The sequence below is a fragment of the Carassius auratus genome, chromosome 3 (genome assembly GCF_003368295.1).
Source record: "Carassius auratus strain Wakin chromosome 3, ASM336829v1, whole genome shotgun sequence".
Taxonomy (NCBI): domain Eukaryota; kingdom Metazoa; phylum Chordata; class Actinopteri; order Cypriniformes; family Cyprinidae; genus Carassius; species Carassius auratus.
The window spans coordinates 1-144,179 of NC_039245.1; the positions used below are offsets into that span (position 1 = coordinate 1).

The 144,179-nt window shown below is 39.5% G+C and overlaps 5 protein-coding genes across 8 annotated transcripts in view; 3 read left to right on the forward strand and 2 right to left on the reverse strand.

Annotated features, from left to right (window-relative positions):
- Nucleotides 1-1,060: 1,060 nt before the first annotated feature.
- LOC113042197 (coatomer subunit zeta-1-like) lies at nucleotides 1,061-10,556 on the forward strand. 3 transcript variants are annotated; one of them, XR_003275552.1, is made up of 10 exons: nucleotides 1,061-1,158; nucleotides 3,511-3,579; nucleotides 4,095-4,179; nucleotides 5,183-5,274; nucleotides 5,483-5,538; nucleotides 6,272-6,349; nucleotides 7,113-7,164; nucleotides 7,513-7,679; nucleotides 9,230-9,268; nucleotides 10,473-10,511. XR_003275552.1 is itself a non-coding variant. In XM_026200831.1 (9 exons), exons 1-9 carry the CDS (start codon nucleotides 1,123-1,125, stop codon nucleotides 10,539-10,541), a joined length of 576 nt encoding a protein of 191 aa, XP_026056616.1. In that variant the 5' UTR covers nucleotides 1,062-1,122; the 3' UTR covers nucleotides 10,542-10,556. The 3 variants fall into 3 exon arrangements, 2 of the variants coding, with proteins under 2 accessions (XP_026056616.1, XP_026056631.1); XM_026200831.1 differs by lacking the exon at nucleotides 7,513-7,679 and having other exon boundaries at nucleotides 1,062-1,158; nucleotides 10,473-10,556; XM_026200846.1 differs by lacking the exons at nucleotides 1,061-1,158; nucleotides 7,513-7,679 and adding an exon at nucleotides 1,746-1,878 and having other exon boundaries at nucleotides 10,473-10,556.
- A 1,608-nt stretch (nucleotides 10,557-12,164) lies between these two features.
- LOC113042206 (collagen alpha-1(XI) chain-like) lies at nucleotides 12,165-55,990 on the reverse strand. The gene is made up of 56 exons (XM_026200859.1): nucleotides 55,696-55,990; nucleotides 43,286-43,453; nucleotides 42,947-43,160; nucleotides 41,734-41,896; nucleotides 37,772-37,909; nucleotides 34,124-34,564; nucleotides 32,808-32,909; nucleotides 32,574-32,699; nucleotides 31,856-31,906; nucleotides 31,665-31,706; nucleotides 31,029-31,091; nucleotides 30,053-30,127; nucleotides 29,685-29,768; nucleotides 28,581-28,637; nucleotides 28,421-28,474; nucleotides 28,279-28,332; nucleotides 27,994-28,047; nucleotides 26,812-26,865; nucleotides 25,311-25,364; nucleotides 24,888-24,932; nucleotides 24,185-24,238; nucleotides 24,005-24,049; nucleotides 22,860-22,913; nucleotides 22,693-22,737; nucleotides 22,296-22,349; nucleotides 21,930-21,974; nucleotides 21,373-21,426; nucleotides 20,764-20,808; nucleotides 20,480-20,533; nucleotides 20,130-20,237; nucleotides 19,991-20,044; nucleotides 19,541-19,594; nucleotides 19,400-19,444; nucleotides 19,193-19,246; nucleotides 19,037-19,081; nucleotides 18,857-18,910; nucleotides 18,726-18,779; nucleotides 18,244-18,297; nucleotides 18,007-18,114; nucleotides 17,682-17,771; nucleotides 17,429-17,482; nucleotides 17,224-17,331; nucleotides 17,015-17,122; nucleotides 16,877-16,930; nucleotides 16,183-16,236; nucleotides 15,981-16,088; nucleotides 15,562-15,615; nucleotides 14,170-14,223; nucleotides 13,278-13,331; nucleotides 13,044-13,097; nucleotides 12,848-12,957; nucleotides 12,723-12,776; nucleotides 12,573-12,626; nucleotides 12,434-12,487; nucleotides 12,298-12,351; nucleotides 12,165-12,203 (listed from the first exon to the last, which is right to left on the reverse strand). The coding sequence occupies exons 1-55, from the start codon at nucleotides 55,772-55,774 to the stop codon at nucleotides 12,342-12,344; spliced, it is 4,272 nt and encodes a 1,423-aa protein (XP_026056644.1). The 5' UTR covers nucleotides 55,775-55,990; the 3' UTR covers nucleotides 12,165-12,203; nucleotides 12,298-12,341.
- Nucleotides 55,991-66,414: 10,424 nt separating this feature from the next.
- Nucleotides 66,415-72,657, forward strand: LOC113042216 (retinol dehydrogenase 8-like). Its single transcript, XM_026200871.1, has 6 exons — nucleotides 66,415-66,769; nucleotides 69,383-69,544; nucleotides 70,113-70,292; nucleotides 70,520-70,613; nucleotides 71,543-71,726; nucleotides 71,892-72,657. Exons 1-6 carry the CDS (start codon nucleotides 66,661-66,663, stop codon nucleotides 72,117-72,119), a joined length of 957 nt encoding a protein of 318 aa, XP_026056656.1. The 5' UTR covers nucleotides 66,415-66,660; the 3' UTR covers nucleotides 72,120-72,657.
- Nucleotides 72,658-112,771: 40,114 nt separating this feature from the next.
- On the forward strand, nucleotides 112,772-143,301 carry LOC113042223 (neurogenic locus notch homolog protein 2-like). The gene is made up of 33 exons (XM_026200883.1): nucleotides 112,772-113,119; nucleotides 114,356-114,422; nucleotides 126,504-126,646; nucleotides 126,734-127,069; nucleotides 127,666-127,788; nucleotides 127,868-128,101; nucleotides 128,181-128,336; nucleotides 128,456-128,641; nucleotides 129,615-129,728; nucleotides 130,922-131,035; nucleotides 132,321-132,554; nucleotides 132,635-132,745; nucleotides 132,858-133,050; nucleotides 133,141-133,286; nucleotides 133,523-133,756; nucleotides 133,845-133,997; nucleotides 134,110-134,338; nucleotides 134,421-134,622; nucleotides 134,775-134,931; nucleotides 135,029-135,213; nucleotides 135,322-135,454; nucleotides 135,996-136,250; nucleotides 136,343-136,455; nucleotides 136,574-137,091; nucleotides 137,174-137,500; nucleotides 137,775-137,923; nucleotides 138,025-138,265; nucleotides 138,372-138,462; nucleotides 138,541-138,709; nucleotides 139,198-139,502; nucleotides 139,601-139,748; nucleotides 139,831-139,928; nucleotides 140,010-143,301. The coding sequence occupies exons 1-33, from the start codon at nucleotides 113,059-113,061 to the stop codon at nucleotides 141,489-141,491; spliced, it is 7,407 nt and encodes a 2,468-aa protein (XP_026056668.1). The 5' UTR covers nucleotides 112,772-113,058; the 3' UTR covers nucleotides 141,492-143,301.
- LOC113042229 (retinol dehydrogenase 8) overlaps nucleotides 142,598-144,179 on the reverse strand; it is an 8,052-nt gene continuing 6,470 nt past the window's right edge. For both annotated transcript variants that reach the window (XM_026200893.1, XM_026200901.1), the window contains exon 7: nucleotides 142,598-144,179. This exon is cut by the window's right edge and continues 2,084 nt beyond it. The gene's annotated coding sequence lies outside the window, so the exon portion shown is untranslated.

The following is a 144,179-nucleotide window of genomic DNA, read 5'->3' on the forward strand; positions in this document are numbered from 1 at the left end:
ACCAAAACCTTTCTCATGAAATAAACACTACAGTGTTAGAGTTGGGGTTTATTCTGAAGAAAAAAATAAATAAAATAATAATAAGATACACATTTTAAGTAATAAAATACTGCAAAACATGCTTGTTTCCCCCTTTCATAACTCATTGCCTACATGTGACAAGCAGGATCAATAGCGATGAAACACACATTTACAGTTAGGCTAACGCACGGCACGAACATCGTTACACTGATAAAATACAACTTCGGCTGCCTTGAATATTTTAAATGGATTAATCTTTTAAACTGAACAGTAGGCTATAACGTTGTTCTCTGTTGACAATAGCTGATGTTTATATTATAAAAGCTGTGGCTAATAAACTACCTTGTTTGCGGATGAGAGGTTTTGTGAGAGCGGGATACTCCTCCTGAGTGAGCTGATCCTGAATCACACACACTTCACATGCTCTATAACAGTGCGGAGTGTATTTATACGGCAGAAGTAAGCGGTGGAAAGTATTGGTCTCCTCCCCACGGGTCGTCACGTGAGGAGACTTTCTGTTTTCTTTCGGCTGGAGTCCGTGTTTGGAAGAGATTGCAGATTTTTCCAATAACACATCAGATGTGTTTTCTAGAGCTTTCGTGTTTATCTTTGGACCATGAAACTAGTGCCACGGAATAACTGACAAGAATAAAATGAAACCTACTTTGAACTATTTTGGTACACATGTGCATACGGGCTAAATATATTGGTCGATGGTAAATGATGCAATTTGCGGTAATATTTAAAGGGACAGTTGACCCAAAAATACAATTTCTTTCATTGCATACATGTTGTACCAAACCAACAAGACCATCTCTGGACCACAAAACTAAGAAGAAGAAAAAAAACTCTTGGAAACATGCGTTGACACAAAAGAGAAGAGACTGTTGAATAAAGCTAGGCTTATTTGTGTTTTCTTAGCACACAAAAAGTATTCTTGTAACTTCTTAACATTTAGGTTGAAGCACTGATGTCACGGGGACTATTTTAACGATGTCCTTACTACTTTTCTGGACCTTGAACATGGTAGTTGCATTGCTGTCTATAGAGGGTCAGAAAGCTCTCAGATTTCAAAATGATTTCTTAATTTGTGATCCGAAGATGGACAAAGGTCTTATGGGTTTGAATGACGTGAGGGTGAGTAATTAATGACAGAATTTTCATTTTGGGTGAACTATCCCTTTAATGATAGCCATTCACAGTTTTTTCTTACTGTGGAAGTCATTGGCTACCTTTAACTGTTTGATTATCAACATTATTTAAAAGAAATGCATGCAGGTTGGAACAACTTAAGTTATTTTATTTATTTTTGTAATTTTGGGTTAACTAGGGAGGAAATTATTTACAGATTCTTCTTATTATTATTATCCTATTATTACTATTATGTGACATTTTAATGAGTGTATTTACAGTAAGCGGTGTTTAAGCAAGCTTCGCCCCTGATCCCTGAACCTTTTCAGCTTTGCTGCCCCCTGTCGCGCTGGTAAGAGGTGACGTTACTTAATTTATTTGCTTACAGCAGCCGTTCATTATCTATTCATTGCATATCATTGCGTAATGAAACTTACTTGTGAAACGAGTTTACTCATTAGAGCAAACAAAATGACGCCCAAAATTTAATTCTCCAAGACTTCACAATCAAGCGAACAGCAGAGCGTGCAGTGGAAGCCGCCATTGTGGCTCCTGTACCGTAGCGCTGCTGAAGTAGAACTCTATGGTGGGTTTGAGCCAACATGGCGGCTCGAGGGCTGTAGTTGCAGACACGCCCCCTGTGAGTCAGAGGGTTTTAGGAGCGCTATGACAGCTCAAAGCTGTCCACGTCAACACTGCGCTACCACCATGGACTCCGCGGCTCTGGTAGGCTATGTGTTCCCTTTAATCGCTGTTTTTAATTTCTTCACTCAATATAAACGTTGAAATAGTAGATCGACTGGCTTTGGTAGCTTGTACGCAGTTTGTGTCTTTGACTCAATAGAAAAATATGTTTTCGACAGCAGCAGTTTACTCTTTATAGCCTATTATTCTAAGCCTTCGCGTGCTAAGTTGAAACAGTATTTTTAAGAAGCTATACAATTGTGAACTACTGAAAATATGACGTGTCTGGAATTATCAACGCTCGTGCATGTTTTTATCATTGCCAAAACGAAATTGTTGTTGCCAGAAACAGATCCGGTTTCTCTTTGCTAGCGAATGAAAATGTATGGGCGCAAGCCATAACATTCTTTTTATTTTTTCGATTATGAACGGATCATACATTTTAGTGCCTTTGTAATGTGTTCTCGCTTCTCGTGCACTACGGATTTGTTTATATTCATTTTCCACTTGTGGTTAGTTTGTCCTGAAAGTTTTTTTCCGTCTTCTCGTGTGAGATGTAGGTTTTTAAAGTGGGACGTGGATGCCACGTCCTCGACGCGTCTCTGCAGGAGCGGAGCGCGTGATTGATTCCACAGGTGGACACTTGGAGGAGATCAGGGACATTGCTTGCCATGGACATTTTAATACTCTTATGGGTTGACCTATATGGATCAGTACTAATTGCAAATGATTAATACAGTAGCTTTAAAAAAAAAAAAAAAAAAAAAAAAAAAAAAATACATAGCGGCGTTAGACTGAAATAAGTGCTTTTTATAGCTTTTTTATTATTTCTTTAAGATTGTAAACACTATACAAGACGTAGAATGACTTTCTACACTCACACACACACACACACACACACACACATATATGTATATATATATATATATATATATATATATATATATATATATATATATATATATATATACACACACACATTATGCTTTTTTCATTTTAATACAATGTACTGTGTCATCTGAAACACTGAATAGCTGATATTGGAATATATTTTTTTACATTTTGTAATTAAAAAGGTGATGTCGACCGTTTTACAGAAATTTCATTCATTACTCTCCTTGTAAAAAAAAAAATACAAGGATCTGCACTGTTTACACATAATCTTAAGGAACACAAAATGAGCCCTTTCATGGAAGTAACCATGGGTGAAGATATGCTGCATGTTTTTATTGTTATATATAACAGTTTATACGAGTGAGAGGGTCGATGGTAACACTTTTAAAAGATGGATTTCCAGTGCAAGTATTCCAGTGAAATAGATGATAGAGATTAATTGTTGGGCCCTGAAGGTCCACATCGAGACAGAACTCTCTTGTATTCCAACCAGATGGGCTGAAAAGATGCTCAGATGATAGGTTTCTCCTTCTGTTCGCCTGGCTCAAGTTCTGTGATACACTCAGACTTTGAATCAGTGGTAGTCAGTGCATGACAGAACTTTGGCCCGGACGGACCCAGTCATTTGGGAGCCAACAACTTTCTCTTTTTATAGTTTTTTCCTGTCTGTATCATGTAACTGTATCATTTCAAGGGTGTAGGCTATTTATGACATATGAGATATGAAAAAAAAAGTAATGTTGAATGTTTGGAAAATAACGTTGACCTATTTTTAACCAGGAACCCTCGCTCTACACTGTGAAGGCTGTTTTCATCTTAGACAACGATGGAAACAGACTTCTTTCAAAGGTGAACAGGCCCCATGTACCCTTCTAAAATATTCATTCTTGTCATCAAAGATGAACATATTCTTGAACTCTAGACATTTGGGTTATTTTAAAAAACAATGCAATTGTTAAACCATTAGCCATTCAATAATATTTGAACTTTCAACAAATATTAAATGAAGTTTTATGCTGCTTTATATCGATTGAGGTGCAAAATCTTGGCTTCTATAGAAATGTGAATTCTGGCAGGGTTAAGCGCCATCACTAATTAAGCACACTTTCACCAGACAATCTGGAATTAAAAAAAAAAAAAAGACATTTATTTTGGGGATTTTTTTTTTTTTTAAAGGAAATTACAAGCATGTTTGTTAGAACAGTGTTGGAAATAAACTTTGGAGGATCTCCTCTTTTGTGTAGTCATTTTATGAAGAAAAAAACAAACATGTGCAGACATGAAAAAGTGGAAATATGAGTTAAGCATTATGTATAGGCCTACATAGTCATGTACTATAACAAAAGATCCCTGTGCTGTTTCAGTACTATGATCCAGAACTCTATCCCTCGATGAAAGAGCAGAAGAATTTTGAAAATAACGTCTTCAACAAAACACACAAAGCTGACAGTAAGTTCATTATTTAATACTTCCTAATGTACGTTGCTTTTTACTAATCAATATGCTGCCAGATGTACTGCTTGTAGTGAGTAGACCTGATTGGCTGCTTTATGTTCCAACTCAAGCTCTTCAGATCAATGTTTCGTAGTAAATTCAAGGAAGTTTAGAGATTTGATTGTGCCGATTAGGACCACAACCCCTCTCAAAGTAAAATAATAAGTGTCCCAGATCAGTCCCTGATCAAGTAACTAGTTTACAGTGGTCATTGGAACTTGCATTTGCAAGAGTCCTCTGGGGTTTGCAGGTCAGATTACTGTAAAACTGGGTGGAGAACCTGTTCTAGAGTTCATAAATGTTTCTGTCACTTGCCCTGTGGGGTGAAGGAGGATGACACCGGGACAACAAAACCACCCTGATCCTTTCACCTGTTTAGGTGTTAACTGTTTAACATGGTCAAAATACACACCTGTATTTGTCTCTTAAAGGTGAACCCGGAGAAATGTGAAACTGTCCTGTCTGTTTAAATTTCTTGGAGTTTGTTGTTATTCTTCAACCAGATATTCAGACATACTGAGATTTAGGGCAAAAGGGCCAGAAAAAGCTATTTTGACCTGCAGTTGTTAAACTTCACATGAAACTTTCAGTAATCAGACACACCCGGTCCTGTAAACACAGTGTCTCAAAGTAAAACACTGTCCTGGGATCAGTGTTCCTAGTACAAACGAAACTGATCTTCAATTGGCATTGAAAAAGTATGTGGTATTTTTTGTGTGCTGTCTGTTGCTTTCAATCGTTGGAGTTTCTGTGGTAATAAACTTAGCGCCACCTAGTAGCAGTTTGAGAGTCATATTTATTTATCTCTTGTACCCAAAAGTGTAAAAAAAAAAAAAAAAAAAAAATGGTTATTTAGATTGGTAAATGTTTGTTCTATATCTCTAACAGGTAATTGAACATACATATTTTTATGAATAAATGGTAAATCTTGTTGGATTTATGTCTTGTGTTTGCACAGATGAAATAGCCTTCTTAGAGGGAATGACGATAGTCTACAAGAGCAGCATTGACTTGTTCTTCTATGTAGTTGGCAGCCCTCAGGAGAATGAGGTAAGTCCTGTATACAGATGAGCTGGCCTGTGATTGGCTGAAGTGTTGTCCATACTCCAATCTTGTCACTTGTTTCTGACCATTACAGAGAGCGGGTCAGTTTTGGACACTATTTGATATCTGTGCAGTTTTGTTTGTGAAAGAGGATGCACAACTAACAAAACGTCAGCTGATGTGTCTCTCTTTTCCTGTATTTGTCTGATCTCAGCTCATGCTGATGGCAGTGTTGAACTGCTTGTTTGAGTCTCTCAGTCAGATGTTGAGGTGAGTTCATGCTCTAATATACCATCACTGTTCAAAATGTTGGGTTCAGTGGGATGTGTGTTTTTTTAAAGAACTGAATACATTTATCCTGCAAGGATGCATTAAATTGATCAAAAGAGACAGGAAAGACTATAGATTTCTGTTTTTAAATAAATGCAGTTCTTTTGTAAATGCAGTTCTGTCTTCATCAAAGACTGTCTGAATAAAATCTATCAGTCATTCCACAAAAATATTAAGCAGCACAACATTTATAATGAGAAGAAATGCTTCTTGAGCAGATAATCATTATTTTGGAATGATTTGTGATGGATCATGACGACTGGAGTAAAGATGCTGAGAATTCAACTTTGCATCACAGGACAAAATTTTTTGTTAAAAACAAAAAAAGTTTTTTTTTTTTACATATTAAGTTATAATATTTGATCAAATAAATGCAGCCTTGGTAATCATGATAAACTTCTATCAAAAAACTTTAAAAAATCTTACCAGCCCCAAACTTTTGAAAGGTTATATATGAAATCTGAGGCCTAGTGATATTCGGACAACATTGTATCTTTTTAAGAACAGTTTTGACACTGTATGCAGTTCTAGCTGCCTATAGGCTTAACCATGTCAGAATTCCCAGAATTCTTGCATCAAGCCTCCTGTGGTAACCACAGAAACTGGTGAAGTGCAGCGCGGGATGTTACAGAAGAACACTTGTGTGCTCAGATGTCTGGTTCTTCTCCAACAGGAAGAATGTGGAGAAAAGGACTCTGCTGGATAATATGGATGGAGTGTTCCTAGTGGTGGATGAAATCATCGATGGAGGGTGAGTAACACTGTTCTCTTTTAGAACCTGCACAGTCCAGTTGAATTTAAATGTACTCCGGTCTTCAGTGTCACATGATGCTTCAGAATCATTCTGATATGCTGATTTGGGGCTCAGGAAACTTATTACGGTCAATGTGGAAAACCATGCTTAAAGGGTTAGTTCACCCAAAAATGAAAATTCTGTCATTAATTACTCACCCTCATTTCGTTCCAACCTCATAAGACCTTCGTTCATCTTCAGAACATAGATTAAGATATTTTTGATGAAATCGAAATGACCCTCCATAGACAGAAACACAACTGACATGTTCAAGACCCAGAAAGGTAGTTAGGGTTAAAAGGTTAAATTGTTAAAATTCAAAGGTTCAGGTTCAGCCCTTATTTTATGAAGCTATGAGAATACTTTCTGTACTAATTGAAAACAAAAATAACACATTTCTTAAGACATGACAGTGCAACGACACATGCATGTGCATTCCTCTGCTTGTGAACCAGGTGCAGTGCATCCGGGTTCTACGTCAGCATGCGTGGTCCTGTCATGACTGACACCCAATTTTTGTTTTCTTTGCGCACAAAACTATTCTTGGGTTAACTATCCCTTTAATATTTTAGTTGAAATTGTATATACTCAATAACCAGACTGACTGAGTTTATCATTATCATGAGGGTCGCTTTTATTTAAAAAATGTCAACGCTGACAATTTTGTGTGGTAAAACTAACGTTTTTCTACATTCATGTGTTGCCCGTTGACATGTTACAGGGTGATCCTGGAGAGTGACCCCCAGCAGGTCATTGAAAAGGTCAACTACAGGGTAAGAGACCGTATAGAAGAGCACATATCATTGTGTAATGAACTGACAGTGTTTGTTTCCTGTATTTATGGGTTCTGCTCTGACAGCTTGTTATTATACACCAGACAGTTGTTAGATGTGACAAAAGTACTGCAAGTCAGCAGTTTCTAGTTTCTAGCTTGCTTTTTTTACTTCGAATCACTGCTTCCTGTCTTTATAACTACCTCGGCAAATCATTTCAGCTTGACAGGAAGTTGCCCTTTTTTTTGTCTAAACAGAAGATCCGTTCTGTTATTCTATAATTAATGTGTCCCTTTCACTTGCATACACAAACACACAGACTAAATGCCCCCTCTCTTGCCCTGTCAGTGTTTGTCGGAGCAAGCGTATGGCTTCGTCCTTTTTGATTACATCACTGGTAACGTGGAGGGCCAAGGAGAGAGGCGGCAGCTACTGTAGCTCTCCTTCCCTCCCTTCCCTCTCTCTCCCGTTGATTTAGAGCTGGATAGACACAGGAGAGAGAGAGAGAGACGAGGGTGAGAGAGTGGGACAGGTAACTGCATGGCATGCACAAGCGTGAGTGAAACTCACAAGAGGAACAGCTGTAACCCAGGCGGGCGATCAATATTAAAAAAGCGTCTCGCTGACATCTGACCATAAACCTTTCGCTGCGGAGTGGGAGACACTGAGTCACATCTTTGAGTTACGCTCGCATAAACTCTCTCAATCAAAGACCGGCATGATTTCAACGCAGCTGACCTCAGACCACGCTTCTGATTTATGCTGCTATGAGTTTTATTTTTTACTCCTGTGCAGGGGGGCGGGGGATCTCCTACTAAAATCCACCCTTAAAATAAATGTTAAAATTCACATAAAAAGTGAATGCATTACAAAATAGAATACAAATAAATAGTACCACTAAATGAATCTTTAAATTCTATCTAAAGATCTAATCACAGGCAAATGTATATTGTCAGTATATACTAGAAATATTTTTTTAAAGAATTTTTTTTTTTTTTTTTTAGCAGTAAAAATGGAAATGTATTATCCATTAATACATTGTAGCAGCTGGAGAACGTTTTATTTTGTCATTGTCATTGTCATTGATTTTCAGAATGGTCCTGCTCCAGTAAAGTGGATTTGCATTTTTTTTTTTTTTTTATTAATTATTATATTTTTAAATTGCAATGTATAATATGTGAATCCAGTACAAATGGACATTGCTAGGGTGTCATCTGTGGGAATATGTTGCCCCACTAAGGTTGTATTTATTGATTTTTATAATTTTCATATTATTCATATTTATTTTAAATGTCAGCATAAATAACATTTAAAATTTAAAACAAAAATGCAAACCTCAGACAAATGTATTTTTTAATAAATCTTGAAGTGTTTATTTTATTTATTGGAATTTTTTTTTTTTTTTTTTTACACTAGTGACATTTCAATGAATTATCAGTGAATAGACTGTACTTAATTACTTGTTTGTTTGTTTAGACTCACAAAATTTGATGTATTACTTTATATTAGAAGTACCATATAAATACATTTTAGCAGCTGGGGCATAACTTTATTCTGTGATCTTCTAGATGTTTTTTTTATACTCAGTTTTAATGATTTTCTTGTTCTGGTGTAGTGATCGACCAGTATGGACTTTTATATAATATCTATAAAAAAACTGATGGCTAAAATAAGTCCAATATATACATAATAAACATAATCAAAAGAATACATGGGTATATTTACTAAACATTTGCTTAATTGACAACAGAAAATGCGGCCATTATTATCAAGCAATGCCATTAATCTCAAATCAGGCAGAAATGTGCAGATAATTTGGTCTGTTATTACTTCAAATGTCCTCTGTGTGTTCTTGCTACAGCTTTGGGACACTGTTTTTGGTCATTAGTGATGTTTAACATTAGTAGCAGTGGAGTTACAGTGTGTTGGTGACCTTTAACCTTTACTTTGGCATACAGTAACAGCTTCAAACAAATTGCATGATATGTTTGGCTTGGTTTTTTGTAGTTTATGTTGGTTAGTTATTATTTTAAATGTAATTGTTTTATTTTTGGCTTTTTTGCAGGCAGATGACAGCCCATTATCAGAACAGAGTGTGGCACAGGTACTGAACACATAATGAACTTACATAGAAAATCGCAAACACACAGACACTGTAATAAGGCATTTCCCTTCTTTTAACATCTTTGCATAAAACACTTTTACAGTTCAAAACTTGTTAAAAAGGTCTGAAATGGTTTGCTTTCTGTCTTCTGTCATTAACGCCTGGACTGATTTTAGTCTCGCTCTAACCACTAACTCTAACCTTGACAGCACATCACTGAAAAACTGGCTCTCACCTCTAATGTAAGTGCATGAACACTCACACATATATATGCATGCTGAGGCGAGCAGGCATGTGCATTGAAGATACTGAAATATGTTATTCAGCCTTTAGTTTAAATCTTTGATACATTATATCTGAGTGACAACAGAGGTGTAATATCATAGATAATGGACTAAAACTAATCTAAAGGGAAGTTTAATTATAAAAAGCCGTCACAGTAGATGGAAGCAATTGTTAAGAAGCTCGGATCGTAATGTGGTCTTCAGATGCCCCCTTGTGGCCATAATATGAAATTGTTAGTGTGTGGTTGGGGAGTTTTTTTATTACGATAGTAATATCCCCGCTATCAGGAAACTCAGAACGTTCTGGCAAGATTCTCTCAAACCTATGAACAAATGTTTTCCCGGTATCATTATGTTATCTGGTCTTTAACAATGTTCTGAAAACGTTAGCACAAAACATTAGTTAGATTCCATCCATGGTCTTGTTTTAGAGAACATTCAAAAGAAACATCCCCTTAATGTTTGCAAAATGATAGAATTAAATGTCCCTTTACTGTTCCCATAAGCAGGACCTTTTTATTTGTTATATTTTATTTCATATACTATTTTTTTTTTTATGAAAATATATTTTACACTTTTTTTATATTTTGTTTTAGATGAACATTCAAAATTTGTGATTTCATAACTTAATAAAAACCGATGCAAAACGTTTTTTGTTGTTGCGTACACCTCCTTATGGCATCTGGCATTATCAAAATATAATGATTTTAATTTATTTTATTTTATCTATCTATCTATTGTTTTAAAATAGTGTTTTGCACCTATATTGCCTTGCTTCAGAATGAAATATTAATACTCACAATATATATTATATTAACTGATTAACAACTCACCTTATTTCATATTGAATTGCATATATGTTGTCATTGTGGTACAGTTTTTTTGTTGATTTGACTAATACACCTTGTTTTATTTTTCAGGTGTTACAATCAGCAAAGGAGCAGATCAAGTGGTCCGATTCTAAAATAACATTTCTCCATGACCTCTGAAGGAAACCTGTAAATTATTGCAAGGGAATTTCGTTTTTTATTTTTAATGAGTTGTAATGTAAATTAATTATTAAAGTAGTGCACATGGTAGTTAACGTTTAGTGCTGGTGTATTTATATTTGTTTGTCAAGAGTAAATTAGGTCATTTGTGTGTGTGTTTTTTTTTAAATGATATAAAAGGCATATTTGCTCACTGGGCTCTGAACCAAATATCAGCCAATGCACAAATACCTGTCTTATTTCCAAATCAGCTTTAAAGCAATTGGCAATTCTATTTAACCTCTGCAAATATTGCTGTTCTGTTTAGAAGAGGTACAGTTATGTTTCCTTCAGCATAGCCTCTCATTTAAATGGTCATATGTCAAAGCTTTATTATCTAAACTTGTCTTTTGTCAGTTTTGGTATTTTTGTTTTTGCTTTACAACCTGTTTGAAAAAATAAATGACTGCGTTCTGTTACACTAGGCATATATATATATATATAAACAAAATATTTTGCAGTTTTTTAATAAAGAAGTGCAATATTATGAAATTGAGTCCACTATAATATTAATAATTTTCTGACGAGCCACAACTAAACACTACATGTACTGTAGTTTAGAAGTAGGAAAATATCATTTAAAATGTTTATAAAAATGTCAAAGACATTTCAGAAGGCTATATTTTATTTTCTAATAAAATAAACTATTCTGTGGTTTAATTTTTAAAAACCATGGTTTCAGAAGTACTTGTGCACAAAATTGTCATTTATCTAATAAATGTTTTTATTTATTTATTTTATTTGAGGATTTGTTGAGTAATTTCTCTCTTAAGACCGAATGACAATACGACAACAATGCTGATTCTCTATTGGAGAGAGAAGAGTGAATGTTGACCAATTCAGATTTGTTCCCTATTGAATATTCTGCATAAATGCGAATATATTTAATAGTAACAAAAAGAGGGTGTGGCTTGAACTGCCATTGGATGCCGTGGGCCAATGAAAATCGCGAAGCCGAGGCTCCGCCTACTGAGGACTTGTCGAAGCGTGACTGGTCGCAGACATTAAACTGGGCGTTGACTTGTGAAAGCGTGGGTGGAACTTCAAACACCCCAATCACATTTGCTCTTTCTTTCGTTGCTCATGCCAGGCCAAATCTGACCTGTTCATTACCACTAGCCCAAAATAAAGCCATACAGGCTAATAATAATTAGTTACCCAAATGTTCTGGTTAAATTTAGAGGTTTAATTTAGTAATGATTATAAATTTAGACCTGACAAAAATAGCAACAAATAACATTATGCATACAGCCCACCATATCTCATTCTACAAATAAATAAGGCTATCAGAAAGTAAGCACAATTTGCTACATGTGGCTACAATTACAACCTTTTGAAAACTTACCCATTGGTCCTGGGGTCCGTTTGCCCTGGGGGCCATTTAACCTTGCTCTCCCTGAAAAGGTTCAAGTTCAAGATAGATTAAGCGGTCAGAGAGATCAATAATAAGTGTGGGTAAGTCACATTATTCAATATCTGCTATTGCTAGATTGATTTTCTGTAACATGGACTCACAGCAGAGCCTGGAATCCCACGCAATCCCTCTGGACCAGGGTTTCCAGGGTGTCCCTGTGGTCCGACAGGCCCTGTTTTTCCCATTGGACCCTCCGCACCAGCAGAACCCTGAAAAAGATAGAAATGACAGTTGTTTTTGTTGAAAAAAGAGGTGCATGCGACACATGAGTTTATGTGAAGATTTATTATTTAATAATCTCACCTTTGCCCCATTTTTTCCCTGTTTCCCTTCATTTCCCTCAGGACCTACGTGACCCTGTGTAGAAGGAGACTAGTGATTAGATTACAGTTTTTACTTTTATAGTATGGGAGTCATTCAGTGCAAAATTGAAATTCACCCTCCGTCCAGGTGGCCCTTGAGGGCCAGGCTCTCCTGAGGCTCCTGGGGGTCCCTGTTCAAAACAGAATATTTATTTAATAAGCTTCTCAAATATATCATTACATCGATATCTCTAAGTGCTTGAATACTCCACTTACAGCTTTACCAGGTTCGCCATTATCCCCTTTAGTTCCTGGACCACCATCAATGCCCTAATACCAAAAATTGTATTCAAATCACCATGTGAATTTGCCATCAAAATGTGTCAATCTTGAAGCTTGAATTGAAGCAGGTTTTGCTGCACTTACATTCGCACCTGGCTCTCCAGGGGGTCCCGCGTCTCCAGGAAATCCAAGGGGACCCTATTGAGGAAAATGGATGGTGTCAGAGTATAAATATCCTGACAGTTTTAACTATGGGAATAGTTGCTCACTGGGTTTCCTTTGGGTCCATCTGATCCAGTGTGTGGCCTCTGATTCCTGGGGGTCCTGCAGCCCCAGGGGGGCCAGCATCACCCTTCTCACCCACTTCACCTTTCTCTCCCTTGACATTAAAGCAACAGGGTGCTTAGTGATACAAGGGGGATCAAAGACTAATGAGAAAAGAGGTAACAGGAAGACATTACTTACAGGGGGGCCAGTTTCACCAACATTTCCTGGATTGCCTGCTTCTCCATCCTCACCCTAGAGAAAGAGCAATAGAGACCGACAAAGAGAAGGAAGCAAAAAGAAAGAACAGCAACCATCTATCATACTTAGGCTTACATGTTTACGTAGTTACAGAGGCAGCACCCTCCAACAAATAAACACAACCTCCCCATAAATCACCAAAAAACACTTATGGACAGTGAGAGGGAGGTATACCTTTTCTCCCACCATTCCTGGCTGGCCCACTCCACCCGGCATGCCCTGAGGACCCTTGCCACACAGAACAAAACTAAGTCAGTTTCATACATAATGCATGCAAGGCTGTCTACTCTAGTTGCAGACTGTTGACATTACAGTGATGAGATTACAGACTACCAAGCATGGTGTAAAACGCCACACTATCCAGCTTCCTCCTGGCAGAGGCGTTTATGGCTGCAGTGGCTGAGTATGAATATCTTGGGTGAGTCTAAACTGAAGTGGTTGCCCTTTTGCCTCTGGAGACTTTAAGTGAGGTGCACACAGCCAAATAGATGACCAGCACATTTATACTGGATGCTTCTCATATGATGGCACAAAGAGCTCCGGTGCACAACACTTCTCTTTTCCTCTCCAGCTCTGTGAGAGTGCTGGTGTACGGGTCACTGCCGCATCTGTCTCTGTTCTCTCGCTTTTCAATTATTAACACATGGGAGATGTTCAAAGGCGGCCATTAATAGAGGTAAATGTAACTCTCTCTCAAGGATGATAGTCTAATATTCCTTAATCATTCATAGAGAAGTAAATATAACTCTTGCAGAAGGATCATATCCCACTTCTTGTTAATAATTCAACTCTCAAAATCATGGGTGGGCAGAAAGAGATATGGGGAGGATGAAAGACTGAGGAAAGAGATATGAGGTGTCGTATGTGGGGTGGGGGGGTTCATCTGCGGTACGGAAGAGTGTTGATACACTGGATGGGTTTTTTGGAGTCGTGAAACAAAGACTTCTCATTATGTCTCAGCAGTACTGGTACGACAACCCCTAATCAGCACTAATCTACTGTCCTATGCTTGAACTTGACTGCACAGCGGTCTGATAGACAGAAAGGAAAACACAAAGACACTTACCTCTCCCCCACTGGGTCCCTGGGGGCCACGTGGGCCATGTTGTCCTGGAGGGCCCTAATGAGAAGCAAAAGATTAAGCATTTATCTCATTAGACATGTACTCTCTCTTTTGCTCTCTCTCCTCTTTTTGTACGATCAGCTCGTTTCTCTGTGTCAGAGAGGTGTTTTTTTTCCCCTACATCTCTGACATGGTGGTGACAGGCTATTAAGGGCGGGCTGATTTCCTCTCTGTGTGCTGTGCCTGGGTTTTAATGAGGAGCATCTCACTTCTCCATTCTCTGGTTACACTGCATGAATTCTCAACTCCTGAGGCAAACCACTTATTGCTGCAGAGGGTGGAACATGAGCCATTAATCAAACTGACCAAAATCATTGCTAGCACGCCACGCACGGTCTTCACCAAGAGATATTAGTGCAGTGCGAGGCATCCAGCTGGATAGACTACCGCGAGGATCAACACCAAGGCTGAGTGTGTAGGCTCAACAATATACAATACCCTACTCTTCAGAATCCATCAAAGAGGCTTAACGCAAACTGGTACAGGGAAAACTTGAAATTCAGTGGCTGTGCATTAGGGCTTGGAAATCCCATGATCCACAGCATTCACTCATGGATGAGATGTTCCCAGTTAGGTCTTGTGGCTTTGTTTTTGCCCGGTTTTGATGCACTTCATCTAATCGTGCATGTGTGTGGAACTGTTGACAATCTTGTTTTGCATTCCTTCATGGTTGACGGAGCCGCGAGAAGACTGTCACAAAGGAGCGCGCTCATTAGACAGCCCAGGCTCACAGTAATCTGATTAGCAGCTGTCACGCTGCCTTCCACTTCAGAACCAGCATTACTCTCTCTTCTGTCACTCTCGGCTCACACGGGCCTGACACTTATACACTCACACACATGAATAATGCCCCAGTCTCACACAGCTTCTCTCATGGTTTCCTCATCTTTCACTGTATTATAGTTCTCTACTGCCTCTCATGCTACACACAGAGAGTCCTGTTAAGAGAATTTCTGTGCAGGTTTGGAATGTTGGACTGACTTACTCCTCAGTTTGGGACAACTTTGATGTATAAGTGCTGTACTTATGAATCTTCCTTTTTATTTTGGAGAATTGGACAATTCCATTTCTATATCTCTATATAGATTATTATTACATTTTCCATTTCTATTAGCAATTCACTATGTCAATATGCACTGTTCAACTTCCTAAAATGCCTCGATTGAAATTCAATGATTAAAATTTAATTTAAAAAATAAAATGCAGGAACTAAAAGAGATCCTTTTTTTCAAACTTGCTGCATGCATTGTGTATCATTTAGGGGTATTATAGATGCTAAAAAAAACAGATTCTAGTATTGATATGAGTAGTACATATGTGATCTGCACATCTTACCATAGTGCCAACATTTCCGGTCTCTCCCTTCTCTCCTGGGGGTCCTGGCATTCCCTAAAGAAACACAGTTAATTTTAGACTCATACACATTTCAGAATTAAGGTGGATTAACCCCCTCAATGAACTGTGAAAACTATGTCCCATCTGGATGAAGATTAACTTAGATTTTGCAAACAGTGAATTTGTGCATGCAGTCAATAGATAAGGACATCTGGAACTGAAAGAATGCTCAATATGTAACAACTCAGGGATGTAGATTTAAAATGTATATTTGCAAAAATGTCCAGAAAACCAAACAACCTTATGTTATTATATATATAGAACCAAATTTGATTTCATAGGTTTAGTTTGGTTTAACTTTACAGTCGCGGTGTGGAAAGATGGTATGAAAAATTATATGTATGTGGAATAGGCTGTACCTGCAAACCTGGTGGTCCATTTGCCCCTTTAAAACCACGAAGACCTTCATCTCCTTTAGGGCCGTACATTCCTTGCTGTCCCCGGGGCCCTGGCTCTCCATCCAGACCCTGAAAGAGACATGAGTGCTGGGCTATGAACACACACAGAATTGTAAGCAGCATCAACCTCACATTGGGTCAGGCACTCCACACTCATACATACTGGTGCTCCTAGCTGTCCAGGAGGTCCCTGACTCCCAGATGGCCCTGGGGGACCCTGTGAGATAGAATGCAGAGATTTGGTGTTACATACCTCTAAAGAAAGTTCATGTAATATTCAGCACATATGACAAGATTAGGGATGTGCCGAATAGTTAATCCATATTCAGAAAGGCACAGTAAAAAAATAAAGCATTCTACGGAGCCACTAAAGGGACATTGTTAGCAGCTTGCAAGCAGCAACTTGTTACATTACAGTACATAAAATTTCCCTTACCACATAACAGATTAAAGAGAGATGACTGATAGGATGATGGCAAATGATTTGCAGATCCTGAACACCACTGACATCTAATCTTGTAAACTGAAATCTAATCTTGTAAAATGTGTGGTAAGTACAGCCGCTCCGTAGTTTACACAGAGTAGGTGTGAATCTTGAAAGTGAAAGTAAAAAAGCGAGCTCACATACAAAAGCGATTTCAATGCCCTGCATATTAATAGCTGCTCCCTGAAGCCCGTGTTTTATATACAGTGTAATTACCCAACAATATAATTACGAAAGAAAGCAATTAAATAAATGTTTCTTCCCATCTCGCATTTATTGCCTTTAGGGGTTCCATAGTACTGTACACATCATTTCCTTTCCAAACACGGTATTCGGATTCGGACACATCCCGAGAAAAGATAGAGATACTGACCCCCTCTCCCTTGTCTCCTTTGCTGCCTTTCTGCCCTGGTCCACCTGTCTCCCCCTGAAAAACATACACATGCCCATAAATAACAAGCAGTATGAGCGCAGGCATGTGCAACTACTGAAAAAGTAGTCAAAGCTGTACCTTATCTCCGTCTTCTCCAGGTGGACCAGGTGACCCTGCAGGACCCGGTAATCCCACAGGCCCTTGTTCTCCATCTCGCCCAGCAGGACCAAATGAACCTTTCTCACCCTAAAGTGGAACGGAAGTAATTAGTAATTGCTCTTGAAGCTACTCTGGCACAGTAGTAAATCTTCTCAATTCACAAAGTAATATATCCTGTTGACACTCACCGGCTCGCCCTTCTCTCCCATTGGCCCAGGGGGGCCAACACCTCCCGTACGGCCAGGCTGACCAATGGCACCCGCAGGTCCAGCGGGTCCTCTTTCTCCGGTGGCACCCTGTACAGACAAAGGAATGTAACATTTTAGTTAAGTGAAGTATATTAAGGAAAACACAAAGGAGGAGGAAATGTAGGACCATGGAAAAATCACTTACAATAGGTCCTGCAACACCAGGGGGGCCCTCCCCACCCTTCAGACCAGCAGTACCCTAATAAGCCATACATGTAGAGATAGAAAGAGACAGTAGAGATAAGATATATGCCAAAAAAAAATACTAGAACAATCGCCATCTGTTTATTTGTACAAGGTCTGCTGTCATATTGGAACAGTTGTCACTTATGTAAAGGCAGCAGCCATAACAGCAGGGATTATGAGAAGATTCTCTCAGATGTGCTGATGTACATTACCAGAGTGCCAGGTAAGCCTCTTTCTCCTCTGAATCCACGACGCCCAGCAGGACCACTCTTCCCAGGCAGCCCTGCGGGGCCTGGATCTCCCTGGAGACCAGAGAACACAGAAAAATGGATCCCTGTTTCCACAACTCTCTCACTCATTAGGAGTCATCCATCACTCTTTATAGGCACTGAGCCATGCTGGGAGCTCTATTCATATTGAATGAGCGGAAACATATGGAGTGTAATGAGCGATGCAACTTATAACAAGATGGATGTGTTTGGTGTGTTATGTAATGATAAGGATTTCAATGCCATCTTATCTAATGCTATATCTAACCTTGGCTCCCTCTTTGCCTGTGACTCCTGGCAGACCTTGCTCTCCAGGGGGTCCTGGGGCACCCGGATGTCCCCTGTCTCCAGTGGGGCCAGTCTCCCCAGTTTTTCCCTGGAATAGAAGATAAGTGAGACAGTTAGATCAGATCAAACATTCATAAATGTTGCATAGCTTCATGGAACTGAACGAAGACTCCATGAATGAAGGCATTGTTCATTCAAGCCTGTATGATCGACCTACCTGTGTGCCAATCACTCCAGCAGGCCCGGGGGGACCAGTCTTTCCTTGAAATCCCTGTATGGAAATACTTAAATTTGAAAATGTTCTTTCCCACTGCTTATCAAACAACTAATAACTATTCAGTGTATCTAGATATGGAAAATAATTTAAAGACCAAGATGGGCCCTGTCCCAAATGCTGTCCTCACCCCACACTTGGGTAATGTGATGGCTCATAAAATGTCAGGTAGTAATTCACTGTCAATTCTGCATTAGCTCAGCTCAGAGGGCAAACAGTGGCTCTTAAAAGCACTCGAGGAATTAACTGACAAATGGGACACACAGTGGTCTCAGGGTCTTTGATTATTTGTCATTTAAGGATTCATAAGGGCGCTCTCAAGTCACATCAAATGTGTCACAAGTCCACATCAAGCACACCATTTGGGACATCACCATGGTTACCTTTCTATGAAACGATTCTTTTTAAAATATGAACTGACTCACTGGCTCTCCCCGTTGGCCAGGGTGACCTGGCAACCCATCCTTTCCTGGAGGGCCCTGAAAAGAAAGGCCCAAAACTTTAGAGATATGCTTTCATTCTCTCAAAGAGTTTTCTTTCTTTATTGGTCACTTACGTTTGGTCCCTTTGGCCCGGCCTCTCCATCCCGTCCTTGTGGACCTTGAGGGCCCTGAAGCAGAGTAGAAGAAACACTGTTATTCATTTATCTCTGGCAATGAAAAGAAATGTGAAATCTCACATTAGTTTCATAGACTGACTGTGTAATACGAAGATAATTGTAATAGATAACACATACTCTCTCTCCTGCGGCACCTTGTGGACCGTCATGACCAGCAGAGCCCTGAGCATAAGACAAAGAAAGGGATGTCACACGAATTTTAAACACATACCATACCACCTATTTATAAGGATCTCTAAAGGATCATTGTCTGTATGAGGCTGGATTTCTTACCTTGGCTCCAGGCTTTCCTGTCGGGCCTCTTGCTCCTCTTCCCCCACGTGCACCCTACAACAACAGGAACATTTAAATATGCTTACAAAAATGCATGATTAAAACAATTGTTCAGTCAATTATTATTACTGTTCACTCAATAATCCCTGCATGTGTATGTATTAAAACAATAAAGTTTTACATTTCATTAGGATGCTTAAGACTTACATTTGGACCTCTTTCACCATCCGAACCAGTCTGTCCAGCAGGACCCTGTAAAGAAAGGATATAAAAATGAACACACACACATTGATGCAGCGGGGTATGTGTGGTCCCTCGGACAGTGTACCATGGCCATCGGCCTCTTACCCTCTTTCCTTTCTCTCCTTCCATCCCGGCTGTTCCAGGAAAGCCCACTGATCCCTGTGGACCGACCCGAAGGTTAATCAATTACCACATTCCATTCATTAATCAAACTCTACATTTAATTAACTACAAATTAACCTCTGAAGTCCCATTGCCATAAATAAGCCAAATAATAATTGTAGTTTCAGATAAGCTATTAATAAAACAACCTCTAAATGGCCATTAATCATCCTAGGTAAAAATGTAATATTGAAATATTAATATACCATGACTGAGACCTGCGGCTTTCAGATTTTGTTTAAAAAAAAAAAAAAAAAAAAAAAATATATATATATATATATATATATATATATATATATATATGTGTGTGGGTGTGTGTGTGTGTGTGTGTGTGTGTGTGTGTATATATATATATATATATATATTGTTTATATTTCAATGATAATGCTTTACCTTAGAGCCTTGCCTGCCGGGATATCCAGGCAATCCTGGAACTCCAAGTTTGCCCTACACATGGAATGAGAATTCAGGAAAATTAAGGTAAACAAAAATAATTGGAATATAAATAATGCCCATTACATGCTGCAATTACCTTTTCTCCAGCAATGCCAGCAGATCCAGGCTCTCCCATGGGTCCTGACTGACCCTTCAGCCCCTCCGGTCCATCTTCACCATGATTTCCAGGAGCCCCAGTATCACCCTGAGAATGCACACACACAAGAAATTCTGAGTGGTCATCACCATTTTTTAATGCAATTTTTTGGCAAAATACCTTTCATCAACAAGCTGCACGCTATGAAGCGTAATTTGTGTCCATAGCACAAACAGTGAGTGACTACTCAAATATTGTAGTTTAATATGTAAGGCATTGAAAATGTTTGAGCAATAATAATGATGTTTGTTTTAACAAGCACACTCATCGGGTTGAATGGAAAGACTCACTCTGTCTCCTTTGATGCCCATGTCACCCTTGGTCCCTGGGAAACCATCTTCACCCTGTAACGGACAAAAATAATTAAATTCTCTACAAATACCTTGCAATTGCTCCACACAGATGCGCAGCATGAAAACATAGATGCATTCAAGAAACGACAGAGAAAGCCATACATCATGTGAAGCCACTATCAGTAAAGCACAGTGGTTTATCACTATAGTGATAACTGAATGTGTCTTCTGTTCCCTTGGCTTTGTTATGAGAAAACAAGTGGATTATTTTTTTCTCTCACCTTCTCCCCCTTGCTACCCTTCAGTCCCCTCACCCCGTCTGCGCCCTGTTAGAAAAGAACCAGATTTATCAGTGTGTGCTGCAGAGATCTCTTCACATCTCCAAACCTCAAGTAGGGAACGTTCACCTGAAAGGCAGAATCTCAGATAGGATGTCTTGACATGAATACCAACACTGACTGTTTAAAGTAATAAAAGTCACGGCTTGAAAAATGCTGGAGATAAGAAATACAGCAACAAATAAAAACACCACTGTGACAGAATACAGACACAGGCGACAATAATCTGGATGACACCATCAGAGTAAATTTATGTGCTAGCAGGATGCATCCATTTTTTTTTTCTTGACCACATGGTTGAAGGCATCACACACTTCCACACAAACAAGCCCAGACAGGTTCGTTTTCCTCCTTGTTGAGTTTTTCAATGTCCATCACGAGTGTTGCACAGTGTCAAGGTTTTTCCGGGGAGAATTAAACTGGTCTAACTGAGCCTGTTGTCTGCCATTCACCCACAGTCGGACTGTCAATCAAAAGTCTCCCATCCTAGACCGAATGTCTTTGAGTGTCTTTGGAGCTAACTGTACTAGCTGCGATCTCAAAACAGCTCACCTTGACTCCACGGGGCCCGGGATATCCAACCGGCCCTTGTGCTCCTGATAAACCCTGAATAGAAAAAGAGGCAATGTCAGTTTAGTGTTAAAGCAGTGAAGGAGAAAGCACTGCACTAATAATACGCTGTCATTTAGCTATGATTAAACTATTGTGGCCCAATATAATATGTTGCTTGGTGATGATGATGCAGCGCAAGTCTACATTGGTGAAAATGAAACAATGACCACACAAAACCGATGGCTTGATTCAAGTGTGCAATTACTGTGATAGCGCATGCATAAAAGCACGCCGTTATGCTTTGTGAACGGTGATAATTTAGCGACTGCAGCTGGAGCGCCTGTAACAAAAGGCTTCAGACAGAGAGGACCATGAACAGGACAGTGCTTTTCTGCATGGTGCCGCATTTAGACTCTTGGCTTTCTCCATTTCCTCTTTACATTCTCACCGCTTATTCAGGTCAGTGGAGCAGCAATGTGTGTGTGTGTGTGTGTGTGTGTGTGTGTGTGTGTGTGTGTGTGTGTGTGTGTGTGTGTGTGTGTGTGATTGTAACCCACCTGGTGCCCCTTCTCCCCAGGGGGTCCCTCTCTTCCAGGATGACCCTGTGATTTGAACAGGATAGCCAGGTGTTAGCATGACAGCGGGCTGATTAGGGGACATCCTGTTTCTGAGACAGCTAATGAGCCAACACAAAAGGCCAGGCCTGGACTAAGGATTCTGCATCATCGCTTTTTCAGAATTCTGTGCATGAAACTAATGCTGTGAAGATTCATTGCGAATGTTTGATGTAGTGAATGAAATTTGCCAATGTGCATGTGTCCGCATGCACCATAGTGTCCCCTGCTGGCTGGGAGAGATACTTAATAGATAAAACTAATTAAAATGCATGGCATATAATGGTAGTTTTGGAGAACAGTACTTACTGGAGGACCATCAATCCCAGAAAGGCCCTGCATTCCAGGTTTGCCCTCAGGGCCCTGTTTGGAAAAAAAAAACACACACACACATGCACACTCAGTATAGAATCCTCTGATCCAAACCACAAAACAAAACCTTTATACCCCATATGCCCAGCTTGTTAAACCATAATGTGCTTAGCACATTTGAGAGAAGGTGTGCGTGTATGTGTATGTGTGTACATATGTGGAGTTTTGCTATTGATTATCTGTCTAGCTCAATATGGAAACCTGAATAAAAGCACACACACTAAGATGCTCACTCACTCACCCACACTCAACGCGTCTTTTCAAATGCTTGTCTACTAAGGGGTCAAAGGTCAGTGCTTTAAAACTGAAATAAAGCAAGACTTGTAGAGTTTACCTTCTCTCCTGGCAGGCCTATAGGCCCCTGTGGACCAGGGAAGCCCTGAAAAAGAAGAATTCTTTATTCAAAGGCAAAAGTGTCACTTTTGTTCTCCAGTAACAGTGCACATTTGCACTGCTGGCATTGCTTCATTAGTCAGTACTGGAGTGTAGATAAATGTATACCTGTATGCCTGGATTCCCCTGTTGACCTGGAGGTCCAGGTTCACCAGATGGTCCCTGTGAAATGGGGAAAAAGTCATCAGTTTTGCATGATGATGATAATCATCATTTTGTAAAGACATTAGTTTAGGACTTTTGCTGCATTCAAGTCCTCCCGGGAAGTTTCTACTTAGTTTGCAAGTCTAATTATGACTGTGTGTGTTCATTTAAAATGTCAAGCTTATTCTCTTTATTTCACTTTTTAATTTGCTGCTATATTACCACAAAATCAAGAGCAAAGGATGTGCATTATTGGTACTTTAACTATGTGTTTTAGCTCTCTCTAGCTGTCACTGAGAACGATGAGAAATATAGCTTTGCTGCGCAGTGTTGTCGCCTCATAAACTGGCTAAATGAGTAGTATTTTCTGTCAAGCTTTATAGCTGATTTTAATCAACAGCACACAAAGTGCATACAAACTAAAATGTACAGTCAACATGCACAATGAAAATTCAATCCATAGGAAAAAAAAAACAACTCACAGTTTGTAAAAGCAACAAATAATGTGTTGAGAATTAAACACTGAGAATGGGAGACTTACCCATATGGGTAATGGCCAACATATCTATATACTTTCATTGTAAGTGCATTTCTGTCAACACATTTCCTTTTAAAAACTGTGGAATGAGTCCAAGTTTTCTGTGGTAAGCCACAGATGTTGTCAATAAAGCTTAAGTTGTTTTTAACCCACGATCATTCCTTTAATTACAACCAATATCAATTAGCTTCTCTTGGGATTCTTTAATTGACACGTCCCCAACTCTGAAAATTGGGGCTCAAAGAAATTGTAGAGTTCACACTGGTAATTAAACCATAGTGGTATAATTCATTTGCTATCGTCTTGTAAATACTATCATTTCAACTTGACTTAACGGCAGCATATGTCAGTTGAAAAGATGCAGGCTTGAGGTAACCTTTCTCTACAGCTCTCAAGGGATCTGTTACCCTGTCTGCCAGTGCAACAGACCCTCTACGAGTTATTTCTCAATGGTTATATCTGACATGTTGTTTCAAATAACCATACTAAACCTTTCAGCGCTCTTTTCTGGAATTTATTAGTCGGCTGAAATTGTGTAATACATGCATGGAGAAATTCATAGTAGACCCACCAAGTTGCCCTTTGCCCCTTGAACACCATTGACGCCTTGAATTCCCTAAAAGCAAAACACAAGGTTTTGGTTCACAGTAATGCAGCAGTTAAACATCCTAATAAAACCACAGCACCTTTATTCATGTTCTGCATGAAAACTAGCCATTATGTAAATTTTAAGAATGGGCAATTGTCTTACTTGCTGCCCAGGTGGACCAGGTGGCCCTCTTGGCCCAACAAGTCCTCTTAGCCCCTGTAAAGAACAACAATCAGAAAATGATCAGAAACTCTCATTAACGGTTATGAAGGTCAAGTGTGTTAATGATCGAATGGTATATAACTACAGATTACAGCTGGTATATGCACAAGGGTGTACATCTGTTTAGGCTGTGCTGATGTGTATGTGAACATGTGTAAACCTCTTATTTCCTCTAGTGTGTGTGTGTGTGTGTGTACGGCTGGCGTGTGTGTTTTGTTTTTGTCAGTCTTGGTCTTTGTACACCGGCCAAGCCACCTGTTCCAGAGCCACATCTGTGATCTCCAGGGAGGTGATTGATATGGAAATATAATCATGCAGGCCAGGATTTCATCTCTTCCCTTCGCCAATCTCCCAGCTCATCTATCTCCATCCCCGCATTTATCTCCACTGCATCTCTCTCTCTCGGCAGGCATCGTGCTGTAATGGTGCTCAAGTCCCTTACTACTCTGGGTGATCCATTTAAACAGCCAGAGTCCCAATGGATCACAGCTCACCTGCCGAGACTTAAATGGTGCTTGAGCCACCATTAATCAGGCTGTGCCAAGTAGGAACACGAGGCTACCCATGGGATGTCAGAGACGTGTATATGTTTATGCGCTCATGTGCATGTGTATCTGTCTGTGGGTTGGGTCGTGTCACTCACAGGTTCTCCCGGTTGCCCTCTCGGTCCAACAGGTCCTGCCGAACCCTGTGATAGGAAATGTCAATCAACATTTCAGGTTAGTTTGCCAATATAATCATCTTCATTTCGGTAGGACAAAAATAAGTGAGATCCGGATTTTTAGTCTTTGGGAAAGGATGTCAGAAGGGTTATGTATGCAAAAATATTCCCATTCTTGAAAGCTGTGATCAATGTGAATCTTAGCTGCATGCATTTTCCAACTTTGCATAATGAGAACATCCCACACAGTGCAAGGCTTGTCTCTTTCATGCGATTTGTGAGTACACACCTGAGGCAATGCAGGGGATCTTTAAATGGATTATTAGTAATCTGATAAAATACTCATTTAGGGAGTTGCACAAAGCTCTGAAAAACAGGATAGAAGTAAAGGCAAATCTGTATTACCTTATGACCGGGCTCTCCAGGTTGACCTTGGGGTCCTGGTTTCCCCCCGTCTCCCTGAGGAATGTTTACATGAGAGTCACATTTGAGATACGGCACACAATATGAATTCTAAATTCGATTTATTAAAAGTGAAGTGGAGCGTTTAGACACATCTAAGAGCCGCTCTTGAATTAGCAGTAAACAGACTGTGTGATTTGCAGTGTTGGGCAAGTTACTTTTAAAAAGTAATTAGTTACAGTTACTAGTTACTTCTTCCAAAAAGTAACTAAATTAGTTACTCAGTTACAAATTTTAAAAATAACTAGTTACTTAAGAAAGTAACTATTGCGTTACTTTCAAGTAAAATTAAATTTTAAATGCTCAAATGTGACCCCACCTCTACCCCTCTTTAAAGGAACTTAAAATACATGTGCATGTTCAATTATTTATGATAAATCTGAATAGTATAATGAAATGGACACTTAATACAATACATTATTAACAGAAACATGAAACATTGTACACACATCTGAAGTGAGACTAGCCTCCAATCAAATTCCATGTATGTAGATATTATGTTTATATAGTGGATCAATGCAAATAACACGATAGATTTTTGGGAACTTTTGATATTTCCTTTTATTGTTTCTTTAATTTCTTGAAGGAAAAAGTAATGTATACTTCTATTTAGAGAAGGCTACTGTTGGATTATTTGGGCTCGTCGCCATACCTGTCTCTCGTTGACTGACTGGCTTGTGTTGTTCCTTGTGTGTCCTGTCCTGTCCGACTATGCGTTATGATGGGTTGTTCGCAATTCATGAGCGTTAGAGATGATGGGTCGTTCGCGAATGAGCGTTAGTGATGATGGATCGACTCGTTCGCGAATGAGCTTTTGATGAGTCGTTCGCGATTCGCGAATGAGCCGACTCTAAGAACCGGCTCTTTTAGTTGAACTTCGGGAGCTGGCTCGCATATCTGAAGAGCCGACTCTATTTTTTCAAATTTAGCCTATAGAAATTAAATAATTATGTAATAAAAATTGAAATATTATAGTCAAAGTCATTTAAAGAGCCGTTTGTGAGCCAAAGAGCCGGCTCTTTTCAGTGAGCTGAGTCAAAAGAGCCGAATTCCCATCACTACTATGCGTGCTTTCGAACACCCGCCCAACTCTACCTCTGATTGGCTTACAATGAAATTTTACTCTACCTCAGCCAATCGTCAGCATTTATGGGCTTGTCTCGTGCTCTGCCCACTAACCAATGAAGAACAGTAAAAAAAAATATTTGCCTCTCGCTCAGAGATCTAGTTGGTCTGATGAAAAAAAAGAACAGCTTCATCATCTGTTATAGTAACGCGCCGCATTTTTTGGCAGTAACGGTAACGGCGTTATTAAGATGAGAAGAGTAATCAATTAGATTACTCGTTACTGGAAAAAGTAATGCCGTTAGTAACGCCGTTATTTATAACGCCGTTATTCCCATCACTGGTGATTTGATTAAGCAATTTGGTGTTCTTTACGCACTCTGTGTCCTTTGTTCCCTGGAAGTCCAGGTAGTCCATCAAAGCCCCTGTCACCCTGAAAAAAAAGTAAGATCGACAAAACAGCCTTTTCAAACACACACTCAACCAGCACACTTCATTAGCATTAGCAAAACAGAACTTGTGTTCTTTCACAATGTCATATGCTATGCTTCGAACACACAAACGCACAGATGTGAGAAGTGATTGTGGGGCAGAGGTGTGTGTTGCATGTGGCAGGGTTTGACAGGCCGCCTCAGAGGAATCTTCCCATCTGCTGCGATTCTCAGCCCGCATCCGGTGCTGGGACTCGAAGAGCTGCGGGAGTACCTCACACTTCCTCATCAAACACGCTGCTGTTGTGCTAAATAGCTCCGAGTGATTTATTTACTGATGGGTCCTGCAGCTGGACAGGACTGAATGCTTGCTATTGTCAGTGCACACAATAAAACACAGCTCTCAATAGCAAACGGTTCCATCAATGGCCAGAACGATTAGGGTCAAATTAAAGTTTCCGGTGTTCTTTTTAGCTCTGGCAGCTGAATCTACAAATTGAGTTCATACACACACAAGCTAATCACAAACAAAAATTAGATATTTGTGGTGGTTGCCAATGCAAAACTCGGGAATGAGTCCTAAAACCCAGAAGTTACTATTTTTTCAATTCTTGTCATGTCACCCTGAAGTCAGTGGGTTTTGAAATGTTTTTTTTTTTTTTTGGTTAAAGGCCTGAAATAAAGTCTGTGGTTTACACAAGCTTGAAATATCTTCATGTTTATTCTACGGAATAAAATAATTTAGTACTACCTCACTCGTGTTTTCTTTTTTATTTTAAGCTTTTAAGAGTCTTGAAAATGGGTGTTGGTAAAAAGTCATCCCTGAAGAACTCTTTTGTGGTTGGTTGCTAGGGCATTGCTGTGCAGTTGTTAAGAAGTATCTTGCTTCTTGCAATTTCAAATGAGATATGTACTGAGGTTTAATATTTAGCATTAGGGTGGTTGTTCAAACCCCTAACCTACGTATAATTAATAGTAGTAGTGACCTTAGCAAGCAGTGCTAATTATCATAGGTTAAAGTCAGATTTGCAAACTTGAATTGTAGAGGAAGCTGATTTATATGGTGGAATACAGCCACAGTCCTTATTATTGTGCATGGCCTGTCCTAATGGGACTATACGGTGAATCACCTTTGCTCCTGTCTCTCCAGGAGCCCCTCGACCTCCATCTGCCCCTGATCGGCCCTGCAAGGTGAAACACAGAGTACCACGTCATCATCATATTCTGTGCACCAGTGTGCACTGCTTTATGCAATATTCATGAAGCCAAAAACACAGCACATCAATAAGAAAACTGTTATCGACCAATTCATATTCATGATGAGGTTAATTAAATGGATCAGACTTGAACTTTGATCATTCCTCCATTGATATTTTTTTTTTTTTTTACACTGCATGTGAGATGTTCAGTCTTACCCTTTTCCCTGGTTTCCCATTAAAACCAGCAGGACCTGGCAACCCACGTGGCCCCTGAAAAGAGAAGAATACGAATCAGACAGACAGATGATTTTAAAAGATACTCAATGTAAAGAGAGAATATAAAAGGAAATATCCTCACAAGAGGCCCAGGCTCTCCACTGTCCCCTTTCAGTCCACTGGGACCTGGAAGACCCTGGAACAAACATACATTTTCAGACAGAAAGTATCCACTGAATCCAATAAACCCCAAAAACAATCTGAATTTGAAGTAGATAGCATGGGCTTTGCCCATTTCTTACCACTGGGCCTGGCCTTCCTGTGAGACCTAATGGACCTGGAGGGCCCTTCAATGATAGCTAGAAGCAAATAGAAATACAAACAAACAGAAAAAGTTTCCTCATCCTTAATCTGCATTTATACTAGTATTTGTACAGAATTCGTAACATTTCTATATTGTCCAAAATTAAAAAATTACCTATTCTCAAAGCTGGCTTTAAGCTGAGCATAGATTATAAACAACTACTTACTGGGATAATACACTGTGACACCATACAATATTACACAACATCTGTAATTGTACAATTTCTGAGCAGATTTTTTGTGTTGGTGCGCTGTAAATTTTTTTTACATAAAACCAAAGAAAAAAAATTTAATGTATAATGAAGTCATGTCACATCAGTTTTATTTGAATAAATCCAGAACACTACAGTTATGTTTTTGTTGTTTTTAGTAAAAAAAAAAAAAAAACAGTGACAGTGACAGTAAAGACAATTAAACTGTCACTACAAAAAATCTATTTCAAATAAATGTTCTTTCTATTCATCAAATGCTGTCACAGTTTTCACAAATAAATATTAAGTAGCACAACTGTTTTCAACTGATAATAAGAAATGTTTCTCGAGCAGCAAATCAGCATGTTAGAATGATTTCTGAAGGATCATGTGACACTGAAGACTGGAGTAATGATGCTGAAAATTCACAGGAATTAATTACATTAATATATAATAGAAAACAATTATTTGACACTATAATAACATGCACTTTTTATTCTATTTTACTGTATATTTGATCACATTATTGCAGCCTTGGTGAACATAAGAGACCTACATAAAACCATTTGAAGTGATATGGCTTATAACCAAAGTCATATAACTAAAATGATATGGCTTGGTCCTTCAATGCATCTTTATATTATTCTTCCACCTATTTTATCTTATGCAGAGCAAAATATCCCAAATCTAATTGTTAAAAAATAACAGACACCTCTCTTCACATACTGTATTAGGGGTGTCAGTGGTTTGTTGAATGCTTGTTTTAGCAAACGCCACTGATTATACAGTCATGATAAATGAGTGAAGGGGACAGATGTAATAGCCAAAGACAGTTTGGTTAGGGTGTCTTACTTTGGTCTGTTGTAAGATGGCTTGAGCCTGCGCCTCTTGAGCAGATATCACAGGTCCCTTCTGAGAGTCTCCTCCATACTGGAACTTATCACAAAAAAGAGATTACTAACTAAATAATTTATGTACAATAAGTAAGGCACTATTAAAGATATATTTTAACACGTTAAGCGCACAAATAAATGGAAATATACCTGATGCCATTAATTCTGATTATATCACAGCTCCACCATGTGGCCAAAATATGCTATTGAGGGCCAGGCCTCATGTTTTGTGATGTAAAATGTTAATTATTTTCCTCTGGCAAACAACTTCTGCTAATGAGATCCAAGTGGTTTAAATGTGTTACTGAAGGAATGACTTCATCTTACGGGTAACATAAGCAAAGTGCCTGGAGGACCCGGTATCCCATCAGCGCCAGGCAGCCCTGGACGTCCCTCGGGACCCTTGTGGGAGGAGAGACAATTAGCTCAATTCATTGAAGGAGCATTTCTGTACATGCATGTGTGCACAATTGTGTCAGCAATACTTACTTGACAAAACAATTGCATAAGCAACAGCGTTCTTCATTTATTCCCTATCGACTGGCTTGTTTCCTGAAAGCAGCTTAATACTTAATGATTTTTTTTTTTTAGATGTTGCCTGTATCAAAGCCTACTGTGCTCATTTGCCTGGTGTAAAACATTTAAGAGCTCAGCCAATCAAAGCTGTCAGTCAACAGTCCTCTCCCGACAACACAGAACTTCAACCTTCAAAAGAAAAGATAAAACCTGCGGCTGGAATATTTTCCTTTGGCTTTCAGCTTCGGAAATGTTATAAGACCTCTATAGATATACAAGGCCAAAAAGAGCTTACATCTCAAGTGACACACTTTCTCAGCCTAGTCGGATGTTTTTACTAAATCTCAACTCTTTTGTGAAGCTGACACCCCAGAGAAGTTGATTCACAACCAGCCAGAGGCGCTAAACTGAACGGAGACAGAAGAATCATCTATCTTCATCCCTACTGTCAGAGGTAAATGATGAATTCAGGCTCTTTACTGCAGTTAGAAGTCTGCGGGCTGTCTTTCCATGCTATGGGATCGTGTGTAAAGAGTGAGTCATGCTACAAGAACAGACAGACTGTCCACCGCAAATTAGGTCAAATTATCAAATGAGTAATGGCTCCCTGATGCCTAAGGTCTCAGTAGAGATTGGTGGTTCCTTAGATTGGCTGTGAGTCATCAGTGAGGTTTTTTCCATCTGCACACGAGTCCAATCACCCCGATCCACCCGGTTGTGTCCTGTGTGTCCTAGACTCCAGGTTCATGCCAAGTCATGTGGCTCAGGTGATTATGAGGACACTCACCATATCACCTGGGTCTCCACTGGGTCCTGTGGGGCCTATGATGCCAGGGATTCCTGGAAGACCCTGGGGAATAAACAGACACACAAATGATTTTTATGAAAAAATAAAAATGTGTGGGAGTACAGTACATCCAAACACTCGCCTATCATTCATCGACCTCAAATATGGCTTATCATCTGAATTATATAAGTAGGAGCAATTTTACATGGCTGCTCAATCTAATATTAACCTAGAAATATGTGCACTTGTCAAGTGTCTGTGCGGAGTGTGAAAGCTGAACAGTAGCGCGCTCACAGCATGACAGATGGAGGCACCGGTTCAGTCACTTCCTCCTAAAATACTCCGTCATTTTGCTCTTACAGATAAGAGTAATACATCTTTCGAATCTGTAAAGCCTCTACGTTTATTTGTGTGCACTCACAACAACAACAAAACATTGTGCTTTTGTAAAGTAATGAAAGCAAACAGGGTGCGCTTTCTGCCGCCTCGGCCTCTGTGAACTTGAGGGCTAAACTCTACGTATACTTGCCTTACAGACATGAAAGATATGTCTATAGAGAGTGAAATATCTACTTTCAAATTAAACAATTCAAAAAAAAAAAGAAAAAAAAGAATTAGTCATGTATTATGACTTACTTGTGGTCCTGGTGGGCCAGGAGGTCCCTGAAAATATGTGCCCTAGTATAAAACACAAGGAGATTAGAATTAGATTCCATTAGCCAACATAAATCCATAAATCCATGTACTGTGTGTGTGTGTGTGTGTGTGTGTGTGTGCAAGTGAGTGAGTTTTTATGTGTGTGTGTAACGTCACACTCCATCACTCACTGGTTCAACAACAGCTTGTTCTCCTTTCTGTCCTTTCTCAAATTGCTTGCCCTGTAAGCAGAGAACAGGTAAAAGATGAGATCTTGGTCACAACTGGTTGAGATTGGAGTTATTACAATAATAGTAGTTTATAAAAATGTCAGTATCATTCTATGATTACTGATACCAATTTTCATACTACAAAAAAACAATGGAACATGAACATTTATTTGAGAAGTGAAATATTTAAAGAAAGAAAAAAAATTAATTAATTAATAAATAAATAAATTAATTAATTTATTAATTTAACTAACTAATGGAAAGTAGACATTTATTTAAAAAGTTAAATATCAATTTAAATATTCTCAAAATTAATTAAAACAATGTTTAGCTTTCAGTATTTGTCAATTAACAAAACATTACCTTTTGAAACAATTTTCAAGTGTTTATTCACGTAAACATTAAATAATAAATAATTAACCTAATGGAATTTGGACATATATTTACAAAGTTAAAGTGACATACAGCCTAATATGTTGACCCATACTCAGAATTTGTGCTCTCTTTTAACCCATCCAAAGTGCACAAACACAGCATAAAAACATAAAAACTACTATTACTGTATTTGTCTTATTTTAGTATCAACCTGGTCCCAAAGTATCCCTAATTGGGATAAAGAGAAAATCCATGTTTTCTTGGGTGTTTTTAGTTAATTTATTATTGAGGTACAAAAGTGTACCTCTCCATCCCATGTGTCCGGCATCTCTCTCTCCGCTGGGTCGAATCTGTCCTCATAAACCTCATATTCCTCATATTCCTGTTCAAAGCTGTTCGAGCCATTTCTTAACTCATCATACTCCAAGATCTATGAATGCGGAAAACATCCCAACATCATACAGTCAGGGTTATCACCTTAAAAATACTTGCAATGTTGTGCTGAAAAACCCTAGAAACAGAATCCAGAGCACCTTACCTCATAGTCAGTGATATTGGGCCCAACTGTCACTGTGGTGACATCGCTGTAAAGGTCATCACTTAACTCCTCAACCTCTGGTGTTTTAATCGGCCTCTCTTCCTGCACATCGACACAGCAGAATTAGATGCAGCACAGCCATGGCAACAACAACCATGGAGATACCGTGCACAGTCAGTCATTTCCACTCTACATTAGTTCGGGATCACTGGGCATGTGAGCTTTAGAGACATTAAGTCCTGAAATATAGTCTACACAAGTACATGATTGCAAATTGTGAAATGTATCTGAATGCAATTCATCAGTACGCGTTGCATTCTCAGCGTTGCCACAAGAAGGTGCTATAAAGTGAGTATTAGCATAAACGTGTCTTGTGTTATGTTCCCCCCACACCACCTCACCTCAAGTTAACTACTGTCATGGCTTGAGTGACAGTAAGATAAAAATCTTGTTTTGAGTTACAGTGCAACTCTGCAACTCTTTCGCCCCTTTGAGTACCGAGATTTTTACCGAGGCATATTAACTATGTACAACATGCCTGTGTACTTGCATAGAATATGTTCCTGGCTTAACCGTGCTTCAGATCTTTAGGTCACTGATGACTTATTATAATGTTAGTGCAATTCACAGACACAGGTTTGGTTACAAAGCTAGCTTGCAGACATAAATACTGCTGAGCTGGTGAGTGTGGGGTAGGTGGTTTTATTAACAACGGGAGATGTCAGCACAAAAGCCATATGTTCTGGTAGCAGCCATAGCAGCATGAAAGGAAGGTTGAGCAAACTTGGCACACTGATATTGGCATCTGAGTTTTACCTCAGCAGAAGCTTGATTCATACAGTAAAGACTACATCTATCCGAGCTGTCGGAGGTGATTGTATCAAAAAGATGCATGGAAATTTGTGTTTATGTCAGTTTTTCATTCTGTCTTGGAGCGCATCTTTCAGTTTCAATCTATAAAGTGTGCCAAGTCAACAAATAAAAGTGTAACTCTATGCCAAAATCTGAATAAAATATGCATCATGTCTCACATTCAACTTGTGACACTCATCAAAGTGTCACTGTTGCAATGCATTTTGAGTCAACATATGTCACTAAAGTTACAAAGTATAACTACAGTGTAGATATTTTATGAGCCTAACATCTGGGAAGAAGAGTTTTGGTGCTGTTATTGGGGAGGTTAGAATAGCAGAGGATGGTTAGTACAGTGGATGACTGGGGGTTAAAATGTGTAAGAAAGAGTCAGTGACTGGTCAGGAGAACGATGGGGAGGGAGGAGGAAGTATGGGCAGCCACACTGGCACTTTAAGTTCTACCTCCACCTCCGTCTTTGGGAACTCAGAATCTGCAGTTGCCAATACAGACTGGTCCTCAAGAACTGTCACAGGCTTTGTCGTGGCTGTGGTGAGACCGTCCTGATAGGTGTCAGGTTCGTGAGTGGGCATGTCAGGTATGGAGTCCATCAGATCGACCACTGTAGATGGAGATTGTTCTGGTAAATTCGGCTGCTCTGTTGGAGCTGGTAAAGTTCTTCGATGAGCTTCGTGAGCCAAATACTCCGGCAGCTTAGAGGACACCTCAATTAAACCGTTTTCAAGAGCTTCAGCTTCCTTTTTCTTCTTACGAGATTCTTTTTTGCCTTTCTTATCTCTCTTTTTCTTGTTCTTTTTTCCTTTGCGGTCTTTTTTTGAGCGCTTTTTTGGTTCCACAGACTCATCTCCCTGCATGATGTCATCAAGGTTATGGATGGGTTTGGCCTTTTATAGATAGGTCAAGGGGTCAGAGGTCAGGGAATAGATGAACAGAATTAAAACTGTTACAAAAATTGAAGACAGTAGGACAACACAACTTGTAAAATCATACTGACATGCATTTGACTTACATAATTGAATCTAAAATGAATCTGATTCCGCTAGACAATGTATTATTCGCTTTGCAAATTAGGTCAAAGTTGAACTGGTTCTCAATTCAGATCTGCACTACATTATCAGCTCACAATTCAAGAGGTCGGAGTTGAGCTGCTTACAGGCTATTATGAGAGGCCCTGACTGAATAGGCTTGATGAGGCCTGTCGGGGGGAGATTATATGAATAATGTGAGAACCAAAGCGAGGTGTTGAGTTGCCAGGTCGGGCAGAATCGGATCAGTGTGAGCTCTGGTAATAGGTCAGTAATGAGAGCAATGCTGATGAATCTCCCCATTAGTCCCTCTTCTCTCAGCTGTTGTGGGAACTGAAGGCCAGCTGGCTCTACCTCTGAACGGCTGCCGATAGATACATCTTTCCTTGAGCCAGACATTTAGAAAACTGGGTGTGGGAGCTGTGAGGAGAAATGAATGTACGATGTGTTCCTCCCAGAAGGCCGTGGAGAAATGCTAACCCACTGACATGATTACTCACTGGGCTGACTCACCTGCACGTGCATGTTCACCACAAACACAAATCATCACAATCAAAAAAACGTTCAAAATGTCCACATTAAAAATATCGCATTATGAAAACAAATATGGGCAAGTCTGTTTACTGGAAAGACAAAGAAGTGTTCTTGTCCCCTAGGCTGTGATTAGAAAATTAATTATGTGGTTAGAAAAATGCAATCTTTGCTATAAAAAAAGGGGGTAAGAATGATTTTGGAAGAAGTCCCTTGTGCTCAGCAAGGCTGCATTTATTTAATCCAAAAATACAGTGAAAACAGTAATAATGTGAAGTTATTACAAATGAAAAACATTTATTTTAAATAAAAATATTTTGTAACATTACAAATGTATTTAATGTTATTTTTTAATCTATTTAATGTATCCCTGCTGAATAAAAGTATTTTATTATTATTATTATTATTATTATTATTATTATTTTTAATCTTATTATTATTATTTTAAATCCCAAATTTTTTATCAGAAGTGTTTATATAATATTACATATAGTATACTGTATTATTTAATCAGAATAAATCCATCAGATATGCATTCATTTGTTTAAGTCCATAAATGAGATTTTTAATGTTAGCAGTGAGCCAAAGATAGGGGTCGTTGTCAGTGTTGGGTATAGTTACTTTGGAAAGTAGTTAGTTAGGTTACAACGTTACCATCAATTAAAAGTAATCAGTTATGATACAGCGTTACCTATTCATAAAAGTAACGCGTTAGAGTACTCATGCGTTACTAAAAATTAAAAGCCGTTTGCAGCGGCTCACACATGACAGACACAGCCCCCGGCCCCTTTAAATGCACCTAGAAGTCGTGACTCCCGACAATGAATAACGTCAGTCATCCGACTAAATTAACACTGCAGGATAACAATAACAGGAAAGACAGTCAGCAATCGGCTATTCCACATGGCGTTTTATTTATTTATTATCACAGAACATATTATTAATCAAAATTCGCACCTAACGTTACCCAGCCCGGTTAGCCTAGGCTACTGTATATTATGAGCACCCCAAGATAACTCCTGATTTTTCTTTAACTTTAAATAATGCAGTTATCAAAGTACAAGTATGCTTACTTGTAAACACAACCTTAAACAGGCTTGCAGATTTAAATCCATTTAGAAATGATGAACAACCAGCCAGCCAACGATCTAACAGAAATTAACAGCTGCCTTTCAAACAAAAATGATAACAAACCGAATTAAATCCTTCACTGCCACACAGGCAAATGACAAATCGCTTAATAGCCGAACTAATTATTATTAAAGTGTCACTCACAGTCACAAGCCTAAATTCGCTTTAACACAGTCCTCTTACATTTACTCTTCAAAGTAGTGATTAAAACGTAGCGTTAAATTTGAGGTAGAATTTTTGGCGGTCGACAGAAGCTTTTCACCAAAGCAGAGTGTGCATTTTACCGTTATGTTCTTTTCTTTTTCGTTGACAAATTGAAAATAATGTGCGTACTTCCATAAACCAAACGCTGTCCTCTCTGCCATCTTGCCGGGAGTTCGAGAAAAAAAAAAAAAAAACCCACACACACACACAGGGTCAGGCGCAGGGCACAGACGCATCACAGCCATTGACTTTACGATCACAGAGCTTCGGCTCCGCTGATACTGTACATCCGCAGGTGACACAGTAGACCTAGGCCTACTATCTGACAAAAAGCAGGCTGCAGCCGGGATTTTCCTTTCCTTAAAATAACGGATTACTTTTTTTAAAAAAAATAACGAAGTTACTGATTACTTACGCACGAAACTAACGCGTTAAGTTACAAATTTCAGGAAAAAAGTAATTAGAGTACTCTAACGCGTTACTTTGTAACGCGTTACCCACAACACTGGTCGTTGTTGTTGTTGTTATCATTATTAGTCTTTAAATATGTATATTTGCATATTTTATTGTTGCAGTCCAATGATTTGTTGTTTTTTTTAATCAGAAAGCAGAACATAAAATAAAAATAAAATAATTGTAATAATTACGCATATCTACAGTTGTATGTTTAAACCAAAAACAATATTGTTTATACAAAAAATATAAATTGGTTGACTCCTAGAGCTGTTGGTATATTAGTGCTTCTGCACTAAGCGACAAGCAATTTTATTTATATGCATGCCTGCACTGTTTATTAGCTGGCTCAGATGAGTGCTCTGGGAGCTGAGCCCAGAAGCCAGAACAGTAAAAAGTGCAAACAGATAAATGCAACCACTCAAAGAAAGTTTTGACAGGGCTCTTCCAAAAAGAGGAAGACATTTTTGGCCAAGCTGAAACAAATTATATCTTCATAAGGTTCTGCAATTTTCTGGAAAACTGTGAGGCTGGTTGCTCAAAGTTCATTGGGAAAACAAGTGTTTCTTTCTCTGTTTCCACATGATACTCCAATGCTACAGTGTGAGAAGTCTAGAGAATAACACAAGACAAACTGAATGGACCAATAAATATGGGCAGAAAAACAGGATGTCATATGGGTGTAAAATAAATCAGATGGAAGTAAGACAATGGGATTTTTTGGACTACATGGGAAGCCAAACTCACAGAGAAATCAGTAACCTCTTCAGGAGCCAGACTCTGGGTACTGTAGGGCAACGGGCTGTCACAATCGGGAATGTAATCTTGGCAGTAGTCAGCCGCAGCCTGAGGATCATCCACGAGCAAGAGCTGCTGGATCTCACCCTGTAACACAAACACATAACACTTGCATTGATTCGGTGATATTCACTGCACTGGTGTAATTCTCATGATCAAAGAGAAATAACACCCCATTTAACACTGCATAACTGGAGAACATGCTGATGTAAAGCAGAAAAGTGAATTAAGTTGAAAAACCACTTGTGTAACACTGATGAAATCGGGGTAAAACTTATTGAATTTTACTTGCATAGGCATTTTGGAAGCACACTGCAAATAAAAGTTTATGCTACCGGAAAAGCAATCTTCACTTCAAAAATATATTTAACACACTTTGGACTTCACAAATACATAAATTCGCTCTGTTTTCTATATTGCTATTATAAGGCTGCAGCCAAAAGACTATGTATTTGACTGCAGTCCCCGTCACAAAATTCTGGCACCAGCATCAGCACACTAAGAAATTAAAGCAGCAGTGTAATGGGCATCAATGTAGTGATAATCCAGAGGAAGCTTGTGTCAAAAATAGCCACACATCTCTGACTCTGCTGCCCTCAAGACTGAAATCAGGCCGTATCCAAGGGGTTGGTGCTATGAGAACAATAGACACTGAAGGGGACATGTCTCCTCTCAATAATGAGATATTTCTATAATTTATAGATATATTCTAATTTTTGTTAGAATGATAAAATGTTTCATAATGCAATTTTAAAATGAATGAGATGGCCAGTCTAATCAAAGAAGGTGGGGTTAACTGTTCAAAGCAGCCAAGCATGAATTACAACACAATGCTTGAAGAAGCTAAGAAGTAGATAAAAATATAATATTTGACTGTTTTTAATGTGATTGATGTAATTCATAATTGAATGTGACCAAACAAGAAAAATAAATAGAGCCATTTTTAACATATTAAGCATTTGATTAAGAATGATTATGCACATATTTTAAAATACACATATTTTTTGCAAATAGCTCAAATTGAATATTAAAATAAAAGAAAAATAGAACAGAATAATATCTTATACTTCTTATTTGAAATAAAGATGTAATAACATTGGAGAGAATGCCCTCTACTGAATGCAGTCATAGTTCCACACATTTATTAAGAATTTTGAACAGCCTAATTTCCATACATTAGCACAGAGCGTATGTATATATTCACAATAAAGAGATCTTTCATCATAAGGCCAATGGAGAATCTTTGAGTCATCACTGGGGTCCTGCCAGTGCATCAGTGGGAGGAAGAGCAAGAGGCCAAAAGCTGGCAACACCCAAGATAGCACACAAACTCCGATTACAGCCAAAACTCAGCATTTCTCACATTAATCTGACATATGTTGGATCTTAAAAGCAAAATAAATCCATATACCTAGCCAACTAATTACACTACACTGATCCCACAAGTGTTCTCTTCTATCTGTCTGTCGGCTGAAATAAGAGCCTCATGCTTGACAACTCAAGGACTAAACAAGCCAGTTAACACAGTTTTAAAACCACCATTTAGGATCAGTGGACCAGACAGGAACTGGATATTATGGCTCTTATCTGCATCTTCGAAGCAGAAACAGAAACAACTGACAAAAAAAAAAACAATAATCCTAGAAATAACTTAAGATGTGGATAATCTGCTGTTTGTTTTTGTGTGTGTGTTCTAGTTGAGTTCTCTAGTTCAGAGAGACTTCATCGGCTCTTTAGTGATTCGTAAGAATCTGGAAGCAATAGATGCATTGACCCATGGTCCCCAGGCTCCCTAACAGCTCTCCCACGCTGAGAGATTTGGACCGGAATATAAGCCCTCTGGATTCCCCCTCAGACCAGGGCCTGGGAACTGGCCTCAGATTGGGTCGAACTCACACATCCCCCAGTACAAGCCTCACCCAGATCACAGCGACCCCACACCACAGATGCAGCTCTATTGGAAGGATTAGAATGAATGGGGAGTGGACCCCGAGAGAAAGAAAAATGAGGGGAATTAGTCATCATTCATTGTCATGGTTGCTCTGAAAAGCACCACGAAGAAGGACAAGATTTTTTTCATTTTCTTTTTTAAAAGAACAAGAGGTGGTACAGAGTCTTAATCATTGCTCAAACAGAGATATTTTGCTGCAAAAGTAACTGAAACTAAAGGCCTTGATGCCAAGACAGTCAATGACTTGACACATTTATTTATGGAAACTGTCTTCAGGCCACCTTTCAAGTCATCATCATGTCATGTCTGGTTAGCCTGTGGAACTTTTTAGTAATTGAAGTTAATATTTAATGAAGGAACTGAATCATCTGCTTTAGATGATATTTTTTACAAACTAACTACCAAATCACACACACAATATTGTGGGATATTACAAACAGTGAATGAAGCATCTATGCTGCAATTAAAAATCGCCCAGATGGAGACATCTTAGTAGAGAAGATATCACTCAAATGTTGGGCTGGGACGTGCCATGATACCTCTTTGTCTGAAAAGCAACTTTTTCAAGTTTTAGACAAAACCATAGTGAAGGAAGCTCTTCTTGCCCTTACCAGGATTTTTTAACAATGGCACATTGATTTGGGCAGGATTTTGGGAGGCATGGACTGCTCAGAAGCAGACAGAGGACCCTTATATGTCCATTAGACTGACAATAGCATTCCCAGAATGCTAGAATTCCAGCACACATAAGCATGAAGATATAACCAAGAGCAGTGATGTGACTTCCACTCTAATCTACATCTAGCTTGAACCATCAAGCACAAGAAATAAGAGATTAGTCATGGAGTCATATAGGCAAATATGAACCCAAACACACAGCACATTGGAACCAAATACCCAACATTTATCACAGAAGCACTATAAAAATATAACAATAAAAATTGTATAAAAGCAGTTCCTATGACTTCTTATGACTAATGCATTTTAATGCATTAAATTAAATATCTAAAGTAGCCCCAAAAATCGACAAAGTACAAAGCGACTCATCTAAAAAAAAAAAAAATGTAAATGTGTGCTCATTCAGACAGCACTAATTCACAGGTGAGCAGGGTGGTACTTCCAGGTGTTCTCTAGAAGTGGAAACAAGCCTGAACAGCACCTGTTTATTCCTCTCTGTGGAGACGAGACCTCAACTTCAGCAGCCCAGACAACTGCCTCTGATCCACTCTATTTTTAAACTGTTCAATTAAACATAAAACAAATAGACCACCACTGTTTATTCCATTAAAGCAAAGCAGAGGCATTAATATATGAATTTTATATGAATGCAAATTATGCTGATCTGAGACTCCCTGTCACCTCTCGAGAAATATCTAGTTTGCTCTTTGTTTGAGAGTTAAGGGGGATTATGATGAGCATATACTGCAGCATTTATAAAGAAGTGAATTATGAAACTGCAGCAAAGAGAGTGTGTTATTGTCAAGCACAAGAAAGCTCATTAGGCTAACAAAGTCTATCCGGATCATGTCTGGGTCATATTTCACCCAAGCGCCAACCTCTCGCTCTCTTTCATGAAGCCCACACGGAAGTGACTTAAACTGTAGTTCGTCAACTGTTCGCTAGAGGCTGGCTACAAAAGGAAGTCAAAAAATTATTTTGGTCTATTTAGTTAACTTTGCCCTTCATGACAACTGTGAGGGGGGGTGATCAAAGGCTTTAAATTATATTTAGCCTTTAAGTTCTGCATAATTAAGGGTGTAGCCACTTGTTAAGCTAGGTGGGCGTGGTTTCATCGATCATGTTTTTATACAGTCTATGATTTCACCCCACAAATAAATACATATTACATACATCATTAAATAATGTCTTCACATGTCTTGCTTTAATAAAACCTTAACCTGCCTTAATTGATATATTTGGGTAAAACATGCTCTTGTATGAGATGTCTGATATTTCGTACCTCAAATACTTCCTCATCTAGCAACCGCGTCCCAAAAACAACGACTCCATCCGTGCTGACCACAGGGCTGTCTCCACGCATCAATTCCAGCGTCTGCACCTCCTTACAGTCCAGGTACAGTGTAACAGACTTGCCCTCCACGCTGTAGGCTATCCGATGCCATCTGAGAAGAGATGACAGCAGGGTTAATCAGTGTCAACAACAGCAGAGCTTTATCACAGTACTAACCCAGGGCTAAAAGTGATATTTACTGCTGTTCCAGGAGCATGGCTATTAGAGGTGGATTGTGGGTCGGTTACATGTGAAAGAGCGTTCTATAAATGGACACTGTGATGCTGTGGTACCATAGCCAGATCAGGAGTCTAGTTGAAAAAACAAATTTTATTCTGCAAGAGGCACACTTTAAAATAGCCCTCATCCTCCAACGATTATACATGTTGGAATACGTCTACTCATAATAATGTATTTATGAATGCAAGGCACGGTTCACAGTGCATAAGAGTGGCAATACTAAGTATTTCCAACACTATTTGACAAAAAAGTTCTCACTTGTCTCTGCTTGCACCTAGTATTAACATCCATTTCAGATGATCTGATTAAAGATCAATACAAGTCTAAACACAGTCCATAATATCTTGTGATCAGATCATTCAAACCATATGCAAACAAAGAATGACCATTTACATGCAACCATATTCACATTACTATCTGGTACAATCTACAAATTTATCGCAGCAGATCACATTAAATCTGACCACACATAATGAATATGAATACCCGTTGTTTAATGTGATATTGGTACTCACGCGATCTCCATTTAATTTATGCATTAGGTAGCTAAAAGGTTTTTTTACTTTGCGAGTGGAAGCTGATTAATTCTGATTCCTGTTGAATTTATTAACACATGTTCCTAATCTAACTTATTCATCAAAATGTAAATGTATAACATGCTCTTCCTATTCCATTGACGTCATTGGCTATTGGATTATTTTCACCAGAAACCAATATACGTATTATTAGCTATATTAGCAATTCAGGCATTTATTTAGCAATGTCACATTTAGTCATCAAGTTCAACATGTATCCTGTTTCGCTATGAAATACATCAGATTATAGAAGTAAAATAGGCTGTGAATAGCAAATCTCATCGGTTACAAGTAAAGAAAACTCTAGGTCACTTCAGGGCTACTAGGAATGCATAAAAAACACTCACTTCCCATCAGCCAGATTGATTTTCTTAAAAATGGGGTAGAGATCTGGAGCTGGCTGGCCTTGGTGGTCTTCATAGAGGAATACAGGCGATCGGCCCATCTCCAGCCCCAGCTGTTGGACTCCCTGCTCATCATACAAAGACACCAGGAAGAACTGAGAGTTTTTCTTAGCCTTAACCGTGGTCATCAGAGAGAAGTTCTCAGGGAAAGCAGAATCTATGAAGAAAACAGCAAAGCATCGTTCACATATAACACAATGTGTGTAGAATTTGCGCTTAAAAAAAACCCCAGGGCCTCAAATGCTTGCAGGGTTGTGAAAGTACGTTTCAAAGAGTCCATACCTGGAAAGAATTGTTTAGTTGGGGCACTGAGTTGAATCTTTTTGTCTATCCTGTAAGCCACGTCTGTTTCTGATGTGTCCTTTCTTTCGGTGCACAGACCGGTCTCTACTGACACTCCCTCCATGTCTTCAGACAGCTCCAGAACCCGTAATACATCGATCAGATTAGCTGTACACAAAAGAGAGAGAGAGAAAAAAAATGAGTTACATTTTTTAGGCTGCTATAAACAGAATTCTTTAGTGAAAAAGTACACTTTAGTTTACTTTGAAAAGGATGACTTATTATTTTAGTTGTCGGTGGTTGAAAGAGGTGGGGTATTAATAGTGCAGAATGTTAAGTTCATAAAATCTGAGTTGGCATCTTAATGTCCCATGCTGAAAAATCCAACAAAAGAAGTTTGAAATAATTATTACAGAAATAACAAAATACTTTAGTTAAAAAATACTTTAAAAGAATGTACTTAAGTATGAACTGAATGAAATGTTTTCAAGCACTTGACTGCATGTTAACTGTAAATGAATGAAAATGTATTATGGATAAACTTATTAAAAAAAAATATATTGTAAAATATATTAAATGCAATCAGCTTTTTTAACCATTTAAGTAAGACTTAAGTACATCTTTTACATGTAATTTCATAATTACCTGTTGTCACTGAATAATGGATAAAATGTACAGCAGAATGTACTGACAAGCAAAAAAATACTTTAATGTTATAATTACTGAAATCTATACAATATATACAGTATGTATTTATATACCGGTATGTATGTAATCACACATTTGTAATGATAATTTAGTACATTTAAAATATATTTGCTTTAGATGTGTGTCAATATGTTAGTCAATATATCAAAATATAAGTGTTGACTTAAAAGCATGACAAAAGATTCAAACACAATTACTTAATATAAACAACACTTATTTTAAATGAATTTGACAATTTTGCAAAGTGCAATTAAGTCTTACATAGTCATGAAAGTATATTCTCCTTAAGTAGACTTAAGTGGTCTTTTATTTAATTAATATTAGATTATTTGCCAACACAGTTTTGATTTGAAGTACAATACAAGTGCATATTCAATACTATTAAAGTGCACTTAGTTTTCAAAAGGGTACGATTTGGCTAATAAACTATGGTGCTTAGCAAAGAAGTTCTGAAAAGTCTGTTTGATGTTGCATGCATCAGTATCGAATGAATACTAGTTAAGAACACTGCAAGAAATCTAAAGCACAAGACTATAGCCTTATGGCCCTGCAGATGTATTATTCACTAATCCAATCCCCTTTGGGTCACAGCAAGTTCGAACAACAAGCTGAGAGTTTGGCTGCTGTAAGTTTGCTGATCTGCAGCCAGCTCTAAGTCTAAGTGTGTCGATCTACTTGGAAGCTTCAAGATGCAGTCACGTTCAAATCAAGGCCACAGCTGGTTAAGGATGGTGTGTCATTATGGGATAGAGTTATGACACACAGTCTAGCCTGAGATAGTTACACAAACACCTGACAGGTGACAGCTGCCAGCGACTCACTTAAAAAAAGAAATGTCTCCACGACTTCCACTATCTCATGTTTACGATCCCTTGAAACATATTCACAGGAATGTTGTAAGAAAACACTTTGTAGTATTTAAAAATAACTGCTATTGATGCTTTATTGAATTACAGATTTAATGAATCTATAATTGCACAGGTATAATGAGACTAACCACAACTTTTGGCATGTGTGTCAGCTGAAACAAGGATCCTAAATTGAAAATGGCCTCCTATTTCCATGGTATTCCTTTCTCTCATCTGTTGATTAAACATGTGGGAAAAGTTTGTCCATGCCAACCAACTGCCTGCCTGAAAAAAAACAGTACTGCATTTTATGGCATTATTTATTTGTTTAGCAGATGCCTTTGTATTGGGCTGCCCCAAAGCATGGCAACAGACTAATAAAAAAGCAGTGCTAAAATTCAGGCGAGACTCACAAACAATGGAAAACATCAGGTACTCATTTAACTACTTCAGACAGGGTTGTGTCAATATGCTGTGCCATTTATTACGTTACACAGACCTTGTAAATAAACAAATTTTTCGGTTCAATGGCTATTGACTCACAGACATGCATAAACGTGCCACCTAACTCAGCCACATCTGTTAAAGGGGTCATATGATGCGATTTTAATTTTTTCCTTTCTCTTTGGAGTGTTACAAGCTCTTGGTGCATAAAGAAGATCTGTAAAGTTGCAAAGACTAAAGTCTCCAATCAAAAAATATATTCTTTATCAAAGTTAAGACTCTGCCACACGTCCTTAAATGGCTCGTTCAAACACGCCCCCACATGTCTAAGTCACAATGTGGAAATATTTGCTTAATGCCGCCCAAATGTTCACGCAAAGAAAGAAGGCATGGTTTCAGTAACCCCAGTTAATGTTAAAGCAGTCATGTCAGGGAGATACTGTGTGTTTCTAGGTGAAAGAGAAAGCACTTTATTTGGTCTTCCGAAAGTAGATGCATTACAACAGAACAGCAACGCATTTTATGGATGACCGTTTCGTGAACCTAGGAGAGGAGGTCATTCTGACTGAATCAGGTACTGTAAGTATGTTTTGTTATTAGTTTAAGTATTTGCTATTGAATGTTCAAATGCAGAGTTCTGTGTGTCCCGCGTATGTGAGAGAGAGAGAGGGGGGGGGGGGGGTCACACAGTGGAGTCAGTTGTCTTAACCGTCCGTGGCTTGTGTACTGCAAACACATATGAGCTTCATCACTGTGTCTGTCACACCACTCCGTTCCCCTTTCAGGCTTGAACTGATGGTAAATCTAAGGACATTATTAACTCCCTTTACATTTATTTAGAAAGATAAATCTCGCGATTATAGTAACCAACATTACATTTCCGACAAGTGCTTGCAGTGTTCAGCCAATCACAATGCACTGGGTCAGTTGGCCAATCAGAGCACACTGCACTTGTTGGAAGGAGGGACTATGTAGAAAACGACGCGCTTGAGAGTACAATAATGTACAGTATTGTAAAAATAATCAGTTTTTCGAACATTAAAGCATTTCAGCATATTCTGTTGCACCAAATACACAAAATAATGATCTTTAAAAAAGCATAATATGACACCTTTAATGTTCACTGGTTTAAGTCCATCAGTTTGAGGTGAAATGGATAAGTGCATGCAGAAACAGGTCAGTAGGTCAGTGGTGTTTATATGTCTGAGCAGCCATGTAATCTGCGTCAGGATAGGCCCAATTATCACAGGATGTTACCTTTCAGCCTTGCAAACGTCAGACATCTCATCTAAAACCATAATTCTGACTGCTGTCCAATCCAAAAGTCAAACAAAACAAGAAATTGCCCCGGACAATCTTTTGAAAAATGTACAAAACTGTTCACAAGATTGGGTCGGTAAGAATTTTTTGTTTGTTCGTTTTTTGAAAGAAACAAATCCTTGTCATCAGCAAGGAAATATTAAATGGATCAAAAGTTACAATAGATTTCTATTTCAAATCTTTAAAGGGGGGGTGAAATGCTCGTTTTCACTCAATATCCTGTTAATCTGAGTACCTATAGAGTAGTACTGCATCTTTCATAACTCCAAAAAGTCTTTAGTTTTATTATATTCATAAGAGAAAGATAGTCTGTACCGATTTTTCCCGGAAAAACACGACCGGCTGGAGGCGTGACGTGTGGGCGGAGCTAAATAATTACGAGCGCAAGTAGGCTTTTGCGTTGAGAGCTTTTGGAAGCTGTGACATTACCGTGGGGACAAAACCATCATCCAAAACAAACCATGGCTTACAGTCAGATTCAGCCGTTTATTTATGATCCAGAATCAGATCCCGAGGCTGAAACTGAACGAGAGCAGCAGTAGCAACGACTCGCTCCGAGCGGGGCTCGAACCCGGGTCTCCGGCATGGGAGGGGGACGCACTAACAAGGAGGCAGAGATATTTTAAGCAGTTTTACTCACCGCCTGCGTTTCCAACACACGATCGTGACCGTTTTTCGTTGGGATTGCATCATCCTTAAGAAATAAACGATACGCAAATCCGTCGTCAAACTTGGCCTTGTTTGTAAAACAAACATCTTCGAAATGCAGGGAACAAACAAAAACACTTGCCCAACGTTGATGCTCTGTAAAAATAAACTCCATCCACTGGTCCCTTAATGCTGTTTTTTTTTTTTTTTTGGTAATCTGTTCAGGGTTGTCTTGCCCTGGCAACCAAAAACACACTTCTTTTGTGACTTTTCGCGACGCTCTCGCTCTGATCAGTGAATCGCTCTGATCAGTGAAATGTCTGTGCTCAGCCTCGCTATACGGGAGCGCGCGCTCTTCCGGCAGAAGTGGCCTTAGGACCCATATAAGGAAATTCCGCTCCATCTAACGTCACACAGAGCCATACACAGAGAAAAAACTTTCCGAAACTTGTGACAAACCGGAAGGAGTATTTTGGGAACAAAAATACTCCTTCAAACGTACAACTTAATTTTTGAAACTTTGTCCATGTTTAGCATGGGAATCCAACTCTTTAACAGTGTAAAAAACGCAGTATGCATGAAATAGCATTTCACCCCCCCTTTAAAATTTTCGAAGAATCTCTCACTGTGAGAAATTCTGCAAGCAGAGTGATAGAAATGGTAAAATGGTTACTGCGGTGATATTGATATCATGGTGAATATCTCATAGGTGGAAAAACCTCTCAGCCAATCAGATTCGAGGACCAGAAAACTGTCGTATAATACAGTTTTACTGTATTTTGATTAAATAATTCCAGCCTTGATGAACATAAGCACATTACAAAATCTTATTGACCATCGCCATTTATCTCTTGAAAATTAAAAGGAAAAAGAAAAAAAGAAAGAAAATGAAAAAAAAAAAATTTAAAGTAATTTTATAATCCTGTTAAGTGACATATCTTCTCTGTTAATATATTCAAACTCTACACATCATTAAAAACTATACACATGAAAATAATACAATACAAAAAGGTTGCTTACAATAGTTTTAGATGATGTATAGTGTGTCACATTGCAATGTCACAATTTGAAATGTCATATCTACCCACTAACAGCTGAGATAATACAGGTACCTTGTGCTCAAAGTGACAATATAACTTGTGTACCAAATACTTGGAATGAAATTCTAAAGGGAATGAGTAAAACAGAGAGCATTGTTAAATATCTGCTAAATGTCATTGTTAAAATATTCTCTGACTTCAGAGAAATTCACATGACAGTAATAACAGTGGCCTAATAGTCTGAGGACAGGAGGAGAAATGCCTCCTCTTAGTGAGAATTCTTTCAGCACATTCCCAAGATACCCAGCTCATAGTGAACATATTCTCAAATGCTCTCAAAACAAAGCATCCCTGATGCAGACCGTCATGTTATTTCTTAAGGAAATACAAAATAAATTATATTCATACATTTTATGACATTGAACCAATAACATTTCATACTAACTAAAATATTCAGTCAAGCACTGTAAGAATACCAATGTTTGAAATATTGCATGGGAAATGATTATGCCTTCAAATGACCTTAAATGGGCACAAAGGCAATGTGTTTACAATGGCATCAGTGGTAGGATAGCAAAAGAAAAAATAAACATGCCCACTATAAACCCTGAGCTAACAAGTCCTTTGCAAAGTAGGCCCTTTTCTACTGAAATCTCCTGAAATCTAGGGAATGTTCCTCCACCAGCATCATGAAGAGGCCTGGGGCAGGTGGATGGACGCAATGTTAAAGATCCGGAACCAATCCAGAAGCAACATGCTGATGCTCTGTATATCCGCCAAGAGCCAAACCTCAGCCAATTCGACAAATTCTACATTCATCAGAGGTTGTGAAACCCAAGGCGGTGCTACAGTACCTGTTTGTTTTATTCACCTGTACGCTTCAGCCAAGTGCTACTCTCACAGATCTCCCTGTAGCTATGTTACACCTGTCTGGGTGTGGCCATCTGGCACATCTCAAAATGCTTAATCTTGGGGCTTATAAAGTGAAGACGGCTTTCCAGCATCACCTCAAAGAGCTGCTGAACAAATTCAAATCTGTAGCAAATGCAAATTACTTCGAATGCTTGATGAGTGAACCTACTCACCCCATAAACACATTTATGTGTACACCTAGCACATGTTCTAAACAGATAGTTCACCCAAAAAATGAAAATTCTGTCATTATTCACCCACCCACATCTTTCCAAACCTGCAAGAATTTATTTCTTATGCACAACACAAAGGAAGATATTTTGTCCAAAAACAATGCAATCAGTTCACACTTAAATACATAATTTTATACCAAAGTGTACTTCTTTATCACAAGGTTATCAATTTAATAAAAATTCTCTCATCGAGTTTGTTACATTACATCCCTCTTTCCCTACGCAGGAGGCTTCCAAAAGAGGTTGGAAAAACAAAATCATGAACCAACTCATACATGGCAAGTACAAACCGAATTCTGGAAATGTTGGGACGGTTTTTTAAATTTGAATAAACTGAAAACTAAAAGACATTCAAATCACATTTATTCACATTAGAACACAGAGAACATAATAAATGTTTAAATAGAGAACTTTTTAACTTCTATCCACTAAATGAGCTCATTACAAATTCGATGCCAGCTACAGGTCTCAAAAAAGTTGGTACTAGGGCAACAAAGGTCTGTTACATGATCAGCTATGAAAGGGATGTCTTAGAGAGGCAGAGTCTCTCAGAACCAAAGATGGGCAAAGGACACAATCTGTAAAAGAGTGTGTTAAAAAATTGTGGAATACTTTAAATGTCTTCAATTTCTTCAATATCAAATTGCAAGGGCTGTGCAAACCTCATCATCTACAGTGCATAACATCATCAAAAGGGACAAGACTGAAGACCTTTGTTGGATACCCGTGGTATTTGGGCCCTCAGACGAAACTGCATCACTCATCGGCATGATTTTGTCATTGACATTACTAAATGGGCCCAGGAATACTTTCAGAAAACACTGTCGGTAAACACAATCCGCCGTGCCATCTGCAGATGCCAACTAAAGCTCTATCATGCAAAAAGGAAGCCATGTGTGATGTGTGGTCCAGAAGCGCTGTCGTGTCCTTTGGGCCAAGGCCATTTAAAATAGACGAAGAGTCTGGGTGCTGAATTGGCCTGCCTGCAGTCCGGATCTTTCACCTACAGTATAGAGAACTTTTGGCACATCAGTAAATGAAAAATATGTCAAAGACGACCATGCACTCTTCAACAGTTGGAAGTCTATATCAGGCAAGACTGGGACCAAATTCCAACACCAAAACTCCAGGAAAACGTCTTCAAACTGTTGTGACAAGAGGAGATGCTACACCATGGTAAACATGCCCTTGTCCCAACTATTTTGAGACCTGTAGCAGGCATTAATTTTGAAGTGAGCTCATTTGTCCATAAAATTGTCAAATTGCTCAGTTGAAACATTTTTCATGTTCCATTTTGAATAAAATACTGGCTCATGTGATTTGAAATTCTTTTAGTTTTCATTTTATTTAACTTTAAAAAAACGTCCCAACATTTCCGAAATTTGGGTTGTACTATTTTTAGTATATTATATGATTACTATTCCGATCTATCCAATTAAACTCTGAATGAACCAGTGCAGTGCTTTGGTTGAAGTCTATTAAAACATTGTTACTGATCTAATGTTTACACTCTATGCACTAAAATCTGCAACATGATACATTGTGGTTTATACTGGCTGCACTAGCCATGAACATCCTTTAAGCATCAACCTTGTGTTCCTGCCGTCTCCACAGTTCTCACATTGTCCTGCGTCTTTATTTACTGAAAGCAGTTCACTTGGGATAGGAGTCTTGGAAAAATTATTAGCTGTAAAATAAACTATAATTTGAGGGAACTCCCTTTAGTGTTCATCAGTCTGACTCAAGACACATTGACTCGAAAACCACAGGAATATTTACCAAACCATGAGAATTACTCCGGCAGTCCGGCAGTTTCTCTCTAGAGATTTTCAAAACATAAGACCACAAACTAATATATATTTGCTTATTATGAAACTTATTATGGAACACCATTGTAATTTTACCTACAACTGGAGAGTACTAAATCTGTGAAAAACAACATTTAACACCCTTCTGAGGCTGGATATAATTGAATTACTGGTCCTGACCCCTGACCTCAAGGGGCCTGGAGCCAAACCCAGTAGACAGCAGAAGCAATGAAGCGAGGAGAGATAGGACAATGCAGCCTAGACATGGCCAAAGGCACTCCAGAAACGCTCTCAGCTCACCACACCTCAGCCACAGTCAATCTCGATTTACACACTTTAACACTCTTTCCATATTAGGCAAGCACAAAACACAGTTAAAATCTCAGATTTCCTTCTGTGTTGTGTCCGATCCGATTTCACCTCATTTGTCTTTAAACATAGTCTTTTATTTGCTCATACTTTTCCAAGTGAGCATAAGATGATTGCTTTATGCGTGGAAGTAATCAACCTCTAATCTCCCAAATGGACTAATGCTAAATGGAACACATGCAAAAACTGCTCTACAAAAATGTTGAGAGCTTGGAACATAAACGTGATTGAGATTTGATGTTTGGAAGTCGTTCAGAAGGCTGTTAGAAAAAAAAAAACTGGAAGCTGCCCCACCGCAGCAGCAAACTATTTCCCTCTAAGAGTAAAGCTCCTCTAATAGCACAGTTTGGACGGAACGAGATTGTTTATTACCACCCCATTTCCCGCAACTTGCAACTGTGCACTGTGGGCACTGACCGCTGTACTGTATCCAGCATACTTAGAGTGTGGGAACTACTGAGTGGACGGCACTATTGTGCCAAAGAGCTGAACATCATTACACATCAGTCACACATTCTTCTGCCTGTAAAGTTTGTTCTGTGATATTTGTTCACTGTGAGACATCCAGCAAGGTCCACTGTAAGCAGGTCCACAAAGGTAATACCTGCATCCCTCTGTCCCTCGCTGAACACTGTCCCCCGCCCCCATTATACACATTAAACACGCAGACCCTCCCAGTTTAAGACTGACCAGACAGAGCTTTGTATTATGCAGTTTCTAAGCTTTAAATAATGTACAGCAACTGTAACTAAAGGTGTAGTCACATTTACCTCTGTTCAATTTTCATAGGTGAAAGCCAGTCATTTCAATAAGTATCCACATGATATGGAATTCCTTGAGATTGTGAAAGGTTTCCCTTCACAGTGGCTTCAAGTGTATTATTGTAAATTAATAGCGTGGATTTTTTTTTTGACTTTGTCCCAACAAGCAACTGCAGGTTACTTTAGAACAAGGGTATCCATTCCTGTTCGTAAAGGACCAATGTCCTGCAGAGTTAAGCTCCAACACTTTCCTGGAAGTTTCTTATCTGAAGACCTTGATTAGCTGGTTTTAGGTTTATTTATTTGGGGATGGAGCTAAACCTTACAGGACAGTGTTCCTCCAGGAACAAGTTTGGACACCCCTGCTCAACTGGGCTAGCCTGTAAATACAAATTTTACCATGAATTTTAGATTTTATTTCTGATTTGAAATATGTTATTGGGGATCATACTTTGATTAAAAGCCTTCCCCCATTCAAACATATAAGTGCTGCACTTGCATGTCTAGAAATAGATTTTCCGGGTGGTTACAAATATGGCCGCAAAGTAAATGACTTGGGGACTTTATTTGAAGAAATCATAAGAAAGATCTTTAAATCATGAAAGATCATAAGGCCTTTGATACGAAATACAGTATTAAGTCATATAGAAAAGAGGATGGAGCTCTGCTTCTGTGAGCCAGATGTTTGTATTGTTTCTGGATGGAGGACACAGTTCGCACAGCAGCACTGATGGCCAAGTTCCTCAGCAGCAGGGAGGCATGTCTGTTTAGAGTAAGAAAGGGCTTTTTGGGGCTTTTTTGAGTGGAATCTCCCATCCTTATTGGCCTCTTGTCTTTACATATCCTCATGCATACTGTTTCGTGTATTTGTTTGTTCAGTTGGCTCAAAAGGAACATGCATGGCTGCTATGCTCCATGAGTTCCCAAACAGGCTGTGTGAAAGGTGAGGTTTGGGGATGGCAAGGACCAGGCATGGACGAGGCACATGTGATAAACATAAAGAGAAGATGCAACATAAGAAATAGTCCTTCCACAGCACTCAAGGCCTTTTTTGAAGATGAGACAGATCGACTGAATATAAATATAGGGAGGAAGAGGGAGGTGAGAATCCCAAACAGAAAAAAATGCCTTTGTTCACCATGTGAGACATGACAACACACTGTGGCTGCAAAGTCCTAAAGTTAAACACATGAACTAACACCAGACTTTCTTGGGGCAATCAAATACCCGACAGCTGACTCAACTAACCACATCCTGCTCCGTCATATCAGAAACCACTGCTGCACCAGACAGGAGTGATACCACTGGGACTGCACATCTCACATCTTCTCTGCAGAAATACTCTCAGAAAGTCTGACTTATATGACCTGATCAACATATACAATGAATTCATTGCAATTATTAATTAAATCTATGTCCTCTTTTTATGTCCACTTTTTGCTTTAATGTCACTAGCACTCAAGCTACTTACATAAACTGTTTGTGTAAAATGATGATCTGGATGAACTCGATCTCCACTGCCTGTGCACGGAGTCAAGTGATCCAATGTTACTTTGCTTAGTTAATTAGTGATCTAGAAATAATAAATATCTATTTTATATCATAATGCTTCCTTTGTTAATTTTTGAAAATTCTAAAACTTTATTTGCAGGTTTCATTGGAAAAATGTATAAGCCTACATAGGTTACACACCTAACTTTAAAGGACATGTGAGCATCAAAAGCTTAGTTGCAGTTATTTTAGTATCATTAAGATACTATTATAGTTTTTATAAACATTTTGAATCATATTTTACTTTATATTTTCCATTTTAATTTGTCAGATCTCTAGTAATTTTGTTGTGTATTTTTTATTATTATTATATATATATATATATATATGTCCATATAGTTTATATTAATTTTAATTTCAGTTTTAGTTGTTTTAGCACATCAAGTTAAACTACATTATTTGTCACATACTACATAAAAGACCAACACCATTTTTTGCATAAAAAATACATTATTAATGTAGGGCACACCCATATTTCTGACATCAAAACAAGTGTTCAGGTGAAACTGCCCACATCTATGCAGTCTGATCTGGGTTATGGTGTTGACATATGTGGCCAACTGCCCAAATAGGAATTTTTACCTACTGGAGTGGGTCAGGAAGCACTCATTCACCTATATCTCAAATCAATGTCAAACTGTTTCACAGCAAACCGACATGATTCACGTGCAAACTCAAACATTACATGACAGTCGAAACTCAAACATGAATTTCCTTCCTTGACTATTCCATATTTGTGAGTCAGGTAATTAAACCTGATCAATTAACCTAATAGAGCTTTCTAAAAACAAAAGAGTTGTGAAAGCAATTAAAATGGGTATAATAGAAAAACATAGTACCACAGCAAGTGTTGTGAATTGTAACACCATCAGCTGAAGCTGTTAGAGGGGACCACCACCCTCCTGAGGTGACAACTTATGCATTACTTTGTTCAGGATAATGGATGTTAAATGACAGAATTACAGTTTGAATCAACAAGTTTGTGTATTTAATTTGAAATATAACCAAAACCATTGAAAAAGAAAATGGACAATGAGGGTTTTAACACAATTCCCAATATACTTCTAATGGAAAGATTGCCCAGATGGTGTATGGAGCTACATTTCACATCAAACAGTCAAATTGTTTACATAAAAAGAGGGTGGAGTTCGGCAGGGTTGTGATGGGGATGGCAAACATTTTTGACCATGTAAATTTGATTAATGGAAAATGTATGACCGAAAACTCCCAAACTCAGTTAAAAAAACAGCTTCCATTATTAGAAAATACATTATAAGCTATATTAATTGTTATAAATAAGGCGCAATCCATGTTTAAATACTAAACACAGCTGCAAAACCCCGAATAAATCACGGGAAAAAATCAATATACAGTTTAAACTAAAGTAAAGTGTGTTGGAAACCGGCTTTTTAGAAAATCTTAAAGTTGTATTAGAGGCTGTCAATCATCCTTAATCCCACTGAACAAGTTCAAACCAGCGGAACATGGTCAACATTTATCTCAAGCTTCCTCCACATTCACGAGAGCTCGTTATAAAACGATTGAGGTAAACAACTCTAAGAGACACGCGACATTCCCGCAATTTCACACGATAACAAAACATGTTGCTCAACTTCTAAAGCACGGGTTATCGACTCGCAGCGGCATCTGTAACAAGTGCACAGGAAATAAGTATGTGCCAACCTAAGCTTTCAAACTCTTAAAATGTTAAGAACAAAAAAGCACTGTTAAAAACTATTGGTTGAAGTTTAAATGTAGGCTACTTTACCTGCATGCGTCGTTGTGGTGCAGAGAGAGAGAAGCAGCGGCAGTATCGCGCAGAACGCAGTCTCCTTCAGCCGCCTCATGTTCAGGACCCGTTACCTCAGGACCCACTCAAGCGCTTGGAGATTACGACTGAGAAAGCCCAGGAGCCATAAGCGTACAGAGAGAGAGAGAGAGGGAGAGAGAGAGGCAAGTGCTGCTGCGGTCCTGGTCTGTAGTATTTCCTTGAGTATCCTCCTCTCCTCCAAGACCGCTAAACTCTGTCCCTCTCATTTAGTTTCTGCCTTCTCTCACTCCTTTCCAAACTTTCTCCCACGTCCCTCCTCTCCCTCCAATGATCTCCAGAATATATATATATGATTTTAACTGGTCAGATTCAAAGACCTTCTTAAAACCAGCCAAGCTAAAATCCAAATGTATAGCCTACTCAATATTTACTCAAAATGAGAAATAATATATACATGCATATACATATGAACGATGAAGCCTTGAACTTCATAGTAATAAAAGAACTTGAATACTTTCGGTCAGTTAATGAAGCGTAGTGGGAACAGTGGAAAGGTTATCTGCTGATCTCGCTCCTCTCAGACTAACAATACACCCCCAGCAACAAGATCGTGTCTCCATGATACTCACAAGGTGGACGGTGGCCCCGGGCCACTCCTTCTGGCACTAGTATTTATCTTAACACATCAAATCAGATTACAGAATGATTATCTGTCCATTATTCACTCTCTTCAAAATTCAATACGGGAAATCATGTCTTATGACATTGTGCTTTTTTCCATGCCAAGGCTGAGATGCTTTGCATATAAAGAAGGGAAATCCCACCAGGGCCTACTTTCATTGTCACAATGCATACTTTTTATATTGCCTGTAAATTTTGCAAAGCTGCTGAGGCACTTTGGCCAGAAATTCTGCTGCGGCTTTTGTTTGGACTTGCAGACTGACAAGCCTTTACAGGATGGAATCCTCTAATTGAGAATAATTAATGGAGCTGACATCACCATAACCCAGACTGTGACAGACCTTTGTGGAGGAGCCAGCACTAATAAAGTTTAAAGAGAAACAGAAGAAAGTAGGAAAAGTGATGCTCTTGATCCTCCTTGGGGGAAAAACACAGAATACAAGATTGGGGGAAGTGTGGGACACACTATGAAATGTAACAAGTTTTATTTTCTTCATTTTCTCTCAGTTGTATCCTGCATCCCCCTCACAGCATGACCTTGTACATATTTGTCATACAGGAAATGCTTGCTGCTCTCAGGTCACTTTGCACATGTATCTCTCTGATTCATACAAATGATTCATGCTGAATATTATAAATGTTCATCAGCATTGTTTGTCTTCTAAGGAACCTATCGAAATTAAATCTTCTGTGCAATACAAAAAGAGATTAATGTTTAGTTAACAAGAGCCTTTCTCAAGAAACAATCTAGTCGCAGTGATAATCCACCCTGTGGGCGTGAAGATAAACATGGGATGGATTTGGGAAGTGCACAAAGGGAAAAAAAGACATTACAGCCTCTGAGATATTCAGATATCTTTACAGATCTCAGCTGATCCTCTGTGTAAACTCTGTACTCTAACACACACTTTTACCTCAATTTAGTCATAAGATAGACCTGCATTCCTTGTGGTTTAACAGATAGTTACTAAGAATGAAGTTGGACATTTAAGCAGAAAGTGAGAATTGATTCTATCAATGATTTTCAAGCTCATTTAAATTGATGAACATGGCCCCTCAGAATTTGCTCCAAGTGTATTCTGATTTTTTCCCAGAAAAGGAGCTTATTTTAATTGAAAAGTTGCTCTTTTCCACACAATGAAAATGCAAGCAGATCATTGCCTGTCAACCATGGCTGGTAAGCAAGCATGCAAGCACTTAATTGAATGCTTACATTAATGTGTGCTTGTAGTGTACTTTATATATATATACATATACTTCCATATAAAATGTGCACTTTATAAAGTCCAATTAATAGTGGTTGTTTTTTAAAATCCTTGTTTTTTTACTTTTATCATGATTTAAAGAAATATTTTGATGTGTTGAGATATTACATTTAAAGTTAATAAATTAAAAAATATATTTGATTTAAAGTATATTTTAGATTTCCTAAATGTTTGCAGTTACATTTGGCAGTGCAGTTTAAACATATTTAAAAGACAATACAAGTAATTATTTAATTAAAGATGTCAAAACAATTCTGTAGTTCAGCAAACTACATGGAAAAGTTCAGCAAAATGTATTTTCATTTAATTTCAATTAACATGCAATTAAGTGATAACATTGCATTCAGTTCAGATTCAGTTCTTTCTGTTATACTCCTTGCGAAATTATTATAAAGTTTACTAGTTTTTTTATTTATTTATTTATTTATTTTGTATGGTGCACATTGAATACTGATGTACTTCTACTACTTTCCTTTCCTTTTGGTTTTAAAGAAACCTTTCTTCACTCATTTTCATTTGGACATTTGGACTCCACTGGACAAAATCAGTCTCTGAATTTGAGAAAGAACTCCGCTCCAACAAGGAGAATCTCTTAACACACCCAATCCCTATTCACCGTCCAAACAAACTTCTTAAGAAAGTTTCTCATTTCTAAGGAACACGTTTATGCAAAAATGACTTTGAAGTTGCTGTTCATATAAATGCATCACTCAAATTTGAGTTATTCCCTGGAAGCTGAAAGTCATCAAAACCAAAGTCTCTTCAAGCCACATGTTAGGAATTAAGTTGTGAAAGACCTTGCTGAGAGTAAGAGTGTTGATCAACACATAATTCATGCACTGAAGGCCTGTATTACTCTCATTTCAAAAATAGAGAGCTTTAATTTATATTGTGTTTATTGGCTTCATGTTGCATTTGGCACTTTGAATCATTGAAATATGACCACCTCTTTTGTCTGCCTGGGTTCATGGAACATATGGCACACCATGCAGTTACATTAAAGCACATCTGTGACTTGATACAAATCAGTCTCGTGTAACAGTCCAGAAACTTACAACAGATATAAGAGCTGGCAGGGAATTAAACCATTCAAGATTTCCTTGAGGAGGAACAACAGACAGCCACCCATAGAGTGTGATAAAGAATCTCAGAGGTCTCCATGTTGACCGCACTGCTTCCATGTCTAGAGGTCATTTCTGTGACATATGTCTGATGGGCACTTGAGTAAAGTGCTCTTGCGTATCTGCAGCATTCATCTACACTCGTCTCTTCCTGTGGAGTCTCCATGAGTTAGTGATGGTTCAGATTGGAGACTTTCATTACAGGGAACCTCAGATAAGAGAAGAACTTGTGGAATGACGCAGGTGAGATACTGCTGCCATATGAGCCGGGAATGACAATACAGGGATGAATAAAATCATTAATGACAGAAAGAAAAAGCGAGGGTGATCCAGACATCTTGGAATAACAACTGTTTTCTTTTATGCTTCAGAAAAGTGGAACGTGCTGGGACAGGACAGCAATTTGTCAAATAAGAGGAAAATATGCATCTGATGTTTCAAAGTAATAAAGCGAGTCTCCACTGCTGCCAACAAATAATTTGAGGGATTTTGAGAAGAAAAAATGTCTTTGAAATTATTCTTTTGTTGATGGGAGTCTTTTCATCCGTTGAGAATTTAATCCTGTTATCACAGCACTGAGATATAAACGGTAATACATGTTTGAATTATCATTGAATGTATTGGCAAATTTTCCTAAGTCCAAAAAGATATGGGGACCTGACCATAAATATTTTGATTAATAAATGAAGCAGAAAACAGTCTTGGAAATACAGATCTCTTAAATCATATAACCTCACAAAATCTAAAACATCCAGAAACGACAATGCATGTGGAGATGACATTGAAACAACTTTTGTGAAAAAGAAGCATTAATTCTATTGCATCTATATGCTTTGAAGTATTTTTCAACTCTTAAAAGTATATCTCATTATTATTTTTTGTCATATATAGAAGTACACTTATGTGATGTCTATCATACTAAAGCACATTCTAAATACATGATTATAATTCTAACTGTAGTGTGTTATTTGATATTACATTTACAGTGAATACATGACAACAGAATTTACAAAATGCTTGTAAGAACACTTTAATCATATTTCCAAGACAATATAATTATCAAATTCCATACAAACATGTACTTTAAGATAAAAAAATGAACACTCAGCTAATTGCATTTAATATACATTTAAACTATAATACACTTTTGCAATTAACATGCAATTAAGTGTCTGAAAACATTACATTCACTATGCACATAAGAATTTTCCTTTAAAGTACTTAATGCAAGCTCAAGGGGAAACAGACATATTACATGAAAAAAAGCAACAAACTCATATTGATTGCTCATCCAATCGCATAAGTGCTGATTTGACCAGCATGCCCCAATTCTTTGAGGGGAGAGCTGTCAAAGCTACTGTAGTGAGCTGTAGATGTATGACAGACGTCCTGTGAACTCCCACTGTTACATATCTGCTTTATATGCATGATGTGAGGAAAGATCAATGAGAGGAAGCCAGCTAAGAGAAACGCTCCTGGATATGTCTACAATCAGTCAGCTATGACCAATGATTTACTGACTGGCACCCATAGGAATATATGATCCACATCAGATTCCCTCCAGCCCTGCAGCCTCTGATCTCTCCCTGACTTCTTATGTAACCTCCTCATGCATGCTCCTATCAGATTCAATCACAAATAAATCCACTTTAGAATAGGGAACACTTCTTCACTATTAACTACAACTTTTCCCTCAATCAATTACTAACTTATTAATAGTTAATAAAAGAGAGGTTTTTAAGTTTAGGTATTGGGTAGGACTGGCGATGTAGAATAAGGCATTCATATGTGCTTAACTAGTACTAATAAATGGCTAATATTAAACTAATATGCATGCTTATAAGCAACTAAGTGTAATAAAGTGTAACACCTTAAAACAAATAATAGGCTATCATGATGTAATCTATTTAACATCAATGTTCTTCCTAATTCCTGGGTAAGTTCCCACACAGATCTTCTCACGATCATTCATCAAGTGTCTGAGAAGAAACAAATGTCACAGCTATTGAAGGGTCATCTTTAGGATGAAGGGTGTGTGTGTGTGTGTGGTGGTGGGGGGGGGGTGTAAAAGGAGGTGGTCTGGATTGTGCTGAGGAAAACTATATAGGTGTCGATTGGATGAGAATATTGTAAACACCTGAAATTGCTCAATTAAACATCTTTAGTATCATTTGTTTTATTTTCCAACAGTTTAATCACCCAAGGCTCAAAGATGTGCAATTATAAACTACTAAATGAAGGGTCCCGGGGGTCCCCCTTGCACTGACCTCATAAAAAAACACTTAATACCCCTTAAAGAAGTAGAAAATATTCAATTCTTAAGGAAGAGGGGGACCAGACTTCCTGTAATGGAGCACAGCTCTTTCTTGATGTGGAAAATGCCTGCTGTATCAAGACACAACAGATTTTTCCACCTCAGTTTTGGTCTGGACTGCTGCGTTCGAGGGAGGAGTTCTTAGTGTGTGGTTTATTTTGATCATTACAATTGTGGTGATGTCTTGAACCATTAGCATGCAGGATCATTTTTTTTAATGAGCCGGTAAATCAATAAGCACTTCCAGACACAAATGCAGTGTTGTCATCTATCCCGTGCTTCGTTTCTCCTCGTTTGTCTGCCCACTTCCTAAAGCTTTCCATTCTTTTTCTTTCTTCTGTCCTTCTTATGTGAGCTCGCCTCCTTTTTAAAAAAAAAAAAAAGGCACATATTCTTTTTCGTCATCCTTCCCTTTTCTTCTCCCTGCTTTTGTGGAGTTTGCATCCCACACCTCCTCAGCAGACAACAAACAAAAGAGCAGAAAGCACCACTCTTGACCTGCAGCAAACATTCTTGTGACTGTGTCTCTAACTCGCCTCCAGCTGCCCAGAAAAAAGCCTGCAGTCTTGTGTGCTTTACAGTCAACACATAAGAACTACTTTTCACTCTAACAATTTCACATTCAACTTAATTAATCGCATAGAAAACCAGCTGTGCATAGTAAACATTTCATTGCAATAGTAACCATTTCATTCATGGAATGCATATAGAGACAAAATCCAAATAAAACAACAACAAGCGTCTGGCTTTTGGATAACTATGCAAAAAGATCAGATTTAAATTTATTACATTTAAATTTAATTAATTTGCTTTACTTTTTGTAATACATTTTAATTTAATTTAATTTTATTTTATTTTATTTATTTTTAATTTAATTTAGTTTTATTTTATTTATTTTTAATTTAATTTAGTAATTTAATTAATGCAGTTTATTTAATGCAATTTCTAAAATCTTCAGAATCTTTTTTAGGTAAAAAAAGAAAAGAAAAAAAGTGTTTGACTAAAACACTGTGGCCAAAACGTTTTTTCCCACTGGAACAAAAAAAGCAATTATCATGAAACCTTATCATTATGTCAAACATGCTCTTTCCACACAATAAAAATGCTCTAGCTGTCAAGTTCAGTTGGAGTCTTTCTTGGTTTATTAATAAGAAAATTATATATTTGTTTGGATTTTAACCCTGGTCTCAATGCTCAATAAATTAAACCTGTGTCACTAGACTTTACGCATCTAAAACAACAATCTAAACAACAAAATGTTTTTTTGTTTTTTTTAGGCATTTCTTATCTCATCAAGTGCAACAAGTGAGCCAAGATAAAAATAAAAAAAAACTGCATTATGCTCCTATGCTGGTCTATGGGAACCCATCTCCACAGACAGGAAACCAGAAAGCCACTGAACTCAACTTGGGTGCAGTCATAGGTAGTAGACGAAGGGTCAAAGGTCATATCCAGACAAAACAAAGTACAGTCAGTACAGTTTGTTACAGTCAAACAAAGTAACAAATAATGTATTCTAAATGTAAATTCTGCATTAAGCTGATGTGGACCCACAGTGAGAATGAATGCAGCCAGAAAGATAGAGCGTGGTTGTACTGTAGGACGACAGCAAGCAGAGGCCTGTACTGCCGCTTATTTATTCAACACACACTCTCCTTTTCTCTTTATCCCTCTCTAAACCTGTGTGAGATGCCAGAGTGATAGCTTAGAGGCAAAAATTCCCTCCCTGGCACTCAGCTTCATCCATTTACTTCTTTTACTTAACACACACCTGTCTACTTTCTCCTAAAACAGAGGAAAGCACAGTATGACGCCTCATGCATAGCTATCCTCTCATCTATCCATTTCCCTAGAGCAAATTTTGGAAATTAACTGGTTAAATCTGAGAAAAGAGAATTTAAAAGCTACATCTACCAAAAGATTTATCAGCTTGTAATTTCTTTCTACGTGCATTAATAAAACTTATGTTGATGGGCTGTATCAACCTCTAATTCAGCTGTATTGCATTTCCTTCAGTTGGATCAACTATAAATGAGGAACAAACTTCTCAACTTCATATATATTATTATTCCTTCCCAGTGACTTTCAGAATAGAAAGAGACCAAAATGTGCCTTAAACATTTGTCAACCATAAGTTTTAGTCAACACCAGTAAGCCTGTTGTCAGCTGCCTTAACAAGGTCACAGTAATTCACTATTAGCATATTTCTATTTTTGCATGTGAAAGTAGTTTATATTCGGTGTGGTTTAAATATGAATTCTGATTTATTTCTCCTTTCTCTCAAACTCTCCATTCGCCATTTTGTTATGAACTTGTGGGTTTTTGTGGCTGTAAGGCTAAACTGGTGTCCAGTGTGTAACTCCATCAGTATGTAGGACGGGGGCTGATCCTGCGAGGGCTGGAGCACGCCAGGAACCCATGCTAGTAAACAATGCAGAGACTTTAAAAGGCCTATCAATAACTACAAACAGTGAGGCCTGTGACATATCACATCGTTCTGTAAACAAACCCAGCCTCCACAGAGCAGATATGCAAAGCATCAAACTCAATCCTCCCCATCAACCCAAGCTAATCTGTCATGCTAAGTGACATGCTAAGTGACAAAACTGCAGATGGCTCTGTTCAAGTTCGAACTAAAGATTTTACTTTTAGACCTTTTTTTTAACTATAAAATATAAAACTTTGTTTGTTAGTCTCGTTTCTTCAGTTAAAAACTTGCTTTATGCTTGCATCTGTGGTCGCAACATAGTCAACATGCCCAAACGTGTGACCTCTGCATTAGAGCTTTTCATTCTTATTATCCACATTTTGACACCTCCCAGTGATGTCCAAATTGCGACTTACCTGACATCTAACCCCCTTGCCAAAGAATCGCTTTGAACAGTCTTCAGAAAAGGACATTTTCACTGAACATATGACATGTAATCAGGTCAAATTCTGCTGGGGTTCCAGAACCTGTTGCTGAATGATAATACAAGAAAGAAAGAAAGAAAGAAAGAAAGAAAGAAAGAAAGAAAGAAAGAAAGAAAGAAAGAAAGACACTTTAGTATATTTAACTACATGAGCACATTAGCATGCATAAACTAAAATATACTTTAATGTCATTTCTATTTAAAAGTGTACATGATGTGCTTAAATACATTTTTAATTACACATGTATAATGATAAAATTATAATATATTAACTTTAAATGTAAATTGGAAAAACACATTACATTTCAAATTCGAAATTAAGTACTTTATATGTGCTGTATGATAGTCAACTTACAAAATAGGTATACTTCTTTAAAGCACAATAAACAAATTACTAAAACATAATATTATATTATTTGCAAGTGCAGTTTAAAAAAAAAAAAACTTCCACTGAAGTACACTACTCCACTACTAGTGCACATTCAACACAATTCATCACACTTTTACAAGGGAAGAACTTAAGTATGCAACACATTCCTTTTCAGAGGTAGAATTTGACATCCCGATGATCTGTTATGTATTATGTAAATTATGTAAACCAGATGAAACCAGACTAGATTCCTACAGTGACTATAATTTTCCAAGTACGACCTGGATCAGTATCTTTTGTTTATCCTGGAATAACATTTGTGTCAAAGTCCTAATCCTAGCTATTAACTTCCCAACAATCAGAGTGAAACAGTTCATTAGAATGTTTTCAAAGCCCCAGACTGCTGGACCTACATGCTATCACTGATAATAATAGAAAGGCTATACTGTAGGTATCATTTACACACTTTTGAAGCTAATTTTGCTTCAAGTGCTCTTCTGCTTACACATACTTTAGTTAGATGTCTTAAGCAGACCAAATCTATTACAGTATGTACTGATTACACACACCCTCTGGCAAATGATATCAAAATATTCAATTAAGGACCAGTTTAAAAAGCTGCCTTTATGTGGGGGTAACGAGCCTACTAAATATACACAAACATGTGCATAAACATACTTTTACCTGCGCTGTTTGTGATATGGGCATTAAAGATACTTTATTTTATGTAACTTGTCTATTAATTTTATATGTGACTCTGGTCCAGTGAATGAAAAATCTTAAGTCATACTCTTAAGTCTTGAGTCTTAAGCCATATTGGGACCACAGTTTTATAGAGACTTGGGGTGGGCTCTTTTGATTTTAGCCAAAAAGCAAACCTCTACAGCAACTCTACTCTACAGAGCCCCCTAGCAACTACCACTTCCCTGTAACCATCCACAATACCTTCACAACAGCATAGAAATCCCCTGGCAAACACCCAGAGCACCTCTGCATCACTGTGGCAAGCTTTACAGAGGCAAGGATGATTCACGTTCTAGCTTCTCTAAAAGTCGAGTTTCACAGTACATTTCTTAATAATTAAGTTGTCATGCACAATACTGTTGGCTTACATACTTTAATTAACGTTATTCCTTCACTTATTTTTGTCTAATTTTCAAATGCCTTTTATAAATCGATTTTTATTTAGCTATTTTTAACATTATGAAAATGTGAATTATATATTTAAAACGACGATCACACACACACACACACACACACACATAATATATATATTAAATGTAATTTAATTGATATATATATATATATATATATATATATATATATATATATATGTATGTTTATATATGTATGTTTATATATGTTTATATATGTATATATATGTATATATATCTTTAAAAAAAAAAAAAAAAACATCATCGTCATGTGAGTTAAAGTTGCATGTGTTGTATTCAGTTTTACCAGCAGGTGGCAGTACAGACTAATGTAATTACTAAGAGGCTTTACTCATATGAGTGTAGGATATGCTTATAGTCATTATATTCACTATTAGATCATTTTAAAAATAAAATGATTCTACTAAAAACATTAAGAAAAAAACAAAACAAAAACCGGTCTCCATCTGCATCAAAATGGAGTGCAATATCAAACAAAAATAGGCCTTCAATCAGCAATAAAAATATTTATGAAGGATTGCAACTAAACCAAAATTACTTTATTATACTATACAACTATACTATATATATATATATATATATATATATATATATATATATATATATATATATATATATATATATAACAGTATTAATATTTTACTTTATAGTAGGCTATATAATAAAATATAATTTCCTGTTAGTGTTGTACAATCACAGCAGCATTTTAAAATCATGATCACTCATTACACTGAACTAACAGACTAGTAGGCGTGAAACTGGGATTAACAATCAGTATTAATTTAATTCAAATGGTTTCATTTAAAATGTTTGTTGTTTTACTTATTTGTATTTTCTTCTCGCCTTAGACCCCCGCCCCCTCCCCAAACACACACACACCTCTCTCCCCTTTGCACTCACAGCTCGCAATGCATCTAACTGTGTTAATCTGTTTGTTTTTCAAAGCCGTACAGTAAACGCTGATGCTCGCGCAAGTAAACATGCGTTTTTATGTCCTCCTTTAACTAAGCGATTCTGTCTGCCATGTGACCGCGTAACCCGCTCACATGAGCGCCGAGTTGCATGATCCGCTTTAAGTTCTTTAAAGTCCGCTGCTCCAGCTCGCAGCTGAGACTGGAGCTGCCATGGCGAGTGGAGGCGAGCAGAAAGTGGTGCTGATCACCGGCTGCTCCTCCGGGATCGGACTGCGGATCGCCGTGCTGCTGGCCAGTGACGAACAGAAGCGTTACCATGGTAAACGCGCTCATTTGCGTTCTATTTCCTTCAGCGCTCAAACGTCTCTAGAACGTGCTGCTTTTGTTAGAATATTTTAGAACGTTCGAAATTGTTGATTCTAGAAGTTAACACATTTTTACAGGGGGTATTAATCGATAACATAAAAGTCTTATTTTGTAATATTTTCATTACATAACACGCTTTATATTTGAGAATTCGTTTGTCTCCTCATCCAAATCGCGAGATTCTACATTCAATTTTCTCTAGCTGAACCCAAAGGCTCTTTGTTGTCATGTGAAAGCGCAGTTTCCAGGGTACGGCTCCGCAAGGATGCCGCTCGCCAGGCGGAGATCATAAAGAGACTGCCAGTTCTCTTTCAAGTGACTTCTCCAGTACAAAGCTCCCTTTATGGCTGTGAATTGTAGACCGCTGCCCTGGTTTAGTGCCGTGTCTAATGCGCCCTTAGTTCACACACTGGAATGAGTGTTGGGAGAGGGACAAAGTTTGAGACCTGTACAAGTGAGGGCTGTAAAGCGAGGGTCGTCTGAAGACTTCATTTGCACTCTGTGCAGGGCAAAACCATTGGTCGTTTGTTATCTCCTACTCCGCTACATCCAGGGACTCATTAATGTCAGTCAAATACAATGCGTTTGGTTTACACCAGGGGTCTTCAACCTTTTTCAGGCCCTTGGTGGATTGAGATATAAGTCTGAAATGTATAAAGTTGGCATGATGATTACTGTACAATTATTGATGTACTTCTACATTATATTTAAATTTTAGCTAAGTAAGGGATAATGTACATCCAGTCGGTTGTTATCTCAGAATAAACCCCGACAGGATGATCAGGACCCTGACGCGAAGCGCTTATTACACCGCTTAAAAGATTTGTTTTTACCGTATATGTTGAAATTAATAAAGTCTTCCATTGTAACACGCGGTGGTTAAGTGTTTTCAGTCACAAGATGGCGCCAGATGTTCAATGATAGCGGAGTGACTCGTTAAGCATACACCGCTCAGGACATCTCGTAGTACCCGGATGAGCGGTGTGTTACTCAATTTGGCGGTTATTATCTGGGAATAACATACCGCTGGATGGCGCGTTTGACCAGTCAGAATCAAGTATTCCACATAGCCGTGTAATAATGTTTTAATGTGTACAGAACAACAAAACAAGCTTCTTTAGCCTTGGTTATAGTTATCATATTGTCATTTTAACACTAAGAGGTAGCACTACAGACCCCCTGTTAAAGTCCTTTTGTTTTACTACAAAAAAGGGATGTTTTTAAGAAAGTTAAAATGAAACACTATCAGAATAGGAACTATTCCATCCACACATTTCTTTTATTCTTTTCCATCTTTTAAATTAATTCCATTTGAACTTTGTTCTAATTCTAAAAGTATTGCAACAGTGGATTTTATTCAGAAAAACGAAATCCTCTGAGATTAAACATTTCGTTGGTTCTGGTTATAATGAGGAGCAGTGATATATGCCAACTTCAAAGAAAGCCAAAAAATCGAATTACAAGACAGAGCGGCTCATTCAAGAATGTTTAATCTGCCTCAAGACTTACTCTGAGACAACAGCTTTAACAATGAGGCGGTTGTTCTCGCAAACACATTTAAGTTGTGGCCTAGTTTGGCCACACAGGCTTTGCGTGTCGTAAGAATTAATTTCTTCTCTCATCAAGTACAGATTAAGCTTTATATATACAAGTGCATTCAGGAAGACAGGAATGCAGATTTCCTAGCAGCTGCGTTTCCATCATCACCATACAGATGCATGACAGGCGAATGAATGATGCTTTAACACTTTGATCCGCTACAGACGGAAGCTCCTCAGCCTTATCTGTAAAATCAGAGATGATTTAATCAGCAAATCAAACATCAATATTCTCCGACAGACGCTGTTAAAATAACGCCTGACAGCTTCAAAGAAGTAATGCCTAAGCCTATGATGTAAATGTTGAAGTTCAAGTGGAATGATGTCTTCATTTATTTAGTAGGAACTTTTAGAATAGAAACTATTATCTAAAGTGACTTACAAATGAGTAACACACCAAAGCGATTTATGCTAAGGAAGCAGTAACATGACAAGTGAGAGATATACAGTATAAATCATATATACTACAGAATTAAAGATGAATGATGTTCAGCAAGCTTATTAGTAAATCTGAGATGGGCGCTTGATTTAGGTCAGTGTGTTCAAAGTGCATCAAAATGTTAATCTCTTCCGTTTGTCTTTCAGCCATACTTTACATAAGCAACACTTACCTCCGATTAGACGGAGTGCTTTGTTTAGGTCAGCATATATGTCAGCGCTAAAAAAAGACAAAAGGGAACCAATTAAATCAAACTGCAATCTCCTGCAGTGATTTGAGGACAAAGCATCTAAGAGTCAACTCAATTCACCTTTATTTAAATTGAACTTTAAATGATACAGGATTTTTATAGAAACTTCAGGGTAACAAACAGAATCGGTGATACAAATCTGAGACAAATTCTAATTCTGCTGTAAAGCAGCTCTAAAATGACAATAGATCCATTATTTAGCTCTAAATAAAAAATAATTTTTATGTTTTTACTCTAATTTTGTTGATGACAAATGATTCTCTGTCACTTGTCTTGAAGTTATTGCCACTATGAGAGACCTGAGAAAGAAGGACCGGCTGGTGGAAGCGGCGGGTGACACATACGGAAAGACCTTGACACTGCTGTCTTTGGATGTGTGCAGTGATGACTCAGTCTGGCAATGTATTGACAGTGTAAAGGACCGCCACATCGACATTCTCAGTGAGTGCAGCATGCCTTTGACCTCATATAGGCTTTGTTCACACTGCAGGGGAAATCCAATTTTTTATTTGGGCTGTTCAAAAAAATGGGCTTCTTTAAAAATTTAAATAAAACACTGGTTGTAATAGCAATGAAGCAAACCTTGCGAGAGTTTAGCAAAGGATGTTTTACCATCGATTATATTTCATTATCATTTGTTATCATTCATTACAATCAATAAAATACAGAGACTGTGGGTACAGTTAAAGGGATAGTTCACCAAAAAAATGAAAATTTCATCATTTACTCACTGCCTATGAACACATATCAGCAGAGGTACAAACTGTCAGTGTAACAGTGTAACATCATTTTATATATTAAGTATATGTATCAAATTTAATTTGATAAATTGATATTTTTGATAAAATACTAAAACAAATGAACAGAGACGAGATTCTAGAAACTAGAAAGAGTGAGTGCTGACTGATATAAACTGAATGATATGTGGTCACCAAAAATCGATACTAGCTTAGTGCCTCAGGAAACAGGCAAGAGCATAACCACCCATGTTTCCTCTCTGATTTTCCAGTTAATAATGCAGGCGTGGGTTTGCTGGGCCCTGTGGAGAGCATCAGCATGGATGAGATGAAGAGAGTGTTTGAGACCAACTTCTTCGGAACTGTGCGCATGATAAAAGAGGTCATGCCGGACATGAAGAAGAGGCGATCTGGCCACATTATCGTCATGAGCAGCGTAATGGGCCTGCAGGGTAGGACGGACACACCAGGCTGTAGAGGGTTGACTGAAGCCTTCTGTGTCACACAGCTGAATGCTTGACAGTCAGAGAGACAATAGGGCCATTCAGTGTTATGCACTTACTGTAGCTGAAGAGCAGTATGACAGCCAGATATGTGCACACATGGTTTGGGCCACTTTGGGAGGGCAGCAGAACAATGACATTATCACTGATTATGTCTCTGTTGAAATTATCCGCAGGTGTGATATTCAATGATGTCTACACGGCCTCTAAGTTCGCCATAGAGGGCTTCTGTGAGAGTATGGCTGTGCAGCTGCTGAAGTTTAATGTGAAGTAAGTGATCCGGAGTCGTATGATGGGGGGCCCATGCATGTCAAGCCCAAATTTCCAGCATGAAAAAAACAAGGTTTAAAACCATAACAATGAACATATCAATGAAATATCAAATTGCTATGATCTGTGATGATAAATGTTTTTTTTTTGTCCAGTAAATTACAAAATATTGTATAACTATTTGATATTGTATAAGTATATTATGCTCATGTCATTTAGTTACACTTACAACACTGGTTTAATGCCATGTGCCATTGGAAATAATCGAATAATCCTTAAAAATCCTCCAAAAAAAAATCAAGATGTACTAAAATCATATTTTTTATCCGTTAGTAACTATTGTTATTATTGAAGAATATAAAAGTTCTTGAAACTTCAGGAATCACCTGCACATGGCATGCATGGAGAAAAAGGTAGGCTAATTCGTTCCCTCGATTTGCTAAATCATGCGCATGATTTATAAATTGTGTAAACTGATTAGTCAATTGTGAACACGATATAGCAAATCAAGGGAACGAATTAGCAAACAAAACAGTAACCGTGTGCACGTTATAGTACATCGAGGGAACAAATTAGTAAATCGTGTAAATGATTTTTTTTTTTTTTTTTGCATGTCATTTGCGGGCTCCATAGTTTTGCTATAATTATAGAAGAAATACTGGAAATATCTCTCAACTGAAAAAAAAAAAAAAACATTTTCACAAAATGCCTTTAAATATTGTTAGAGAAAAGGTGACTTTATTCTTAAACTTATGACTTAATTCTCATTAAAATGCCTGTTATGAGATTTATTCTAAAGATGAATTGACTGATCTATTTATAAACATGTTGTGCTCATCAGATTTGGTGTAAAAAGGCTTTTTAAAATGAATCTTCTTGGAATTAAAGAGTGCTATAGTGCTAATGTAGCATTCCCTCTGTTCTCCCAGACTATCTCTGATTGAGCCAGGCCCAGTGCATACAGAGTTTGAAACAAAGATGATGCAAGAGGTGGCCAAGATGGATTATCCTGGAGCAGATGCAGACACAGTCAGATACTTCAAGGATGTGTACATAAAATCATCCATTGATATCTTTGAGGCATTGGGACAAACCCCTGAGGACATTGCTAAAGTATGTGTCACTGTTTGACTGCAAACATATGAATGCGCTAAATTCATTGCATTACAAATTACAAGCTCTAATTTGTCTTCACTGCCCTTTAAATCTCCACTGATTTTCGTTTATACACTAAACCTGTCGCTATTATTATTCTGTTCCTAATTACCCACAATCCAGTGCACCAAGAAAGTGATTGAATCCAGCCAGCCCCGATTCCGGAATCTGACCAACAGCCTCTACACACCCATTGTGGCCATGAAATACGCAGACGAGACTGGAGGACTCTCAGTGAACGCTTTCTACAACCTGCTCTTTAACTTTGGCTCGCTTATGCACATTACCATGAGCATCCTCAAATGCCTGACATGCAGCTGCCTGCGCAGACGCACCATTTCTCCTGACTGAATAGGGCAGCAGTGAGACGCACACACTCCCAATCCCCTCAGTTTACAGCAGAACAGGGGCCCGTTCTTCTTACTCACTTATTAAATCCAAGGTGAAATGTAACATCCAAGATGGTATCATCACGCTAATCAGGATCTGGCTAATTCGGTTCTTCGAACGCAACTGTTGTTGATGATTAGTATAGCGGGATTGAGTTATCTGAGATAATTGCGCATTCATAGGTTGGTTCAAAAGGGGTTATGTATCGATTCTCGAAACCACGATCAACAATGCAGGGATTGGCTGGTGGCAAGACAGCAACGTAATGACATCATATAATTAAAAAACACACCTACCTAAAGGAAAACTTTCTGGACAAATTTCTGGACTTTTATAAAGAAACAGCCAAGCGAACAAAACTTCATATCATATTTTTCGTACGATAAGTCGCACCTAAGTATAAGTCTTATCAGTCCAAAAATACATCATGACGAGGAAAAAAACATATATAAGTCGCACCGGACTGTAAGTCACATTTATTTAGAACCAAGAACCAAGAACCAAGACCAGCCCTCTCGTGGCTGGAGACGGTAATGTTTTCTATTGGTTCATTTCTCTTGGTTCATGTCAAATGAATTTTGATAAATAAGTCGCACCTGACTATAAGTCGCAGGACCATCCAAACTATGAATAGAAGTGTGACTTATAGTCCGGAAAATACGGTAAATGTTATAATAGATAAAAGAAATGTGCTCTGTTTTTTATTTTATTTAATTTTTTTACATGATTCCCATTCACAATTATATAGATTCGCAATTTCTAATACAAGCATTACATTTTTATTTCAATGTAGTAATTAGCAATTAATTTTATATTTGAACAGATTTGTTATGTTACAACATTAACTTTCAGTGAGTAACACTGGCTGTGTCTATAGTATTAAAGACTGTACAAAAGTATTATATTATCTTTTAAATTCATTTTTAAATGATTATTATTTTAAACTATTGTCCCTGGATCAGTAGGATGCTCTTGTAATAAAGTATCAGTGGTAGCCGAAAGATTTCGGGATGAGCTTCGAGGAACCAAACAATCCAAGATCACGCCGAATCATCAACAATCGAATCCAGCTAACTGAGTTAGCGACGTACGAAGAACGGGCCCCAGGAAACAACTCAGTGCAACAAACTGGAGAATACAAACACACATGGATAATTTGGAAAAATAAATCAAACAAACAACACCTACATTTTTTATTATAATGCCAACACCTTTATTCACCTAATCGAGTGAGTTTAAGTTGTTACCATGATTGTGAATTCTGAAGCATTTAACATTTACAAAAAAGACAAACTGATATATGAAATCAAACCGTACACCATAACAGACCATTCCAATGATGCTTATGATGGTCTTGATTCAACTGAAAAAGAATCACGTAGCTGCCTTTATTTATATTAATGATTTACAAGTAAATGTGTGTTTAACTCTTACACATCTTCTGAAAGAGTACTGAACATCTGGATCAAAACATGGCTGGCAGAGACTCGTCTGGGAGTAGACAAGTATGAAACTCTTAGGGTAGAGGACTGACGCATTGCTGTTGCCCAAATCTTTTTTGAGAACTGAGTCAAAATATAACAAAAACCTGGGAAGACTGAGGACTGTGAAGTTAAAGTATTGTAAATATAGTATATTTAGGTACTCTGAGGAACTTGAACTGGCAGAACATCACTTGGGCTTAAAGGGGAAGGAGGTAAATGATGAACTTAGGATGCAAGCAAGTCAAGAGATCTCATGTGTAGGGTGATAATATTAATAATACTAAAGTTGCAATGAAATGCAAGACGTTTAATACATAAGGGGCAAGACTTGTGGCTAGCAGGAGAGAAAACTATAAACTATAGAAAACTTAGTACTGTATGTATAGAAAGACAGCATACAAGTTTTGTGGAGATGGTTTACTGGTTTTACAAACAGATGCAACAGGATCTGCAATATATTTCTCCAGATGTTAATTGAGGTTTAACAAGTTCATTCAGGGTTCCCATCTAGCACTTTAGTGTTGCTGGAGACATCTGTACATGATCCAAAATAAAGTAGGCAAAGAAAGTAAGGAGGGAAGTAAAAGTGAGAAACAAGCCATAAGTAGAATGAGGATTGGACATCTAAAGCTAAACTCTTCATGTTATAGGAAAGCATGCAACAGGACTATGTGATGACTGCAAGGAGGCAATGAAGCACATCTTTATGTCCGGCAAGAAATGTATAAAAGAATGGCAAGAGCTGAAAAAAATGTGTATGTAAAATACAATGATCATCAAGCATTAAACAGCATATAAATCAAAACTGCCTGATGTTACCAAATTAAATGATGACCCAGGAAGTGGCGGAGGGCCGTTCAAGCTTTTGGGGGTGGGGGGGTGTAGTCTTTGATGAACATGTTCTCAGCTTTTTGTTCAAAACGTAAACACTGACTACAGCACACCAATTGAAACTTTACTTTTGTGTATTACTCAACATTAGCAGAGGCTGGACATTCTCATTTGAACCAGCAGAGGGCGACAGAGTACATTAGCAGCAGTAGTATACAGATCTGTGCTGTTACTTACCATGGGTGCTTCTCAACTGGAAAGCTGTATCCTAGTGAGGTTGTGTGCCTCCTAGTCCTTCAAAGGTTCATAGACTCCTCCTCAAGGGTGAACACTAGAATGATGCACTTGATGAACACTATGCTGTCACACTTACAGTAAGTGTGCATTATTACACTTACAATAAGTGTGCATAGCTACACATAAAAGTTTCCGCCCCACACTTTATGTAAATACTTTATATTGAAAATATTTTTATTGACTGAATACAAACTGACTATTGTGGGTGATTGTGACAGCCTAGATATGATGTCTTTCCAGAAAGCAGCCTTTCAACTGAGAAACACCATATGTTGCATCCAAATTCGCATACTTCCCTACTATATAGTAGACAAGAAACGAGAAAAGAAAAGGGCAGTGTTCATAAAAACGAAGTACCTGGATGATCTGCAACTTCTGGCGAGATTCTGAAATGTACATCCAATGGATGCTTTTCTGCCCCGTGAGGCAACAGGAGAAAAAATGTGTGAATAGCAGTGAAGCGATGCATCTGACACTATGTCACATGACACAGTAACAAAAGTTTTACATCCGGCTAACATTCATACTATATATTACCTACTTTCTAAATGGTTGCAAAGTACTCATTCAAAAGACGTCCCTACTTACAGAGTATGTGATTTTGGACAAAAACGGTGTGTACTGGGTTCAAGGGGTAGTTTTTTTGTTTGTCACTATGCAAGGAAGACAAATAAATAAAGAACGGGAAAAGCACAAACCAGAAACAAAGAAGGTTAGAGCAAAATATGGCGGAGACATAAAGATTGTGACAGCGAACAGAGACACCAAAAACAAGTGAGGCAAAATGAGCGCATCAGTACATTCCGACGCATTGCAGATAGGACAGCGCACACCCGGCCAATGATATGTTGATGGATATAAAGAGGTCATGGCCTAGTCCCCATCCGCCACCCTCCCTCGGCACCCCCAGCCCTCTCACACACACACTTCTTTGTGCGGAGTGAGAGAATGTGACCTGGTTCCCATCCCTGAGGAACTGTGTTCATGACAAACTCTTCAGACAACATCGAGCATCCCTTTCGCCTCCCCCACCAGCTGTCCCTCTCAGCCGCACCACCTCAGCACGGTGCAGCTTGCAGATGGACTGAGCAGAGTCCTTCCAGACTACATCCGGCAATACACAACCATGTCCCCGGTTTCTAAATGGCTGGAAACGTACCCATCATGAATGCATTCACATGGCAGACCCTTCCATCTGCTGCAACAAGTCCAAGGTGCGCGAGCGAGAGCGGGCGTTCCTACACATCAATGTGTGTGTGTGTGTGTGTGTGTGTGTGTGTGTGTGTCTTCATCAGAGGCGACAGCTCAGTACAATGGGATAAAGAATCTGTCAATCACAATCAAAAGGGAAATGGAAGGCAGTCAAGAGGGGGTGGAAGGGACCGCTGTGTGTCCCGAATCTTTGGCCGGAATGTGGGCCACAGAGCGAAGGGGGTGTGCGGAGTGGATTGGGATGTGTCTGATTTGGAAAACGAGGGCTGAGGTTCCCTGCATTCAATAGGGGACCTCTTTACTAATTGAGCGATTGCAGGAGTTACATATCTCACAAGACCATTATTCTTATCAGGCCATTGTGGTGGTGCATAACAGTTATGACATAATCAGCAAGAGTATTGTCTTCCATAGGTTTTGATTGTGTTATGGGAACATTTATCGTCCCAGCACTCTTTCTTTTTTCCCTTTTTGTAGCTTATACAGCAGAACATGGTGCTAGTATCGCCACAGCATTGTGGGTTTGTTTCCTAGGGAAGGCAGTAGCTGATAGAAATGTGTACTTTGAATGCAATGTAAGTTGCTTTGGATAAAAGCGTCTGCCAAATGCATGTGTAAATTTGCAAAATGAACTTCGAAGGGAAACGTTGCCAAGTAGGCGTAGATTGGCTCTCAGAGACGTACTTCAAGCATGCATAGGCTTCCAGCATTATCTTTGGCATGCTGGTTGTCTGACACATTCCTGCAACATCTGGTCCGTCCACAGCCTGGGTCGTCTCTGGTTCAGACCTTCACAGTCTGAAAAAACCTCAGCCTGCAGTGCAAAGGCAGGACTTTACAGATCGCCAGAAGTACATCTGCAAGACTCAGGCCTCAGGAGCCCTGCAGGAGCAGCAGTCGTCTAGACCCTGTCTTCATTCTCGTCTCAGAAGCAAACAGACAAGAGCTTCTCTTTAGAAGTGCTGCTGGAGAAATGAAGTGCAATCAGTGATGGTGTTGGTTGAGATAATTAGTGGCTGTCCCAAAATGCCAACAGATAAATAATCAGTTCCTTGTGTGTTCATTCAAGCTTCCTTACAGGTGGTTTCCTGACTCGTGCTGCTTCACTAACTGTCATTTATTTGCTGTTGTGATGTTCCTGCCTCTATTTTGCTGCAAAGTAGGCAACACTGAACGAAGAAGGGTTTCTTCAAAAAAATATTTTAAAAAGTTCCCATCACAATTTACTGTATATTGTCAAATAACAGTTCAATTGAAATATGAACATGAATGTATCAAGGTCTTGCTATGTGGTTCGTCCTCCTTTTGCTTTAATATAAGCAGGACTCGATCTGCATAAAGTTTGTATAAAACCCGATGGACATGTTCTCCAGCATGATTTCAAGTGCTCCGAAGGGTATCTTGAGCTTTAAAGGAGTTCAACATTTGTGATGAATTTTCAAAAATCTCAAAAATTTGATTAGTAACCTAGAAATAGAATCATAAATATTCATATAACGTTTTTTTTTTTTTTTTAAGCAAAAAAAAAAAAGCTAATTTTCATCTCATTTTATTAAACTGATACAGTGAAGAATATTTTTTGGATATTTTAGGCTGTCATCGCTAACTTTAAGTAATAGTAAACAGTATCGCTACACACAAAATAATATAAAATATATATATTAATTATAATAATAAATTTTCTAAATATATATCTTGTTTTTAAGTTAAAATATCTTAACACCCTAAAAACAAGAAACATTGACTTGAAAGACAAAATGACATAAAATTTTAAAAGAATAGGCAAAAAAAAAAAGGCATAATTTACTCACCCTTGTTGCTACTTTCTTCTACAGGAAATAAGATGTTAAGAATGTTTTAACTCCTTTTGCCCAGGTAAAAAAAAAAATATATAATAAAAATAATTAATTCAGACAACATTAGACATTAAAGTTTTTTTTTTTTTTTTTTTTTTTTTTTTTTTTTTTTAAGGGATCTATCCCTTTAAATCTTGTTTTTAGAGAAATCATTAAAAAAAATTCATTAGGTTTATGCTTAAAAGAAAAACCTTGGCAGATACTTGCCCTTGTTTTAAACATGAACCTCATTAAAATAACATTATCATGTCATTTAATTTATTTAGTTTGAGGATGTTTATATACTTTGTTTGTATACCAATTAAGAAAATGATTCTTTTGAGGGTAGCAGAACACCTGGCATACATTAGCGTGTATTCGCTGGCTCAAGGACAGCCTATCAGAGCTGCCGGTGGAAACAACAGGGCAGTAAAGCACCCAGGGCTATCTCTTGTCTGTCTCTCTGCATCCTTGCTTAAGAACACAGAAAGCAACATGAAATAAACAAACTCACTGCTGGATCCTTCTACAGATCTCATCTACTGCTACGAAAGGTCACATCGAGCAAGTATGTAATAAAACAAAAATTTGAATGTCATTACTACGCTGCAGCTGTTCACCTTCCCACTCCTTCTCCAGGGATTTCCATGAACCTAAAACAGGGCTGAAAACTTTCAGCGAGTTCGAGTAACTTTGAAAGGCTGATTAAAGGACTCAATCTTCTGTTCCACAATTAACCTTGTCAGATCTCATTTTGATTGCGGTGATTGTGCCAGGCTTGGGTGACGGACACTAGTAAATCGCTGCCACCAGCTGGAGTGACATACGATATCCCTGGTTTTATTGCGGACACAAAAACTAAGTCCCCCACCCACACACAACAGACCCCCATGAACTCCATTGGCTGGTGCTTTAACAGAATGAAAGGAAAATGAGAAGAGTGGTGTCAAAAAAACTGAACAGCACTAATCCTCCGGGATCAGCTGGTAACAGCCGGAAAGAGTGTCTCACTCGCTTTTATCTCTCGCTCCTGTCTTTCCTACTCCAGGTAATTATTGGCACTCCTCCTGCTCCCACGATCCCTGGCGGATTGCTCCTGGTGGACGGCCAAACCACAGGCTCTGTCAGTCATCCCCCCTGCTCTACACCTCTCTCTTTCAGTTTTTGTCTCACTCCATCAAGTCTTTTATCCACCTTTAGCTCTCTCTCTCTCCCTTCCAAGACTGCACACATGTCTTCATCCCAAAACTACTCCTTATTGAAAAACAGTTTCTTGTTCCTCAACTCCACCCTCCACTCTGGGACTCCCTTTACAAATGTCATAAAAGCACCCTTACATTTCACTTTTAGGGTTTTATGTTTCAGTTTTTAATTAAATATGTTGAAACACAACCCACGATCTGCTTCTGTTGCTAATTCTGTGATTTTTCTCTGGTAGAGCATTTAATCCAGTAGTTTATCCAGACGATTATCAACTACGCAGTTTTCCCAGAACTCCATGGTTGGCCTGGCTTGGGCCCGTCATAGCCTGACACTCTTCACAGTTCAGCTCCCTCTTCATCCAGGAGGAGCGTAAACTGGTGTCTGTGTGGGTGGTTTAAACCCAAATCAAAAACATCAATCAAATCAAAAGAGGAGAACATTTAATCACAGCTATTCAGTAAAGCCACACTTAATAATTATATTAACTTAAAATGAGATAGTCTTAAAATATATTAAACTAAAGTTATTTACTAAGTTATTCTAAATTGTAATAATATTTTACCATATTTCTGTTTTTTTACTGTATTTTTGATGAAACATATGCATCCTTGGTGAACATAAGAGTCGACCCCAAACTTTGAGATTTTGAACAGCGTACGTGATGTAAATATACATAATTATCATATAAAAATAAATCTCTGAAAACAAGTCTTAATATGTAAAAATCTAGGTTCTAGTAAATGTATATTGTACACCACCACTGATTCAGAGTTATAATTTTTTTTCTCTTTGGTGTGTCTTTGATATTTTCCATGGCTGCATGGGCAGATGTCCAGAGCTTATGTAAAAGTGAGCTAAGAGTCTGAGCTCAAACCTCTCTGGCTTGCTTGCACGCTCATTCAGTGACTGTCTTTCAGGTCTGGTTAGGGTGGGAACCGCTCGGCTGACTGTCCAGAGGCCATTCAGCTCTCATCATTGCTTATTTAGCTTGAGTGCATCACTTTTTGGCAAGTGGATGTAGAAGCTTCACTTCTTCAATCCTCATACAAAAAAGGACAAGGGAACGAAAATTTTAATATTAGGTTCTAGGCTCTCTAAATTATTTTCTTCAGATAAAAAGCTCTATTCCAATTTCAATAGCTCTATCACTGCAATATGAAATTACATTTCTCGTTCTCCCTTTGTTGATTGTTTCCAAGTGCTGGCCGCCTCAGTTTGGCCTGCACCAATCAGAACGCAAACACGCCTCTGTGATTTGGCGGCTGCTCCTCACTTCTAGACACATGCGCACCCACCCACACTTAAATCTTTCATCAATAGCAAATTTCCTCTCTTTTTCTAAATTTGCATCCTTTTTTCCACTTTCCAGCACTCTCCAGTTTTCTTCTCTATCGTTGACCTCACATTTTTTCTGGCTTCCTTCTATTTTGTCTTCTTCTCTGTGGACTACAGGCAATGTGAGTAATTCTGGACTGATGTCTGTCTCTTACTTTGCTCAGGGAGGTGCAGGAACTCTTACAGCAGTTTGGCTGTAGAGGTCGTTTCCTGCCCTTGTTGAACAGAAAACCAAACATCTGCCGTTGCAAAAACGAATTCTAATCTCCCAAAACCTGTAAAAACAAAAACATCTCTTTTAAAGATACATTATGAATGACATTAGACCTCTCATTCGTAGTCATACTGTCCAAAATCAGTGTGTTCCCGATTGAAAGAAATATCCCAATACGATATCTTTAATATCTTGTTTCTGCTAGACAGCATTGAGATGGAAAGAAGCAAAACATTTCCTGCTTCTCAGAAAATACCACATTGACATTTTGAAGTTAAGGACTTTAATAAATTTCATTATGAATTTGTCAGGTCTTTGAGCTTCCCATGGAAAATGTTGCAGTAGCACAATAAATAAATTATAATAACTAACTAAATGCATGCACATGAGATGCATGTCCAAAGTATGGGAGCACTTTAAAGAACAATTGACTGTTATATTTTTTTAAATTCAAGCATCAGTGACTACTTATATACCTCAGTGTGTAAAATGAAATATCAAATTATTCAATTCACCAAAGAAATAAATGATAGATTATCGTAATTGTTATCGTTGCAGGCCTAGTGAAATGTGTGTATGTGAAGGTTGCATACCCCAGGTTGGTTGGTGTGTGACAGAAGCCAGTGTGTTCCCTGACGGTGGGCTTGGCTGGATGGACCGGGCTGTGCCCTCACATGTGGGGTCACCAGCACCATGAGCAGAAAACAGAATCCTTCTCATGTGAACACCCACTTTTCCTGGTCTTCTGCCAGGAAAGAACAGAGTTGTGTGTTTGGGATTCGGTGGGAAAAGTGTCCCTCGGAATGTGACTTTGTGAGGGGCGTGGGGAGGGCTGGCAAGAAGGCCCTGTATGTCTCAGCTCCTGAGGCTAAGGGATAATCTGTGGGGTCAGGGGTCAGGCTGCACTCTCTCCAACGCATACCCACTCTCTCAAACATACACAACCCACTGCTGACACAACACATACTGTACCTCCAGACTGAGTCCTAAGGACACAGAGAGGCACTCAGCTCTCCCTTCACAAATGCCCCATACAAGACACTTCACAGTATGGACAACAGATCTTTTCTGGCTCAGTATCACACCTCTGAATGATAATTCTCTCTGATGAGACTCACCCATCCGTTTAATGACTGCAACAAGAGTATTACCTGATGAGTAATCTGCAACAAGTCTAAAAGGGGGAAAAAAATACATTGCCATGTTTGTTTCGTTTTAATAAAGGATGACCAGAACAGTCCAGTAGACTAAATGTATCTGGTACTATATCACTAAAACTGTTGTTATTGAGAGACTTTCATTCAGGTTCATTCAAATGTTTTAACATTCAACATATTCTAATCTTGCATTAACTTTTTTTCTGAAAGTTTAGAAGAGTGTATTGATTTTCCTTTTTTTTTCAATAAGAATGAATAGGGACTGGAGCCTCAGAAATGCTGCAAACACTACATAAAATATATCTGGTAACACTTAACATAAGGGAACATATTCACTATTAAAGAGGAATTGGGTGTTTTTCCACAATAAACTCCTAATTTGCTGCTTATTGTTAGTATGAAAGAAAACTGTTTGTAGTTGTCAAGTTTAGGTATCCGGTCAGTTTATATAGGGATTTAGAATATGGTCATAATATGTGCTTAATAAATACTAATAAACAGCCAATATGCAAGCACTATGCATGCTTATAAGTTAATAGTGAATATGTGTTCTCTAATCTAAAGTGTTACCTTTACTGATTTCTTCATAAAAACATTACTCAACAAACTTAAAAGACACAGCTATTAAACTCAAATGAATTGGATTATTGCACACAGACTCATATAACCTGTTCTGATAAGAACACTACATGTTCTCCCGGCTCTCCCTAGTCCAGTGTTTCTCTATTCTTCTCCTGGACTACATTAGTACATTTTCAGTTTTTCTTATATCTAACAAACCAGATTAGGCTCATTAGCTCAGTGTGCTCCATGATATTTAGCATTAGATTCGTGTGGCAGTGCAGTGCAAACGCTGTCTGTTGCATGATGATGAAACAGGTGTAGATGGTGAATGCAATGTGGTGGCACCTCCTAAGATGGAGCAACTTTGCGCTTTTAGAGAGGTGACACACAACCTGTCAAACACAGGCAGGTTTTATCTTGTTTTTGTTTTGTTTTGTCTTTTTGTTTTGAAGCATGAAATCTCTGGTTCCTCTGAATCGTAACAGTGCGAAGAAAAAAAGGGAGCAGAACAATCTTCAGATTGTCTCCTTTTGTATTGCAGAACAGAACAGAAGTCATGTACGGAAACAACATGAGGGCGAGTAAATGATGACAGAATTTTCATTTATGGCAGAACCGTTCCTTGAAATGATAAATCATAGCATGATGAACTGCCTCGAGGAGAGTGACAAAACAAAAAACTCAGGCATTGCATGTTCTGGCAAGGCCTGTGAAGCAAAAGCATAATGTCAGAATTTGTGACATTAAACCAATACTTCACGTCAGCTTCCCTTTAACCACAGAAAGACAAATATGCTTGTGTTTAAAAGGCTGCATATTTTTGCTGTTTCTCAGAATATTGTTTAGGAAATATAAGAGCACTTCATCTTTTTTACTATCCCCCCTTTCCCGCGCCCCTTTTTTCCCCCCCTTTTCTCTCTCTGCAACACACAAGTCCACACAGGAAAATAACAAACGTGAAATGGATGGGAAAGGCTCCCATGTGTGAGCTGAGATGCAGAGGCACAGCGGTGAACTCGTTCCCAGGCTCTGGGAGGAGCGGAGAGGGCAAGCCATCGCTTGACTGTCTTAAACAGGGAACCAGAAAAACTGGCTGGGCCTCACCGTTATCCGTCATCTGTCCTCCATCACTTTACCGCCACCTTTAATCACAACATGCGAGCACATAACACGTACAAGTCCGTGCACACACCTAGCTGCTAACCCACACTCATTACTCCATCCCGACATTTCGAGATGTTTGGAGAGCATGGCGACAGCGAAACCTGAAAGTTAGCACACATAAACACACACACAAGGGCTAAGTCTCAGTTGTGAAACAGTCAAATCAGCTTGCTCAATAATATTTCTGAGCAGTGTGCTCATCCATGGGCCATTGGTGTAGCAGTTTATGCTTTGACATGCTCTGGCACAGTTGAGTAATCTCCGAGAGAGGTAGACTCTCCCAGGGTTGTGGGCTATGGATGAAGCCAAAAAAAAGTGCACTAGATTACACACACACACACACACACACATCAACAAGTGTGAGAATAGCATATAAATCATATATCACACATCGACCGCGATGCAACCACTTGCTACATTCACAAAACCTACGCACTCACATGAAACTATTAGATACGAGTTTGTAATTACTATCGACCGCACGGCTTCCTCCGCTTCTCAGTGACTCACGGTCACAACTTTAAAACAACCTCCCGCACAAACACCCAGCCAACCGTCCTCAGCTTTAAAACAGTCATAAAAGACTGTCCTCCCTCTGCAGCGGTCTGTTCCTCTCAAACAAATGAACCACGGCTGACTGACAGATCGCACTACGTGCCAGCACTTCTAGACTTCCAAACGTCCCGTAAGCCAAGAACACTGGATTAGCCCAACTGGCAAAGAACAGTCAAACAAGCCTGTGGTACTGATGCTGTTCTGGGGCCTTTTTTCACACTGTATAGGGATCCAACTTGGCAGTGGCGCACAAGAGAAGTAATTAAAACAGCATGCTAACAGTGCTGAGGCCCATGATGTAAAGATTTCATCAGTGAGGAATGGCCCACAACGCTGTCTGAAAGAGGACCTGGGCCTGTTAGGATAGAGGGAGTCTTGACATTTTACTTTGAATCATTGTGAAATAGGAGGCACTTTCCACAAACAGAGTGAAATAAACTTTTTAAAATGTCAAGAGGTCAATTTATGATTCTAATATATGATATAATGTTACAAAAGATTTCTATTTCAAATAAATGTTGTTCTTTCTATTCACCGAGGAATCATCAAGGAATCAAAGGAAAATTAATGTACCACAGTTTCCACAAAAATAAGAAGCAGCACAGATGTTTTCAACATTGATAATAAGAGCAGAAAATCAGCATGTTAGAATTAATTCTATAATATTCTGATATATGATATTTTCTTTTAAACTGTAATAATATTTCACAGTATTAATGCTATTAATGTATATTTGTATATCAAACAAATGAAGCCTTATTGAGCATAAGAAACTTCTTTCAAAATCAGGGTTAGTGATTTAGGCAACCCTCTTCACAAACTTTGGTACTTGTCTAAATACATTTTAAAACCCTGATATTTGCACTATGAAATAAACATTAAAATAAAAAACATTTAAAACACACACACAACACCAGAACAGGTAACAGGGTTTTATTTATTGCAACTTTAGCCTAGATTAGGCGGTTCACTCATTTAGTTTGGGATCAAGTTACTTATAAACTTTAATATTTGATTATTTAGTTGTATTCCTGCTACGTTTTATAAAGTTCTAACCTGAAGTTCGGGAGGAGCTTTTTCACCTATCCCTGTTATATACAACAAATGTACATTTAAGCTACTGCTTTCCTCATTCCAGTGACAACACAAGTCCAATATGCCTCCACCATCTCCATCTCCACCTTAATTTTTAATCACTATTTATTAAAGGGATAGTTTACCTAAAATGAGTATTCTGTCATCAATTACTCACCCTCATGTATGTCGTTTAATTGTATGGATCAGTTACTTTCATCACTAAAGGATTACATGGACATGCAATTTCATGAATTTGTTTTAGAAGTAAAGTCATGATGGGACATAGGTTTTGGGGCGTAGCTAAACATGAATGTATTTGTTATTTTAAATTAGTTCATTAAAAATGGTTTGACAAAGATTTGTATTGGTCAAAATGACCATTTAAGGCTATGTTAAATAAGGGTCTACTAAATCTATTAAAGTTCTACTAAATCTATTAAAGTTATCGCAACAAAAACACGGGGTTGTGCCTCTAACGCTCTAAAAACAAACCATAATGGGTCACCAAAGTGAAGCGTGTTCATGGAAACCGCCGGAAGCTGTGAAGAGAGCGCGAGACGCACGTTCGTTACAGAAGCACCCAATCATCTTGTTTGCTTTGTGTCTTGGGAGACACACGGTAGCTTATAAACAAGTATGTTTTGTAATCAGTTCCAATCTGGGTTGACAAACACAAATCAGGTTGAGTGAGTTTTCCAATGATTGGGAGTGTGCTTCAGACACAGGTCGATAATACCAAAGGGTTCCTGAAAGGTGCAAACCTTCAACATGGCGCGTGTCAACCTGGGTGTGTGACAGGCTGTGTGTCGCCTCTCTAATGTGTCAATACACCGCAAAGTTGCTCCATCTTAGGAGGTGTCACCACATTGCATTCACCATCTACACCTGTTTCATCATCATGCAATGCACAGTGTTTGCACTGCACTGCCACACGAATCTAATGCTAAATATCATGGAGCACATTGAGCTAATGAGTCTAATCTGGGTTTTTTAGCTACAGGAAAAATTGAAAATGTAGTGGAGTTGGTTGTAGTGGCTCTAGCTGGGTGTGGTGACACTAAAGGAGGTGGTCTGGTGGCAGGACCTTGTATGGTGAAACAATTCAGATTTTCTAAGTTCATTCCTCAAACCTTACACAAAGCTATTTTAAGAGCTATGAAGTCTCCCACGCACACACAACAATTTCGGGGTTAGCTCATTTATTTATCTTGAGATTTGTAAGGTCTAATGAAACCCTGAGAAGGACACTCTAAGTTGTTCTTGGCTGATGGGACGAAAAGGGAGGATGCGATTCAAATTTGCGAGACCAAGACGTCCATCGGCTCAAACATGGAGAGAAAGAGGCTCCAGATAGAGCCCGCTGCCGCACCCTCGCACCCCACTCCCTCAAGGTGTGTTCGAATCTGACAATTACTCACACAAGCTCCGTGCCTACACAAGGAGAACGACATGTTGCAGCTTGTTGGTCGAAATATGATAAACAACGTCAATCATTTTAGGAGAAAAGATGGGAAGCTTATCAGGCCAGCGTGGGAGAAAACCTGCGAAAAAGAAAAACTAGACAGACAGAGGGACAAATTAAATGCTCTGGTAAAGTGATTTCCACTTTATCCAGTTCCACTCAATAAATATTCCCAAGTGCACCATGTGCAGTTTTCTGAGGTATTTTCTGATAAAGTATTTTAAATACTAGAGTTCACTTTAACCATATTTCAAAGACAACCGAAGTAATTATGTAATTACAAATAAAGATGTACTTAAGTCCTACTTAAGTGGGTCGGATTAGCACTCTAAAGTTCAACTAACTGCATTTAAGCTAAATTTAAGCTAAAAAGCATTTTCATTTAATTGCAATTAACATGCAATTAAGTGTCCAAAAAGTTCTTTTTTTATGTATATTATTTCTGTAACAACTACACTTCTTAAAAGTATTCAAGTTTTCTAAAAGTTTTGGAATAAGATGGAATCTTTCTAATTTTCCTTTACTCACAAAAGTTCTGTACAAATGTCTGAACGGATTACATTTTACAGGATTCTTTATTTTTATATATTGAGTGTCTGTTCACACTTTGTCCATGCAGAATGTGGTCTGACCATTCAGTTCCTGCAATTTCGGCACATTGTTCTGTGACAGTTATCACTTTGAGAAGTTGAATATACAACCGCCTTGATTTGCTTGTTTTACAGATATCAGTACACAAATCACAAAGATACAAAACATCCAGGAAACCAGAACACTTATAAGCTGACATTTCCAGTATTCTGAAATGAACAGTGAACATGACTCACCCCTTAATAATAAAAACCTCTCACGTCAAAGTATTGGTTCATCAGAAAATACACTGGAAGTGTTTTTATAAAGCTCAGATTACAATTGAGGAGATGAAATATACTTTCCTTACTACACAACTGAATGAACAAATTACAAAAAACAAATCAGACAACCATTTTACAGTTCTTAAAAAAATTATAATATTGGTCCTAACTCATTCATTACCTATATTAATTTTTTTTTATTATAAAACTTAAATCACATTTGTTAATTTTCATAAAATACAATTCATCACAAGAAACCCCAATGTTTCTTTAACTGTGTTGTAATTAGAACTACCAGTCAGTAACAGCATTGACTTCAGTGTGTTAAATGTGTTACATTTCAAAGTTCATTTTGAGTCCAACATAACAAATGTAAATTACCTGCAGTTCAGTAATGAGACAAATAAGTTCAGTAATCACTCTGATTCAGAAGGGTTTATGACTCACTAAAACACCTCAAGGGTCATTCGTTCGGGAATCGGACTAAACTGGTTATGCTGTATATTTTCTTATTCACTAAAAAGGACCTAGCTCAAAAGAGTCATTTTGTGTCCAATTCTTGGTTCCCAACCCTAATTATCATCTACAGTTCTATAGCTTTCAATATGCTTTCCTCAACTTACAAAAACTCTACAAACAAAAACATGTTATTCTTCAGGCTGTGTTCTGCAGGTCATAACTAGAGTAATGACAGAGAATAAAAAAACAGTAGTGGTGTCATTCAGTTTCACCTGTCTGTTGATATTACTTCAATAAAAATTCTTAACAGATGTTGACCTCATGACTTAAAGTTGGCTAATGCGGGTTCTCAGTATACAGGTGAGCAGATAACAGTCACAACTTTATGCTATTAAACATCTTACCCCTATCACCCTGAATGGGCCTCCATGACTTGTGCAAATGTGGGATTACAATTGAGGCAGGTTGCTGCGCTTTCCAAGAGCTGGGCTGAGACTGACAATCTGTTATAAGTGTCTCACAGAGATCAGGTTCCAAGAGCCGCCTGGATAGCTCAGATGAGAGGCAGACATGATGGAACACATTTACTATTTGTAGTCTATTAGCCACCAAACCAGAACAAGCCACACTTTTGAACACAAACCTTTGAACTGTAATCATCATTTGTATCACTCAGCCAATCAGTCAAATGTCACACAAGCAAGGCACACAAGCATCTGTTCAACTATTTCAGATTGATGTGTGTGTGTGATACGCTTTTATTAATATAAAAGATGGGTTTTTCAAATCTATCGGGATTGATTTGAGGATGCCATAAATGTCATTTCAATTCCTGAATTGGAATTGCGGTAGCAAGCAGGATGCAGATTTTTAATTGGAATTTGAATGTAAGGAAACAGAAATGTAAAAATGTATTGAAAACCAGTTTTTAACCAGAAAAGCATTTTTTTTTATTGACAGACAGACCAATAGCTTTCTGTGGGCTTTTCCAATTTTCAATTCTACAGTTCTTCCTTTCGGACAGCCCGGATAAAAAGTTAATAATGCAATTCCTAATGTAAATTCTTTAATTAAATTAATATTTCATCTGAAATCACTTTCATTAATCAACATTGTTTTATTTCAAATTGCAAAAAAAAAAAACTTTAGCGTCTACCTCCTAGGTAATGAGTGTGGGAAGTTGAGATTCCCTTGACAGCCTCCTGTGCTGCTCCATATTGCTGCTGGCGTTCTCACCACTGCCTAATGTTCCACAGGAAGTGATCTCAGTAAACAGGCTCACTTAATCCTTCTGTGCGGTCCTGTGGGAGGCTGCCTCTGACCCCTGCATTGACATGGGCCACAATTCTCCTTCACTGGAAAACTCACTTTTAGCTGTCACAATTGTTTGTTTTTGCTTGGAAAATCTCCGACACTAGTCCTATTTCGGGCCTTCTAATTGATATTTTACTGTTATTAGAGGTGCAGTTACAAATACATGATTTCTCACACTCTGAGGGGCCTTAAATAGGCCTACGAGAGTACCGGTTCCCAGTGTTTAGAGCCCCATCAGCCTCATAAACGAGAAAGGGGGGTAAAGTAACTTCTGGTTGCAATTTGAAGATGCTTTTTTTAGCCATCCTTAAATGTGGGAAGTCAAAGTCATCAAGCTGGGGGCGTCTGTGGGAAGCAGAGAAGATTTGAAAGGAGGAAAAAAATTCCATCTGAGGGTTTTCCCGCTTAGAGAGAGAAAGTCAGGGAACATGGATTTGAATAAAGATACTTGGCACTAGATTGATGCAGCATGTCAGTTTAATGAAACAAGCTCATGAACTAAACTGCAGGAAACGGAACCGGCAATTCATACCGCACACAGCAAATCTGAAATGTGGGAATGGGAAACCACATGATATGGAAACTAGAAAAGATAGTCCTGGAGCACAACCAAAGTCTACAGTTTAAAGAAGGGATAATATGTACACCTTCTCTGTACATATGGAATATGAGTAGGACTAGTGGATGAATTTGTACCGCACTCCTCTGTATTTCTCATAGCTCTTGCGTGCCGAACAGACGTCATGCTGCAGAACAGCTGCCCAGAACTGATTAAATAATGCATGCCAGCATGCTGCCCATGAGCACTGTTTTGCATTCAGTTATTGTACTTGGACAAGAATGTTTGAAAAACCCATTGCCTTGTGCTCTCCACCAAAGAATTGATTTGTTTTGAGAATATCTCACACAGTTGGCAGCAATTTTTTTTTTTTTTTTTTGCTGTGTTGCCCATGGAAGCAGTTAGGGGTGCGGTGCCTTGCTCAAGGGTCTCACCTCATGGTATTGAAGAGAGCTCTGGTTATTGACTCCCCCCACCGACAATCCCTGCAGATACCAAGACTCAAACTCGTGACCTTTGTGACCGACTCTCTAACAATTAGGCCACGACTGTGCATTTGAGTATTTGAAATGTCTACATGAGAAGTTGAGTCACTACGCAAGAGTTTGTACTAGGGAAACTTAAAAACTACCGGTGCTGTAATATGCAGAATGAGACATGTCCTAAAAGGCACATTTGAAATGTGATCTACCATCTGCTCAAGGCCTGATTCTGTTCATGATTTGCTCACGTTGTGGTAAATTGTTGTGGGTCAATGTTAAATGTGTATATCTTATCTAATCTTAAATAAGACCTCTTCAAAAACACAATTCCCCCCTGCCAATCAAACATAGTGGGTAGAACTTAAAAGCACAATGTTAACATAAAAGACAAATGGCGCACTGTAGCTGATATCGGATAGCCATACAAAACATCTAGAAGAGCGGAAACGCACACCAACAGAAGACCTCACTGAGAGGCACGGCCGAGAGTTTGAACGATTTCAGGGAGGCTTTCAGTTGTAAGTGATCCAAGCAATTCAGGCCAAGTTCATTTTCACGCATGTTCCGGTCAGTAACAGGTGGAGGGAGTGTAGCTGCAGCTTTGCACTTTACACATGCTCTTTGTTCCTCTCCAGCCTGGGATCGGCATCCCTGAAAGATCTTCTGGCACTCACATGGTCTTTGTAAGTGAAATAAGATTGCTACACAACACTGTTGTGAAAACTTAAATGTAATGTATTGTGTATGTGATGTTCATTCTCACATTTAGATCCCCCTCTACAAACGCACACACTTACTCTCAGTCAGGTTAAATGGAGCAAGCAATGGCTCCTTGCTTGAGTGCTTTCACAGTAGGTCCGCAGAGAGATTGCAGTGCACAGGCCTCAGTCAGGACCGGTCACACTGGCTTTCTGCAACACTGTGGGAAAGTACTGCTCTATCTTTCACTGCTTATTTGAACCAATCTTTTTATAAATGGACTTTCACAGTCCATACAAGCCTGCACCCCTCAAGTCAAATCAGGCCTTATTACATCCCTATCTCAAGAGGCTAGAGTGAAGGGGGAAGAGGTGCCAAAGGGCATGCATTTTTTCCATTCACTACACATGAAAAAAAAAATTCTGGCATGCCTTAGAGTTGACTTTTAACCTTGCTGTAGAGGTTTACGAAAGCTATTAATGAGAAAGGCTGTATGACATTTTTTATTATTATTTTTTTTTGTAGCAGACATATCTTTACGGCTGTGCATGTTTTTTCAGATATTTGTCTGGGGCTGTTAAAGCAGCCCAAGTTGTTGTCAGTCATAACAAAACATTTAAATGACTGACACTTCTCTTAGAAGGCTGTGCCAGGGAAAAAATCCTCCACAGTGTCATAAACCTCTGAGATTTGTACGTCACAGGCCAGACACAAAATATCTTGGGTTCAGTCCACAATTAAATAACTGCTGAGCTCTGAACTCTCCAATTACACACAGCACTATCAGAACTTCTCTATCAGAAGGTTCATTGTTATGTCTGGTGTGAGATCACAGGGCTGTTTTGTGTACATGCTGCTTGTGTTTCAAGCTGGTTACTGGTATACACCCAATCTAAAGATCCAATAGGTACTTGATACCATAGCTCTAACCCTTGATCTGTATCTGAGAGGATGTACGCTGGCTACACTATTTAACTTGGATTTAGTTGACATACCAAGATTTTTGGGTTTAACCCAGGCTCGGACCCAAATGTGCAAAGGTTTTTTTTTTTTTCGTTTTTTTTCCGGATATCTTTCAGCCAAAGATTGTATAATTTGTGATTGTCCCATACTCAGAATCACACACAGAAGTACCCAGCCATTTATGGTGCAGCACCTGGGAAGCAGTTTGGGGTTCGGTGCCTCAGTCGTGGTATTCCCAGCCCGAGACTCAAACCCACAACCTTAGGGTTAAGAGTCAAACTCTCTAACCACTAGGCCAAGAAAGACTGCAATGCAATGTTAGCAGACAGCCATTCTGGCTGAAATTTACCCTCATATGCTCGTGAAAATCAGCGCAACACTAGATCCAGGCCTGCTTTTAATACATGATGCCAATCTACTTCTAAAAAAAATACAAAACACACCACAGTCCCTTAAATCAAGCTCTGCTGGAGGAAAATGACTCAGACGATCGTCATCTCATTCGCACCCACTCCACAGGAAACAACATCACCCAGTCTTTCATTCCTCTTCCCCTGTCCGTCTCCAGGAATATAATCTGATTGTTTTATCACAGTGGTTAGCATCCAATACTTCCCTCGCCATCTTGAAACGATCACATGGAATGAAATGCAGGTTCTGAAAAAGAAAAGAGGCTTTACAATAGATTCTGGTCTTTGTCTCTGTGTTTTTGTGTTTTCTTGGAATCTCTCGCTCAGACATACCAGCAGCTGTCACGGGCGCAGTCTCATTGGTTTGGCTAGGAGCTGCATTACGCTATTAATGACTGATTAGTGTCAAATATCTGGCCTGCGCTGCCTGCTCCCAACTGTGGGAAATAGGCATGCGGAGTGCGTCTGATCCCAAACTCAGTTTAGAGTTTCCTCAAACTAGCCCCACAAATTAGGAGGAACAGAGAGAATCAGGAGAACTAAGCTTAGATTGAAATAATAACTCAACAAAATGGCATTTGAAGGTGATAATCACAGTCCCCTTGACAACTGGAAGCATTCCAACCCCTTCTGCCAAGTAGGAGAGAACAAAAACTAAAAGAAAATCTCCACTTTTAAAAATCCTGTTCTCAGAAAGCCATTCCAGCTTGGTGTGAAGAAGTTCGTTGCAACCACATGGGGACAGGTGCAGAATCAGAGATATTCAGTGTCTGCTCTGATCTAGTTTTAAACGGGTACTGTTAAAAACTGGGACTAAAGGAAGCATGTATTTAGCTTATAGTGTGAGCAAAAAAATATTTTTGCACTTACACCCGAGCCAGCTGGTCTGATATACCAAGAGTTTGAGCCAAACCGTAGCTCATATGAGATGGGCAACAAGTGAAACAGCCCTTGTAAAATTCCTTCCAATATTCTTTGCATTCAGAAATGGAGATAAAATACAAAAATGTTTGAGGACATGTAATTGTAGCTATAAATCAAATTTTGCTTAAGGAGCTTAGAAGTGAAAATGTCTTCATGGAACTGAACGTTTCTCAACAGAGAATTTATCATCGCATTTTACAACCAGTTCCAACTGGAGAGGAATGCTTGGACATCCTTGATTTGTTTTATGGACCGGTTAAAACCAGGTTTAAGAAACAATGTGAAGTAACTGCGCCAGAAATAGATAGGTACCATGTGCTTTGGTTGGACACAATATTCATAACGGGTGCATGCTGGTAACATTGTCTTGTGCAATGTTTCAATACAAAGAATGTACACACACAAATACACCTATTTGCTTTGCTGTGTAAATTGGGTCATTCCATAGAGATTATAAGTACTATAACTTCTGCATATTCTCAATGGGAAAAAAAAAAATTTCTTTATTTTTATGCTGTTTTACGAACGAGGATGTCCTCAGATATCTCCCAAAGGTGGTTTTGTCAGGTTTAGCACACTTCTTGGTATGAATTTGACCCCAAAATATAGTCAAGTAGTTACACACACACATAAAGTAGTCTATACAGTTAAAGAAGACTCTCTTCTCTCTTTTCCTCGTCTGTGAAAGCTGCTATCCAACAGCTAAGAGGAATGGATTCAGAAGAGACTGCGAGATGGCTGTGCTGTCTGTGCTGAAACAAAAGGAGGATTTGGCAGAGGGTTGTGCCTGCATCAAAAAGACCTGTTTATTGGACCTCTCCCCTTTCGTCAAAAAAGCTTGCAGCAGAGCCTAAGAGCTGTAGATCCAAAATACTGCTGAGAAGAAGAACGGAGACCACACAGCGTGCACCACAGAACTCTGCCCACAGTTCTGTTTACAGTTAAATGCCACATTAGAGCAATTTCTACTTTTTAGTCCAACCCATGCTGTTTCAGTCTTTTCGGTCCCTTCCTCAGATCAGGCTTTTTTCTGAATGAGTGCTCGATGTTTACCACAGAGTAACGCGCACACCGTGAGAAAAACTCACACGTTTCTCATGCTGGGTGCACATGGTGCAAAAGTTCAGGGATAGTACAAGACTTCTTTCACTATAGGTCAAAAATGTCCCTGGATCACTTAGTGTGATGGTTGATATGTGAGAAAGAGAGCACAAAAGAATGACATAGCTCAGCTACAAATGTTGATAATAGAATGCTCAAATATTACAGCTGGGTATTGATTCAAATTCCTTGTTTACTTTGATTCCAATTCATAGGTTCTTGATCGAAATCAGATTTAAATATGATTGGATTTAATTTAATTTGGGTGTGTTTTAGTTATAATGACCATTTCTCCTACATTTGAAGTAGACACTCTCTTAACTGATGCTATAAACTATATAAAGAATCTTCTTAATTGGTACATTACAAAATTTAATCAGAAACCAGTTTTAAACTATGCGGTTCGATTGCTATTTAACACATATAATAATCAAAAGCTAAAAATCAATCTGTGTAAACCAGCTTGAAACCTTAAATTACAGTTCTTGTGTATAACTGTTGTTAGTATAACAATGTTTTGCAATATCAAATTATATATCCAAACTCTTAGTTAATGTGAAAAAGAATAAAAAAAAAAAAGTAATAACAAAAAAAGTAATGAATTAAAATCTACCCTGTGAAATACAGTGCATCGGGCAGAGATCAACAAAAGTTCTTTAAAACATCTGTTAATCAAGACCAAAGTCTTAAGATGTATATCACAGCCTGATTTACCTGGCTTTACACTTATGAGTACTTCACCCTTTTCCAACTTCGCGCTACAGCAAGACTGAAATATTCTTAGAAGTGATATATGCACAGTCCACGCTGTCAGCTACCAAATGAGAGGAACTGAGATTGAGTTGAATTCCCAAAGGCAGCACTCTGTGTGCACTTCATGCTGTGGGCCACTAAAAAGGGCTTGAGCTATTTTGAAGTAATTTCTCTCCTTGCAGTAACAAATTTTACGACATAACATCGGTAGGAGTATGCTGAAACAAGAGACAGGTAGTGTGAGAAAAAGCATGGCCAAGTCATAATGGGAAGGTGCTGATAGGATCAGGTAGAGACAATTTATTCTTTCTCACAATACAAGCATAAACTCCTATCAGGCAGTTGCCAGCAACCACAGCCGTATTGGAAAATATAGGGGTTTCGCAAGAGATTACAAATCCAACCGTTCAGTCATTTTAATATCTTGCCTACTATAGATGGACCTCTGAGACGTATTTTTAAATCACAGCCCTTCTATGTGCCGTGTGTACATCAGCTACACAGAAAACTCTCCCACATCCTCTCATCACTACTCTCGATTCCCACGCTAAACCCACAGACCTGATGGGAACATTTAGATCAAGTCCCTGTTCTAGTTCCCAAAGGCTTTCGGTGTACTGTATACAAAGAGAGCACACGGAGAGAGCAAGAAAAAAAAGAGAAAGCGTTCTCATAGTGACCTTGCTGAGAGTCATGTAATGTTGAAATTACAACATGGGAGGAAGTTCTCACACCAAAACAGTTTTCATCCAAGCTTGACCAAGGTCGAACCATGAGCTTATCTCTCTTCCATTGATCCCAACCATGGAAAGGAGCTTTCCCACACTAACACCCCCCTCCTGAATGCAAATAAACACAGAGGCCCACATCTGCTCCATGCACTCTTTCAACTCCATCCCGCTACTAATTTTTCAAAACCAAAGCGCAGTGGCAAACAGCATCCAAACAAAGTCTGCATAACAGAAAAACATTGGAAGTTAAATACAGAGATTTGGTGCTGGCAGTTAGCCCATGACAAGACTGGGAGGAGGATTAGCTCCATTTGGGATTTTGAGTCATGGAACAGAAGATGCATTGTTGCAGCATGTTGAAGGTGCCAGGTTGTTGTTACTCAAGTCTCGAAACTCATACATGTCTACACAACCCATGTGTTTTTGTCATCAGATGTTTAAAGAAGCTCTTGACATAAGTGCTGTGCCCCTTAGAAAAGCTGTTAGCACTGTAAACAAACCGGCGCATGAATAGGACAACCCATCAGAGATTGAAGCAGGAGCCCCGAATAAGGAGATGGAAGATTAAATAAAAACAAGGAGGTCAATGTAACTACTTTAAGTTCTGTATAAATAGTGCGCTTCAAGAGTTTTAGAATATTCCAAATATGAATGAACTCTCCAGCACCCTCAATTACCACAAAAACAGCTGGAACTTTATTCAAAATATATTCTTTTGTGTTCCACAGCAGAACGTCAGTCTAACGGTTTTGACAGATGACAGACATTTTTTGGGCGGGCTATCCATAAAAGTCACAAAAACAGAAAAATAATAGAAAAATATAAATCACTAACCACCATGTACAACAGATCAAAACAACACTACCATTCAACTTTTTAGATCTTGTTATACTACAGGGCAAATTCATGTCTTAACCTGTAGCTAATCTTTACTTCTCCAGTCTTCTCTAGTCATTAAAACTAAAATCATCCAGTAAATACATTACCTGCTTAACCAACTAAAATAAAAATAATTGTAATAGCTGAATATTTTTAATCACTACCAACTATTCTATTTCAAAGCAAATTTCTGGATCAAACTAAAATCTTTAAATCATTTCTTACATAAAATCCCTACATTTATTTGTTCTTGATTTCAAAGAAGGCCAAAGTCACACTGCATACTTGTGGCAGAGCAGTGTGAGGTTGGTGTTCAAAGCCCACCACAGATGCAGAGTGCTTCCACGACGACCTTCTCCTGCTCTCCAGCTTTGTTTAAACTGGAAGTGTTACTGTTGGGAAAAAACTCGGCAATGATCACCCATTAAGAAGGATTATCCACAGGAAAAAGGGTTTTAAAGTCAACATCAAATGGTGTTTGTAACCAATTTGAAGTCATATTTCCAAGGAAAACATGACATTTATTCTATTCATCATCCAAGATTGAAGAGTGTGAAAAGTGATTTCTATATCATAAGCATTCGATGGTTAGGGTTAGGGTTAGGGTTAGGGTTAGGGTTAGGCGGTCGGTGGGGAGAGGTTGGAAAAATAGAAAAGGCATATCTGCAATTTCCATGTATATGGTACAAAATATTGCCTGGGGGAAAAAAATCATCACACTGCAACATCACAGTGAAAATTTACATTTAATTAAAAATTACAAAGAATAATTGTCTTTCTTTATTAACGGGCACAGATCACAATCAAAATGTACTGCATTAAGAAGGCAACTCAGAAAACAAGACCCTCAATGTCCTACAACTACTGAACCTGCAACTACAAAGCTACACAATGGGGGAAAAGTACCAAATATGTGAAAGGATACAGATGACCCCTTATCTTTGATTAGCAGTTCCCCACCACCACATCCCTTTTGGGCCCTGAGTCCCACTGGTACAGCTTATTTTCCTGACTGTGCCCCAGGGTTGATCTTATTGTTGGGATATGGGATTTACTACTTCTTCCTCTGTTTGTCCAACAGCAATAAGGAAGGAGCTGAATTGATACAGGCTGTTGAAATAGTACCACAAGAAAACAGGTCTTGGTCCTATTTTCGGAAAATTTCACAATGCATGCAATCTTAAACTATAACACCCTGAAAGCATCACGTTCAAAAAAACACTTTTGTGGTTTTCAGAAAAAAAAGACAGGAAAACAAAACTGAACTGTCTCTAGAGTTGCGTCAACATGACCTGTAGAGGGCATGTGAGAGGACGAGTGAGAGAGCAGACAGGGTAGACACAAAACAAATCAATCACTATTCACCTGACCTGGAACACAGTTTGATTCTGACTACTTAGGGCCCCGCAGAAGACTTAATGGTGTAATTAACGGTTTTCACAGAACTGAAACCAGACCACATCTGAAATCCTCAAGGGTATGTGTGTCTCAACAAGCCCACCAGTGTGAGAAACTACACACACATGGTTACTAACAATCATACAGGGATCGCCATCACTGTGTTTCACTGAGGTTGTGCAATGTAAGGCGAACAAAATGTTTTTATTTCATGATGACATTTTTAAGACTTTAATAGCTGCCGTTTATAGCTGCAAGCATAGAGCTGGTAGGTGTGCTATACTGGGAGCAAACTGAGCAATTCAGAAAAACTTCCTGCAAATTTCACTTAGGACACTTTGCCAAAGAGAGAAGCTTGATCTGAAAAGAAAGCAAGCATTCTATTCCAAATAGGAGATTTTTCCTCCTCATAGTGGCCATCTGTTTATACTAGTTATTTATTATATCCCTCGATAACTTTACAGTCATCCTGTAATCTCTGCTGTGCTTAACCTGGTTCAGGTGTTGTGTACTTGAGATGAGCTACCAGCGATTAGAAAGCGTGCTGGGGAGTTAGGGCTTTTCTGTAGGGAATTAAGCAGGGCTTGGATGGCTGAGGTCTTGCAGAGCCCGACAGCTGCTCCCAAATTAGAGACCAGGAGACGACACGACAGAGCCCTGGAATGCCAGGATCGCCCCATTGCTCTCCCACTTCAGAGCTCTGGCAAATCACACACAGAACTGTGGATGAAAGAGATTCCCTTCAGTGGGTAATATTCCCTCTCATGATGCAGCCAGACTGAATGCAGCCACTCTTATAATGTAAGAAATACAAGCATGTATACGATATAAATGGATAGTTCACACAAAACAAATTCTGTCATATTTATGAGTCCTCAGGTCATTCCAAACCTGCACGACCTTTTATCTTCAGTGAACACTAAAGACCATATTTTGAAGAATGCTGGCTTTCATTAGATTAAATAAGTCATCCTCAAAATATCTTATTTTCTTGTGTTTCACAGAAGAATAAAGTTTATCTAGGTCTGTTAGTTTGACTTTGCAATCTTTAAACTTATTTTAGTCAAATAGAAGCATTCACATTAACATTGAATAGCGTATACATATAAATATATGCAAGTGATTTCATATGTGGATGTGCGTGGATTTTCAGTGTAAACGGAAGGCATTTCAGTGTAAAAGAAAGTCGTTTAAACGTGAATGGAAGTAACCGCATTTGCAGTCGTGGACAGAGATCTTCAGATTATCAGCAGAGTTTGATACTTGCACTTCTGCCTGATATTTTTTTCCTAGTTTGCAGAAGCTCTTCTAATGGGGGAGACTTATTTTCTCACGTTATATATGAGCCACTATTGCACACATACATGATGACATGTAAACATTCTCAGAATTAACTTTTGGTTTTTTTATCTGATGCGGTGGATGGTGGATCTTTATCAGTGTAATAGTTAAACATCATATGCAAAGAAAAAAAAAACTTGTATAGCCTACTATTTGATACAAATGTTGCATTATTAACCAGTTTTAAGGTTTTACTACATTCTGTTCCTGAAATACACACTTTTGAAATCAAGATAATCAAAGGTAATCAAATCAAGCACAACCTAATAAATCATGTTTCGTGGATAAAGGGTGTAGTAAAAAAGATCATGTTGTAGGATATTCTGGTGATAGCATGGTCCGTGGAGAATTCATCTCAAAGTGCACCACAATGCAGTATATGATTAAAGACAAAAACAAAAAAGACATTTTACAACCTTTTTATAACTATATTTACATTTTATCTACTAAATATATCATTTTGGGGCAAAAAAAATAGAGAGATTAAGAATCTTTATATTCCAGTTCATGTGTGTATTTAAAAAAGAAGAAAAAAAAAAACATTAATCTTTAGCTTTGTTTTTAAAACTTTTTTTTTTAATGATTGAGCAAACGATAAGGAATGACACAGATCTCTGTCCACGATTGCAAATGCGGTTACTTCTGTTTACGCGTAAACGACTTCCGTTTACACTGAAAATTCACGCACATCCACATATGAAATCACTTGCATATATATGTGTGTGTGTGTGTGTGTACAAATAATGCATGTTTTTCTTATCTGAACTGTATACGTTAGTAAATGTTATTTTTTATTCATGCGCGAGTGTTTTATGGATGTGTATGTGCGCATTGAGTATGTGCGAGTGTTTAATAGGTGTGTATGCACGGATCAAGTTTATGTGCAAGTGTCTGTAGGTGTATGCACGCGTCATGTTTATATGTATACGCAAGTTATTCACAAGTGTGTATGCATACAATGCTAACATTATATGTATTGGTATCGATTTCATATCAGTGTTCATGTGTATTTTCTATATGTATTTCTGAACATCCAGTAGTATGCATGTATATGTGAGTAATTTATATGTGAATATACATGTGTTTTATGTATGTATTGATAAGCAAAGTTTGATTTAAATCCTACATGGCGCCTAACAATATACACACACACACACACACACGTTTGTTTTTGTGAAAAGTGGGGACATCCCATAGGCGTAATGGTTTTTATACTGTAGATACTGTATTTTCTATCGCCATTCACCAACCCTACCCCTAACCCTAACCCTCACAGGAAACTTTGTGCATTTTTACTTTCTCAAAAAAACTCATTCTGTATGATTTATAAGCGTTTTGAAAAATGGGGACATGGCTTATGTCCTCATAAGTCACCCTCTCCTTGTAATACCTGTGTCATACCCATGTCATTATACAGAGTTGTGTCCTGATATGTCACAAAAACATGCCCAACATTATTCAGTCTGACTGAAAACGAAACTTTAAAGTGCATGGACTGTTGCTGTCAGAAATGCTCATTTGTTTTCAGTAGAGGCAAGTGTTGAACAGAAATCTGAGAACTATGGTGAAAAGCTGTTTTCTTCTGCATTATAGGGTCTCTAATTAGTCAGTGTCCACAAACGCACACGGACCAAGTCACGCGGGTCAGTGCAGCCAGAGGCAGGGTTACTTAATCACCATGATAAAGAGGAGGGCCAGGATATACATGGTCAGTGGAATGTGACTCCTCAGTGGTGGACTGTGAACCACACCCAGTGCAATAACCCTCACCTGAGGCAGTGGGCTATTGTATTCATGGAGAAAGGAACATAATGAGTGAGGAAATGAAGGGTTGAAAGAGTGAGATCGACAGTGAAAAAGTAAACCAGATTGGAGATCCTGGGACTACAATTACTGGACTTTTAAAGTATTAACTAAATCAGTGAAGCCGCACAAACAGGGAGTTTAAAAGATCAACACTGAGAACGAAAGTGAGGGAGGATGTTAGGTGAACAACGTTGACACTTAAGCCTCTAGAGAGAGAATGTCATGCTGATTTTTCATCCCTCCAAAAGAGCAACTTGTTGTTTTCATTCAATATATTTTAATAAAAGTGGTCTTATTGCTTCCCCCCACCTTGCCCTCGGGCCAACATGGAATGTCTGCTTCTTCTTCCCTCCTACTGATGGAGAAAAACAGAGCTAAATCACACACTTGACCAGCAGAACCCAAATATGGAGAAAAAGATTACAATAAATCTGCACTATATTTCCCAAACATACTTCACTTAGATCGAGAACATTGCCAGGAATACTCCAGACCACAAGATACCCTGTTATGAGGACAAACAAGGCAACTATGCTTCATTGTGTTCACTATATCTCGATGAGTAAATCCTGTATGGCTTGTTTTGGCAAGAGTGTATTTAAAGACAGAGAAGTGGAGCTGAGTAAAAAGATCCTCCACAATATTCCTCTGTTAAAGTTGGCTATCCTTAAAGCATAAGGTATGCAAGCTATTTCATCATTACCAGCTCTCCGCTCCTGTTTCACGCTATTACATTCTCCAGCTCTCAAACTGCTTAGGCATTTTCCTTCCTCAACAATAGGCTTGGGTCGGCTGAATATGATTTAAAGCTAAAATCCATTGGAATCCGTGAATAAATTGCTTGCCACCCTCTGCATTTACTTTTTCTCTCTCTCTTTCTCTCTCTCTCTGGAATTAATCCCCACTTGGGCTCAGTAAAGCCAGCCAAGTGGCTAGTCTGTCAGAAACGTCCACTGTCCACTGATGAAGTAAAACAGCAGCTGCATCGCAGAATGTGATAACATCCTGGAGGAAATATCTAGCATAGTCTATGCTCAGTGATGAAGAAGAGGATGAGTGTGGTAACATGTAAAAATATAAGTTGATATATATAATGCAGATTTAGACAACAATTCTGTGATCAAGGATGTTGACAGGCATTAGCATTAAGGTGCACAGTGGACTTCTGTCAGCATCAACACCTTGTAAAGCAGCTTTTGAACCTTAGAAGAAAATGCAACAAGTACACAAATCAAAGCAATAAGTGCTCTGAAAAATTATGAGGTGAACCAAAAAAAAACTGTAAATGGGACAGAAAATTACACCTTTCTTCCAAACCTGTTTATATCAGACTCAACTGATATATCTCAGCTAGGGAGGTCTTTCAGTAAATTTCTGTTGCCATGTTTGTAATAATTAAACACCTTTTGTAAGTGAGCTCTGCCATTGTGATCTTCTGGCTGATATTATTGCTGTACTCATGCCAATTTGTCATCCTCTCGGTCTTCTTTTCGTTTCTAGAGAAAAAAAAACAGATCATAGTTTGGCTGAAGCTGAAGGGCTGTGCTGAGGCAGGCACGTACAGGTGAAGTTATGGGAGTAGTTTCACTCACCTCTGTGAGGAGGCGTGGGAACCAGAGATCTGCCAGTAGTGCATGAGTAACAAGAGCCCGAGGGAGTGTGGCGTAATCTCAACTACCACTTTTCTTTTCTCTTTTCCTTCGTCACTTACACGCACAAGATACACACGTAAACACACTGAAGCACTCAATCATTTTAAGATTATCAATCTGTGCATGAACTTTCTGACACTGCCCGCATGTTTAGCCTCATTTTCCTTCTTTTAGCACAGCCATACTTACACTTGACACTCACGCTGAGATTTGATTTTCTATTACCTTTCCATTACCTTTTGTGGGCAACCACACAAAGGCTATGATTAAACTAATGCTTGTGGATTAAGGTGAATAGAGATGCATTTTATAAACAGACAAAGCAAAATAATGGCAGACAGATAGGCGTGTCATCACCCTAAATCATTTTTATCTGTAATAACCTGTTAGTAGAATGTGCAAGTTTATTATGAAGCACAGTCAGTGATGGGGTGTTAATGAATGAATGAATGAAAACCTTCCTCCTCCTCAAAAAAAAAAAAAAATATATATATATATATATATATAAATTATAAATAAAATAGACATGGTCGATACTGCAAGAAAGAAAGTTGGAATTGTGAGATATTGAGTTGCAACAACTCTGAGGTAGAAACAGGTTTCCATTCAAATGTACTATTTTGCTTTGAATTTTATATATATATATATATATATATATATATATATATATATATATATATATGTATATGTATATGTATTACTTAGGTCTGAAATCTAGCTTGTTTTAAATTAGCATTTTGTATATTAATACACATTACAATTATACAGCAATCATTCTGCAATGACAACATCTAACCTTGCACCTAATAAGCTGGTTGACTACTGCCAAATATGAAAATGCAAACAGATTTAGCTATACTAAAGAAGCATATGTAGGTAACTTAAGTACATAAGCCCTGGCCTCCCTAAAGAAGCCAAGAAAAATGACAATAGATTAGAGATATTATACATATCATAGTCTGGAGTGGGGGCGAATTATTGTGTGTGGGTGCCGGGGGACAGTGGGCTGGCAGCTGTCGTTGCTGTTCAGGGGCTCACAGGTCTCGGCCTACCTCTAATGACCAGACCAGCTGTCGGAGTTGTGATTATGGGGACCTGGGGCTGTACGAAGCGGGGAGGGCATGAGAACTACCACCCCCCTGTCCTGAGGGGCGTGTCCCCAGCCTCTGAAAGAGGGTGATTGATGGCACAGGGTTGACACCAGGCTTCAGGAACAATTGACTCGGGAGGAACACAGTCTTACAGAGGCCTAGGGTTGCCTCAAACTCTTTTTCTTCTCTTTTTTTCAGAGGCAAATGCAGGATCAATTGAACTTGTAATTCAGTCATTTTTCTCAATATGTCTCTTTCTGACATTTTAGGTTGAACATATGCCACTCTTAATACCCTTCAAAGACCTTTTAACCAGTGCCAAGGGAACGAGACATTCCATCACTTATTTGTTTAGCGATTATTTGTCAGATTAGTCAGATGTGGTCTCCTTCGTGATGACTGACTAAATGACCAGACATTCCAGCAGTCTCCGTGCACATAGACGCCACAGTGGAGATCGGCCCAAGCGTGGCAGTGCAATCACAGCAGCCCTGAACACTTGTAGTGTGGTTTTGCAATTCAACCTCTGGAGGGAAGAGCAGAAAGATGAGCAACAGTGTAGCCTCAGGCGTACGATGGGTTATCTGTGAGTATTGGCATTTGAGTTTCAGCTCCAGGGCCTTTAACACAGCCCCTGACCCTGAGCACTAAACCTCAGGACCCTCTCGGGAGCCCTTTTCAACAAGTCGCTATTACCTCCTGTCCTCAAGTCAGATTTACAGCCATAGGGAGGAGACAGATGCAGAGGGGGAACTGTCCTGCAGCTGTCCACAAAGGGATACTCCACCCCAAAATGAAAATTTTGTCATTAATCACTTACCTCCATGTAATTTCAAACCAATAAAAGCATTGTTCGTTTTTAGAGCCCAATTTTAGATATTTCGGATGAAAACCGGGAGGCTTGTGACTGCCCCATTGACTGCCAAGTATAATAGACTGTAAAGATCCAGAAAAGTATGGACATCGTCAGAATAGTCCATCTTCCAGTAGTGGTTCAATCCGTGTCAGCCGCGCTGCACGGATGCGCTGTTCTTGACTCGAGAATGAGTCAATCTTTTGTTCATTGTCTGGCTCGGCTCGGTGTTCATCTTCAGTTCTCTCTTCACACAGTTCAGTCAGTGTACTGTTTGAGTAAATTAATTACGCCGGGATATTGGTTTATTTTAACTAAGAGGGAGAGTCAGCCACATTAAAAAAGTTAACAGCTTAAGTCATTTGTGGATTAATGCATATTGGCGACGCGAACCGTTTAAAACGATTCAGTTCGATTTGGTGAATTGGTTCAAGAAGATCCGGTTACATCGAATGATTCGTTCGTGAACAGGATATCACTCCTGCAGTGTTGTGAACGCGCTCACAACAGACCCAGAAGAGAAGACAATGCTGAAGGAAGTCCAAAAAGTATTTTCGATGCTTTAAAAAAATCTAACTGACCTTCTGATGTCACATGGACTACTTTGATGATGTTTTTCTTACCTTTCTGGACATGGACAATATACCGTACACACAGCTTCAATGGAGGGACTGAGAACTCTCGGATTAAATCTAAAATATCTTAAACTGTGTTCTGAAGATGAACGGAGGTCTTACAGGTTTGGAACGACATGGGGGTGAGTTATTAATGACATAATCTTCATTTTTCGGTGAACTAATCCTTTAATGGCAAAATTTTATTTTGGGGTGGAGTAACCCTTTAAGCAGTTATTTCACACAAAAACACAGCAATGGCATTCAGAATTCCAGCAGCTGGCTCTCGTCCAGCCCTCATCTGAAATATAGTTCCTGACACTGAGCAGCCAGCTTCTGCACACTCAACTAGTTACTGCACACAAACACGGACATCAGTAAAAGACACTGTGAACAGATTCTGATGGGTCTTGTTAAAAGGGTCCAGCCAGTTTGCACTGGAGATGGAGCAGCGTTGCACTTTCTCATGACTGAGAAATTCTGGGTTTGGACCCCAGAGACCAGCAATTAAACCCACCAACTGGACACAAATCACTTCTGCCTTGATCCAGCACAATCAAGAAGGAGAAAAACAAAACAGAACATGAGATTGAGTGGGAAATGCGCCAAAGAATAAATGAACCCTTGATCCCTAAACATAAACATTCCTTTGCTCCCACACATATACAGACACTGTAACAGCAGCACAGTTTCACAAAATTTTATAATTTACCGAGCTGGTGTGAAAATTAAACACAGGCAGTGATCAATTACTCACTTATTTGCCCTGGATAACAACCTCTTTGTGTAATGGGTGTTTATGTGTGTGAATTTGAGAGAGGGAGAAATTAGAGAGGGAAGTAGGGGAATGTGCTAGGAGAGGACAAACTCACCAAGTAACTTGATGTGTTTCAGGTCATAATAAAAACAGATTTATTTCCCAAAGTCTGAGCTTGAAATAGCACAGTGAATTGCTGTACTCATTACCGTGTATATTCTATGTATGTGTAATGGATGTTTTTTTTTTTTTTTTTTTTACTTGAGCTGTATATTTATTTTGTGAGAACAACACAAAAAGACAGTGCAAACCTACAATATTTTGGCGTCAACATGAGGACATATATAACAATGCTATGGAGTCTGTGGTCTGTGGGCTTTCTCAGAATCAGAGGTTTCAAAAAAAAAAGGTTTAGACTTTATATTTATATTTATCTGTTTGGGAAATGCAGAGGTGTAACTGGGATATATCCCTCATTTTCCAAACCAAAACGACTACATTTCTTCTCATGCAAGGAACAGAGAGAGCGCAGAAGGTAGGTGTGAGAACATCGGATCATGGAGGGAAGACTAGAAAATTATTACATGCAGAAAATGGTGACATCACTGGTACAACCATAAATAATTCAAATCTTTACTACGGCGTCTCCTCGTAGGCTAAGAAAATAAAAATACAAACAGAGATGTCTAAAACAAAAAAACACTAAAACCATGAGCAGTACAATCGCTGAACCTTGATCATGGACACAGCACAAGCTAAGGTAATAAAGACAGTGAACACAAAAGCAACTCTCTGATTGGCCATGACGTTTCTTAGTAGCGGGTCTGCGTTGCTGATTGGCCATGACGGGTTTTGTGGGGGGGGGGCTCTAATCCTCTCCACACACTCTGCAGGCGCTCAGTGGAGTTTTCCCACATAAATCACGCTGCGCTCGGGTGGTAAAATCATTATTGTCTATTCAGGCTTCATAGCTTGCTTGCACTTAAAGGCCAAGTAGTATGCTAGCACAAATAGTTCACACACATCCTCTTCCTGCTAAAAGGGTAGGCAGCATTCAAACATGTCAGAGATCACACAATCTTTTATCACTTTTTAGGCAAAGTATGCTGTGTAGTAGTCACATGCCTGATGCTACAAACAGCTTTGCAATGCAAATGTACTAGAACTTGTTACATACATTTAGACAAGCATATGAGTAACACTTAAACCACATTAAATACTAGTGAAAATAATTGTAAAAATTATTATTAAAAAAAAAAATTCTACTACAGAAACACCATTTTCACCAAACACAGTTTTTACACCAAACAGTTTCTGAACCCCACTGACTTCCATAGTATTTTTTTCCTCATTGGGGGACCAGCAACTGTCCAAACCCATATTCTTCGAAAATATCTTCTTTTGTGTCGTGCATAAGAAAGAAACCCATAAGGTTTGGAATAACCTGTGGGTGAGTAATTAATGACAGATTTTTTGTATCGATCTCAGTGTGACATAGCAACACTAGCAGTAGTTTTTACATGTTTGACCGAACAATGGGAGACCGATGTAGTGGAAAACACTGTGCGATGCAGAAATTATGCAAAAAAAAAACATCTACAACTTCCTAACATTTTCTAATAAGATTTTCAATAGTCAATTCAAAACCAGAAAATCATTGAACAGAATAGATGAGTTTTGATATTAATGCCATAAGCCATTCTGCTTCACTATTAACCGTCTTGTCTTTCCTAAATTCAAGTGAAGTTTTATGGCTTTTATTCCCCTTTTCCACTGCTTATTAGCCAAATTATTTTTAAGAATTGCTTTTATGTATCAGTATGCAGTCATCAGCAATCTGGGATGTTTGAGATGGGGGGTTAAGTGGGTGAGGGACATTTGACTTTGCTTCCCACAGGGTGGTCCACCTACACAAAGTAGGTTCACCATCCCATTTTCATTTACAACAAGGCAAACATACAGTGCCATTCAATCTGCACAAAGAATAGAAAAAAGTACTACAACCAAAAAAATAAATAAAAAGCAGACTGGATTACAAAGCACAACTACGTCACAATAGTACTCAAATATGTGGTGATGTTTGATGTACCAGTAAGTAAGAGTCTCTACAGCTGAGCAAATGACGGCCATTAACATGAAATGACTTGTTTGGAAATACCACATCAATGGGTTGTTTAACTAATCAGAACCTAGGCAACTGACCTCTACATTTAACTGTGCACCCAGGTGCTGAAGGCAAGCGTGAGACCATGTTTTGCCTTCGCCAGCAGTAACTAGGGCAGTAAATCACAATGACCGTCACCTTCTTGTTTGTCTGATGCTGGAACCCCTCAGAGCACTGCGAGAATCACATCACCTTTCTTTCCCTTCATTTTCCTTTTTAAAAACACACACACCTCTGCAGTTTCACATGCTGCTGACATAAATCAACAAATAATATAGTGCAGTGGTTCCCAAACTTTTTCAGCTCGTGGCCAACACAACCAAACACATATGTTTGCATGGCCCACTGCAAAAAATTAACTGACCCTGCTATTGTTGGGTTAATAACTTAGTACTCAGAAGCTAGATTGTTACATGTATGTATTGAATAAACTGGGGCTGTGCGATATGAAAAAAAACACAGACACACACAGATATGCTTTACAGTCATAAATGCATTCAGGATTAATTTGAAACATACTTCCAAAAGAATACCAATAAGAGCTTTATCAAAAAGTTGTAACATCTCTAGAACAGATATTAGTCAAAATAATCACTATATTAAAGGTGTAACAAAATTTATAGACTTACGGCAAAATATTGATATATATATAAATGAATAAAACCCATGTCAAGGGACATTTTTTCTTTTTTTGCCATGCATTGTTCATAGAGCTCATTGTAGCGGTGTCTCAGGTGTTGAAATAGATTTGTTATACATTATCCAGGTTCACACATAGGTCTACTTTGTTTGCAGTTTGCAGTAAGCATATGCGGTGCAGAAGCAGCAGTGAGAGCGCATTAATGTAACGCGAAAGCACATTAAAATAATGCACGAGCGCGAAACTCTCTGTTCACGCGCAGATTTCCTTTGCTCTGTCACAAAACCAGACATGTTTGCTCAGAGACACGCTGCTCTCACCCGGAGAGAGTGTGCGCACTTAAAACGTGTCTCCTCTCACTCAAACTGCGTCCTGTGCACTCACAACTCTTTCTATGCTCATGTGCTAGATATTAATTATTTTCACACGTTTTTATTTCTAGCCTTTAACCGCGAGCAGCATGAACGATCTGATCCGTTAATATGGGCTCAGAAAAAAGCCGCATCACAGACAGTGTGTGTGAACCTGGAGTTGGGCATATGCCCAGTCTGTTCTGTTCTCGCGCTAGGGGTGTTGTATTTTGATTGGATCTGATAGCATACTGCCTGAGGTCAGGGCTGCGGAAAATCGTGCTATAAAGCGATTTAGAATTTTTTTTACTGATGCAGATAACCATTAATCAAAACTTGTCATGATTTGGCTCAGTTTGCCCCGGGTATGGGGTAAGTTGACCCGAGTCGAGTCAGTGGGTGAGATGCACCATCTGTGTGTAAAATGACCATCTGACTGAATCTGATTCAAACCCATGTGCAATAAATAATACTTTAAAAACTCATTTAATAATTTCCTTTTACAGACAGTCATATTTCTTTTCTTAAAGTAAACTTTAACAACATAAAACTGAAACATACTTCTGAAACAATATGTTGAACACCAAAGCTGTAGCCTTCCAAGAAACAGACTAAACAGAGAGATTGTTGGACATTAGTGACTACATGTGGAAAGATTTATTTTTATTTGCAATCATAGCAATATGCAACACTGCCAGAACTTAAAACTGATAGTAATCAAGAGAGCACAAAGGCATGTTATTGCTGACAGGATACCACATATGGTAAGGCAAACGCAAAAAAATAAATAATAATAAAATAAAACATGATGTTATCTGTCTGAAATGTTTTCAATGTTATCAAAAGAGTAGCATATAAAACTAGTGCAGAGATCTGTAGAAGTATGTTACGTCTATGCTATTTCATATTGTAGTTACATTTTCACAAAGTCGTGCCAACAAAATTCAGGGGGCACTAGACAAATTTATCATCTATATAGCAATGGTTATTAATGAAAATTATAACAGTAATAGGCCCAGCTATTGCTGAATGAATAATAAACAACTGATAAAATTATATACCCCCAACCCTAAATAATGGTGCGATATGATATAATTTAACAATGCTCATTCCTCTAAAACAAAGAAAACATATTTCACAAACATCTACATATCGGTTTCTTTTAAAGAGTTTTATTTTCACAGTCTGGCAGGAATTATGGGTGCTTCCAAAATACATGATCACAGAACAGTAAACGTGTGTAGTTGCCATCTTGCAAAGATGGAGGAGGTGGGTCAACTTACCCACTGGCTCAACTTACCCCACTCTTCCCTACTTCCATTGAAGATGAGACAGAAGCAGGTTCAGAGAGTGAAGGAGAGCCCAGTCTTGTCTAAACATCTGCAATAAAGTGAATTATGACAGAGTTTTCTACCTTCTCTTTTAATTGTATATTTGTAACAATTGGATGATTTGTATTAACAAGAACCCACCCCTCCTTGTGCCCCTTTTTTTGGTTTGGGCCACTGCCCCTCAAAATGTCTGTGCAAGGCCCTGACACAGACCCTCTCTGGATCAGGATGTTGAATTTATGACAAAGAGAGGTCATTGTGTGCATGTGACAACAATATCACAAATTCTCCACAAATGTGGCTTGCATGGGAGGGTTGCAAGAAAAAAATCCACTCCTCAAGAAAGGCCACGACTGAGCTTTGCCAAAAGGCACCTTGAAGATTGAGGCAGATCATACTAAAATGCTATTATTTGGCTTCGACACTAAACGATATGTCTGACAGAAATTCAGCACACCATGTTAATATGTCGTCTAGATGTGCACAGTTAGTAGAGACATATCCTGACAGACTAAAGGCTGCACAAGATTGTTCAACAAAATACTGAATAAAACAAAAACTGTGTCTGTCTTCATTTCAAGCTCCAAAGCAACAAAATGTGATTATTTTACTTTCTATACCCACTAAAAAATGGATATTCAAATTGAAATCGATAAAACATAGGTGTGATTATAAAAGTAAGGCTTAGATGACTGCAACTGCAATTCAAATTGAAAATTAGGTCAAATAAGCATGCACAGCATATCTAATATTAACCAAGACTGATAGGAGAAAAGTAAAATTAATATCTATTAATATAAGCAAATAACTGATATGGTACTGAACTACTAGTTTTCAGAGATAACATAATAAATACCCACATCACTGAAATAAAATACATGTTATGGTTTTAGGCTCAATGTGTTTGCTACACAATTCAGAAAACAATAATTCTATGAATCTCTGAGTTGACTTTTGTAGTAAATAATACTTGTTGGTGTTAGATCGGCCAATGCACACTTTATACTTATCCAAAAATGATGTTCTCTAACAAACTTAATTGCTGTGAGCTTGCTAGACTCCATACACATTGCTTGAACTAATTTATTCAAGTATAGATGGGTTGGACAAGCCACATCCCTAAATGTTAGTGTTTTGCCAGTCCCCCCTCCTGCACCCCCTGCAGAGAGAAACTGTGTCATAATGCAGTAGTCCTTTTCTCATTCAAATCACTGCCATTGTCTCTGTAAGCAACCAGCTCTGCTATGTGCCACAGAACAACTGAGGCTCTATATGTAGCAGAAAATGAGTACACCAGGGCAGGGTGTAGTGAAAAAGCTTCAATGAACATCCATGCTGCTTTGCGAGAAATGAGGGAGGGCAACGTCTGCTCATATTCTTCAGCATAATATCAATACACAAACAAGTGGCCATACACATACAGTACATGATGTGAGAGACCACTAGGTCCCTTATATGGTTATGTCAAACAGTGCTCAAGGACCGATTAACAAATCTACAGATCTTAATCTAAAACTTTAGAGTATTTTGAGTGTTTTGACTTTAGCAATGTCTCTTACTTGCATGATTTTCAGTTTTAACATATCGTTACGAAACAATTTATTTCCTTGAACTAGGTAGGCTATTATTTTGTTTCTTAAAGTGCCTCGGTATAAAACATTATAATTTTCAAATAATAAACATTATTTGCCTTATATTTCCATTTTCTTCTAGTAAATAAATACATTATTTCAATCGACTATATTTCTAAACTTAATATATGAGTGAATATTTTGCCCCTTCTCCTTAGCGTTTACGAACAACACAATTGCCTTCATTGCTTTCTTACCTTTAGCAATTTCAATAGTTTATCTGTGGATTTATGTGATATACCAAGAATAAATGTTACTCCTGTTTAAGTTTTAAGCTTCTACAAAACTTATTTTCCCGAGGGAAGACGTTCGGAATTCGGATTCATTTCCAAGCCTTTGACGAGTCTGCACTATTCGGTTCAGCGGAAGGACAAACCACAACTTGAGTGAGAGAAGGCTTGGGAAGGGGGCGGAGTGATACAAAGCCCGGCGGTGGACTCGGATCCGAAGTGAAGTAGTGAAACTTTTTCAAAAGTTCCTGAAGGTGTTTCGAGACGCACGGCAGCCGAGTCCGAGCTGTCCCACTGCCATTAAACCCCAAGGAAGAAGAGGAAGAAGAGTCCGAGCTGCAGAGGAAATACGGCATTGGACTATTTCGAAAACGCTCAATTTCTATGAAATTCACTCAAGTTAACTTTATGACGCTACTTCATCTTAATGTGATCCCTTGGAACTTTAATCACCGTGTCATTTTTTAAAGGATGTATTATTGCTAACATTTCAAAAAAAGGAGTAGTATCGCGTTTTCACAGAAATGGGGAATTACAGTCTTTGGATATTTCTGTCAATTTTACATCTTGTGCAAAACAGCGAAGGTAAGATGACTGATTCTTCTCTCTTTTTTGTTGTCTGGATCTAACTGATCTTGGGACATGTGTGGACGTAAATAACCTGTTACATTAGAACTAATGAAAGAACATAAAACACCACGAACTGTCTTTGATTTATTGATGTTCTTTGATGAGGTTCAGAATTTTGACATTCAGCGGCTTGCACATAGCTTTGTGAAGTTTGGTGCAAGATATGTGCCATTAATTGATAGTCTGCTCTCATAAACGTGTTTGTCTCAGTCCATCACTAGGTCGGGATACATTTAAAAATGAAGCATTAATTTTTCTATAATAAACCGCTGTAACAGTACGCGCTAACAGTGTTGTGAAGATCATTGCAAAACGTTATGCAGAGATTTTTCAGTGATTGTGGCATTTAAAGCACTCAAACCACATGAGGACACATTCTCTTTGTTGGTGAGGAATGATGCATTAGCTAAATATTAATTGTGGTGTAACTTTTACAGGTTTAATGCGTCTACATAACATTAATAAGTTTAGAGGGCATTGTATTGGGTCTGTGTGCGTTTTGTCCTTGCATGAACCGTGAGAAAGTAAAGTAAATGTCCGCTTCGCTGCACTGGTATAAACGACCTATCAATGTGCATAGTAGATTGTCATCAGAGCTTTGCTGTGAAATCACTGCAATAGATTATATAAGATTTTTTGATATGGTATTTTTCTATTATCATGAATGGAAACATAAATAATGAGTTTTGTGGGACTTCTTGCATATGAAGCGGCTTGGTCTTTTATTGTGCCGGTGTCTTATACATACAAAGAACAATCATCAACTGAACTGTCTTTTTTTCTTCTTCTTCATAGCCAACAGTTACAGTTAAATCGATAAAGTACTACTGCCTTAATGAAGAATTCGAATATTATCGAAAACATGCGTCTTCTATTGCTTCGTATTTGATAAGACTTAACGTGTAGAATTCTATTGTCATTCAAACAAAGCGCGAGTGTGAGCGAAATAACCGGAATGTTGTCTCGCGACACACTCACAGATAAGACGCAATGTGTATTTGAAAAAAAAAAAAAAATATGGCAACAAAATAAAGATATGAGGGACTATCTGTATCTGAAATAAGCGGGATACGGGTTCTGTAAATATAAACAAATGTGTCTAATTGCAGGGTTGTTTAATATAAAATGATCTTTGCTTTTATGTTTTACTATAAAGTGGTCTTTGCCTCATTGTGCCCTCTCTTTCCACAGGAATGCACTGCATGGATACACTCAGGCCGTGCGAAAATGGAGGAATATGTATGGATTCAAAATGCTTGTAAGCCCACAGTTGTCATTTCATTGCAAATACAATTTTATTCTATAGAATACACTTTGTTTAATTCACAATTGTTTGCTAAAATCGCCTGGTCTTTTTTAATGAAAAGTAGTATTCACAGTGATGCAGTCTAAACAGGTTAACTGGATAACTGTTGCTATTGCTGTTATTAAGCCTTGATTATCAGTTTCACAGTCACTATTGCACAGTGTGGAGTGTATAAAGAACACAGAACAATGTTTTAATGTCTGTATAGGATATTTACACTGTTGTTTTTGTTTTTAAGTGTCCTTTGAGTTTTAGTTTAAGAATCTGAATCATTCACCTGATTCTACGCCTCATAATTAACTCAAGTTGGACCATATAATTTTGTGCTAACAATAAATGCACTCAGCCACACTACACCTGTCCACAATACATCAGTCACATAAAATACTTATGATTGTGAGGCAATGTGAGCTTTTTTTTCCCCCCAATTGCATAGTGTTCCTTCACACAGTCTTTGTCTTCATTGTTTATGCTAATACAAATTGATTGTTATCACATGAGAGCCTGGGGCTGTTGTTTTATGTTTCACGCCTGATTTGGAAAACTGTGTCTTTGAACTCTAGCTTCCACTGTGTTTTTGTTTTTTCTCCCAGTTTTTTTTTTTTCCAGGAGGCACTAGTTCGTGGGAACCACTCTCAGTGGTTGAATGTAATGGCCAGATCAATAGGGTGTTAAACTAAAAGCAATACGTTTTACATTTTGTACATCTATCTTTACAGATCAGTGGTTGTAAGAAGCAGGTATTTGAATTCTTTATTTGAAAATTAAACTCTGCATTCTCTTCTGCAGTCATGTTGATTACTTAATGGTATGTGACCACTCCTTCACTTAAAGCAAAAATGGCACAACCAAGTAGCCCCCCCCCCTCCACCCCCACTGTTCTATACCATTTATATAGCTTGTTTATTTAAGGATATAATATTTATTTTATATTTATTTTATATAAGGATACTTTGGTTATTTAAAATCTGTTAAATGCTCCTATTTGTGCCCTTAAGGCATTAAATCACCCCACCATTAACCAAAGAATCTCATACCCTCAGGCAAGTTGTTAATGCCTGCTCACTGGCCAGGTATCCTGAATGAAGCCTCATTGTACTTTAAACCTGAGTTTTTAATGCAAATGCATACCAGAGGTGGTTGGTTGTGGAAAATGTGAGTTAAGTCCTAACTGATTTAGAATTGTTGAGGTAAACCGAAGCGTTTTAGTGGCAGGGCAATGCTAAAAGTCATTGTTTTGTTTTTTGAAACTTTGTGCGTATATAATTCTCATAAAGCTCTGGAGTTAGATAAATATGGCAAGGTGGCACTAACATGCCTTGTGTGTCAGTGTAACAGTCTTTAAAGGGTTACTCCACCCAAAAATGAAAATTTTGTCATTAATCACTTACCCCCATGTCATTCCAAACTCGTTAAAGCTCTGTCCATCTTTGGAACACAATTTAAGATATTTTGGATGAAAACAGGGAGACTTGAGACTGTACCATAGACTGCCAAATAAATAACCCTGTCCAGGTCCAGGAAAGTCTGAAAAGCATTGTCAGAATAGTCCATCTGCCATCAGTGATTCAACTGTAACGTTATAAAATGATGACAATACTTTTTGTACACTAAGAAAACTAAAATAACAACTTCATTCAACAATTCCTCTTCTCTGTATCTCTCCAAATCAGCGTAGCGTCATTTTGGCAAATCTGAGCTGTACGCAGATGGCGTATGCTCTTCTGTATCAGCTGCGGCGAAAGGATACGTTTTTTACATCTATTTACACTTTGGTTTAAAGGCAAACAATGCATCAGCGCAGCGTGGAGCTTACGCCATCTGCATACAGCTCAGATTTGCCAAAATGACGCTACACTGATTTGGAGAGACGCAAAGAAGAGGAATTGTTGAATGAAGTCGTTATTTTTGTTTACTTCATGTACAAAAAGTACTCTTGTTGCTTCATAACGTCACGGTTGAATCACTGATGGCAGATGGACTATTCTGACGATGCTTGTCATTCTTTTCTGGACCTTGACACTGTTATTTATTGGCCAGTCTATTGGACAGTCTCAAGCCTTCCGGTTTTCATCCAAAATATCTTAAATTGGGTTCCAAAGACGAACAGAGCTTTTACAGGTTTGGAACGACATGGAGGTAAGTGATTAATGACAAAATTATCATTTTTGGGTGGAGTAAACCTTTAATCATTACCCATAACACTTATGTACACAGTGTGTTAGTACATGTGTAATGGTGTTGATTACTGCTTTGTTCTTCCCTGCTCATTCCTGCTCTACTCATTACAGAGATTTTTCTAGATTGGATATTATGTTGACACACGTTGTGACATTTTATGTTTTAAAGATGTTATTATAATGTTATTGTTATGTTTAAAATGTTACTTTATGAGTTCGAAAGGCAGTTCACGCACGCAGTTCTGTTGTGTTGGTGTCCTGTTAAAAGGAAAAGGATTTTTTCTTAAATAAGGAGAACAGTAAATGTCATGCCACACAACATGGTAATAAAACCATGTGGAACGGCCAGCCACAAGAGAGTGGTCAAACTAGTCCTTGAGCTATGGGGACAGTAGTCCCACTCCAGCCCCCTCCTTAGAGATCCTGATGAAACCAGAGATCCAAAACACCAGAAAGGAACCTTTATTCCTCCAGATACCAACCTGTAACCCAGCACCACTAGAAAGACCAGAGAAAGTAGGAGGAGGACTAGAGAAGAAAGGGCATATGAGAGTCAGGGAACAACAGAGAAAAGAGTGGATAATGGCACTTTTAGCAAACAGAGGCAAAGGTTGAACTAGACATAGTAAGGAGTACTGGATGGACCTCGGAATTTCACAAGAATGCCACTGAGATTTTCAAGCTGTGTTGAAATCCGGTCTCTGAGAAAAACCTTGGCCAAAAAAATCTTACACCTGTTCCTCTCCATGATGTGTTTTTCTTCCTTACGACGAGAGCTAATGTGCCTGGAGGAAGTTGATTATGCGATTATTTAGTGTAGTATCCTTGTTGCAAGAGAGCTCTCTAGTGACTGTAATGTTATGCGAACATGCCCCATAGGACTGTAATTGTTACCGGCTCTGTTATGTTGACTGTTGTTCTACCAGGGTCTGGTTGAGACATATATTGAGCCCTAGATCTTGTTTGGCTCCTATCTCATTTCATGGTCCCCTGCGCTGAGAGCTTCAGTGGCTGGTGCAGTCCATGACAGATTACAGAAGTAATCCCTCTCTAACTCTCTCCACTGAGTGCTTCTTCACAATGGGCCACTGTCCAATGCGTCTTGGGCTACTTTGATGAGCTGACATAGGGTTAACATCTGGACTGTTCAGAGGACCTGATTTGTACCTTTATTGTGGCACAATTGTCTAAATCTCATAATATAATCCCTGTGACAACTATTTATGTATTTGCAAAACTGACCCCATGGCGGTGACATCAAGGGATAAAGTCGGGGTATCTTGATGTATACAGCAGAATGCTCTGTGGATCCAGTTATTAAATTCTGGACCTGCTATGGTGTGCTGCTCATCTATAGGAGATGTGAGGCATTGAATGACAGCACACTTGTTGTGAAGACTCCAGGAATGTCACTCCAGGTGAAGAGTCAGGAAGCTCTGTTAAAGTGTCTCTAATCTTATCCCCCCAGTGAGGAGAGTGTGCAAGCAAGTGCAGCCACGGTGTGGGATAAAGTCTCGACTGAAGCAAAGAGATAATTAGGCAGATTGTGAGAGTGTCATTCAGAGATAGTCCAGCTGGAAGAATAAGGTGGGGGTGGGGATGCGTGTTGGAGAAAGGGGGTTGTACTGGGGTGTAGAGGGACAGCTGGTGGATGTTGTGATGGTAATCCAGTGAAGTCAGACCCTTACAAAGGGGGAGCGGAGGGCCAGGTGCTTCCATTGAACGGCTTGCTGCCCCACGCTGAGACAGACGGGCCTACGGAGGAGCGGAGCCGGCGGCCCACGGGCCTCCTAACACATGCTCACACACACACGCAGCGAACTGATGTGGAGATTCTCCATTGTCTGCATGAGCTCTGCAAGCCCAGGCCACTGTCACTCTCTGAGAGCAGTGAAGATGAAAGTGAGCCACTGAGTAGAGATGAGAAGATAAAGAGAAATCTGTGTTTGCACTTTCCCACCCATTTGCTTAGAAAGGAAGTGGATACAGTGGGGCTCTCTCCATTATTGATGGTCTCACCTTGACCTCAGTAGCAGAGTGAGTCTATAAATTGTGAGCGCTGTGTTTTGACCCATGGAAGTAGACCCAGGGAAGCTCTCTGCCTCTTAAGAAATGATTTATGAAGACAGTTAGTTAGACATGAAGCAGGTTCCGCAGTCACTGGCTTTCTGTGAACTAACAACTGTATTTTATTTACATAGAGTAATTAAAGTTGCCCTTTCAAAAGGAAAAAAATAGCACAAATAATTTATATCAAATGCCTCTGTTGATTTACTTAAAGAATAGTGTAAACCAATAGGGCCATGTCCATAGTAATGTTTTAGTTTGAAAACACTTGTTTTTCTCTCCGTTTTGGCCTTCCGTCCACACTGAGACGGCATTTTTACCAAGGAAAACTAAGCTTTTTGAAAACACTCTACAAACTGGATACATTTGAAAACACAATTTTCACTTGTAGTGTAGGAGCAAGTTTACACTACATGACGCAAGTTTAGTCATGTGATGCAGTATTACTTTTTCATGCACTGTCACGCTATTGTAATATATGTGTTTCTGTTCATATCTCAGTCCTGCAAAGATGAAAGCAAATTTACTCACGATCGCTGTGCGGCAAAACATGAGGGCAGTTGCATTTTAGATCAGACATAAAATTGTGATTGTGTGTGACCTGGACGCGTCAGTGAGTGGTGAGTTCTTTTCATAAATAAAAAAAATAACATTTAATTTCAGTAAAACTGTATGAAAACGTCTCATGTCTGTTCCGTGTGTATCATCTGCAGTGAGCGTTTGTGAGGCTTTATGCATGGTGCAGAAAGCCAATTTAATGTTTTCTGATGTTTCTGTGTGGATGAGACACTTTTGGAAAATGCTTAAAAACGGTAGTTTTTGAAAACGGAGAGAGTTTTAAAATGAAAACCTAATATAAATTTAATATCAAAAAGATGAGTCAGGTAATGTCTGGTTGGTGGGTGAATTGAGACACTCCCCCTGAAAGTAGGCAGATTGAGGAGAGAGCCCTTCTTATTTGAAAGTATTGGAGAGCATTTTGGGTTTAATGTGCTCCTGTAAGCTGATGCCGCAAACAGGCAGTCCTGGTTCCCAGGCCCTGTCACAGGAAATGCTGACTCCTGACCCTTCTACTCTACTCACATCCTGTCTATCAATACAGCTGAAAAGGGCTTATGATGGGTTCTTGCCGTCTCTCATTTCTAACTCCTTTTATGTCCCTTCAGATATTCCATCACCACACCTCACATCTATGAGTGTTGTTGGCTTACTGGCTCCAGAGAGATCTACTTTAATCACACTTAAAGTTTTAGTTCACCCAAAAAATGAAAATAAGCCCATAAATTACTCACCATCAAGTCATCCTAGTTGTATATGACTTTCATCTTTAAGACGAATCCAGTCGGAATTATATTAAAAAAAAATTTTAAGCTGTTTAATTGCACTCAGCAGGAGTTGCAGTGCATCAGTCCAAAATAAGTTAATAAAATGCACCCATCCTTAATAAAAAGTGTCTCACACAGCTCCAGGGCATGATGCGCAACGCCAACCTCATACGTCATCAGCCCAGAGCTTGCTTGTACAACTGTTGGCACAAGCTACGTTAAAATTATTATTATGCTTTGCGACACCCGCTGTGTGCCATTAAACAGCTTGAAAGATCAAGGACGATTTTTAATATAACTCAGACTAAGTTTGTCTGAAAGCAGAAAGTCATATACACCTAGGATGACTTGAGGATGAGTTATTTATGGGCTTATTTTCATTTTTTGGTTGAATTTCACCCTTTGGGTGGAAAAACACTGTTTTTTCAAGCACCTGTCAATTTTGAGATTTTGGGCTGTTTAGTTTTTCATAAAGTGCTTTTTCTAGTGTTCAGATTTTTGTACTAGACATTTATGCAAATTAGTGCATATTTCATTCTATAATGCCTCATTTGCATATTTAACATTTTTGAAAACTTGTAATACAAAAACTGTTTGCAATAACCGATGTAATCAATCAACTGGGTAAGTAAAGAGATAACTATTAGTTATTTTTTTACCCTATTCACCTGCAGTGTTTCGCCTTAAGTTCTTGATTCCAATATTTGCTAATCACTTTCATTGAATTCATTCCAGTATGATCATAAAGGAGGAAAAGCTGCTGTTTGTTTGGATGTTTATTGATAATGGTGAAGATAAGAGCAAGCACAGAGTGGTTTATAGGTGGCAGTGCTTGGGATAAGAACCATTCTTTGGCCTCTACCTGAGTGTTGTCTTCCACTCTTATCAGGCTCTCTGGAGCTTTGTGTTTTCTGATCACAGCAACATTAAAGCTTTCCAGATATGATGTAGGGATGAACTGGGAGTTTTCTGAGTTTCATCCCAGCTATCTTCATGTTTTGTGATTTATGAGATAGATTGGTTGACAGCATTTTACAGGATGTTCTTCATGCTGCAAAATGAAAGACTGTAAAATTCCCAGTGAGATTGCTTAATGCGTAATGCAGGACACTCCAGGTTATAGCTGGAAGTTATTTTGAAGTTATGTGGAGTTAGTTTGAGGTTCTCATAGTTTTCTTAGATTTTCGAGGCATGTTAGTGTAGAAACACACTAGTGATCGTCTTCAGATCTGCAGAATCAATAAGAGAAGACCACTTCTCTTTGAGTTCCAAGCGATCTGGATCGGTTTAGGTGCTGGGGTGTGGTTTTGTGGTGAAGGACAGTGAAGAATGCTTTGGAAGACCTCGAGTCTGGGGTGCATGCAATGTGGTTACGGTTGGCTTGTCAGCAATACCAGAAATTCCAGAGGTTTTTTTGTGAGCATTGACCATAGTTACATTCTTTACACTAATTTGTTTCAAAAGCTTTAAATCTGATCTGATAAACATAAGCAAGTTTTTTTTGTTAACTTTTAGTATGATAAGATCTATTTTTAAAGCTTTTGCCAGAAGTCTTACTTATAGTCTGTTCATTATAATAATCTAAATAGATAGATAATTATGTGGCCAATGCAACACAGCAGGACAATGGGTTGGCAAAGGAAAACAAATATGGATATCTCATGGATATCTACCCATCTGCATATTTCCATAGGTTGACAGGTGCTTCTTTTCAAAAAGTTAAATTTATCTGTTTATAGTTAAAAATTTATGCAAACTACACAAAGCTAAAAACCAAAACCCCTTCCATGTGCCATAGGCCTAATTTTGATTAGGATTTTCAAAATGTCCTTTACTTCCAGCGATTAGTAGAGCGTTTTTCTGGAAGTCTGAAAGGTTCAGTTCCTGTGAAAGTCCTTTCCTCACAAACCCCCTCCCTCTCAGCTCTCTCCTCAGCCATGGGTTACTGTTGCCAGGCTACAGCAGAGGCCTGTTGGTTCGTTTGAGCACAGGCCTGAAAGCCTGGCTGTTTGGGCCACTGCTCCCCCGTCCTTAAACAATGGGGTTCTGACTACTTTAGCTCTTTTATTTGGCCCACAAAGTGCTTCCCTACCCCCACTTTGGTTCCTCTTTAAGAAGATGGGGAGCTGGGAGGGGGCAGTTGGGGGAGGGGGAACAGGCTCTAGCTGGCAGTTTGGTGTCAGTATGGGCTCTTCACAAAGGAATGGAGCGGCTATATGCCAGACACTGCCATAGACTTTTTTCTTAGGGGACTTTCTGCATTTTGATACCCTGAAAGTTGCTTTAAACCTCAGATTTGTATTGTTTTCGAAGCAAACAAAACAGGGTCTAGTTTCAGTGACATTAATAGCGGGTGACCTACACTCAACGTACTTCCTACTAAGGAAAGAGTTGGCTTTGTGAAATACATGGTTATTGTCTTTCACCTCAGTGTGGGAAGGATGGCTTCAAGGAGATTGGAATCCAGTTGGGGAACTCTCATGCTTGGTGCCTCCTGGACCATGACTGTCCAGATGAAGCTCTTTCAGGGAGAAGCAGTGTGTTTTTGCTTCTCATCCACAGGTGTTGTGACCTTAGACTGCTAGATGATTGTATGGCATTGTGCTAAAGAGAATAGTATCAGGTGACATTGCCACAATGACCCTGAAATCAGGAAAAACGGCATTAGGTTTCAAAAGCAAGCAGAGATGCCGAACCTCACATACATGAATCATTCCAGCTGTAGCATCCAAAAAGCCCCTGTGTGCATGTACACAGTATATAAGTTACAAAAGTCCTTGAGAGTCCTAAAGGCTTTCAAGTCCCGTGAAATTCTTTTGATATGCTATTGGAGATACACCTATACAACATTTTTGAATGAGGCCCTGTCCATTGTTTTTTCACTCATACTCATATCATGACTTGTCTTGTGGTTTCTCAGCGTCCTAGGAGAGGAAAGTGTTTGTAAGTTACACAGCGTGTTTGAGTGTGCATGTGAGGTGTTTGACTGCATCAGTTCCCTGAATTATTTGTTTGTCTAATCAGTTAAGAATCATTGCTTAATTGCCAGCCTGTCTGACTGTTTATTAACCTCCTTTCAAAAGTATCAGGAAAAGTGTGCTGTGACTGTGCTGCTATACTTCTGCATGTGATCTAACAGCCTGCATGCACATCTGTTTTGAGATTTACAGACAGAACAGTGCCATTGTTTTGAGCGTAATCCTTTAAAGAAGCGGCGAGAAGGCAGATAGCCAAAGCAGTCCTGACAGACGTGAACAGTTGTTTAGTATTATTTGCAGCTGGCGTGAACCATCATTGGTGTTGTGACATTGGTGGATTACTGTTTTTGCTCTCTCCCTTCCTCAGCCTTGTCTACTCTGATATAATTTTGGGGCCAGGGGTCAAGTCTTGGAATATTTGACTCAGTAGTAATGCTGAGTAACATCCCACACCTGGCTTAAAGCGAAACTGCGAATTTCCATCCATATGACACTCTAAATTGTCCAAATTCTTCTTTGTAAAACATCCTCACTCAAAGTGGAGTTCCTGCCAGATTGAAGGCCCTTTACAATGAGGTGTTTTTCACTCTGAAAGCTCTGATAGGACTCTTGGCTGTATGTTTTTAGACGACTGATATGCACAGCCAAGGCCCAGACAAAAGAATGTGTGTTTTGGCTGCAGAGCACCGTGTGAGGACAAATATCCTAACCTCCCCCTGCTGCTACTTGACCAATATCTACACATTCTCACACACTTTCACCAAGGTTTTCACGGTGCAACAAATATGGAACTCCAGCACGGATACACACACACACACACACAGGGAATGAGTTCCAAAACTCACAAATGCATGTTATAATGTTTTGCAAGGCCAGAGACTCCCTTTCTTTGTGTGTGGAAATAGCACTTGTCAACACATCTACACATCCTCATAGTCCAGTAACTCTTTAAAATCCCACGAGCAGTTGCTCAGTGATTGTGCCCATTGTGGCCGTCCAAAAGTTTCTCTTTTGTTTAACCACTTGCTGACCACACTTTTTCTTTTCTTTTGTTTTACATTTCGTAACAAAGAATACATGTAGAAAATAGCCCAGTTAAAAGATGTACCCCAGAATCTGATCCGTTTGGCCTTCATCGCACATTCCTAACTGCTCATGTACACATGCACTCATTCATGCTACACATTTACATCACCTGCTTCTTTGAGCCAAAACAGGACAACAACAGGTTGTAAAATAGGCTCTGTCTAGGCATTTTTCAGCATTTAAAGGCCCATTGCCCGGAATGGTAATTTTTTAAGGGCTTGAGTATCAGACTGCATGCTAGTTGAACCTTGATGCGGGTCTCCTCCCCGTCTCCTCAAAACTCTTTGTGCTGCAACTACTAGTTTCATTTTTTTTTCATGACCCCCGAGATTCCAGACATAGTTAATTTGCCTCTAAATAAACCCAGCCAAGCCATGACAAATAGCCAAGGGGATGAAGGGTAGGGGGTGATTGGTGGGGTGTCAGGCTTGCTCGGTCGTCTGTGAGGTTGCCACAGCAACAGGGATCTGGGATTCAGAAAGAGTGTGAGTGTTTTCAGAGCAAGAGACGAGGGATTACAGGAAATATGACATGACATGACTCTCCGTCGCGGACTCTTCCCCCATCCCACCCTCTAAAAGACATTCTCTCCCTAACAGACGCCCCCGACCTGCCCCCCACTACACTGCCTGACATTATCATCACAATCAGACTGCTAACCTCTGACATTTGACCTCCCAGCATGTAAAGGGGTTCATAGGGGAAAGCAGTGTTCCACGTTGGTGGCTTCAGGAGATGGTATTCATGAAGAATCTTTTCTAATCACTGCTATGTTTCTTCCTTGGTTTCAAGGAAAAAGTTGAGAAAAGCCTAAGTTATGAAATCTCATGTAGCTGGCTTTATAAAAAGAGTATAACAGACATGATTATTTATGATCTTGATACCAGCCTTCAGTTTGGTCCAGTAGGCCTCTTTGGTTTCAAATTCTCACACTTTCACACTACCAATCAGGTCCGGAAAATACAAATAAGAATTTTATAATTAACATAACAGATTGTTTTCAGTATCTGACATTAATCTCTTTAATCATAAGACTTGGGCTTCTCAAAGCCAGTAACTTAAGATCGTAAGCTTAAGCTTGGCTCCCTTATATATGTTTTTGGCTACAGTTCCAGAATAGTATAACACTCCCATATGAAGCATTTCTGTAGGTGTGTCCTCCAAACAGATAACTGTGGCATTATCCTCCTCTGTTGTCTTGCTGGGTATTAAAACAGTTGTCAAGACAGTTTAAAGTATCTCTTGTTTTAATGAAACGGTTGAATGGATCTTATAGATCCTTAAAGGCTAGCAGGCTCTCACTGTGGTGAAGCAGAGGTCTAAAATGGCACCCCCTATAGGCCAAGTCCTTATTTGAAGCCTTCTCTGAGGTCAGAGAGAAACTGCTTCAAATAAGTGTTGGGGAGGAGACGCCAGCCACAAAAGAGGCAAAACAACAAAGGGACAAATAGCTCAGTGTAAAAAAGTGGTCATCCTGTAACAGAAAGAGGAGGAAAAGCCATTGTTGTCTCTGCCCAGGGGCTGTTTTACAGTGAAAAGGGAGATAGGACCTAAGGGGGTCACAGAGAGAACAGACCTTCCCAGTGCTTGTCATCAGCTTCAAACGGTGTTTTTGATGTGGGACTCCATCCTGTGGCGGGGCTCCCTGTGTGGGTGTAGGGTTACCTAACACACACTGGCTTCTCAAGCCTAGCTTACCAAAGGCCCCAGAACCCATGAGAGAGACTGCCTTTATTACGAAAAAGTTGTTTATTTTATCGTACCTGTTCAGTTTCAGGTCCCACTCAATTGTCCATCAAGATAACCGTCCTGTACTGAAAAGAATAGAATTGGAGAAAAAAGAACTGTTATTCAACTGCCACAAAGTGGCTAGACCACCATCTCATACCTATGGTTTGTTGTCTTCTGTCTTTTGAGTGGTCTCCATTGTGAAGTTAACACATTGAACATTGTATACAGTTTGCAAGGTCTCATGGGTGAACACAGGCAATTCACAACCGTGTTTTACTATTGAATGCCGTGGAGAGATTGGAAAATCAGTAATAATCCTGGAATGCAAACTGGCATGGAGAGAAGCATGCTTTCCGGATTGAAACACCACAGAATGTGCAAAGGAATGTGTGCTCTGCTGTTTTAGTTAAGGCAGACATGAATGCAACATCTGGTGTATCGCACAAAATTGAGTAATAGTCCATGTTTGCATCTGTGTGTGCGTGTTTGTGTGTGTGTTTTTACCTGCTCACTAACTTTGTATTATAATAAGATATTTTATATTTAATGGTAAAATGTTCTGCGCATGAGATGGGTGAGATACTTGTCCTGGGCTGGTGATAAAATTTTCTGATATCCCACTAAACTGCTTCTATATTCATGTTTTAAATTTGTGCTCCTCGACAGATGCCGGCCTGGTTATATTGGTTTTCTCTGTCAGCATCTAGACCCCTGTCATCGCTCGCCTTGTCTAAATGGAGCAGCTTGCAAGAGCCAGTTAGCCAACGGAACCCCACAGTACACCTGTGTGTGCCAGCGGGGGTTTAGAGGTAAGGCTTAGGTTGTCTTCATGTTGCCATGATACAGTTTGTGGAAAATATAGGTCTCTTTGTGAATGATGCTTCTTGTGTTTGCAGGTCAGGATTGCTCCCTGATTGATGCATGTGCCACAAATCCCTGCGCCAACGGTGCCCGTTGCACCAATTGGAATAATAACTACAACTGCTCGTGCCCGCCTGGGTATCAGGGCAAGAACTGTCGCAATGATATTGATGAATGCCGCAAACCTGGAAAGTGCCTTAACGGTGGCATCTGCATGAACACACATGGCTCATTCCGCTGTGATTGCCGTGCTGGGTACAGCGGGCGCACATGCGAGATACCCACCCAGCCCTGCGCCCCCTCACAATGTGTCAATGGGGGCACCTGCCATCAGACCAGTGACCAAACCTACGAGTGTGCTTGCTTGCCAGGTACAAACAGACAAAAACCATGCACGCATTCATGTAGACACACACCCATTCTCATATTCCCATACTCATTCTCATCCCTCGGATTCGGGGTTTCCCAAATCGTACGTGATACCTCATGCTTTGCTATTAATAGCTCAGAGTGAGAGAAGGATACACAGGAGAGTGAGCGAGATAGACAGTCAAAGCGTGGAAGAGAGAAAGCGAGTGGGCTGCTGTGGCAGGAATTTACTTTATGGCCTTTCTGATCCCCTCTGGGGAGCAAGCAGGAAATGTCTCTCGCCAAAGAGGAAGTCATTGAAACCATGAGAGATTATAAAACAAGCAAACATAGCAGGGAGTATGGCCCTCTGGAGCAGAGCTCTGTCAGGTCCTGGCTTTGTCGCTGTGGGAACTGCCGTGAGAATATGTAAACACTCAACACCCACTGAACCTTTTTACTGCTCACTTTACTTCTGTAAATCATTTTTTAAATAGCTGTGGAGCAGGATTAAGTGAAAGTTATTAGGTGTGTTTGGGAAGTGAGGAATAGATCAGACTATTACCGCCACAGTTACCTCCCTGTTTCCTGTGTCATGCCATTTAATTTCTCTGCCTAGGCTTCAAGGGACACAATTGTGAGGAGAACGTGGATGACTGCCCTGGAAACAAATGCATGAATGGTGGGATCTGTGTAGATGGCGTCAACACGTACAATTGTCAGTGTCTGCCGGAGTGGACAGGTAAACAATCGCTTTTTTTCTTTGTGTACTTTTGATTTTTCCAATTATAATAGCTCAACATTTGTTTTTCTTTTTTTAGGCCAGTATTGTGCTGAAGATGTCAACGAGTGTCTCATGCAGCCCAATGCTTGTCACAATGGCGGTACGTGCTTTAACACCATTGGAGGACACACCTGTGTATGTGTCAATGGCTGGACTGGGGACGACTGCAGTGAGAACATTGACGACTGTGCGACGGCTGTCTGCTTCAATGGGGCCACATGTCATGACCGTGTGGCCTCCTTTTTCTGCGAGTGCCCGGTGGGCAAAACTGGTACGGCTATCTTCATGATCACTCCTTATTTGTAAGTTTTATCCATAGTCCAATTAGTCACATTCTGCTGTTCTTCCAGGTCTGCTCTGTCATCTGGATGATGCCTGTGTCAGTAACCCCTGTAATGAGGGGGCAGTGTGCGACACTAACCCTCTGAACGGCCGGGCCATTTGCACCTGCCCTGCTGGCTTTGTTGGTGGAGCCTGCAACCAAGACATGGATGAATGTTCCATTGGTAAATTTACTGCATTGTGAATGCCTCCCTCTTGTTAATTCTTTCTGTCTCTTCCTCCTTTTTGTCTCTGTCAGTATAGAGCAAGTATTAACTGACTCTCCTTCTCTCTCTTGTGCCAGGTGCCAACCCCTGTGAGCATTTTGGGAAGTGTGTAAACACGGAGGGCTCATTTCAGTGCCAGTGTGGACGGGGTTATACTGGCCCTCGCTGTGAGATTGATATCAACGAGTGCCTGTCCATGCCCTGCCAGAACGACGCCACCTGCCTGGACCGTATCGGCGAGTTCACATGCATCTGTATGCCCGGTACGTCAGTGAACTTGACCCTAACTTACACAGAAACACTAAATCTGCTTCTAATCATTGTAGACTTCCAGACTGTTCGACTATGTAGACTTACTTAAGAAAACATGCAAGGTCCAGAGGAGGATTTGTTATGTAATAATTGACCACATAGTGGTCATTTTGAGAAGGGTAATCAACTGAAATAGAAAAGTTAAGTCCACATGGGTAAGCGACAGAAACCACAGACCAATACTGGCTTTGTTTCTTCAGCACATGTTCAGCAAAAACTTGTACCCTGCACAACATGCATCTTTGTTTTGTTTTTTGGAGAACTATACAAATCTGCGCTGGGAGCGGGGTGTATTGGGCAATCTGGGAGAAAGGGGGAGGAGTGTGCAGTGAATTATAATGAGATCTTGAGTGGTGGGAATGGAGTGGAACAATGGGGCCCCTCTGTGCACCGTTCCTCGCCCTTCGCACATAGAGGGAGAGCAAACTTTTTCCCAGCACTCTCATCCCCTCCCCCCACTTCTGCTCATACCCCTTTCAATTCCACAGACACCTCTTCTTCCCCATCATCCTCATCATCGCCGACTTGGCCCTGGTTCACGTGGAGGGGCCAGTTCTTTCTGATTCCATGCTGTCGTCAGTGCACTGGCCCCGGCCCACACTCTGTTTCACCTGAATGGGGGGACACACAAGAGCAGCACTCTGCTGATTATAGAACATGCGTGTTCTCAATGGAGAGATGACCACAGGGCATCCTGTGGACAGTAGGGTGTGGGGCTTCTAGTCAAAGCAGGGGCCCCAGTTTGCATAGATGGGAGCAATTCTCCATTTCCTCTGAAACATGAACTTGTTGTAGGGTGCAGTGTGGCAGAACATCTCAGTGTGCTTCTGTGGGCCCCTGTGTTGTGAGAAACTGCAGTCTGAGATCTGTCTTCAACTCATCGAGGGTTAGAACGGTGTTTCACTCTGGTTGTCTCTCTAACAGGCTATATGGGGAAGTTCTGTGAGGTGGATGTCGACGAATGTGAGAGCAACCCCTGTGTAAATGATGGCATCTGCCGAGACATGGTCAATGGCTTCACCTGCACCTGTCAGCCAGGTAAGAAACTCATTTTCCCAGTATCACCAGATCAACAGTATGTGTCAAACGAATGCAAAACATTAATTTGTGTGGTTAATATACAATCTTGATTCATGTAATAGCAGGCTAAATCCAACTTCGCCCCCTAGCCTGATAGAGTTTTTGAGTAATTACTCATTAGAGTGAGGTCTTGAGCACTATGCAACTGCGTGCCCAAACAAAGACACTATTGTGGCCACTCTGCACAAGCACCCCTCCTCTTCCCAACTTGTCCACAGAGAAGGGATAGCAGTCTCACCCGTCTCCCTCTGCATAGAGGTGATGGGAGGGGGAACAGCAGCCCTGCTAATGAGATTCTTTTCCATGTCCGCAATTTACATCTGGGGCAGACAACCCTGCACCCCCCATTTAGCTATTGAGCCTTTAGCATTTGTGCAATGAAAGAGGGAGGGCTGCTGGCCTTGAAGAAAACAATTCTAGCATCTCCCCCTCTAACCTTCTGCCCTGGGCATCAACATAGATCCCATCATAACACTGTTAATCAACACAACAGCCTCTAAAGATGCAGAAATGAACATTTCTGTGGGGCCCCAGCCTTTTTTATGAACTTACTAGTACGTTTTCCCAGACAAGGGATATCAGTCAGTGTTTAAGGCCCAGTGCCTACACAACTGCTCATTTTCCAGATAATGTCATTTTAATCACCACAAAAATATGGCAAACTTGATTAATGTCTGCCAATATACATATAATAGGACAGTTTATATTTAGACATAGATCTAAAAAAATTATCCACATACACAGGATAACGCACAGATCAGATCTAGAATATGACTGTTAAAAACATTTTCCAAATCTAGTCCAGATTGTGATTTTTGGATGGATTCAGAGAATGAAAAACCTGGGCATATTCTAAAACTCCAGTATTCACTTCAAATCAGATGTTTATTAACAGTCTGGAAGAGAATCAAAACACATTGTATGTTAATAATGATATACACACCACTAAGATCATAAATTCAAATGGAGATTCAGTGAACCTTCTTTGAAAACTCAATTCCACTTTAGATTCAAATAAGACAAGGAGCACATATCTCCAACTAGGCTGAGCTCTACTGCCCCCAAAGGTGAACCTAATGACCTGACCAGTGTGTGGAGCTCACCTCTACTGCCTCAGACTGACCTCTAACCCCTATGTTTGCCTGTCCCAGGGTTTACTGGCACCATGTGTCAGATTGACGTAGATGAGTGCGCCAGCACTCCCTGCCAGAATGGAGCCAAGTGCATTGACCGTCCCAACGGGTATGAATGCCGCTGCGCTGAAGGTAAGCTGCTAAATGAAGATGTGTGTCTGATTGTGTGTGCCTGCTGTGCAAGAGTTTTGTGGAGCCCTTTAGGGTTCAAAGTCAAATTCACCATCACTGACTAGATCCAAACACCTGAACGTAGTGATCTCAGGGTCAGATGCTTCTTGTTTCTATAATCGTACAGCTGACGAGAAGCCTCAAATCCCCCTCCTTTGCCCTGCAGACCCCAATGTCACAGGGTCACCAAGGCCAGCAGCTGCTGACGAGGGGGGTTATGCTCGGTCATCACCCTGACATCTGTTCATCTGTAACCCACAATGCACTCCCACACATCACCGTATGGCACATCCAAAGCTCCCAGCATTCACTTTCACATAGCTGTGCCTGCAGGAATGTCTATTTTCTGGTTTTAATTTATCCAGCAAATTAGCATGAACTTGTATGTGAATGTTTTGGGCTTAAGATACAGTACATACTGCATGTGTCACTAGGCTTTTAGAAAGCACGTACATGGAGTTTGTGTATTGTCTGAAGCAGCCTGCTGTTTGATATTCTCCGTGCTCCAGTTCCCCTCTGCTGAGCTGTCCCGTTAGCTGCGACGTAGGGTATTGTCCTGCTGCTCGAGGGGACAAAAGCAGGTCTGTGAGGCCTGTGAAGGGCTCTCTCTCTCTCTTTCTCTCTCATCACCACAGCCCAGCCCTGTCCTGCTCCTCACAAGGCCGCTGCCTTGACAGACTGTCGGCATGGAAACCACGGGAACAGAGACCCCAAACTGTAGCTTTCACAAGAGAGAGAAAGAAGGAAACGGAGGGAGCAGACAGAAAAGAGAAGAAAAAAAACAGATTGAGACTAGGAAAAGAGGAGAGAAATTTTCAGACCAAAAAAGCATAGTGGGGGGGGGGGGGGGTTGTCAAAGGGTTGGTTAAGAAGGATAAAGGGTACAATCGAAACCGAGGAAGTATTTACACCTCAGACAAAAACACAAATAAAGGGCACTGAATCACTCATGCAGACTTTGTGAGCTACAGTGGTCATGAGAAGACAGAAAGAATATAGATATAGAAGGAACGAGTACAATGCACTTTCGTCTGACCTAGCCTGTGCAGGAATGGGCCACAGAGGGGAAATTGTTCTTGACAGGCAAGAAACAGAAACACAGGAACCTGTGGAGCACTTGGAGACTTTATGCAAATCTGATACCTCTCGCTATACTCACTACCTCAGTCAGTCCTTGAGATGTCAGGTAAACAGAAAGTACCATTCTCTTCTCATTCACTCCTACACGTCTCCTCTTTGTCTTCAGGTTATGAGGGAAGGCTGTGCGAGAGCAACATCAATAACTGCAAGCCTGACCCGTGCCACCACGGCACTTGCGTAGACGGCATTGCCAGTTACACTTGTAACTGTGAGCCGGGCTACACTGGCTACCGCTGCGAGAACCAGCTCAACGAGTGCCACAGCAACCCCTGCCAGAATAGTGGCAAGTGTGTGGACCTTGTCAACAAGTATATCTGCCAGTGTCAACATGGCACCTCAGGTGAGGGATGATGTATCAATAATTCAACTGCATTCGTTACATTAGGTTTCATATTAAAAAGGTTTTTGCTTCTCACACAGGCACCAACTGTGAAATCAACTTTGACGACTGCGCTAGCAACCCTTGTGACTATGGAATCTGCAAAGATGGCATAAACCGCTACGAATGTGTCTGCCAGCCTGGCTTTACCGGTGAGACAGGACGAGATCCTCCCCTCTCTTTTCTTATACAAGTTAAGGGAAAGTTTGCAGATTCAGGGATATGCAGAAAAGAAAGCTCATTATAAATTTCTCTCCCTTTCAGGGCCTCAGTGTAAAGATGAGATTGACGAGTGCCAGTCTAATCCCTGTCGCAACGGAGGAACCTGTGTAGATGATGAGAACGGCTTCCACTGCCAGTGCCCTGAAGGTTTCCATGACCCGTTCTGTTATTCACAAGTGGACGAGTGTGCCAGCAGCCCATGTTTGCATGGGACCTGCAGAGACAATCCTAATGGGTACAGTTCCATAACAAGCTTCAAAACTAGCAGGAAGTAAATAAACGTGGACTTGCTTTGAGTGTGACTTCGTTTGAATTGCTCCTGCAGCTATCGATGTGACTGTGAGCCTGGATGGGTGGGTAAGAACTGTGACCTAGACCGAAACGATTGTTTGCCAAGCCCCTGCCAGAATGCAGGCACCTGTTTCGACCAACTCAATGGTTTCACCTGCAAGTGTCGGCAAGGTTTTAGAGGTGAGATATATGTTACATTAGCACAGTATGCATACTACAATAACAACAACAAAAAGAGATTTTATTACACATTCCTCTACCGAAAAGAACAGACTGTCCTCTCATATTTAATTCAACCTCTAATGCTGAAAATAGTCTAATGTTTCCCTAAATCTCAGACATAACTCCCCCTACTGCATGTTTTTAAAGACTGCACTGCCAATAGCTGCATTCTGAAAGCTGTCTCCTATCCTCAGGTAACTTATGTCAGGTGAACATCAATGAGTGTGCCTCCAGCCCGTGTCTAAATCAGGGCACCTGTGTTGATGGAGTCGCCAGTTTCACTTGTCTCTGTGAGCCACCTTATAGCGGACCCACCTGTGCAGATCTGCTCACACCTTGTACTCCAAACCCCTGTGCCAACCATGCTGCCTGTGTGCATACACCTGACTACCACGGCTATCAGTGTAACTGCCAACCCGGATGGCAGGGTGAGTCACTAAACGCATTCTGATTCAAGTCTATAAGAATTGAGTTTGCTAAAGTATGTCTAACTCTTAAGTGTCCTTCCCACCACAGGTCAGTTGTGTAACATTGACATAAATGAATGCACCTCCAACCCCTGTAAGAACCGCGGGGACTGTACAAATACGCCGGGTGGCTATGTGTGCTCCTGCCGTTCTGGTTACACTGGACCAAACTGTGAAACAGATATTAATGAATGCTCACCAAGTGAGTCAAACTCAATAGAAACCAGGTTTTTATTGCTGGTCTCACAAATGAAATGGTCCAACTTTTCTTCAGCACAGTTGCCACGGTCTCATAGTGTTTTTGGTTTTGTCAGACCCCTGTCTGAATGGAGGATCCTGTACAGATGGAGTTAACTCATTCCGCTGCAGCTGTCTGCCAGGCTTCACAGGGGCAAGCTGTGCTACCGAGGTAAATGAGTGTCAGAGCGCCCCCTGCAAGAACGGAGGCGCTTGCACCGACTACGTCAACAGCTACACTTGCACTTGCAAACCTGGCTTCACGGGCCTTCTCTGTGAGACCAACATACCAGACTGCACTGAAAGGTGAGACCGTCAGTACCTTATAAAAGAAATACTGTAGCCAATAGTAGCGCAAAAAACAAATAACATCCCCTATTTGTTTTAGCTCCTGTTTTAATGGAGGCACCTGCACTGATGGGATCAACGGGTTCAAATGTACCTGCCGGTCAGGATTCACTGGAGACTACTGCCAGTACGAGTTGAACGAGTGTGACTCTCAGCCATGCCTTAACGGAGGAGTGTGTCAAGATGCCCTCGAGTCATATCGCTGCTCGTGTCCAAAAGGCTACACTGGCACTCGTTGCCAGGTATTAATTCCAGATTATGCGCTAACCTTAAAATGCTTGCAACTATTCTATAAATGGTATTGGAATAGACGAATAAAATAAACAACTTTAATCAGTGATACAATAGAATCATTCAAATAAATGATAGAATAAAATGTTTTTCGATCTTTTAGTATCCAGTTGATTGGTGCAGGCCTTCTAACCCATGCAAGAATGGTGGTCGCTGCAGACAGAAAGATGCCTCCTTCACATGCGACTGTTTGGGAGGCTGGTCAGGTCGTTATTGTGACATCCCAGGAGTGTCTTGTGAAGTTGCAGCCAGACAGAGAGGTATATAATATTGCATGTAACTTTATTTTTCCAATACAGTTTAAATGTGATCTCCTCGTTGTTACCTGTCCACACTCTTTCTCCCTCTCTCACTCAGGACTCCAAACAGACGAGCTTTGCCACCATGCTGGACACTGTGTCAATACTGGCAACACACACTACTGCAAATGTCACGCAGATTATACAGGCAGTTACTGCGAGTCCCAGTTTGACCACTGTGAGGACAAACCTTGCCTCAATGGTGCCACCTGTAGGAGCTACATGGGAGGATTCACCTGCGATGTGAGTCATCTTACCACAGCTACAAATAGCATATCATTTGTATTAGTATAATGTCTAATTACATTACATCTATACAACTGTTTCTGAACTGGCATGCTTTTCCTCTAGTGCATGCCTGGTTATGAGGGGAACAACTGCGAGAGAGAGGTCAATGAGTGTCAGTCTCATCCGTGTCAGAATGGAGGAACCTGCATTGACCTGGTGGGACATTACATATGCTCTTGCCCTCCAGGCACACTAGGTGAGATAGAGTTCAAAAATTACATTTAAATAATACACCTGAGCTGGAGTTAAATGCATTAAAGAATTAAAGTCTCAAGTGCAAAAATACAAATATATACAAAACTGTTCGAAACTTTGGGGTCAATAAAGTAAAAATAAAATAAAAAATCATAGTAAAGAAACCAGTAATGTTGTTACAATTTAAAATAAGCCTTTTCTGTTTTAGCACATTTTAAAATGTCATTTATTCCTGCGATGCAAAGCAAGCCAGTGTCACATGATCTTTCAGAAATCATTCTTATATGCTGATTTGATGCTCTATTAACATTTCTTATTATTATCAATCTTGAAAGCAGTTGTGCTGCATTCATTTTTTAGGATTCTATGAAGAATACAACAAAAAGAGCATCATTTAAAATAACAAAATTTGTAACATTACTGTCATTTTGGTCAATTTAATGCATCCCTGCTGAAAGTATTTATTTGCTTCAAGAAAAAAATCTTACTGACCCCTAATCTGGAATAAGGTCAATGTAATGTTTTTATCATGACCTTTTTAGGGGTCCTCTGTGAGATAAATGAGGATGACTGCGCAACTCCCTCATGGCCTCGGGGCATGCCCAAGTGTCAAAACAATGGCACCTGTGTGGACAGGGTTGGAGGGTACAGGTGTAACTGCCCTCCTGGCTTCACTGGAGAACGCTGTGAGGGAGACATCAACGAGTGCCTTTCGAACCCCTGCAAAACCTCCAACAGCTTGGATTGCATACAGTTGCCAAATGATTACCAGTGCATGTGCAAACCCGGATTCACAGGTGAGGGATGTCTGAAAACTGAAAATGTGTCTGTGATTTACATAAACGACACTGTAATGTGTCTCTAAATACTCACTTCATTGTGTCTTCAGGACGAGGGTGTCAGAATAGATTTAGTGTGTGCGAATCTCAGCCTTGTAAGAACGAAGGAGTATGCTCCTTGTCCAGCAGCTCGCCACTGGGATACACTTGCACCTGTCAGCTTGTGAGTATACAAGCCTAATATGATATAAACTATAGCATTATGATCTTCTTGTTTCCCTCTTTACTGTACTGTTAAACTTCAAAAGCAACTACTTAACTCCTCCTTGTCTCTTTCTCAGGGGTACGCAGGTGCTAACTGTGAGAGGAGCATGAACTGCAAAGAGCTGCCTTGCTACAATGGTGGGAGCTGTAGTGATACCTCACGAGGTGCACGTTGCACCTGCATTCAGGGCTTTGGCGGGCCACAGTGTCAGCACCGCAGCAACGAGGGCTGCTCTTCCAAACCTTGCAGCAATGGAGGCTTGTGTACAGAGGAGACCAGCTTCCCTTTTTTCCACTGCCAGTGCATCAGTGGCTGGAAGGGGATCCGATGTGAACAGGAAACAAGGGCTTTGCCCCATTGCCCTATTGCTGAATGTCATGGCAAGGCCAATGACGGTGTGTGTGATAAAGAATGTAATTCGCTTGCCTGCCGCTGGGATGGAGGTGACTGCTCTCTGGCTACAAACCCCTGGGCATACTGCACAGACCCTCGCTGCTTGTGGCTCTTCAACAACAGTCAGTGTGATGAGTTCTGCAAAAATGCAGAGTGCCTTTATGATAACTTCGACTGTAAGAACAAAGAGAAAGTCTGCAAGTAAGTCTTGTACTAAGCTTTAATCATGCTTCATAGGACTGTGTATGATGGCCTTTCTCTAACACATTCTCTTTTCCCTCAGCCCCATCTATGAGACATACTGTACTGACCATTACGCAAATGGGCGCTGTGATCAAGGCTGCAATAATGAAGAGTGTGGCTGGGATGGACTGGATTGTGCAGAGAAGATTCCGGAAGACCTTGCAGAAGGCGTGCTGGTTATTGTGGTTCTGCTGCCTCCAGAGGAGCTGCTAAGGACACAAACTGCTTTCCTGCAGAAACTAAGTGCAATCCTGCACACCACACTGCGTTTCCGTTTAGATGCGAATGGAGAAACAATGATCAAACCCTATACAGGCCGTGAGCCACGCATTAAACGAGAGCTTCAACCTCAGCAGGAGGTCATTGGGTAAGTTGGGTTTACTGAAGTAATCAGTGCAGTTTCATTTACATTTATACCTTTGTACAGCTAAATTTTGCATTCCTCGTGAGCATTTTGCAAAGTTTCTTGAACATGGAACACTGACCAATATAAAGCAGCTTAGTTTGGAAGTAACCTCTCAGTAAGGGGTGCTTCATGCATTGCTACAAAATTTACAATACCAAACATTTGCCAGCAAAATATAACCAAAATGTTACAATTGTGAATGTGCCTTGATAAAAAATCTTTGGCTCCTCTGCAGGTCCATTGTATACTTGGAAATAGACAACAGGCTCTGCTCACAGGCTTCAGATGACTGCTTCCGCAGTGCTAATAGTGCTGCTGAATACCTGGGTGCTTTGTCTTCTCAGGAGATGTTAAATTTCCCATACCACCTGAAGGAAGTGCACGGTAAGTATCCACACTTACACAGACTTAATTGCTTTCTTACATCCCATTAGGTCCCATCGGTACAGTTGGATTTTATAATCATACTAATCATGCTCTTTCAGGTGTAATAATAAGTGATCCTGTGGATACTGGGGGTCCTGGGGATCCTGACTGGGTCAAGCTACTATTAGTAGGAGTAGCTTCTCTCTTCTTGTTGGTAATCTTGATGGTGGGCATGTTGATTGCCCGCCGCAAACGTGAACACAGCACACTCTGGTTCCCTGAGGGCTTCTTCCTCAAGAAGGAAACAAGCAGTAACAAGAACCGCAGAGAACCTGTGGGGCAAGATTCCCTGGGCATGAAGTAAGTGTTTCATGCATTATCAGTTCTTTATATATAACTACTATCAGTATAGTTCATCAAAATATCCCTTTCAAAGGGACTAATTAGCGTTCATGACTCTTTGCAGACACATGCCAAAGACAGCGAAAGAGTCTCTACTGGCAGATCACAGTGACCAGTGGATAGACACAGACTGCCCAGAGGCAAAACGGTTTAAGGTGAGTGACCATTTATCATTTATCTTACGATGTATTTGTCAGTTGTACATCTTACTAATGTTGGCTGTTTTTGTACAGGTGGAAGAGCCCAGTATTCTGTCTGATGGTGAGGACGCAGTTGACAGCAGACAATGGACACAGCACCACTTGGCAGCGGCAGATATCCGTATGCCTCCTTCCATGGCTCTCACTCCACCACAGGGAGAGTTTGACAGTGATTGCATGGATGTCAATGTCCGAGGCCCTGGTATGATATTTTTGGCTTTTTACTCTTAGGGTACATTCACACTTTTAGTTTGGTTCTCTTGATTCGTTTGGTCCAGACCAAAAAAAGAAAACTATACATTTGGTCCTGCTCCACTTAGCATTCACATTGGCATTTTTGACAGCGAACCTAAAGATACCGAACCTAAAGGCATAGTGATATGTTCACAACCTGATTGGCCCTGATTGGTTATTTCATTTGAACCACACCAGAGTTCGTTTGGAAGTGTCTCGGTTCGCTTGTTTGTTATACACCAGGGTTCGGATGGAAGTGTTCACACTTACTCAAATGAACTGCACTAACAGATCAATCACACCAGAGTTCATTGCAAAACATGACAAGTGTGAACACACCCGTACTCCTTGGTTAGGCCCAGTTGTCCCGCCTTATCAGTTGCCTTGCATAGATAAAGTTTAGATACAATAATAGCATATGTATTCAAAACATTTACAAACTATTATTTTACTTAGATGGCTTCACACCCCTGATGCTGGCATCCTTCTGTGGAGGTGGGCTGGAGCCAGAGGTGACCGAAGATGATGATTCAGAAGAATCCTCCGCCAACATCATATCCGACCTTATTTACCAGGGAGCATCGCTTGCAGCTCAAACCGACCGCACTGGAGAGACTGCTCTGCATCTGGCTGCACGTTATGCCCGAGCTGACGCAGCTAAACGGCTCCTGGATGCTGGGGCTGATGCAAACGCACAGGATAACACAGGCCGCACACCTTTGCATGCAGCTGTAGCAGCTGATGCCCAAGGGGTATTCCAGGTAAAGTCACCTAAAACCAAATGCTGTATAAAGTATAAGCAGATATGGACTATTGAAACAATGTCAGTGTTATGTATCCCATGTTCCTGCTTCTGCAGATTCTGATCAGGAACCGTGCCACAGACCTGGATGCACGCATGTATGATGGCTCCACTGCTCTGATCCTTGCAGCCCGTCTGGCAGTAGAAGGCATGGTGGAAGAGTTGATCACCTGTCATGCTGATGTCAACGCTGTTGATGAAATCGGTAAATGCAAAAGAAAAGAAAAAGTTCCTGCTCCTGATGTGAGGTTGCTTTGTTTCTGATGGTTCCATTCGCTCTCCAACAGGAAAGTCAGCTTTGCACTGGGCAGCAGCAGTCAACAATGTTGAAGCTACAATTGCCTTGTTGAAGAACGGTGCCAATAAAGATATGCAGGACCTTAAGGTATACAATTTTTTCCTATAATATTCAGATATAACTTTCTCAGTTATGTTGTTAACTTTTACATCTATCTACTATCTTTAGGAGGAAACTCCACTATTCTTGGCTGCCAGGGAAGGTAGCTGTGGGGCTGTAAAGGTGTTGTTGGCTCACTTTGCTAACAGGGAGATAACAGATCACATGGACAGGCTCCCTCGAGATATCGCGCAGGAGCGCATGCACCATGATATTGTGCAGCTATTGGATGAATATAACACTGTAAGAAGTCCGCAGGGACATGTAGGGGCAGGTCACCACCTATCTGGTAGCCACACCCTCTCACCACTCATGTGTCCTCCCACCAACTTCCTCCAAGGGCTGAAAAGCACCCCGCAGGGTAAGAAGAACCGTCGCCCAGGGGCTAAAGGCATAGGTGGACAGCACACTACCAACCTGAAAGAATCAGCCAAAGCACGTAACAAACGGCTGACGCTAGACATGCAGAGTGCTTTGCTGGAGAGCTCCGTCACGCTCTCCCCTGTCGACTCGCTGGATTCGCCACGCGGAGGTGCCAGCAACGCCGGCTACATCACCAATCCAACCTCACCGGCTGCAATGCCCTCTCCTGGCCTCTTCCACTCCTCTATGTCTGTCCCTACCACTCCAATGGTGCACAGCAGTATTTTGAATGGCACCAGCCCTTTTGCAGTCTCCCTAGCTCAGCTGAGCGACCTGAGTGATGGTGGGCTCTCCATGCACGGTCGTGTGGCCATGCAAGGGGGCGGCGTCAACCAAGGCCCCCACAACTGCGTGCTGAATGCCGGCCAGATGAGCCTCAACATGGGTATAGTAAGTCCAGTAAGCGTGCCATTTGACTGGCACAACCGCATGCCCCCCTCTTCTCAATGCAGTCAGACCATGGTCAACATTATGCATCCAGCAAGTAGCCAAGCAGGCATGCTCCCTCAGACACCGACCCTGCAGCAAAGCAGCATGCTCATGCACCAGCAACAGATGTTCCGTAATGCCCAGCAGTCCATCCTGCAGCCAACACCCGTCTCCAACACACCCTCTATTAGCCCAGTCAAACTGCCACCCATTGCAGAGCAGCAGCAGCAGCAACTTCACAGCCATGCCCTCACCAACCCCAACCTTACCCGCATGGGCTCCTCCACTCCCCCGACCCCACAACAGGCACAGCCTCCTCCAGCTTTCTACCAGCCACAGACTCAGCCACCGCAAGCCTCGGCAGCTCCTCAGGCTTCGCAAGCACAGGCTATCCCATCTCAGGCACACCCGGCACAGGTGAGCGTTAGCACCACAGGGCCGGAGGATTACCCCACACCGCCCTCCCAGCACAGCTGCAGCTCGGCCATGGATGCGACACCCAAGCATTACCTGCATGTGCCCAGTGAACATCCTTACCTGACCCCTTCTCCAGAGTCTCCAGAGCCCTGGTCCAGTCCCTCTCCTCACTGTGTGTCCGATTGGTCTGACTCCACCCCCAGCCCAGCCGTCACAGCTCCTACCCAGACCCAGATTTCGCATGTCCAGGAGTCCAATGGGAAGCTGCAGGTGTTTGCTTGAGCAACTCAAACTACCTATAATGTTTGTGACTTTGAGAGAGTAGAGTTGTCAAGCATCACTCTAGGACTTGTTTTTTTTTACTTACCTGTCAGCCCATTTCCAAGATTTTATTTGGATTAGGATTGACTGTTTTGCATCAAAAAGACTGTCTGCTGGTGTTTGCAGAAAGCAAGTTAAAGGGAAATTTGTGTTGTCTTAAAAAGAAAAGACAATTTAATGAAGTAAGACGTTCTGTCACAGATGGACTTTAATTATAAAAAAAAGTATATGAAGAATACCATGTCTTTCATTTCAAAGACTTGGGGACATTCCTGAAACTAACAAACTGAGAGAAAAGTGAAATGTTGAAGGAAAATTCTTTCTTTTTATTTATTGTCTTATGTTTTCCAAACTGCCTTGTGGGTGTTTCCACCCTCTTTCTGTTTCTGATTCTGTTGCTTTTAGTGACCCCCATAACAACTGCCTTACTATTCCCAGTATATTATGTGGGGCTTGTGAGATCTCCTCAGGTTCCATGTTTCTACTGTTACAAGAGGAACAACTCATGATTGCTTAGTTTGCCTGTTCCACCCCAGTTCCATCAGCAGCAACTGATACAGTCAGAATTTATAAATCAGTCTTTTGAGTGACACACACACACACACACACACACACATAATGAGATTAGAATTTTAGTGATATTTATTTAGTCTAGCATTCAGAAACAGATTGGCACATGAAAACAGAGGTATATAGAGACCAATACAAGTGAAAATATTCTGATTTAAAATGATTTTATACGTTTTGTAAAAGTATTTGTGTGAATGTAGAGGGGCATCTGTAAAGCACTTCAAGGGGGAAAAGCTTGAGAGAGCGAAAAAGACGGGAAGAAAACCCTCAAATCCTCTAAAACAGGCCAGTTTTCAGTTTTGTGTTGTATCAGTGGAGATTATTTTAACGAGCAGTTTTTTCAGTGTCTTACATAGGCCTGCGCAGGCGAATGCTCTACCTGTTCCCTCTCAACATCCCAGCCAGTCACTGCCTTATAGTCTTGCCTTGTGTAAATTAGTTTTCTATTTTTACTTTAATAACCACATGTTTGGAACCACAGTTACCTGTGGCACATTGATGTATTAAGCTGTGTTATTAGGCTGCTGCTCTGTGTCACTTTTTCGGTGACACCCAACTTCCTTTCCACAAACATTCCTGCTCAGAACCCAACCACCAGCACTCGTGGAGCCGATGACCGCTGCGGACCTGATCTCACCGTGTTCCTGAGCCCTCACAAGCCCTTCATTTCAATACTGAACAGCTGCAGCTGACACTTGACCACTAGAAAGTCTTCCTCTGGGGCTTTATGAAGCCAAGGCAGTGTGGTTGATTGATTTTAATGTAATTTGATCCCTCAGGTCGTGCATTTCCATGTGGTCTAATGATATTCCAGCTCCTTTTGGTTTGGATAGCAGGCATATGTGTTGTGTGTTGGGTACATGGCTAACGGGGTTCTAATGGTCTGCTATTGCTCTGTTACTCCTCAGGGAGGTGTTATATAGCATGCAGTGTTGTCTGCATCTTTAGCAGTTCCCACCCCATCAGCCTAGACGATGACATCTGTCGTGTCTGGTCAGAAGGCGTGAGATGGGAAACGCTACCATGTAGTGATGCCCCTGGCTTTCTGTAACATGTCCATATGTTTATCCCTCTTGATATTCCCAACTGTTAGACCTGCATTTGATGATAAGGACAGGTGTTTCCCTGCTATCGCCAAGAGGAACATGCCCATTTCACTAAACTATGGCACATAAACATTGCTTTCAGCCATATATTATTTTTTTAAATAGTATTTGTGCTTTATCTGTACTGAGTGTAACTGTTAAATCTTCATGTACCACATTTCAAGGCTTGTGATGGTTTTGGAGCACATTCTGGACCTCTTTGTTATCCTACATAAGTACTACTATTCTTTGCTAACCCAGCACAAGTCTTCCTTTAATTCACAACTTTTCACTTCTCATGATACAGTTCTCCAGGTATTTTTGAAATTCCAGTACCTTTCTGTAAATATGTTTCACCTTGTTTAAGTCTACTTGTTTATGAGAAGTCTTATGTTCCTGAAATGAATAAGTACTAAAAAGAACAACAAGTAAATGTACTTTTTATTAGCATCAAGGTGAGGATGTGACTGTGTAATTGGTCTTGCATAACTAGAACAGCCATAGATATTTTCTATTGTCATTATTAATTTCCTATACTTGTTTAAAAGTAGTTTAAATCATTGTATATAAACAGTTTTTCACAGTTTCTTTCTACAGACAAAGTTGTAAAATATGTTACTTCTAATAAAGCAGTAGAAACTACATTTCACTAATGTCTTATTCTTTGTCTCACCTCTTTTATATTTCCTTGCATTCTGAATCAAGTGTTTTGTTTTAGATCACACAAACTGGGAAACTCTAGTACTGACTAATCACTTTTTGTCAAATGTCAATGCAAAGCATCTATTTAATGATGCTCATAATGAAATTAACTCACTTGGGTACTCAATGTTAATGATTAAATGCCAACAGTCATTCGTGGTGGAGAGGCTTTCACGTAAAGAATTTGAAAACATCTTTCTATCTACATCTATCGGAATTCAGTGATATTGCAGCTTCTCCATCTAAAGTCATGAATACAAGAGTTGTTTGTTTTTGCACATGTGGGAAATTT

Coding starts and splice junctions, on each gene's coding strand:
- LOC113042197 (XM_026200846.1), top strand. CDS start 1,819: ATGACAGCTCAAAGCTGTCCACGTCAACACTGCGCTACCACCATGGAC. Junction 1,879..3,510: donor CCATGGACTCCGCGGCTCTG/GTAGGCTATGTG, acceptor ATTTTTAACCAG/GAACCCTCGCTCTACACTGT. Junction 7,165..9,229: donor TTGAAAAGGTCAACTACAGG/GTAAGAGACCGT, acceptor GCTTTTTTGCAG/GCAGATGACAGCCCATTATC.
- LOC113042223 (XM_026200883.1), top strand. CDS start 113,059: ATGGGGAATTACAGTCTTTGGATATTTCTGTCAATTTTACATCTTGTG. Junction 128,642..129,614: donor CACATGCATCTGTATGCCCG/GTACGTCAGTGA, acceptor TCTCTCTAACAG/GCTATATGGGGAAGTTCTGT. Junction 133,287..133,522: donor GTGTCGGCAAGGTTTTAGAG/GTGAGATATATG, acceptor TCCTATCCTCAG/GTAACTTATGTCAGGTGAAC.
- LOC113042206 (XM_026200859.1), bottom strand. CDS start 55,774: ATGAGGCGGCTGAAGGAGACTGCGTTCTGCGCGATACTGCCGCTGCTT. Junction 19,595..19,990: donor CCGGCAGGCAAGGCTCTAAG/GTAAAGCATTAT, acceptor GTCGGTCCACAG/GGATCAGTGGGCTTTCCTGG. Junction 18,298..18,725: donor CTGGCCAACGGGGAGAGCCA/GTGAGTCAGTTC, acceptor ATTTCCATACAG/GGATTTCAAGGAAAGACTGG.
- LOC113042216 (XM_026200871.1), top strand. CDS start 66,661: ATGGCGAGTGGAGGCGAGCAGAAAGTGGTGCTGATCACCGGCTGCTCC. Junction 69,545..70,112: donor CCGCCACATCGACATTCTCA/GTGAGTGCAGCA, acceptor CTGATTTTCCAG/TTAATAATGCAGGCGTGGGT. Junction 70,293..70,519: donor CAGCGTAATGGGCCTGCAGG/GTAGGACGGACA, acceptor AATTATCCGCAG/GTGTGATATTCAATGATGTC.